The sequence below is a fragment of the Gracilinanus agilis genome, chromosome 3, assembly GCF_016433145.1.
Source record: "Gracilinanus agilis isolate LMUSP501 chromosome 3, AgileGrace, whole genome shotgun sequence".
Lineage (NCBI taxonomy): Eukaryota > Metazoa > Chordata > Mammalia > Didelphimorphia > Didelphidae > Gracilinanus > Gracilinanus agilis.
In genome coordinates this window covers 311,004,242-311,146,491 of record NC_058132.1, presented here as the reverse complement: position 1 = coordinate 311,146,491, position 142,250 = coordinate 311,004,242, and the positions used below count along the sequence as shown (strand labels likewise).

At 38.6% G+C, this 142,250-nt stretch overlaps 1 protein-coding gene across 2 annotated transcripts; it reads left to right on the top strand.

Moving 5' to 3' along the window:
• The first annotated feature begins 36,271 nt into the window (after positions 1 to 36,271).
• On the top strand, positions 36,272 to 92,101 carry TFCP2L1 (transcription factor CP2 like 1). Of its 2 annotated transcripts, XM_044669932.1 has the most exons (16): positions 36,272 to 36,418; positions 38,410 to 38,439; positions 42,617 to 42,768; positions 65,685 to 65,761; positions 66,371 to 66,476; positions 67,012 to 67,118; positions 67,902 to 68,054; positions 71,044 to 71,154; positions 73,734 to 73,825; positions 75,676 to 75,724; positions 75,820 to 75,913; positions 77,359 to 77,449; positions 78,601 to 78,701; positions 83,144 to 83,286; positions 88,870 to 88,921; positions 90,988 to 92,101. In XM_044669932.1, the coding sequence occupies exons 1-16, from the start codon at positions 36,357 to 36,359 to the stop codon at positions 91,032 to 91,034; spliced, it is 1,467 nt and encodes a 488-aa protein (XP_044525867.1). In that variant the 5' UTR covers positions 36,272 to 36,356; the 3' UTR covers positions 91,035 to 92,101. The 2 variants fall into 2 exon arrangements, with proteins under 2 accessions (XP_044525867.1, XP_044525868.1); XM_044669933.1 differs by lacking the exon at positions 38,410 to 38,439.
• Positions 92,102 to 142,250: the final 50,149 nt, after the last annotated feature.

Below are 142,250 nucleotides of genomic sequence, written 5' to 3'. Positions count from 1 at the left end.
TAATGCATTGCTGGTGGAGTTGTGAACTGATCCAGCCATTCTGGCTGGCAATTTGGAATCATGCTCAAAGGGCTATAAAAGAATGCCTGCCCTTTGATCCAGCCATACCATTGTTGGGTTTGTACCCCAAAGAGATCATAGATAAACAGACTTGTAGGAAAATATTTATAGCTGCGCTTTTTGTGGTGGCAAAGAACTGGAAAGGGAGGGTATGTCCTTCAATTGGGGAATGGCTGAACAAACTGTGGTATATGCAGGTGATGGAATACTATTGTGCTAAAAGGAATAATAAACTGGAGGAGTTCCGGGCGAACTGGAGAGACCTCCGGGAACAGATCCAGAGTGAAAGGAGCAGAGCCAGAAGAACATTGTACATAGAGACTGATATACTGTGGTAAAATCGAATGTAATGGGCTTCTGTACCAGCAACAATGCAATGACCCAGGACAGCTCTGAGGGATTTATGGTAAAGATGCTACCCACATTCAGAGGAAGGACTGCAGGAGAGGAAACGTATAAGAAAAGCAACTGCTTGAACGCATGGGTCGGGGTGGACATGATTGAGGGTGTGGACTCGAAACTACCACACCAATGCAACTATCAACAATTTGGAAATAGGTCTTGATCACAAGGACACATGACAAAACTAGTGGAAATGCGCATCGGCCATGGGTGGGGGGGGGGGGGGGGGTGAAGGGGAAAGTAGGAGCATGAATCATGTAACCATGTTAAAAATGATTATTAATAAATGTTTAAATTTAAAAAAAATTTGGGCACTAATGCATTGTTGGTGGAATTGGTAACTGATTCAACCATTCTGGAGAATAATTTGGGACTATGTTCAATTGACTGAAAATGTTCATACCCTTTGACCCATCAATACCACTATTAAGTCTATACCCCAAAGAGAAAGGGAAAAGACCTATATGTACCAAAATTTTATTGCAGCTCTTTTTAAGGTGGCAAAGAAATGAAAATTGAGGGTATGCTCATCAATTGGGGAATGGCTGAATAAGTTGCTATATTTAATTGTGATGGAATACTATTGCTCTATAAGAAATAATGAGCAGTGATCCTGGGCAAGTCATTTGACCCCCATTGCCTACCCTTACCACTCTTCAGCCTTGGAGCCAATACACAGTATTGACTCCAAGATGGAAGGTAAGGGTTTAAAAAAAAAGAAAGAAAGAAAGAATGAGCAGGATGCTCTCAGAAAAACTGAAGTAGAGTTGTAGGAGCTGATGCAAAGTGAAGTGAGCAGCACCAGAAGAACAACATACATGGGAACAGCAATATTTTATAGTGATCATCTGTGAAGGACTTATCTATTCTCAGTAATACAATGTTGCGAGATAATTCTAAGATATGATAAAAAATGTTTTCCACCTCCAGAGAAAGAACTAATAAAGTCTGAATGCAGATCAAAGCATCCTTTTTTAAAAAACAACAAAAAACCCTTTGTTTTTCTTAATGATTTTTAGTCTGTTTTCTTTTGAGATATAGTTAATATGGGAATATGTTTTGTATGATTGCACACATACAATCTATATCAAATTGTTTGCCTTCTCAAAGAAGGAGGTGAGGAGGGAAAGAGGGATAGAATTTGGAACTCAACATTTTTTTTTCCTAAATGAACTATTTATGATCCAAGATTTAGAGCAAGAAAGAGCCTTATCTAAATCTTGGATCATAAATAGTTCATGTATAAAGCTTCTTTATTTTTATTTTTTCTCAATTATACATAAAAACAATTTTTAGCATTTAGAGTCTAGTCCAACTATCTAATTTTATAGATAATACCATTTCCTCCTAGTAGAATACAACCTCCCTGAGGGAAGGAAGCACATTACTTTGTATAAATGTTAATAAATGGTTGCTGAATTTTGTTCAGCTAGGCACCAAGTAGAGTGGGAATACAGTTTAGAAAGAGGAAGTCAGATGGATTCATGGATTTTGAATAACAATGTCCAATCTCCCTTCCTTTCTCTATCTCCCATTTCTTTGGGGTGGGCACAGACTTTTGAGACTAATGAGGAGAAACTACAGTACTTGTGAAGCTTCTAAAGGCAAGAACCTCTTCCTGAGGTGCCTTGGGAAAAGAGGGCTTAAGTCCCATAGAGATTAAAGAAAGAGTAAAAGGTCCTATATATATAAAAATACTAATAGCAGTACTTTTTTTTTATAGTGGCAAAGAACTGGAAACTCAGGGGATGCCATCAGTTAAAGAAATATGGAATATAAATATTATGGAATGCTGTGGTACTATAAGAAAGTGACGATTTTAGAGAAACATGAAAGGATTTGTAACTAGGGGAACATATACAATAACAACATTGGAAAGACTGCTCAATCCAATGACAAAGCGTGACTCCAGAGGATTGACAAGGGAGCATGTCACCCCACTTCCTGACAGAGAGGTGATGGGCTAATGATGCAGAATGAGACACATATTTTTGGGATGTGGCCAATGCAAAGATTTGTTTTCCTTGTCTTTGTATATTATATAGTTATTAAAATCTTTTCCTTCTGTCTTAGAATTGATCCTAAGTACTGATTCTAAGGCAGAAGAGCAGTAAGGGCTTGGCAATTTGAGTTAAATGATTTGTTCAAGGTCACACAGCTAGAAATGTCTGAGACCACAGTGGAACCCAGAATGACCAGACTCTAGGCCTGGCACTGTATTCATTGTGCTGCCTAGTTACCTCTGACTGTACCTATTTGCTGCTGGGGTTTTCTTTCTTTCTTTTTTTTTTTTTTAAATGGAAAAGAGAGCTGAGAGGGAGCAAAATATTTTTGTTAATTGAAAAAATGTAATCTAATTTTCAAAAAAAAAAAAAAAAAAAAAAGAAGACATAAGACTTTGGAGTTCCCCTGCCTCAATCTGGTATCATTGATGGAGACCAAATGGAGATGATAGAAGACTTCAGTAAGGCCAGAGGCCAACAGGAATCTAGATTACAAGTAAAGGAGAGGCAGTGGATAGAGTACTGAACTTATCAGGAAGATCTGAGTTCAAATCCAGTCTCAGATATTTATTAGGTGTGAAATGTGAGGCAAGTCATATAATCTAACTCTGGTTCCTTGTCAGAGACCAAGGATCGAAACCTAAAAACCATAGAGACCATAGAAACAAAACTTAGTGAAGGATTTCCCAAGAAACGAAACTTATGTTAGGAATAGAAACTTATCCAGCTTCATCCGGGATAGGCGTGGCGAGACCAACGGCCCGAGACCACTGGAAAATTCCTTACCCCAGTCCTAGAAGCATATAAACCCACTCCCTGCACACAATAAACGAGCCTTGTCACAATTAAGACTGATTTGTCTTTATTGCGCCTCGGTTCCCTTCTCTCCCCCTATGGTTCTTCCAGGTGGCTGACTCACGGGTCTCTCGCGGTTGTATCCGGCTGTAAAATGAGTCTATTAATAACACCTAGCCCTCATGGTATTTGTGAGGATAAAATGAAGATGATCCAGGAGAATAGACTAGCGTAGTATTCAAGAAGAAAAGAGGACTGAAAGTAGAAAAGTAAGGAATAAAATCTTGGAGAGTAAGAAGCCTCTTGAGATACAGAAAGCTTCTAGCAATAATTACTGAAGGTGAACAGTCGGTCAGTGGAACGGGGTCATTCCTCTAAGACGGTGATTCCCAAAGTGGGCGCCACCACCCCCTGGTGGGCACTGCAGCAATCCAGGAAGGTGGTGATGGCCACAGGTGCATTTGGGGGTGTGGATTCAGTGTGGTAACCAATTTACTAACAATAAAAAGAAACCAATTGCAAATAGTCAATTGTGGTGATTTAAGATTACTGCTGATGAAAATAGAGCTGAGGATTACTAAATTGGTAGCAGCACCCTAGGTTCATCCTTCTCATTAAGATGATTTCGAATGTTTTAACTTTTTTTGTATTACATTCTGTTCTGAGTTCAATAAATAGTTTCATAATTTCAAAGTTCAATGTTTCTAATTTAATCCTTTCTTTACTATATTTTATGAAAAATGTATAAACATTAATACATATATCTTTCCTATTAATTGCTATTAAAATTTTAAAAAATTAATTTCCAGGGGGTGCTAAGTAATATTTTTTCTGGAAAGGGGGCAGTAGGCCAAAAAAGTTTGGGAACCACTGATCTAAGGGATGTGAGACAGAGAGAAAGAAAGAAGGAAAGAGAGGGAGACAGATGAGAAGAGTCAGAGACACAGACAGACCAATATTCTGAGCCATAAATCAACAGATAAGAGCTGACAAAGAATATTGTTTAAGACTCTACTTTTCCTGTCTTAAGATTGGGTCTAAATCGGAAACTCTAAGCCAAATAGTTGCTGAAAATAGAGTTGATCCAAATCATGGGCAGAAGACAGGGGCTGTTCAAGTTCTGATGAATTATGAGCAGAAAAACAAAAAAAGGAGAAATCTCTTTTAAGATAAAGGAGAATAACATGGTCTGGGAACCAGCCAAGAAAACGGAGATGAAGGAGCACATCTGCTTCCTGACAAAGAGAATAACAAGAGAATGATATTGTTTGGGGGTCAGCTAGGTGGTGCCATATATAGATCTGGAGTCAGGAAGATCTGAGTTCAAATCAGTCCTCAGACACTTACTAGCTGTGTGACCATGGAAAAATCACTTAACCTCTCCTCTATATAGCTCAGTTCCTCATCTATAAAATGGGCACACACTGGAGAAGGAAATGGCATACCACTCCGGTATCTTTGCCAAGAAAACTTCACGTATGAAGCCCATAGAATCAGACACCACTGAATAGAATAACATTACAGTTCTGACCAGAAACTATAGGATTTAATTCTTGTATAAGAGACTTATATGATTCAGTACAATTCAGCCAATATTTATTAAGTACCAACTACATGCAAGACATATGTTAGGTCCTGGGAATACAAAGCACAGAGTCAAAGAAGTGAGCAGTCAGCTGGAGGAAGAGGACGTATATCCAAAGAAGTATATCACAAGAGAAATTGAAGAAGAAGAGGGTATGAATGAGTAGGAAGAATCAGGAAAGGTTCCACAGTAACATCGGATCTAAGTATTGAATACAAACAAGGATTCTGAGAGGCGGAAAAATGAGAAAATACATTCTGGGCACGACACTCACTTGTACGGATGCACAGAAGCTGGAGATGAGAGAATCAAGTTCAAGGAATGGCTAATATCTTGTTTGGTTGAAAAGTTATATTTTAGGAAAAAGAAATAGTATTAAATTAAGCCGTGAATGTAGTTGAGTCATATTGTAAAAAGCCTTAAATAGAAACTAAAGAATGTATATTTTTGCCCCGGGGCAGTATCATATAACAGAAAGATCACTGATCTATAGTCAGAGAACCTGGATTTAAATTCCCCATTTTGGGGCAGTTGGGTGGCTCCGTGGATTGAGAGTCAGCCCTAGAGAGGGGAGGTCCTGGGTTCAAATTGGGTCTCAGACACTTCCTAACTGTGTAACCCTGGGCAAGTCACTTGACCTCCATTGCCTAGCCCTTACCATCTTTCGCCTTAGAACCAATACACAGTACTATTTCTAGGATAGAAGGTAAGGGTCATAAAAAATAAATAAATAAATTCTCCATGTCAGTTAGTATCTATTTAATCTTAGCCAAGTCACAGTCTCTCTGGGTCTCATTTTTCCTTATCTGTAAAAGATATTCTCTGAGAGATCCCTTCCAATCTAAATGTATCATTCTATGGTTTGATAAGGGGAAAATAGTAATTTGTTGTTGTTGTTGAATCATTTCTGACTCTTCATGACCCCATTCAGAGTTTTCTTGGCAAAGATACTGGAGTGGTTTGCCATTATCCTTCTCTAACTCATTTTACAGATGAGGAAACTGAGGCAATTCCTGGGTCACACAGCTGACCCAGAAAAAATATTACTTAGCCCCTTGGAAATTAATTTTTAAAAATTTTAATAGCAATTAATAAGAAAGATAAATGCACCTGTGGCCATCACCACCTCCCCAGATCACTGCAGCACCCACCAGGGGGCGGTGGCACCCACTTTGGGAATCACTGTTCTAGATACTCTTTTTAATTAAAAAAAATCTTACCTTCTGTCTTAGAACTGATACTACCCATTGGTTCCAAGGCAGTAAGGGCTAGGCAGTGGGGGTTAAGTGACTTGCCCCGGGTCACACAGCTAGGAAATCTCCGAAGTCAGATTTGAGCCCACAATCACCCATCTCTGGGCCTGGCTCTCTATCCACTGAGCCTTTAGCTATGAGCTTTCAGGCACTCTTATTTTAATTTTTAATTTTTTAATTTTAATTTTTAATTAATTAATTTTAATTTTAATTTTATTATTACATTTGCCAGCCATCATGGCCCCATAGATTAGTGGCTGGATTTTGATGGTGAGCTCGCCTAATCTAGAATAGTTTTTAAGCTTAGAAACTACACCTAAGGGTTAAGAATAACTTGCACTCATATAAAGATTTAAAGTTTTATGCAGAACTTTTTCCATATTGTAACGATTAAAAATGATAAAGGCTGATATTATGAAGAAAAGTAATATTTTAATTACCACGGCCACGTTGGTAAAAATATATAAGACCACACTCCTGATAAAAGCTATTTCAAAAATACCACCAGTCCCTATCTCCTTCCATCTTGTCTGCCTTGTACCAGAGAGATCGTCTCAAGCCCAACCTCCAAATTTAAGCTGCACTATACGTTGGAGATGTCCCCACGTCCAAAACTGGAAACCCACTGGATCATAGAAAATGTAGTTTCAAAGTCCCCCACATGTCCACAGGAAGTTTGTCATATATCTACATATCTTGAGGCTTAATACCTCTAATGGAATCCCAGTAATTTTAAATAACACAATATTATCCCTCTGTGAGGGAGGTTTATAATTATTTTTATCCTCATTTTATAGATAAGAAAACTGAGACTTGGAAATAGAAAGCAATTTGCTCACTATCAGTGTTAAAGTCAAGATTTGAACCTACTTCCTTTGACTCTAAATTTGGCACTCAGCAACTCTATACCACAGAGCTGAAAGTAGTCATGAATACCACATTTTCTTTTTAATATTCCTTAATACATACTGTTATATTTAAAGGGAAACCTAGATAACTAGATGATGAAACTCCTAATATCTAGGGCAGTAGACACCGAGGTGGTGGTCAAGTACAGGTTGATAACGGTATATGAAGTACAGGAAGAGTTTGCAGAGTGGTGTTTGCAACTCTCTCACTCCAAGACCAGGATCCACACCAATCTCCAGCCTCAGGACAGGTCAAAGACCCAGAACTTCTCCTCAGGGTTCTCAACCGACCCCTCCTGCCTTTTGCATGCCTCTCTGGGAACATTCTATCCAACTGACTTATCTGTCAATCATTGAATGAATTTCAAGCTCCCAGAGATTCAATATAACAATACCACCCAGCTATATTCAATGTTCATTCCTATTTCTATACCTTTGGAGCATCTAGGTAACACAGTGGATAGAATGTCAGACCTGGAGATGGCAGGTCCAGGGTTCAAATTTAGCCTCAGATACTTCCAAGCTGTGTGACCCTGGGCAAGTCACTTAACTTCCTTTTGGCCTAGCCCTTGCCCTTCTGTCTTAAAGTTGTTCTTAAGACAGAAAAGAAGGTATTTTTTTTTAGATCCTATTCCTATACCATTGCTCATATTGTTTCCTTGAATAACTTCTATCCTGTCCATCCATTTTTTAAAAATATAATTTTATTTTAAAAATATTTTTCCATGGTTACATGATTCATGATTCATCCTTCCTGACCCCACTCCTGGAGCTGATGAGCAGTTACACTGGGTTATACATGTATTTTTTTAAAATATCATCCATCTTTTAAGGTCTACTTTTAAACCCTTCTCCATTTCAAAGCCTTCCGTGAATACTTTAGCCCATGGTAATCCCTTAAGACCTCTGGATTGCTATAGCATGGACATTTAAAAATTGGCAATAAATGCCAACATTTCAATTTATTATTTGTTTATTTTTTTAAACCCTTACCTTCTACCTTAGAATCAATACCGTGTATTGGTTCCAAGTCAGAAGAGTACTAAAGGCTAGATAATTGGGATTAAGTGACTTGCCCAGGGTCACACAGCTAGGAAATGTCTGAGACCAGATTTGAACCCATGACCTCCTATCTCTAGACTTGTCTCTCTATCCACTCAACCACACAGCTGCCTCTTCGTTCTTTTTAAATTGTGAATTCCAAATTTTCTCTTTGCCTCCCTCCTCCACTGAGAAGGCAAGCAATTATGATATCAATTTTACATGTAAAATCAGGTATATTTCTATATTAGCCATATTTCAAAAAATAGCAAGAAGAATTTTAAAATGAGAAAATTATATTTTGATTGCCCTCAGAGTCCATCAATTTCCTCTTTGGAGGTAGATAGCATTTTTTCATCATAAGCCCTTTAGAATTGTTTTGGATCATTTTATTGATCATAGTAGCTAACTCATGACATCCGTTGTTGCAACATTGCTTACTGTCTGATGATCTCCCAGTTCTTCTCACTTTTCTTTTGGTAGTAAATTCTTTAGAATAGTTTTGTAATCATTCCAGGTATAATAATCAAGTTTTAAGGTTTTCAGCTTCTACCCACCCTGAAGACTTGGTGCAACACTGGGGTTCTCACATAAATCTTTGGTAATTAATTGAATTGATTGAGGGAATGTGGCATAATAATGGCTGACATTTATAGACTATTTTAATGTTGGCAAACCACTTTACCCATGTAATCTCATTTGATCATCACAAGCTGTTAGCCGGATGCTATTGTTATATCCATTTTATAGATGCAATAACTAAAACTGAGAGAGGCTAAGTAACTTGCCCAGGGTCACTACTATTATGTTCTCAGAAAGTATTTGCATTTAGGTACTCCTGACTCCAAGTCCAGTGCTCTATCCACTATGCCCCCTGGCTGCAGATTATTGTGAGAGAATACTGCTCTTTGGAGTCAAAAGCTTGGAGCATCAGTTCTGATTCTGATACCTAAAAAGAACTGTACAGGTCCTAAACCTCTCTGAGGAAACCAAAATCCTTTTACTGAAAAAGAAAAATATATGCATTTTCTACCTCACAGGATTGTTGTTTTTTCTTTTTTTGAAGTTTTTATTGATGCCTTTGGTTTTTAAACATCAAGGAAAAGAAGAGGAAAAAATCAGCATAATTAATATTAATAAAGGTAACTACTTTTATATAGTGCTTACTATGTACCAGGCACTGAGCCAAACACATTACACATATTACCTCATTTGATCCTTGCAACAACCCTGTTGTTGGTGCTGGTTATTATCTTCATTTTACAGATGAGGAAATTGAGGCAAACATAACTTTAACTTGCCTAGGGTCACTCAGCTAGTAAGTTTCTGAGTCCAGATTTGAACTCTGGACTTCCTGACCCTATACCCAGTACTCTATCCACTGAGCCACTTAGACCCAAAACTGTGAAATTCTGCACAATTTGTGGACTTCCCACTCTGCAAAGGATGGGACAGGATGTGTTTTCTCTTAGTTCTTCTTTGGAATTGTGCTCATTCTTTAGAATTCATAGGTGATCATTTTGAGTTGTTTTTTTCCATGACATGGTTGGGTCATTGTGTATAGTTTTGGAATTTTCTTTTTTGGCTCTGCTTACTTCATTCTGAATCAGTTCATGCAGATCTCTCCAGGCTTCTCTATGTTAGTCATATTCCTCATTTCTCCTGGCACAGTACATTCAGGTACCCCAACTTGTTTAGCCCCTTCCCCATCAATGAATATTTACTTTATTTCCAATCCTTTGTTATTCCTAAAAGTGTTGCCATAAATATTTTGGAGTCCATGGAGACATTCTTCTTCTCAAAGGACTCCCTGGAGTGTTGAACAGGGTTGTTTTGAGGAATACACTTTGTAAACCATAAGTTGTTCTTCCTTCGGGAGGTGATGCACCAACCACTCTAGGAAGCATGAAAGACTTGAGCCTTGGACACTTACTGCTTCTGCGCCCATAGATGACCACTTATCTTTTCTGATCCTCATTATCCTTCCTTCTAAAACAGACAGTGATATTTTGACTACTTACCTCTTAGAGTATGATGCCATCTCAAAAAAGGTCTGTAAATGTTATGGCACTATTGAGGGGTTGTACCCCATGGAACATGTACAGAGTGAGGTCCGCAGGGGTCATCTCACAGATGTCTCTGGAAACTTCTGGGGCCATAGGTGGCTCCATGCTGAAAGGGACTGGCTCTTTCAGTGAAGAAATAAATCCTTTTAATGGCCACTGAGTGAGAATTGCTGCTGACTCAGTGGATCTGAAAAGGGGAATGACTCATGAAGGTAGCTAGGAGGCTCATGGATAGAGAATCAGACCTAGAGAAAGGAGGTCCTGGGTACAAATCTGGCCTCAGATACTTCCTAGCTGTGTGATCCTGGGCAAGTCACTTAACCCTCATTGCCTAGCTTTTCCTGCTCTTCTGCCTTGAAACCAATACTTAGTATTGATTCCAAAGCAAAAGGTAAAGGTTTAAAAGAAATAATTTTTTGATACTGCTCTACTGCGTTGTATTGATTCAACAAGAGAAAGTAAGAGTTTTTTTTTTAAGAATGTTAAAAATAAATAAATAGAAGAACAACTAGGTGGCTTAATGGCTTGTGAGCCAGACCCAGAGATGGGAGGTTAAATCTGGCTTCAGATACTTCTTGGCTGTATGACCCTGGGCAAGTCACTTAACCTCCCATTGCCTAGCTAGCCCTTATCACTCTTCTGCCCTTGGAACCAATAGAGAGTATTGCTTCTAAGATGGAAGGTAAGGGTTTACAAAAAAAGGGAGTGACTCTAACTCTGCTTCTCTCTTTTTCCCTTGATGAATGCTTTAGGATCTTTTATGTCTTTTCTGGAGATTAATACACTTCTTCTACTCCATCAACATAGCAGCTCTGAGCACATGACCACTAAAGTGTATGCCTTGTCTAGGTCTAAGCCTGGGTTTGGGGTTGTTTCTTCTATCTGGGCTGAGCATAGGTGGCCAAGCAGCAGTCCAGAGGTGGACACATCCAGCTTCAGAATCAAGCTTGTGAGTTTGAGAGATCTCCCTGTCACAGCAGCAGAGTTGTCTTTTCTTGGAGAAGATGACCATGGACAGAAGACAGAGCCCCAGGTTTTGACCTGGTTTGCCCAAAAGGCATGGACCTGAAGGAAACAGTTTGAATCATACAGAGCAGAAGGGAAATATGTGCAGTCCTCACAAAATGCTTTGTGAATATTTATAGCTGCGCTCTTTGTGGTGGCAAAAAAAAATTGGAAAATGAGGGGATGCCCTTCAATTGGGGAATAGCTGAACAAATTGTGGTGTCTGTTGGTGATGGAATACTACTGTGCTCAAAGGAATAATGAACTGGAGGAATTCCATGTGAACTAGAACAACCTCCAAGAACTAATGCAGAGTAAAAGGAGAAGAACCAGGAGAACCATATAGATACATATAGATGGATACACTGGTACAATCGAATGTAATGGACTTCTCTATTAGCAGCAATGCAATGATCCAGGACAATTCTGAGAGATTTATGAGAAAGAATGCTATCTACAACCAGAAACAGAACTGTGGGAGCAGAAACACAGAAGAAAAACAGCTGCTTGATCACATGGGTCAATGGGGATATGATTGGGGATGTAGACTCTAAATGATCACTCTAGTGCAACTATCAATATTATGGAAATAGGTCTTGATCAATGACACATGTAAAACCCAGTGGAATTGCTCATTGGCCACAGGAGCAGGGAGGGAGGGAGGAGGAGAGGGAAAGAATGTAAATCATGTAATCATGGGAAAATTTTCTTATTTAATCAATAAAAAAATAAAAAAAAAATGCTTTGTGTCCTGAAGTTTAAGTCACTACTTTCCAGAAAAGAAAGAGTCATTATGGCACTTCTGCTTTTGGTTTAAATCTTTCGTCACTGGGTGCCTGTGAGTCTCTTGTATCAATCATTTATTTTGTGAGTAGGAGACAGGTGGCCTATAATCTGATTTGTACTTTGACTATCTTTCCCCTCCCTCCTTTTGTGAGACCCTTGATATGTACCAAACTTAAGTTTAAAATGATTATTCTCCCTGAGACTCTGGAGTAGGAATGGGAGGGCAAAACCTCAGAGAGTTTGAGAAGGAACTTAACATCTTTACTTAGAAGCCAGGCTTCCTTAGTCCATTGGTGCTTGGGTCCAAGGTTGAGAAGGACCTTTTCAAGAGGGAAAGAGAGTACCCCAGTTTCCCTAGGCCCATCAGTGTTGTCACAGGGCTGAGGAAATGTGAATTACTATTAGGATAACGCCCGGATGCAGAGCTGTAGGAATCCATTCCCCCACAAACAAAGCTGTTCAAATCTGATGCTGGAGAAACACTCCTGAGCCTTTTGTAGGGCTTCCTTCATGGCTGCCTGCCACCTGGGCTAGAGTCAACAGAGCCATCATCTGGGTTGTCATGATTTATAATGGCATCAGGAACAGATCAGGAGATGGAGAGGCCAAGGCTGTGCTCCTTTTCCTCCTCTTTAAGCCCCTATTCTGTCCTTGTTTCTCCCTCAGTCACGTCAGCTCTGGCTGCTCTGTTTTCCCTGCTGGGGTAATATAAACATAAACACCACCTTGGATGTGAACACGACATCAGTTGTCCTGGCCTGGGTTTGTGGAGCCCGCTGCCTGGGCACTACAGTAGCTGTATTACTAACGAAGAAAAGCTCTTTATTTTGGCAACCCATTGTTCATCTGCTCAGCTCATAAACCAGTCCTGTTTGCACAACAGGCCTCAAAGGGAGAGGCTTTCACTAGGAGGAAACGAAACATACAGGAGCTCTCAGGAGGAATTAGGGACAATGCAGACATAGACACCTGGTCCTGGGGTGACCCTGGGGGGGAGGGATCTTCCCTCAGAGCAAGGAGCTTTCTAGTGCTCAAGAATTTACTCTTCTGAGCATCGCTTTCCCCTTCGGGAGAAATGAGCTCTCTTTTCCAGGCACTCCTTGCCTCTTCTCTCTCTCCTTTTTCTTGCTCTCTTTTCCTTGGCTTTTCCTCTCCTTTTCAGTCTCTTCCCTGCCCCTCTCGAATTCCTTTTGATTCTTTCTCTTCCCTGTTAGAGTCCCAGCTCTCCTTCTCCATCACTCCTTCCTTCTCTTTTGTTCCCATGTTTCCCTCTTCTGTGTTGTCCTACCCTTCTCCTTTGCCTTTCTCATCCCTTTCCCTCTCCCTCTTCCTCTCTCCTTCTCTCTCTCTCCCTTTTTCTCTCTCTTTTCCTCTTTCTCTCATCACCTACCCTACTTTTCTCTCTATTCTTCACCTTCCTCTGCTCAGATGTCAGATATTGGTCCTCGTATTCTTTATGAAATCTTCCACTTCTGGCCCAGGCTCTAGAGAGTATATAGTAGAAAGAGTGAATTTTTAAAAGATCAGATGAGTCCTGCTTTGCTAATGCCAAACTCTGAGTCCCACAGAGAGACTGAGCAGCCTGGGGCAGAGAGGCCCCTCTTGGAAGGAGCCCTTCTGCCCTCATCCCCCCTTAATGTACCCATGCATGCCCTGGCTACTTACACCTTCACATTTCACTAGACACTAAGGCTGCTTTGACTTTTGCTGTCAATAAAAGTTCTGAGAATAAAAAAAAAAAAAGTAAATCACCTACAGGTCTTGTGTCTTGTTAGAGGGCACTCTGAAGAAGAGCCTCTCTGATCTCCTGAATTATCTCCTGCTTTGCTTTATCTCCCTCCCTTTCCCTTTCTTCTCTTGTTTTCTTCCTTCCCACTAAACACGATTCACTTCTTCTGTGCCATGTACTTGCTGGTGGCATGTGAGCTGAAGAGCTCCTAAGTTCTTGATGAGGAGTTTGCATTTAGTTCTCTTTGTGCCCTTGACTGGCCACATGATCTTAGATAAATCACACCCAGGGCTTCAGTTTTCCTACTTAAAAAAATACATTTAATAAGCTCTCACTATATGCCTGGCACTGCCCTAAGCCCTGAAGCTACAAAGAAAGGCAAGAACAGTGCCTGCCTTCAAGGAGCTTATATTCTAATGGGCGAGAAGACACATAAATAAGAAGGCATATATGCACTATAGACAGAGAAAATGGAAGGCAGTCTGAAAGGGGGCAGGTATTAGCAGCTGAGGGGACTGGTCAGGGCTTCCTGCAAAAGGTGGGATTGGAGCTGATTCTTGAAGGAAGCCAGAGAAATTAAGAAGAGAGGATGAAAGCAAAAAGAGGGGATAGCAAGGAAATCAGGTTTGGTCTTTGAGGAACTACAAAAGCCCAGGCAAGAAATGATGGGATTCTGAACTGAGATGGTGGCAGTATGAATACTGAGTCAAGGATCAATGCAAGAGATATCACAGGGGTAGAAATAAAATTTGGCAAATGATGAATTATGTGGGAAGAAATAGGGTGAAGAGCTGAGGATAACCCTGAGGTTGTAGACCTGGGTCACTGGAAGGATAGTGGTTCCAGCAGCAGAAATAGGGAAGTTCAGAAGAAGGATGGGTTTGGCAGATGTGGGGAGGAATTTGTTTTAAAGAAATGCTGAGTTTGAGATGTCTGTGGTACATTCAATCTGAAATATCAGACCGTTGCTGATACAGAACTGGAGTTCAGGAGAGAAATTATCACTGGATAGATAGAGGAGTCATCTGCATAATTAAGCCTATATGAGTTGGCGACAGAGTCAGTGATGGAGAACACATTGGGGGGAAAAGAGAGACTGGCCAGTGAATATCTCGGTGATATCCCTGTCCTACCAAACTCATAAAGGTACATAATTATACGGACATATCAATATAGATATAGGTTATACACACAATTATATCTGAGAGGTCATCATGGCACTCTCCTAATAATAAATATGAGGATCTTATAAGCATATGTAGATATAGATAAAGATATGCATCTATAAATACGAATGTGAGAATGTGATGGGAACTGGATGGGAAGTGATTTGTTCAAGGTCTCTAAATCCATACCAAGTTTCCAATCCTTTAAGGTTTTATCCTTGATCAGCTGTCATGGAGGAAGGCATCTAATTCAAACTCAAATGTCAAATTCTCCTCCTCTTGCACACCATAAAAATTCTCATTCCTTCAATGGCCTGACCTTAAGTACTCCAAGAGCTTGCAATGAAATTGGACAAGACATAAATGAGTGAATAGTTAATAATCTAAGGCATGAATAAGTAGGTGCTTACTCATTAGTCATTAATTGCCACAGTGCAATACATGATTTGTAGCTAATGGATAGTGCAGATAATGTGGGCTAGGGGAGTTCAGGGAAGGGAAGAGTTGTGGGTTTCAATGTCCAGGAACTCAACACAAAGGTGAAGGGACTTGAGAAAGGTCTTAAATACAAAGGCCGTTCTTATTTGTGCTTTTTATTATACACAGACTATAAAGTATAATTCAAGATGGAAAGTAACATTTAGGTGACAAGTAGACACTTTCATTTGAGAAAATTTAGATAATTGTCATCATTATATAACTATTATCTCTCTTTAAGAGCACTAAATTTGTGCAAGGATCCAGCAAGGCTGAGGGACTTATGAGAAAGAAAACTAGCCACATTCAGAGGAAGAACTGTGGGAGGAGAAACACAGAAGAAAAACAACTGCTTGAACACATGGGCTGATGGGGATATGATTGGGGATGTAGACTCTAAACAATAACTCTAGTCCAAATATCAATAATATGGAATTAGGTCTTAATCAATGATACATGTAAAACCCAGTGGAATTGTGCATCAGCTAAGGGGAGTTAGGGCAGTTTGGGGGAGAGGGAAAGAATAGTGAACATGAAACTAGGGGAAAATATTCAAAATAAAAATTTAAATTAAAAAAAAGAATTACTTATAAAAAGAAGAGTACTAAATTTGTAATAATTGAGTCAGCATAATGTAGTTTAAAGAAGTAGACCAAGATATTGATGCTTGACTTCCAATTTAAAAACAATTATTGATGCCTTCTGCTTTTTTTACATCATTAAAATTTCCCCTAATCTTTCCCAGTGAGCTAACCCATATAACATAATATTTTTAAAGGGAAAAAAGAGAGAGAAAATCAATATATCAAAAAAGTTTGAAAATATGTGTAATATACCTTTCTCAGGGACTTCCCACCTTTGGAAAGGAATGGGGGTGAGGGTGTCTTCTCACAGCTCCTCTTTTGAGTCACAGTTATCTTTTGTAGTTTTACAACATTCATTTTTTATTATTTTGTGTTGTTCTTCCCATTTACATTGTTGTACTTATTGTGTATATTGCTTTCTTATCTCTGCTTACTTCACTCTATTAAATCATGTAAATCTTTCCATGCTTCTCTATACTCATCATATTTGTCATTTCTTATAGCACAATAATATTCCCTTACATTCATGTAACCAGTTTGTTTAGCCATTCCCCAATCCATGAGGATCTACTTTATTTTTTACTTCTTTGCTATCATAAAAAGTGCAACTAGAAATATTTTGGTATATATAGGGACTTTCTTCTTATTAGTGACCCTCTTCAGGTATAAGCCTAGCCACAGAATCTTTGGGTCAAAGGGTACACACATTTTGGTCATTTTATACACAAAATTCCAAATTGTTTTTCAAAATGAATTCTCCAATTCACGATCACACCAACAATGTACTAGTTTATCTATCTTCCTGTAACTCATCTAACATTGACTCTTCCTATCTTGGAGGGTATCTGATGAAACTTTGGGGCTGTTTTAATTTGCATTTCTCTTATTCAAGATTTGGGGCATTCTTTCATATGATTGTTAGTAGATTTCAATTCTTCTTTTGAAACCATTTTTTAAAAAATCCTTTGACCACTTATCCATTGGAGAATGACTTTTAGAATTGCCTCCATTCTTTGTTGGGTTAAGAATACATTTTCTACCTGTATTTGTGAGAAGTATATGATCCACTTCTCTTTTAATTCATTTAATAATAAGTTCACATATACATTTATGGTAGAATTTATTGTGGAATATGCCTAAGCATAGCTAGTTTAATTAATCTTATAAGGTTTAATCTTAATCGGTTTCATTGCTGCCAATCTGCTTTCCAGTTTTACCAGAAGTTTTTATCTAATAGATATCGATACCCTGCAAAATGGCAGAAATAACAAAACCCAACTCTTCTCAGTTTCTGCATTTCTATTGATGATTCCATCATCTTCTCAGTTCCTTCAGCTAAAAACCTTGGAGTCGTCTTTAGTTTTTCTTTCTCCCTCACTCCCTACATTTATTGCTGAATCCTAATGTTTCTAATTCCATCTCTCACATACATCCTTCCTTTTTTCTCTCCTGCTTGGACAATTGCAATAGCTGATTTCTGTCTCTCCCCCCGCCCCCAATCCAGTTTTCATGTTGCTGCCAGCGAATATTAAAACATTTACTTTCTGTCTTAGAATTAATTCTGTGTATTGGTTCCAAGGCAGAAGAGAAGTGAGGACTAGGCAATGGGGGTTAAGTGATTTGTCCAGGGTCATACAGCAAGGAAGTCTGATGCCAGATTTGAACCTAGAACCCTGATGGCAAACCTATATGACACGTGTAGTCATTTTCGATGACATGCATACAGAGGAGTATGGGGCTGCGTGCCGAGGATGAAACATTTGCTGTAGTGTAGTGTAGACACTCTGTGCCAGAGGTCTGTAGGCCAAAACAACTGTCACTAAGCAGGTAAGTTAAATAATTAGTTTTGGGTTAATTAAATACTGTTATGTATTATGATTTTACATTTTTGTTACTTAAACTATAAATATCGTGAAATTATGGGGTTTTTTTCTCGAAGTGACACACAACCTGAGTTATGCTTGGCTTTTTGGTGAATTTTAACACACCAAGCTCAAAAGGTTGCCCACCACTGACCCAGAACCTCTATATTGCTAGGTCTGGCTCTCAATCCATTGAGCTACCTTGTTATCCCCAAAGGGAGAGATCTTTATGAAACTTTCTGGCAGAATTTGAGAGGGAAAAACATCACATCCAGGGAGGAGGATCGGGGAAAGATTCTTGGAGGGGATAGCAGAGAACTGACTCTTAAAGAAAGAGAACTGAAACAGGCAAAGATGAGGATGTTTTTGTTATTGTTCATTTTTCTCAGGAATGTCCAATTCTGTGATCCCATTTGGAGTTTTCTTGGCAAAGATACTGGAGTAGTTTGCCATTTCCTTCTCCAGCTATTTGACAGATGACAAAGCTGGGGTACACAGGGTTATGTGACTTAGTCAGGGTAACACAGCTAACAAGTATATGAGGCCAGATCGGAACTCAAGAAGATGGGTCTTCTTGACTCTCAGCCCAGATAGAACAAGTAAACCATAGAAAAAAATTAGAAAAGAAATAAAGCTAAACTTTGGTGCTCTTTGGCCTCCTCTTTAAAAAATAAATAAATGTTTAATTAGGAACAATATAAAATATTAATGTGAATTTGTGAAATGTGAACATTTTCTCAATAATTCTTACATTTAAAATTAATTAATTTCAATTCATGAAGCATCATAATGCTTTTTCAGTTCCTCTCTCTAGCAGGATTCTTTGCACATTCATTCTCACTCACTTTTCCTCCAGAGATCACAGAGTGTACTAGAACTTAATTGTGCTACAGGTTCTTGGAGATAGTTATTAGGGTTCATTCAATTCAATTCAAACTGATCTGATCTGATTCAACAGTATCTATTAAATGCTTGTTCTGCAAAGTCCAGAGTACTCGTGCGCACAAGCACACACACACACACAGAAAAATAGTCTACCCTTAAAGACTTTACATTCTATTGGGGTGACACATCCCAGTACTCAGAGGAGTAATAGGTGATCATTTCCTCCATAGACCCTACAACTGAAAGATTAGGAAGGGTATCCAGTAGGAAGCAGTGCCTAGAAGGAAACTAAAGATTGCAAAAGGCAGAGAATAAAGAGGGAATAGGATGTCTGGGGAGGGATCTTCTCACCTCTATGCTAGACAATGTTAGCATTAGAGCAAAATCCTAGAAAAGATACTGCAGCATCTCCCAAACTTTTTCTTAATTTGTTCATATGAATGAGGGTCTCCTAGGTAATCTCCATGATTCCTCCCTCTCCCATTCCCCATAACCAATCTGTTGCAATATCTCTTTTATATGCCCTTTTTCTTCCTCTGACATTGCCACCACCCTGGTCCAGATGCTCATCACCTCACGTTCTGAGACTATTGCAATGGCCTTCTTGTTGGTGTCCCAATATCAAACCATTTAGTACTGCAGTTCATCCTCCATTCAGCCATTAAATGGACCTTCCTGTGCCAGGCTTGGAATTGGAAGGACTAGGGTTCAAATCTGGCCTCAGACACTGCATAGCTGTGTGATCCTGGGCAAGTCACTTAACCTCAATTGCCTAACCCTTACCACTCTTCTGTCTTGGAATCAATTGATTCTCATACCCATGTTTCCCATACCTGAATCAGCTGATTCCAAGACAGAAGGCAAGGATTTTTTAAAAAACAGACCTTCCTGAAGCACAACTCTGACCACGTCCTCTCCACTCAGTAAACTCCAGTTTTATTTTTATCCCAATTGTCGTAAGAATCAAATATAAAATCATCTGTTTGGTTTTTGAGCATCTTTACAACCAGGCCCCATCTACCTTCCAGTTTTCTTACACTTTATTTTCCTTCACATGTTCTTAATTATTCAGAGCTACTGTCCTTGATGGGTTATTGTTATTGTTTTAATTTCATAAGATACTCTGTCTCTCAACTCCAAGCACTTTCACTGGCTATTTCCCATACCTGAAATGCTCTTCCTTTATCATGCCCATCCCCTGGCTTCCTTCAAGTTCTTGTCAAAATCCTACCTTCTGCAAGAATCGTCTCCAGATCCCTCATAATACTAATGCCTTCCTTACCTATTTTTCTCTAATGCATCAGATATATTGCTTGTTTGTATATATTTGTTTTCAAACTCTTCCCAAATAGACTGAAAGCTCCTTGAGAGCAAGGATCATTTTTTGTTTTGTTTTTCCACCTTTCTTTATATTTATTTTTATTAATTAGTCCATTTATCTTTTTTATTTATTTATTTATTTATTTAGTTATTCATTATTTAGTATAGTGCCTCGAACACAGCAGGCATTTAATAAAGATCCATTACCAAACTGATCTTTTATTAACTTCAACTTTATTCCAGTTTCACCCTTCAACAATTCTGTCTCCATTTAGGTTTGATACTGAGGATGCTATGGGATCCACAGGGGGCTTTCCTGTAGAGTAAAAAATCTTACAGGCTGGACCTTAGCCTGTGACCATAGATCAAATGCAGATCCCTCTAAGAGGCTTCACACCTGCTGGCATCCGGGCTTTTTTCACCTCAAAATGAATGAAGGTTTGAGGAAGGGGAAGCTAAAGAGGAAATAGACAGTGGAGGTTCTGAGCAATCGAGGCAAGGGCTGGGAACACCTGAAAATAAAAAGGCACAAACTATATATTGGGAGTTTTTCCTTGACACTTCATTAGACGATCTACTTTGCTCATATCAGAGCAGTAGTGGCACATCTGAATTGTTTTATTAGGTTAGAAGAATTATTTCCCATCTAGACTTTTCTTTTAGCCTTTGGGATTTTTACCCCCTCTTTCCATAGAATCACATATTTGGAGCAGGAAGGAACCTTAGAAGTTGTCTTGCTCTACACCCTCATTTTATAGATGAGGAAACTGAGGTCTCTGAAAGTGAAGTGACTTTCCCAAGATTAGTAAATAACAGAAATACAGATTTAAGCTAATAGCCTCCAACTCAGAAAATCCATCCTGCTTTCCGAGGTAGCAGAGAACTCCTTGATTGGTACTTATTAATTAACTCATCTGTTATGGTGTTTATTTGGTACCTATTTTGTGGGAGACCCTGTCTGGAGCACAAAATATCAGAGAGTTATTGTGGTTCCTGAAGAGCTTATTCATCCAAAAGGGGGAATGCTTTGTGACAAGAAATTTGTGAAAGTCCTTCTAGCTCTATCTGTGGGCTCTACTTTGACACTAATATGTTATAATTTAGAAAAAATAAAACAGGGGGCAGCTGGGTGGCTCATTGGGAAAAAGCCAGCCTTAGAAGCAAGAGATCCTGGATTCAAATATGACCTCAGATCCTTCCTAGCTGTGTGACCCTGGGCAAGTCACTTATCCTCCCTTCCCGTCCCCCCCCCCCCGCCCCCCATGCATAGCCCTTACTGTTCTTCTGCCTTGGAACCAATACACATTATTGGGTCCAAGAGAGAAGGTAAGGGTCTAAAAAAAAATTAGAATCCCCTTTTTAGTTCAGATCTTATTCCTGTGGAATTGGTCATCTAAGGATATTAACATCACACGATTTCAAGCTCAAAAGACCTTAGAGACCTTCCAGTTCAACCTATGGGGACCGGAGCTAGGCTCACTTTTGCCTTTGTCATACATAAAATCAAGGTTTTCTAAGCAAATCAAGCAAATCATTTTCAGTGGGACTGTTTACAAGAATATTTTATCTACCTAATAGAGTAAAAGGTTTTTAAGCACTTTAAAAAAAAAAAAACACTTACATGACCTGCTTCTTTGCTTTGCCAAAGAAAATTCTGATGGCTGGACCTTGAATTAAAGTGATATAAAGACAAAATTCATCAATCAATTGAATTTGAAAGGAAAGTAATCTAAGTAGCCACCTTGATCTTCTTCATTCTTTTCCTCTCCTCTCCGAGCTGGACTCCACCCATTGCCCTAAGCTAGTGAACTTTGACTGTACGGTAGCAACTGCCACAAATATTATTGTAAATATTGCCCAAGCATCTCCTATACTCAACTGGGCACCCCATAAGAGAGGGCCCCTTTCCACTTGAAGACCTGCCGATTTTGTGATTTGCCTTGGGAAAGCAATGGGCTCCTTTATGAAAAGTGTTCTGAAGATCCAACATTGAAGGGCAGATGAGTGGCTCAGTGAATGGAGAGCTGGGCCTGGAGACAAGAGGTCCTGGGTTCAAATCCGTCTTCAGATATTTTCTAATTGTGTGATCCTGGGGAAGTCACTTAACTCCCATTGCCTAGTCCTTACCATTCTTCTACCTTGGAATGGATACTTAGTACTCAATATTTAGTACTGATTCTAAGATAGAAGGTCTTAGTTTTGTTTTGTTTTTTTTTTTAGATAATTTTTAATTTAAAATTTAGGAAATTTTTGATAAAAATAAAAAGATCTAACATTAAAATTTAGACCAATGGTTATAGGATTCTAAGGCACGCTAATGAGACTGAGGAAAACATTTTTTCAAAAGTTGTTTGGGTTGATAATAACCCTCCCTTGACTTTAAAAGGGTTGTTAAATGTTAACCATCTCTTGTGACATCATAGGAACTGTGATTTGAGACTGCCATAAAGTTGACTCCCCAAAGCTAGATGACAATGTTGAATTATAATCTATTTCTATTCCATCACAATAAAAATCATTCTCTGGGCACCAAATGGAAAAATTTCAAAGTGGAAAAATGCATGTATTATGTAAGAGGAACTCATCAAATTGAACTGAGAGGATGATCCTCTTTGGGGTTTATCAAAGGGTCTGAGTAGAGGATGGGGCTGGACCACAGGCTACATGGAAATTTAACAGATATTGATTACTTGCTTTAATCTTAGCACTTATAATAAATTTATGATAAGTATATTTATATATGTATTCTTTATATTTATTATTTCTTTTATATATATATATATACATATATATATATACCCTTTAGTAGTTGTGGATGTTCTTCATCCCAAGCCAGAGACTTCTCCAGGAGACAGTTTATTATGACTCTCTTCAACATCAGCCTAGGAGTTATCTCTCAAGGTGCTAAGCACTTATGAATATCTCCTCTAGGTATCCTAGATCAGAAGATTTCTGCTGGAATTGGAGAAGAGGAAACTACATCTCTAGAAGACACTGCCAGAAATTCATTAACAGTTTATAGACCTTATATCTGTCTGCTTTTCAGAGTTAGTTTCATATAAAGCAGTAATTTAAGACACATTTTTGAAAATCATGGAATTGTAGAAGATTAAATATGAGAGGAGATTTGCAGATCATTTGGCTCAACTACCTCTTGAATACTAAGGGAACCAAGACTCAGAGAGATTAAGTGATTTGGTCCAGACCACACACAGTCAGTTAGAGATAGAACTGAGGCTAGAAACCCAATTTCTTGATTCTTTGTTCTACACCAGCATTTTTTCAAAATTTTGATTCCATATCTTTTCATGCTCTTACAAAATGTTGAGGACCCCAAAGAGATTCTGTTTCTATTTATCATTATTTACCATATTAAAAAATAAAACTTTGGGGGCAGCTGGGTGGATCAGTGGATTGAGAGCCAGGCCTAGAGACAGAGGTCCTAGGTTCAAATCTGACCTCAGACGCTTCCTAGCTGTGTGACCCTGGGCAAGTCACTTGACCTCCATTGCCTAGCCCTTACCACTCTTCTGCCTTGGAAACAAAAATTTGAAAAACTTTAAAACATTTAAAATATGTGTTAATTCATAAAATGGCCATAATAAACCCATTGTATATTAATATAAATTTAATGAAAAATTCCATTTTAAAAACAAAATTTGGGAGAAAAGTGACATTGTTTTATAACAATTTTGTTTTGTACATCTCATCAGTCTCATTAAAGTCAATAAAGACATCAATAGAAGTCAGATAGATTATCATATAGAGGTAACTAGGTGGTGCAGGGTAGAGCCAGGTTTGGTGTAAGGAAGTAAGTATAAATCCAACCTCAAACTTGAACTAGCTAACTATGTGACCCTGGGCAAGTCACTTAACTCTGTTTGCCTGTTTCCTCAATTGTAAAATGAGCTGAAGAAGGAAATGTCAAGCCACTTCAGTATTTTTGCCAAGAAAACCACAAATGGGGTCATTAAGAGTTGGTCATGATTGAACAATGACACAAGATTCTCAAATCTGCTTCTGCATTCAGTCAGTGTCAATATGTTGTTTTGGCTGAAGTATGTGAAGAAAATATGGCTTGACACTGATACATAGTTGGTAAAGGGAAGAATTTTAATAGGCAAATAGAACCTTAGTATTATTATGAAAACAGCTTTGAGTTGTTGTATGCCCTTGAAAGGGTCTAAGGGATATCAGGGCATCTACAGACCACAATTTGAAAATCACTGTTTTATACCATTCTGGGGCCTTCGTGTGGCATGCACTACTTTCAGGTCTTTGAGAAATCCACAATTTCATCGGTACTCTTGCTGATACAGATAAATCTTTCAGGTCTTAATAGAAAATATTCATGAGTTGCTATGGCCAAAAAAATTAATCTCTGAGTGGCCAACCCTGATGATGGAGGTAGGCTGAAGATGAATTGAGAAAATGCACCTTTCTTGGCCAAAGTGAATGCGTATGTGTTTATGTATGCATTTGTGTATGCATTGGGGGCAGATTCTGGGTGTGGAATATTGCACATATTCTCAGGCATGGTTAAGGTGTTGGGTGGTTTTGCTTAATTGCTTTTTTTCAAATATTTGTTTCAAAAGGCAATTTGATGAACAGGGAGGAGAACAGGATATATTGAGAAATGAAGATGATGTAAAAACAAAAGGCATGAAGAAAAATAAGACTTCAAACTGAAAAAAATGTTCAGCTAGTTTTGTCTTCAGAAGATAGATGAATAGTTTGTCTCTGGAATATATCTACTAGGTATATTAAGGTGTGCTAGACTTTCAGGCAGATCTATAAAGAATAGATAGGAATCTTTCTTTCTGAAATTTACAACCTATTAAAGGGGGACAAGACAATTCAAAGACTTGAAATATATATTTTTTTAAAATCCACCACATAGCAAAGAATTAGAAGTTGAAGAGATGCCCATCAATACTATTAAGCTATAAGAAACAACAAGCAGGATGGCTTTAGAAAAACCTGGGAAGACTTACGTGAATTGATGCAATATGAAGTGAACAGAACCAAGAGAACAATGCACATAGTAACAGCAATATTTAATCAGTTGTGAATGACAGTTATTCTCAGCAATATAATGGTTTAAGACAATTCAAAAGAACTTATGATAGAAAATGTTATTCACCTTCATAAAAAGAAGTCTCTAATGGAGTCTGAAAGAAGATTGAACCATACTTTTTTACCTTCCTTATTTTTCCTATTTTTCGTGCATTTTTTTGCAATATAGTTTAAATGGAAACATTTTGTTGATCTCACATGGAAAATCTATACCAAATTGCTTGTCTTCTCAGAGAGAGAAGAGAGGGAAGGAGAGGATTTGGCACTCAAAAAATTTTAAGAATGTCCAGGGGAAAGTATGGGCATTCAACAAAATTGAAGATTTCCAAGTTTTTGCACAAAAGAGACCAGGACTAAATGGAAAGTTTGATACCCAACCACAAAAATCAAGAGAAACATGAAAAGGTAAATAAGAAACAGAGGGAAAAGAAAGAAAACTCATAATTTTTTAAACTTCACTCTTTAAGGGCTTAAATAAGATCTAATTATCTGTATTACTATGAGGAGAAATGCTATGTATAATTCTCTGTAGTGAACTCTACTCACTATTATAATATTTACTATTATAGCAACCAGAAGAATAATTCATAGGGAGAGGACATGATACTAAATGGTCTAAGATGACATGGGGGGTGGGAAAGAGGGGGAGAATAGTAGGGGACACCAAGAAAAATCTGAGTAAATAAGAAAAATAGGATATTCTATTACACACAAAGAGGGCATGGGAAGGGGAGGGGATAAATACTATTATAAGAAGGAGAGGAAGAGAGCATTAAGAGGTAATAATCAAACCTTACTCTCAGTGCAATCAACCCAGAGAGGGAAGAGTAGCTTTATTATCCATTGGGTTAAAAAACTCTATCTAACCCTACTGAGAAAGTCAGAAGGGATAATCCAAAGGGAGCAGGGGAGTGGGGAGGTCAAAAAAGAGAGGGGAGAAGAAAGGGGAGGGAATTCAATAGGCCTTTAAAAAACAAAAAGAGGGAAATAACAAGGGAGGGGGCAGAAAGGGAAGTCAATCAAGGGAGGGGATAAGGGATACCTGCTCAAAGCAAAGCACTGGTTTAAAAGAAAATAGTGTAAGAAGAAGGGGTGGGTCTAGGGGAGCATACAAAAATGTCAGTGAATGCACAACTGATAATTGTAACTATGAATGTGAATGGGATGAACTCCCTCATAAAACGGAAGCAAATAGCAGAGTGGATCAGAAACCAAAATCCTACCATATGTTGTCTACAAGAAACACATATGAGGCGGGTAGACACACACAAGTTTAAGGTTAAGGGCTTGAGCAAAATCTTTTGGGCATCAAATGAGAAAAAGAAGGCAGGAGTGGCTATTATGATCTCTGACAAAGCCAAAGTAAAAATAGATATGAATTAAAAAGGCAGGGAAGGTCATTACATCCTGATTAAAGGCAGTATAAACAATGAGGAAATAACACTGCTCAATATGTATGCACCAAGTGGCATAGCATCCAAATTCATAAAGGAGAAACTGGCAGAGCTCAAGAAGGAAATAGATAGTAAAACCATAATAGTGGGAGATCTAAATATTCCTCTTTCAGATCTAGATAAATCAAACCGAAAAATAAATAACAAAGAGGTAAGAGAGATGAATGAAGTCCTAGAAAAATTAGATTTAATTGATATGTGGAGAAAAATAAATAGGGACAAAAAGGAATACACCTTCTTTTCAGCTGCACATGATACATTCACAAAGATTGACCATGTAATAGGGCATAGAATCATTGCAAACAAATGCAAAAGAGCAGAAATAATAAATGTAACCTTCTCAGATCATAATGCAATAAAAGTAATAATTAGTAAGGGCACCTGGACAGGCAAATCAAAAACCAATTGGAAATTAAACAATATGATTCTCTAAAACCAATTTGTCAAAGAAGAAATCATAGAAACAATCAACAATTTCATTGAAGAGAATGACAATGATGAGACATCCTACCAAACTCTGTAGGATGCAGCCAAGGCAGTACTCAGGGGGAAATTTATATCCTTGAGTTGCATATATTAACAAATTAAGGAGGGCAGAGATCAATGAATTGGGTATGCAACTCAAAAAATTAGAAAGCGAACAAATAAAAAACCCCCAGATGAAAACTAAATTAGAAATACTAAAAATTAAGGGAGAAATTAATAAAATTGAAAGTAAAAGAACTATTGAATTAATAAATAAGATTAGAAGCTGGTATTTTGAAAAAACAGATAAAATAGACAAAGTACTGGTCAATCTAATAAGAAAAAGGAAAGAATAAAACCAAATTGACAGTATTAAAGATGAAAAGGGAGACCTCATGTCTAATGAAGGGGAAATTAAGGCAATCATTAAGAACTATTTCACCCAATTATATGGCAACAAATATAACAATTTAGGAGATATGGATGAATATTTACAAAAATATAAATTGCCTAGATTAACAGCAGAAGAAATAGAATACCTAAATAATCCCATATCAGAAATAGAAATTGAACAAGCCATCAAAGAACTCCCTACGAAAAAATCACCAGGGCCTGATGGATTCACAAGTGAATTCTATCAGACATTCAAAGAGCAACTAATCCCAATACTATACAAATTATTTGATATGATAAGCAAAGGAGTCCTACCAAATTCCATTTATGACACAAATATGGTACTGATCCCAAAGCCAGGGAGACCAAAAACAGAGAAAGAAAACTATAGACCAATCTCCCTAATGAACATAGATGCAAAAATCTTAAATAGAATATTAGCAAAGAGACTCCAGCAAGTAATTAAGAAGATCATCTACCATGATCAGGTGGGATTTATACCAAGAATGCAAGGATGGTTCAACATTAGGAAAACCATCCACATAATTGACCATATCAACAGTCTAACAAACCAAAATCACATAATTATCTCAAAAGATGCTGAAAAAGCCTTTGACAAAATACAGCATCCATTCCTACTGAAAACATTGAAAAGTATAGGAATAGAAGGACCTTTCCTAAAAATAATAAACAGTATATACCTAAAACCATCAACAAGCATTATATGCAATGGGGATAAATTAGAAGCCTTCCCAATAAGATCAGGAGTGAAACAAGGATGCCCATTATCACCTTTATTATTCAACATAGTACTAGAAACACTACCAATAGCAATTAGAGAAGAAAAAGAAATCGAAGGTATCAAAATAGGCAAGGAGGAGACTAAGCTATCACTCTTTGCAGATGATATGATGGTATTCTTAAAAAATCCTAGAGAATCAACTAAGAAGTTGGTAGAAATAATCAACAACTTTAGCAAAGTTGCAGGATACAAAATAAATACACATAAATTATCAGCATTTCTATATATTTCCAACACATTAGAGCAGCAAGAGGTAGAAAGAGAAACACCATTTAAAATCACCCTAGACAATATAAAATACTTGGGATTCTATCTACTAAAACAAACACAGCAATTATACGAAAACAACTACAAAACACTTTCCAAACAAATAAAACTGGATCTAAACAATTGGAAAGCCATTAATTGTTCATGGGTAGGACGAGCTAACATAATAAAAATGAACATTCTACCCAAATTAATTTACCTATTTAGCGCCATACCTATCAAATTACCAAAAAACTTCTTTACTGAATTAGGAAAAACTATAACAAATTTCATTTGGAATAACAAAAGATCAAGAATATCAAGGGAAATAATGAAAAAAAATGTGAAGGAAGGGGGCCTAGCAGTACCAGATATTAAACTATACTATAAAGCAGCAGTCATCAAAACAATATGGTACTGGCTAAGAGATAGAGAGGAGGATCAGTGGAATAGACTTGGGGTAAATGACATCAGCAAGACAGTGTATGATAAACCCAAAGAGCCCAACTTTTGGGACATGAATCCACTATTTGACAAAAACTGCTGGGAAATCTGGAAAACAATATGGGAGAGATTAGGTCTAGATCAACATCTCACACCCTACACCAAGATAAATTCAGAATGGGTGAATGACTTGAATATAAAGAGGGAAACTATAAATAAGTTAAGTGAACACAGAATAGTATACTTGTCAGATCTCTGGGAAAGGAAAGATTTTAAAACCAAGCAAGAGTTAGAGAAAATTACAAAAAGCAAATTAAATGGTTTTGATTATATTAAGCTAAAAAGCTTTTGTACAAACAAAAACAATGTAGTCAAAATCAGAAGGGAAACAACAAATTGGGAAAAAAAATCTTTATAACAAAAAACTCTGACAGGGGTCTAATTACTCAAATATACAAGGAGTTAAATCAATTGTATAAAAAATCAAGCCATTCCCCAATTGAAAAATGGCCAAGAGACATGAATAGGCAATTCTCAGGTAAAGAAATCAAAAGTATCAATAAGCACATGAGAAAGTGTTCTAAATCTCTAATAATTAGAGAAATGCAAATCAAAACAACTCTGAGGTATCACCTCATACCTAGCAGATTGGCTAAAATGAAAGAAGGGGAAAGTAACGAATGCTGGTGGGGATGTGGCAAAATTGGGACACTAATGCATTGCTGGTGGATTTGTGAAATGATACAACCATTCTGGATGGCAATTTGGAATTATGCTCAAAGGGCTATAAAAGAATGCCTTCCCTTTGATCCAGCCATACCACTGTTGGGTTTGTACCCCAAAGAGATCATAGATAAACAGACTTTTACGAAAATATTTATAGCTGCACTCTTTGTGGTGGCAAAGAACTGGAAAAGGAGGGTATGCCCATCAATTGGGGAATGGCTGAACAAACTGTTGTATATGCTGGTGATGGAATACTATTGTGCTAAAAGGAATAATAAACTGGAGGAGTTCCATGTGAACTGGAGAGACCTCCAGGAACTGATGCAGAGCGATAGGAGCAGAGTCAGAAGAACACTATACACAGAGACTGATACACTGTGGTAAAATCAAATGTAATAGACTTCTGTACCAGCAGAAAGCAATGACCCAGGACAGCTCTGAGGGATTTATGGAAAAGAACGCTACCCACATTCAGAGGAAGATCTGCAGGAGAGGAAACATAGAAGAAAAACAACTGCTTGAACACATGGGTTGAGGAGGACATGATTGGGGATGTGGACTCGAAAGTACCACACCAATGCAACTAACAACAATATGGAAATAGGCCCTGAATAAGGACACATGTTACAACCAGTGGAAATGTGCTTGGCCATGGGTGGGGGGAGTGCGGGGGGTGAAGGGGAATGTAGGGGCATGAAGTATGTAAACAGGTTAAAAATGAATATTAATAAATGTTTAAATTAAATTCTAAAAAAATTTTTTTAAGAATGTTAAAAATGTTTTCCATGTAACAAAATAAAATTAAAAATGTTTTTTTTTTTTAATCCACCACAAATTGGGGGCAGCTGGGTAGCTTAGTGGATTGAGAACCAGGCCTAGAGTTGGGAGGTCCTAGGTTCAAATCTGGCCTCAGCCACTTCCCAGCTATGTGATCCTGGGCAAGTCACTTGACACCCATTGCCTACCCTTACCACTCTTCTGCCATTGGCTCTAAGACAGAAGGTAAGGGTTTAAAAAAAAATTAAATAAAAATAAATAAAAATCCACCACAAAAACTACAAATATGTGATACATTAGAGAATGTCCAGAGGAGACTGGCCATGAAGTTAACAGGTGTTAAGTCTATTTTATATGAACCTCAGTTGAAGGAAACTAAACATTTTGGGCCTCATCCTTATCAGGGGAACATTATGGCTGACTTCAAGTATTTGAAAGGATATCAGGTAAAGGAAGGTTTAGACTTGTTCTGTGATTCCAGAGGAAGAATCAAAAGCAATGGATAAAAGTTGTGAGGAGAAACTTAGCTTCATTGTCAAGAAAAACAACACCTTGATTCCCCCCCACCCCCAACTTCAGGCACTGACTGTTTCATTCACTTAAATAAGACTCCAAATTGAAACAGTCCCAAGATGGAATGTGCTGCCTCAAGTAGTGGATTGCCTGTCCCCAGAGGTCTTTAGATAGAGGCTGGATAACCACTTGTTAGATGTTTTATAGTGATAATTCTTTCGTGAATGTTTTGGACTCAATGACCAGTAAGATTCCTCCCAACTCTCAAAATTTGTGATTTGTGATATGAAGGGGTTAGAGATTATGTTGATAGGTAAAATCTAGTGCTCACGAGAGGTGAGTACAGACTTATCATTTATAACAGTGAGTGGTAGGATACTGTCTTGAGGAAGAAGGGTTCAAGTCCATTTATTAGAAATTTCATTACAGAATAGGTCCAAACAAATGTGATTTTCAAGGAATACCAAGCACATGCTGTGATCTGAGAGCTCTGGCTTTTGATTCCTGCTCTGCCCTTGAAGGTAACTTTAAAAACACTTCTCTACTAGCAGCAATGCAATGACCCAGGACAATTCTGAGGGATTTAGGAGAAAGAACACTATCCACATTCAGGGGAAGACCTGTGGGAGTAGAAATGCAGAAGAAAAACATATGATTGATCATATGGGTCGATGGGGATATGATTGGGGATATTGACTCTAAACGATCATCCTAATGCAAATATCAATAATATGGAAATGTCTTGATCAATGATACATGTAAACCCAGTGGAATTGCGGGGTGGTGGGAGGAGGGGAAGGAAAGAACATGAATCATGTAACCATGGAAAAATATTCTAAATTAACTAATTTAATTAATTAACTAGTTAATTAATTAAAAAAGCACTTTAACCTTCCTTATTCTTTCCCCCAGGTATGAATGAAAATGGATTGCTGGTTTTCACAAAATCCCTTTAGATACAGTTACATGTGTTACATGCTGTGTTGTACATTTATGTTACTCATTTGAAGAAAAGAAGTATTTATTAAGCCTCTAGTCTATGCCTAGAAATGTGACAAGTAAAAAGAAGACTACAAGCCAAGGGCTGTACATGACTGAGTCCCTGACCTCCAGAAGCTTATCATCTTACTGTGCAGTGTGCTACAGTAGTTGTTGTTTGTCCTTCGTTTTTAGAAGAGGACCAATGAGATCACACGGTAATGTAATGACTGCAGCATGAAATGGATTTAAGTGAGGCAGAGTTCCACAAAGCTCTTAGTCTCCCTCTCTCTTCCAGAATCATGGAAGTTCAGAAGTCAGGGAGAAGTCAATGCAATGTCCTGGGATGTGGGAATGACTTTGGCTTCTTCAAGTCTAACCAAACTCGAAGCACTCCACGGCTTCTGCTTCAGCTACCCTCATAACTGTTGGAACAAATAGTTCTCATCTGCCCATTCCACTTGGGGAAGTCTTCACATGTCTGGGTAGACATCCCCATAATTCACCAACAGGTTTGGGAGTCTATTACATCTTGGGTTCTTGATAAATTGCTTCTCATAGCTAGGTGTCCCAGTGGTTAGGGAGCAGGGTCTAAAGTTAAGAAAAGCCATGTTCAAATCCTGTCTCGGACACTTACTAACGCTGGCACTAGGCAGTAACAAACCATCATCTTTAAAATAAGAGTAATAATAGCACTTACCTCCCAGAATTGCCAGAATACAAAATAAGATGTTTGTGAAGAGTTTTGTAAATCTTAAACACTATAGAAATGCTTGTTGTTATTGTTGTGACTTCCCCTCTTGCACCTTTAATTTTTTCATATATAAAATGATGAATTGATGGATTGCTTACAGTCCCTTCTCAGCCATCAGTTTCTAATCCTCCAACCCTTATTCTAACCTACTTGGGCCTTAATATGCTCATCTATTAATTGAGGAGTTTTAACTAAATGATCTCCATTGACATTCTAGAGTTCCATGTTGAAGTCAACTCCTCAACAATAGTAAGATATTCCTGACAGAGCGTGGCCACAGGGTATTGGAATTCAGAGGGGTTTGAGAGAAGTAGCAAATAGGAGTGTTTAGTTAGCGACAATATTTAATTAAGATCCACTAGATTGTGAGATTCTTGAAAGCAGGGACTCTCTTTTGTCTTTTTCAATGCTTATCACAGCCCCTGACTTTTTTTTTATCTTGCCACTGGACTAAGATGACACAGTAAGGTTGATGACTTTGTGCACCTTTGCCTCATTTAAATCCAATTCATACTGAAGCCAAGGCATCACCTATGATGCCATTGGTCCTCTTCAAAATGAAGAACAAATGACAACCACAGCTTTCTGCAGGTTCTTAAATTCAATTTGGACTTGAAAAATGGGAAGCCAGGGGAAATGATCTCCTTCCTTCTGGTCTTCCCCTCCCCTCCATCCAGGAGCCTTCCCAGTAGCATCCTGGAGAAAGTTCTGACATCTCTACTCCCAAGAACTGATCACCACCACCCCCTCCACCTCGAGCAAAAAGAAAAAATTATACTAAACGAATTTGAGGATATATTTCCTTCTTTGTCCCAGGAGCTATTTGTGCCAGTTGCCTTAGGTATAAACATTGCTAGGTATGGCCCTCATCCCAAGAACAGGGACTAAGTACTTATACTTTTGTGCAATACATAGCCCTGAGAACATAGTAGGAACAAAAAAGACTATTAACTTGGCATGGGTATGACTAAGACCGAGAGGTCTTAAATTGGGAGGGGGGGAGTGTTAAGAGACTAGACTGATACTAGTTTATTGAAAAGTAAAAAGTGAAAGGTCTTTGAGAGAACCTGATTCGTGATCAGACCTTTGCAGATAGCAATTTATTCTTATCCCCCTTTACAACGAAGTTTCTGCCTAGAGCTCTTGAATGAAACTATTTTCTTCAAGGTCATCAATGACTCCTAATTAATAAACCTTCTAGAGTTTTCTCAATTCTCATCCTCCTTGACTACTAGGGGCTTGTTGAAAATACTCTGTTCTCTTGGATACTCTCTCCTCAATCTTTTTGTCACTGCTCTGCAAGTGCTCCTCCTACCTGCTGGAATACTATTTCTTGGACTTCCATTGCTAGTTCATCCTAATTCTCCCACTCTCAGATATTGACTAGCTTTGTGACTTCGGTCAAGTCACTTGATCTCTGCCTCAGTTTCCTCAACTGTAAAATGGGGATAATACTTAGCGTTGTTGTGAGAACCAAATGAAATAATATTTAACAACCAAAAAAAAAAAAAAAAGCAATTAGCACAGTGCCTGGCCTATAGTAGGAGTTACATATAAATGTTTATTTCCTTCCAAAGCTCTATTTTAAAATCTTTCTCTTCTGTCTCTTTCTTTGGACTCTTCTCTCCCTTTACCAATCTTACTGTCTATGGATTCATCTGTCTTCTCTATTTAGGTGACTCCCAAATCTATAGAACCAGAGCATATCTCCTCACTAATTTCCTGTCCTTATTACCAGGTAACCAGTTAGGCATCTCTGCCAAGATTTTCTATTGACACCCAAAATTAATATGTCCCAAACTGAACTGACTACTGCCCCCCCAAAAAAGCCCAAACTAAAAAAATCATAACAAAACCCTACTCTCTTTTTCAATGTTCTTGTTTCTGTTTATGGTACCATTATGCCTTCCAGGCACGTAGGTTGAAACCTTAGAATTATATTTGACTCTTCATTCTCTCCCTCCATCCAATTAGTTCTGGCTACTCTGTCTACACAACATTTCTGACACTATTCTTTTGCTTCATTCATACTGCCACCACCATACTGCAGGTCCTTATTACCTCTTGCATATATGCTTGCAATAACCTCCTAACTTCCTGCATCCAATTTCTTTTTTTCTCCAAGGATCTTTTCACACAGCTGCCAAAAATTATCTTCCTAATACGCAAGTCTGACCTTGTTCACTCCCCTTCTCAAAAGCCTTCAATGGCACCTCATTGCCTTTGGGATCAAAGATGGATTCCTTAGCCTGGTTTTTACAATATGGCTTCAGCCTACCTTTCAGGACTTTTCCCAAATCACTGCCCTTTAGCTGTAGATCTTCTGAAATGGAGCAACTCTAGAGGCAGCTAAGTGGTGGAGTGGCTAGAATGTTGGGCTTAAAGTTTGGAAAGACCCAAGTTCAAATTTAATCTCAGACACTTGCTAGTTTGTGATCAAGTGTAGATTATTTAACCACTGATTGCCTTGTAAGGCTTAAATGAGGTATCTGAAGATCATGGTGCTTAACAGCTTAATACATGCTTGTTTCCTTCCTTCCTTCTTCCAAAAAACTTAACAAATGTTTCCTTCCTTCCTCTGCAAAACTTAAGTGCTTGCTTCGTGCTATATAACTTGTGGCTAACATTATTAGTAGTAATAATAGTAATCTGCTGTTGTTTGCCTGTCTGGCCATTTGTTAACCCATTTGGAGTTTTCCTGGCAAAGACCCAAGAGTGGTTTGCCATTTCCTTCTGCAGCTTATTTTACAGATGGAAAAACTGAGATGAATAGGGTTAAGTGACTTGGCCAGGGTCACACAGCTAGTAAAAATGTCTGAGGACGGGGAAATCAGGTATTCCTTTGGGATGGGGCGCGGCAGGCACTCTCCACGTTGCCACCTGGCTGCCTTAACAGTAAACTTTCCTCGAATTGAATAGAGCATTTCTGAAAGCCTTTCCTTGGATCCCTCCCTATCACTTAGCTCATGGTTCCTCAACAGTTTTAGGGCATATTGTCGACATTTGTTCTTTGCTCCCACAACCCCACAGCCTAATTTGTATTCTACTTTTTGTATATACTGGCAGAATGTAAATTCACTGAGCGTAGATACTGTCACTTTTCATCTTTGCATCCTCAGCACCGGTCACAGTGCCTTCAATCCATTAAAAGCCCCTAATAGACGTTTAGCGAATTTAATCAGCAAAAAGATTTAGGGGCTCGGGGTAACAAGGTCTCATCATCACTCCTCTCTCCCAAATGCTTGATCACTCCCAAGGGGAAGACCGCCAACTTGTTCCACTGCCTACGCCAACACAGACACCTGTCACCCCACCCAACTCCTAACCCGCCACATTCCAGAAAGGGGCCTGACTTTGGAAGAAGAACCAAAGCCCTGGGAAACAAGGGACTCTACCTGGTCCCTTTCCCTTCCTTTGGAAAGGACTTCGGGATCTGCCTGGCCGCAACAGATTCTTCCTCCTTGCCCTTGTCTCCTGGGCACCTTACTCTCCCAGAGGCAGGGTGTGCCAGGCGGGGTCAGCCCAGGTTGCGGACCCCAGGAACCACCCCTTTCTCCTCCTACCTTCCCACCCCTCTCCTGGGGAGAAGCAGGGTGCGGGGAGGGCTGCCGCAGTGACCTCAGTGCCCGCCCTAACCCCACCCTCGGCCGGAGGCACCGGTAAATAAAAGCGCGTGCTGCAGCCCGGGTTCTCCGCTGCCTCGTGGGAGCGGCTTTGTTCCGGGGGCGCTGGCCACTGTTCTGCCACACTTCTCTCCCCTTATCATCCGCGCTCTCCCGACTTCCGAGACGGAAAGAAACCATGCTGTTTTGGCACACTCAGCCGGAGCACTACAACCAGCACAACTCCGGCAGCTACCTGCGGTAAGCCCCAATTGGTGGTCCCCTGGGCACAGCCCCGCTGCCCGAGCGACGTGCGCTCTGGAGTCCCAAGGCGCTGCGGCCCTCCGAACCCCAGAGCGCTGCTGCCGCGGAGCTCCACGGCGCCGCTCCTTCCGCTGTCGCCTCTGGATAGACCTGCAGTTTAGGACTTTGCGCTCGCCCGCGGGGACCTCCCCCTCTCTTCGCCTCTCCCCGCGGTAGAGGCAGGATTACCGTGGAAGGAGAGCCCCCTGGCCCCGCGCAGTCCTTCTGGGAGGAGAGGCTAGAGAAGCTGCAGCTAGTTGTCAGCATTAGCAGGAAGTCCATACCTACCTAGGACACAGACTGCTTACCTTGTGTGATCATGGCTAAGTCACCTGGGCCTTACTTTTCTCTTTCCAATACGGAGGGGAAGACTAGATGGTCTCAGTCCTTTTTTACAGCTTTTCTTAAAACTTGTTGTTATGAGCTTTAATTTATAAACGATGTTATCACCGAAAATCACATCAGAAAACATAAAATACAATTTAAAAAATTCTTACCTTCCGTCTTAGAATCAACACCGTGTATTAGTTAACTAGGCAGAAGATCGGAAATGGCTAGGCAATAAGGTTAAGTGACTTGCCCAAGGTGACACAGCTAAGTGTCTGAGGCTAGATTTGAACCTAGGACCCCCCTGTCTCTAATCCTGGCTCTCATTGAGCCACCCAGCTGCCCCCCATTAAGTACACTTTTTAAAAAAGTCCTTGTTGTCCCTTTCTTTTCCCCATTCCTCCTGACAGAAGGGAAGAGGGGGCTAAATTCGTGAGCTTGCTCTCCACCTGCATCTCGCCCTTTCTTGGGCCAGCGCTTTCCCTCCCAAGACCCTTGGCTGTTAGGCCAACAGACACTCCCGTGCTTTGCCTGACCGTGAGCTGGCTGTGCAGGAGAGGGCATGGGTGTCCGGAAGAACACACGCAGGTGGCAAGGGGCGGGGGTGCGCTCCCCCAAACCGAAGGCTCGCCCTTTCATATTTTGGAAGAAAGAAACCTGCCTGAGATTTCACAGGCAGACAGACTGACAGACAAATACACTTGGTGCAGGAATAGAAAGGGGACCGAGACAGAAGACGGGACCTATGGAGATTAGGGGAGAGAGAAATTGAGGAAAGGCAGGCGAGAGTCCCGGTTTTTGGGTGAGCATTAGCGACAGCCAGCGGCGTTTGCCAGCAGAAGAGTCATTCCCAAATCTCTCCTGTGATGCTTACAGTGTTCGGTGACCTTGGGCAAGTTGCTTTAGGTCTCAATTTATCCATCTATAAAGTGAAGAATTTGGATTAGTTGTAGATATCATCTCTGAAGTATCTACCTAACATCTCTGCATCTATGATTTCTCCATCTCTTATTGTGGGTGTTTCTTTTAACACAGCTCCTGGCAAATAGCAGGCATTTAATATTTGCTAAGCTGATGTGCTTATTATCTACTTAATCGATTATCAATTTAGTTGATTAAGTTGACATAAGTTAATATTTATTAACTAGTTGACCGATATGTTGGAGAAGGAAGAGAATTGGCTTTTTAGGCTAATTTTTTACCTTGACATTAATCAACCCTGGGGGAGGGGGTGGGTGGGAAAGAATAAGGTTTATTGGGGAGGGGGGAGGGTGGCAGATTTTGTTTTCCTTGGAAATAGTTCACCAAATGAGTAAGCGTGCAGGATACTCCTAGGGTTCTGTCTACTTTTTGGACTTCCAAATTGGGCCTTTTGATTTGAGAAGGGTATCTGGCTTTGTGGTTCTTGGTTTTCTACCTCTAGAATTTTCACTCAGGAGAAGACAAATTCCAGATGGGGGTGGGGCAAGGGTGGGGGGGTGGAAGGCTTGACCTCAGGGCTGTGGCCACAAGAAGCATCTCTTAAGCTTGCCAGAGTAACAGATAGCCCCCACAGATAATCTTGTATGTATTTGCCTGAGCTCTGGCCTATTCCCTTGATGAAAATCTTTCTTCTTCTGCAGGGATTTGACTAGTGCTCTTCAAAGGGAAAAGTAAGTCTTGTCTGTTTTGCAAAATTCTCTAAAAAAAAACAACCATATATATATATAGTAACCCTTAGAAACTGACCTCTTAGAAAGTAGGACACCTCCTTACCTCTCAGTACTGTGGGATTTTTTTTCTTCTTTCCTATTGAGTCTGGGTATTAATGGATTCTTAATTTCACTTTCTAAACTTGCTTGAACCAGCTTTAGCCTGTCTTATTTCCATCCCAGTCACAGTTTATTAAATGCGCCTAATTTAACCCAAGGGGCTGTTGGTGATGGCTTGGGAAAAGCAGAATTTGCGAAATAGTTGCCAGGCTGTGATTGTTCCATTATTGGCGCTAAATGGCTTTTTGCCGCCCTTCCCCCCCCCCCCCCCCCATGAAGCTTCACCTTAATACCCCAAAGATCAAAAGTGATACTGTCAAATCTCTTCACTCTGATTCCATCTCCTATATTCTTCTTTTCCTTTAGAAATGAAGGAAAGAGAGCAACACAAGGGTTAAACTCTTCAATTTGTCAATTCATCTTTCATTGGACAGAATTATTAGAAAGATGGTAAATGCTGGTGAATCTATTAATTCTTCAAGGATTTTCTGTGAGGGAAACGTTGAGCCAGTGACAGGACAGAACAATTTAAATATAGACCCTGTGCTGAAGGGAATGTGTCCATTCCTTAGAATTAAGCTTTTCTTTTTAAAAAACGTTCTAGAGGAAACTTAGTTTCTGTTTATCCCTAGAACAAAATTTTTATTACATTAATGACATTAATTTTCAGTTTTCTCTAAAACATATTCTTTGATAATTTGAGGATATTTAAAAATGTGAATTCGTGAATAGGAGATTGAAACTTACTTAAATTTCATATCCAGAAATTTCAATTGAAATACATTTATTAAATTCGGGAGCATAAAACTTAATCTTAAAGCATAAAACCTTATAATGTAAAAATCTTAAGACAGTGAGTTTAGTGGAAATTGAGGAAACTGTTCAGTAGGAAGAAAGAGAAAATAGACTAAAATTATTCCTACCCCCAAGGTACTTACACTTTAGTAATTCATTAAGGAATAATTGTGGTGCCTTCTTTTTGTGAGGTATGCCAATCAGCAGTTTTTATGTTTACCCTAGAGGTTAGAGATTCATTTACTTGTGAGATAGCCTAGAAACACATTTTAGTTTTGCTATAATGAAAAATTAAGTGGAGGTTCACAAAGAGAGCAAACCAAAAGACCAAAACATTATAGTGCTTTTTGATAATCAAGCAATTGGTCAACAGCCTTTTATTTGATAAATCTCCCTTTAGGAAGATTGGTAAATTCTATAGACTGAGGCAAGAGACTCGGGATTAGAATGAATTCAAGAAGAGAAAATCCTTTATGTCTAGCCACTTTACCATAATGTTGGAGTTAATCAGGTTGTCCTTAGCCAGTGGTCTTTAGTCTCTTTCCTCTTTTAAAGTTCAATAACTTTTTTGCAAATAAGGGTAACTGTCTTGAACAAATTACTGTTCCTTGAGTGACTTCTGTATTAGTGACAGCTCAGCCATTTTCCTCTCTCTTTCTCTCTTCTGTCTCTCTATCTTTCCGCCTCTCCTCTCATCCTCCTTCCCTTCCCTTCTTCTTCCTGTCTTCTGCCTTCTTTCCACTAAAGCACATGGAATATTAACTTAACATGATCTGGGCAAACATGAAATGTCCTAAAGTTAGAAAGATCCATGTCCTTTTCCCCCTGTTCCTAGATAGCTATTTTCATCTGTATTTGTGCACCTGAGGCTTAGTGGAGAGGGGGCAGCCTTGCTCTTTCAAAAAACTGAAAGTTGAGCCAAGTTTTGGCTTCACTGGGCAGTGGAAAACAGAAGGGCTGGTATAAAAAGGATTTTTGAGGTATACCCAAAACCATATTTTCCCTCAGGGAACCAGTTAGATATTGGCGGGTAGTGTACAGTATTTATGTATTTTAAAGACACAAGTTTATTGTGTTAGACAGGGAACAGATTGTCCCAGTGACTTTGGTATTTATTCAATTTTTATAGTGATCCAGGGAAGCTAATCTGATTCATTATGTGAAGCATATTAAGGGAAGGAGGGAGGGGAATTATCAAGATAAGGGGACTGGCATTTTTTTGGCATCTGCTTCCTTTACTCTTTGTACTTTATTAGACTTAACTAAGTCTCCAGTCTTGCAGGCCATCACATTATCAAGGTTTTTCCATGCCTCAGACTTAAACTAGACTAATTCTAGAATCTCAGAATTAGAAGAGAACTCAGTCCACCTCACTCACCCTGAAATTGAGCAATATTCCTCTCTTTCATCAAACACTAAGCTGTCGCTGCTTGGAAGTGTCTGAGGCCAAATTTGAACCAGGTCCTCCCATCTCCAGATCTGCTTTTCTATCCACTGTGCTACCTAGCTGTCCCTGCAGCTTTTGGTTGTTGTGATTATTAGCTTTGCCTAATGGGAAAAGGCAGTAAACGGCTGTTTTCCCTTCCAAGTGGAACAGAGGACTGATTTACTTTTTTTTCTATCCCCATTGCTTGGTATAGTGCCCAGCACATAGTAGGTACCTAATAGATGTTTGTCAACTGACTGACTTGGATAAAGAGCATTATTATGGTACCATTACCCATAAATCTTTACCAAGATGAGAATCTCTGCTTTCTTCTTTCTTCACATGACCCTTTTAGCAGTATGGCTTCAAGAGCAATGTTTATCCTGGTCGCCCTACTCAAGATACTCCCTAGTTTATCAGTTTTCTTATGAAAATGTGGGGCCCAGAACTACACCAATTTTGCAGGGGCAGTCTAATTGGGGTTGAATATATTAGGACTATCACCTTCTTCGACCTAGTTTTCTTGGCTGCACTTTTCCATTTTTGGACTCATTGAACTTATACTGCACTGAAACCCTGCCTTTTTTTTTTTTTATATGAACTGGTAGATATCTAGTCACCACTCCTCCATCTTGAACTTGGGAAGTTTCTTTTTTTTGAACCCATGTAAGATTTCACATTGGTTCCCTGTGTAGTTTCTTACTCAATTTAGCCCAACATGCTAACTTGTCAAGATCTTTTTGAAGCCTGATTCGAATACAGTGTATCCTCTTATTCTTCCCAGATTTTTGTCATTTGCAAATTGAGTGTCATGACATATAGTATCCAAGTCACTGATAAAAAATGTCTTACGGCACAAGCCATGATAATTAACTCACTGTTGAGCCTTTAATGGGTACTCTTTGAGGTTGGCCATCCATCCAGTTCAAAATCCAACCAATTATACTGTCTAGCTAAGTGGGAGTCATTCTCCCTCCCATTTTTATCTTTAATCATTTTGACCTTTGATCTTTATCTTTTGAGATCCTATGGAAGGGAGATAATTTCTTTTGAATAGGATGAGTCTTCCTATTTGGTAAGAGAAAATTCCATTTGGTTTAGGGGAAAAAAAAAAGTAAAGCCTAAATTCTTGCTGAATATAAATTCAAGAGAGATTAATATGCTCCTGAAGTATCCAGCTGACTCTTCCATAAGGAATGGATTCTTTTCTCAGTACTTGAATTGAGTTGTAGACCCCTTTAGGGCAAATGATCTATTCTGCAAAAGAAAGACTATAGAGAGAAATAAATTTATTTTTTAAAATATTACTTAATACTTTTTCATATAGCATATAATTAGCCACTAGGTGCAATAGATTGTATACTTTACCAGGACTTGAGTGAAATCTCATAAAACCATGGATATTTTATTTATCTTAGAAAATTTATTTTAGCACATCTAAAAAAAATCCCAATTTTTATTTTTTAGATTACAGAATAAGTGTCTTATAAGGCAACTCTATTAATGAAGTTCTATAGTGAGAAAAAGATATTGCAAATCATTTTTACTGTACTTTTAAACCTGTGTGTCATCTTTTGTGATATAGTTTGTAGTAGATTTACATTTCAAATTGAAATTTCTGCTGTTTGAGAAGTTTCTTCAAAGGTTTAAGACTTTTTTTTATTTCTTGGAAGGGGTAGTGAAGGAGAGGATGGGAAGATAGAGAGAGAGAATCTGCATGCACTGATATCCAGGGACATTAGCTTCTATTACTGCTACAAGGATGCCTTAAGTTATGTAGACTTGGTTTTTTCTTTTTTTCTTCAAAAATATTCTTTTAGATATCTTGCTGACACATGTGTTAACTATATGTTTCAGTGATGTCCTTGCACTGCCAATCTTTAAGCAGGAGGAACCTCAGCTGTCCCCTGAGAATGAAGCCAAACTGCCCCCATTTCAGTATGTGCTCTGTGCAGCCACATCACCAGCTGTGAAACTTCATGAAGAAACTCTGACTTACCTCAATCAAGGTAGGTTTGCCCCACAGAGGGGAAAAACGGCTCTGTGGACCTGGGTTGCCTCCGTCTGAGTGGCCCAGAAGGAGGTGTTGCCATTTTAGCAGGATGTTTCTGGCTAGATTTCTTTTGAATGGGATGGAATAGGGTTAGAGAGAAAGAAAAGGCAATTGAGGAAAAAAAGAAATGATCATCATCATCATCATCATTACTGGATGCAGACCAAGCCCTCCTTACATATTGTATCTGACAAATATGTCATTTAGGTGTGTATATATGTAAATCAATATGTATGTATTATATGCACGTGTATATGTACACATGTATGTGTTTAAATATTCCTATAAGTACACATACACACATATATCCTGACTCTTGGAGGTTATGTGTGTAATGATTGCTTATCTCTCATAAAATAGTTAGTTTAGACCCAAAAAGCTTTTTGTTTCTGAATAGGAAAAAAAAGGCTTTTATAATTAATAGTAGGATAAATGTTCATTTTTAGGCTAGGGCATTCAATTTGGAGTCACAAAAGCCTGAGTTCTAATCCTTTACTTATATTATCCTGGGTAAATTACTTAATCTCTCTTTGCCTTAGTTTCCTCATCTGTTAAATGAGGGAGCAGCTAGATGGCTCAGTGAATTGAGAGCCAGGCCTCAAGATGGGAAGTCCTGGGTTCAAATTTGACCTCAGACACCTGAGCAAGTCACATAACCCCCATTACCTAGCCCTTACCACTCTTCTGCTTTGGAACCAATACACAGTACTGATTCTAAGACAAAAGATAGGAGTTTAAAAAAAAAAAGAAAATGAGAAAGTTGCATCCAAGATCCCTTCTCGCTCTAAAACCCATGATCCTCTATCAGATTTTATTTTTATTTTTAATTTCTTATTTTTAATTTATTTATTTGTTTGTTTGCTTGCTTATTTATGTTTGTTTATTTATTTTTAGGCCCTTACTTTCTATCTTGGAGTCAATACTGTGTATTGGCTCCATGGCAGAAGAGTGGTAAGGACCAGGCAATGGGGGTCAAGTGACTTGCCCAGGGTCACACAGCTAGGAAGCATCTGAGGCCAGATTTGAACCTAGACCTCCCGACTCTAGGCCTGGCTCTCAATCCACTGAGCCACCCAGCTTGCCCCCTCCTCTATTAGATTCTGGTAAAGCCTTAAGAAAATGACTTCCATAACTTCCTAGTTAGAATGGATGGTAGAGATGGGCTAGCCAAGCAAATGGTCACTTTGGTCATTCAATCTATGTCAAAACACATGACAGGGAATCTACTGTTTAATAAAGCTTCTAATTGTAAGGAAGTTTTTACATTTCAGGGGTGTGATTTGACCTCGTTTTCTGTGTTGATATGTGCTAGATTATAATGATTACTATAATAACGAAGCCCTTTTCATAGACTTTCTGATGTTCAGCCATCCTCAAAGGTGAGAGTTAAGTAATATTTCTGAGTTAAAGAGAAGTGAAGATAGTTTATTTAATGTGTGTGTGGGAGGGGGTTGGGGAAATGTAAATATATTATTTCACTTGGCAAAATTGGGAATCTTTACAGCTCTTTGGTCTCCTATCCCTCTGACTTTCTAGAACTTTGACTCCTTCATTTGGGAAATAGCTAGGGGTAGAAGTCCAACCTGGCCCTTCTCCTGTTCCCTTTTCTGCTGAACTCACCAGCTCTTTAAGGAGAATTTAATTTATTCCAACTTTACCCCAAAAGTCCATTTCTTTCCTCAGGATGGCAAATTCCAAAAATCAAGAGGTCTAAGGATATGACCCAAACCATGGTTTTGAAATGTCCCAGAAGAGATTAATCCTGGGGTTTAAAAAGGTGTTTAATCTGCCCTTTAGATCTCCCCTACCTTCTTTGGAGCTAAAGATCAGATGGATACCATTTGTCTAACCTAGAGGCATTTTCATCTAATTTGAAACAATGAAGTGTCAATGAGGGTTTTATTTTTTATATAATATTATTATTTTTTAATATAATTGCCAGTAACTATGTGGCCTTGTGAAACTTTGGGTCTCTCTTTCCCCTTCTGTAAAATGAGATGTTGGGCTAAGATGAACTCTTAAAATTCTGGGGTTCTTTCTATTTCTGAACTTTCATAGCAGCATCAGAGTTTCATCAATTATACATGCATATGACTTCACCGCATTTATCCTTTTCATTTTTTAGTTTTATTTCTTCTTGGTTTTACGTCATAATTATTTCCCCCAGTCCCACTGAACCCTTCCTTGTAGAAAAGAATATTTAAACAGAGCCAACCAATATAGTAACCACACCCTTTATACCTTACCTGATAAATGTGTAGCACATCCCACATCCATGGTTCAACCTTGTGGCCAAGAAGTAGGTGTGTTTATTAGTTTATTAGTTTTCCAGGACTGAGACTTTAAATTATAATTCACCAGAGGTAAGTAGCTTTTTTGGTGATGTTATAATTTATTATTGTAGTCATTGTATAGGTTACTTCTTCATTCTGTATCACTTCATACAGATTTCTGATTTTTCTGAGTTCTGATTTTTGCTGTTTCTGCAATTGGTAGCCCATTACATTTACATACTGTAATTTGTTCAGCCAATTGATGGACACTCATTTGATGACCAGTTTTCTGCTTCCATGAAGAGTATAACATTTACTGTTGAAAATTACTTTCCTGGGGCAAGTAGGTGGCTCAGTGGATAGAGGCAAGTCACTTAACCTCAATTGCTGGCCCACAGCTTGGGGAGGGAGAAGGGCAGAAGTGAGGGAGACGATCTGAATCATCTAACTTTGAAAAACTTAGTGGAAATTTGTTATTAAAATAAAAATGATAAAACCAACAGGTCAGGCCCCTTACTGCTCTTCTGACTTAGAACTGATACTTAGTATTGATTCTAAGAAAGTAACAGTGTATTTAAAAAAAAAAGAATGAAAGAAAGAGATCTTATTTGGGAGAAATATATAGTTGTACCTTTAATCAATTTTTTCTTTGGTTTTCCATTTATTAATAAATTTAGGGAAATTGTAGATAGCATATTTTTTACTTTATTTTATTTAGCACACTTAAGATAGACCTTTCCCTAAAACTCTGTTTGCCATGGAGTTTTAACAGAAAGCTTGTAGGACTTTTGGGGGGAAAAAAAAAGGCAATAAAATCTTTGTGGTTTTGACACACTTCATGAAGGCTTCATTAGCAGTCATCAGTAAATCTTTAAAAGCACTTTTATGTCCACTGATTAGGCCCTACCACATATCTGTGAGCCCTTCCATACTATCTTTATTATATAAATGTATTCCACATGTGTAAGTTCTCTTGTATCATTAGAAATGTAGAAATCTCCCTGGAATTTCTACTTCAAGCCATGTGGTACCTTTTACCCCCCTTAATGTGGTGCCAAATTTTTCCCGAGACAAATGAAAACACATTGTACTTGGTCATGTCTTTAAATACAGTTTTACAGTTAACATAACTAGAAAAGTAAATTATGGGGCAAGATGATGGAGGAGGAATCGGGATAATGGAGAGCAAACATATTGGACATGGAGGCATTAGCCTGCCTACTCTGCCATTTCCTAGCCCGGTGATTGTGATTGACCCTAGGATAATCAGTCAGCTTCTTTGGAAGTCAGGTTGTTGGGACAGCTAGGCAGCAGAGTAGGTAGAGCACCAGGCCTTGAGGCCAGAGGTCCTGGGTTCAAATTTGGCCTCAGGCACTTCCTAGCTGTTTAACCCTGGGCCAGTCTTTTAACTTCTATTTCCTAACCCTAGGAAATGGATCCTTTCTGAGACCAAAGGTAAGGGTTTAAAAAAAGTCATTTTATTTTGTTCCCCGGGAAAAAAGGGAAGTCTTACTGCTTAGAGTATTTAATTCTTTGATTTCTTGTGTGGAAATCCCATTGATGTGAGCTCCTTGAGGGCAGGGCTTACTTCATTGTTTTTCTGATTTTTTTGTGTGTGTGTCCTTGTATCCTAGTGCCTCGCACCTTGAGGGCAGGGATTATTTCATTGTTTCATTTGGGTCTTTGTATTCCAGTGCCTAGCTCAATGCCTGGCACGGAAGTTTAATAAATACTTGTTGATGGAGTGATTGATTGCTATATATTGGGCCAAAAGGGATAACAGAATTTTAAGCTGTATTAAGAAAGGCATAGTGTCTAGGCCACAGGAGGCAATGGTTCTTTTGTGTTCTACCCTGGCTAGGCCACTCTGGAATAGGGTGTTCGTTTGGGTGTACTGAAGGGGGCAACCAGGAGGAGACCCTGACACCATGTCATACAAAAGAACCACTTGAAGGAACTGGAGTTGTTTACTTGGAGAACAGAGGGGACAGAAGGATCCTCTGGAATCAGAGGGCTTTCCTGTTGGAAGAGGGATTAGACTTGCTCTGCAGAGCCCTGGAGGGCAGATCCCAGAGTGGGAAATGAAAATCTGGGTTTTCCCCTCCGCAAGAGGTCTGACAGATATCAGATCCAATTCATTTTACGCATTGTTAAAGGAACTTCATGTTCAGGTATACACTGAGCTAGATGACCACTGAGGTCCCTTCCAGCTCTGGGATTCTGTCATTAGTTTATCCGTGTGTGCTCTGGGGAGTATGTCTTTTAGGAAATAGATTTGCCTACCTTTAGTATTACACGGTAAATCTTTGGGGGCTAGTAGAAGATGAGAGCAATAGAACAACCAAAGGATACCATTTGTTGTAGTCTATTTTAATATTTAATAAGAAACAACTTTTTGTTAAGTGTAAGAAATTGCGGTTATCCACCCCAAAATACCTGATTATGTTCTCTAGGAATGGATTCCCCTTGGGAGTCATCCCTGACCTGTTTCCTTTCTTTTTCTTTTTTTTCCCATTGAGTTAAAACTATAAATTTTCAAAAAAGTTCTTCATTTTTTCACCTTCTCTTCCCTTACTATTCAACTTGTGGTAGTCCTATCAAGGTGGAGAGAAAGAGGGCAGTCTGGTGGGTAGTCAGTCTGGTTTCTCTCAAAGGTTGAAGGAAGTAATTTTGAGACAAATACTTCTATTAAAAGCTGGTAATAAATTTAGGGAACTATTTACCCCCAGAGGTGGTATAGGCTTAAAATGTAAATGGGTTCAGAAAAGCTTAGGATAAATCTCTTAGCTGACTGAGCCATAATGTGAAAGAAGGATTAGACTTGTTCTCCTGGGCCCTCAAGGCAGAACTATAGGCATTGAATGAAAGTTGCAGAAAGGTAGCTTTGGGTTTCATTTATGGAAAACTTACTAGCTATTAGAGCTATCCAAGAACAGGATGAACCGCCTAGGGGGGGACCCTGGTTGCCTCTCCCTTCCAGTTGCTTTCCAATTTTGAATGGAATTTTGCATAGAAGTAAGTCAAAGTGGACTGCTTTACTGATTTTGTCTTTTCTGCTTATGTTTTTTAAAGTTTCTCATTTTCATCTGTCAACTTGGAAAAACACAGAACCACTAAAGAAGTTGGAAAGACCAAATCTTTAATCAGAATAAGAGACGATGCTCAATATTTGGCCACCACACAGAGCCAGTGCTTAATACCCACATAGAGCCCAAATTCTGGAATTCTGGTCTCATTGTCTCTGCGAAGACTCACTGCCAAAGATGATTTTCCAAACAATAATAGAACATAGGGGTCTTATGTATCTTATGGGGAATTAAGTATTGCAGATTGCAGGCAGGCTTGGGAAAGCTGCTGTAGCCTGAGGCCCATCTTCCTGGGAAAGGATCTCTGCATCCATGGGGAAAACCTCTTAAGAACAAAAATGGTGATTGAGGAACTTGTGCATTTCTATCACTCCTATTCTGAATACTTAATGGATGCTTGGTGATCCATTTTTCCAGTCAGTTTGGGACTTCCCCTAAAGGCAAATTACCTGGGGGGGGGGGCAAATTTGGGGCTCCCAAAAACCCAGTTAACACATCCCTCTTCCCTTTATATCCTTCTTTATAAAGTCTAGAGCTTGAATAGAGAAGGGACCTTAGCATATTTATCTAGTTCCAACCCTTCCATTTTACAGATAAGGAAACTGAGGCAGGAGAGAGGCTAAGTGACATATGACCATATGGTGGAATTTGAACCTTGATCCTCTTGACTCCAGAACTATTGCTCTTTCAGCATGTTTCAGAGATGGGGCTTTTGAACCCAGGTCTTCCTGATTTCAGGCTAGGTCTTTCACCTTTACCTGGGGCCTTTCTTTAATGCATTTACCATATGATGTGTAAGGGGAAGGGAAGATTAAAGAGAAGCAGAGTAAGGATTCGTGTTAAGAGATTTGTGTTTGTAACAGTGGAAGGAAAGCGTGTCTTTTGGGAAGTTTTATAGGTAGGATTTGTGCTTTGGTGGGTTGCAGGGTATCCTTTTGAACAAGGAGGATTAATAAATAAACCTTTGTGCCCCTCCTTGTTTTTCAGGCAGTCTCTGAATATGCGAATGAAAGACTTAAGTATAGCTTCTACTTCAGTGAAGGACTCTTACGTTTCCCAGGTCCTCTGTTACTTTCTGGGCTACATATATTGATAACTAAATATTCCCAATTCATATTCATCAGCCAGCCTTCAATGAGCCTCACATGACTTGACTTGCCCAAGGAATCTAGCCAGGCTGGGCAGTGTAGATTCAAAACTGGTGTCCTCTTTGACCTGCTTTCTCTGATATATTTGGATGCCACATCAGTATGCTCCTGCTTCCTGCGCTGGCCCTGCAGTAGGTCATTGGTAAATGGTCAGTTTGTAGGGATAAATCTGCTTGGATCCAGGGAGCAAGGTGGACCCTTCTGATTCTGAATTCTGAGCCACAGCAGCTGGCTTCATTCTAAGACTCCAGTGTACTATCGATTCTTTACCTATTATTTTTACAATCATTCATTTACATTTATTTTTATAGTACTTGCTAATAAAAATTATGCCTCTGTATATAGATACACCCACATACCCATAATTATATTATGTTGGAGGGGTTTTAAATTTACTGAAATTAAATGTGTCTGTTGGGTCCTATTCCCTACCCCCATCCCCATGGCCCATAACGTGGCTCTGTGACTTCCTTGTTTGGTATTTTCTCACTTGATTAGAATTACACCTTGAATGCCCTTAGTAACTTTCCAAACATGTGTGTGTGTGTGTGTTGCTCTTGTTCTATTTGCTTTTGAAAAAAAGGCTTTTTATATACTTTCCAGTCTGATTGCATCTATTCCCTATTTGTGTTATCAGAATATCATAATAAGGGGAGGAGAGGACATGTTTTTGTGAAGGAGGCCTTTGTAAGTGGCCCTTTACTTAACATGAGGGCAAAAGAAGCCCTATTAATAAAAAGAGAGAATGAGTGCTTGCTGCTTCTCTCATTTAGACAAGATCAGGTTGACCTCACGATATATAAAGAGTGATTATTGGGAAGTTATTTCCATGGAAATGCCGAATGCGTTTTTATTTCAGTATCTAGAAGAATTTTCCATGATGGAGTGGAAAGACCAGCAGGTTTGAAGTTAAGAGGACTTGGATTCAAATCCTGAGTCTTTGGCTGTCACTTAAGTCTCTCTGGTTCTCATTTTCTTTGACCGTAAAAGGAGAGAGTTGTACTAAATTAATTATCTGCTAACTTCTAGCTCTAATTCTAGATTTCTTTGTTCTCAGTTTGGTTTCCTTCACATAAAATGAGAATCCTCCTCATTTAACATTGGAGGTAACTGAGATCCAGGAAACTTAGTGTTTTGCCATAAGTCATAAAATAACAAAATGACAGATTTTAAAAGTTGGATGGTCTCCAGATTCGTCTTGTCCAACCCATATCCAGAAAGAAATCATTACTACAACACATACAATAAATGGCCATCCAGGCCAACCTCTTGGCAAGAACAAAGCTAGGCAATTTCTCAAATTTTACATTATAGGGGCAGCTGGGTAGCTCAGTGGAGTGAGAGTCAGGCCTAGAGACAGGAGGTCCTAGTTTCAAATCTGGACTCAGACACTTCCCAGCTGTGTGACCCTGGGCAAGTCACTTGACCCCCATTGCCCACCCTTACCAATCTTCCACCTATGAGACAATACACCGAAGTACAAGGGTTTAAAAAAAAATTTTACATTATAACGATGAATACCGGAAATTGGAGGGCGGCAGCAGCATTTATATAGCACTTTGAACTTTAACAAAGTGGTTTATATTTGTTAACTATTTGGTGATTGAAAGAATGCTAGCTTTTTGATTCAGAGAGACCTGGAAACTGTTTCTGAAACTTTTAAGTTTAACAGGCAAGTCACTTAGTTCTGATCTGCAAATTTCTCACTAATAAAATGGGCTCTTAATGAGTATAGTATCTATGTCACAGCAGAAAGCTTCTTTTATGTAAATAAAAGTTAAAATAAAATTGTTCCACTTGGTTCTGCATGCACAGTATATATTTTCTTAGTGGCCTTGAAAACATGGTGGCCATGACCGAGAGAGCAGCCTTAGAACAACTACAAAGAATGATTTCCTTTTTTCCCATCCCACCCTTAGATGGAAAATACCCTTTGTTCCCTATTAGTGACACTGATCTCAATGTCAGAGATAAGTGAGATTTAGGTTTTCAACTTCCTTATTCAATTCTTAGTATTTTTCTGGTATATCCTTTCTTTTATTATTTATCTAGTATGCCCTTTATTCCTCCCTTCCTTTCCTTCATTCTTTCCTTCCTTCCTTCCTTCTCTCTAATGAATTTGAAAGCCAGCCTGTATAATAATATTATGTATTACACAGTAATATTTGCTATATATAAATATAATAAATAATATTATATGTAATAAGATTGTTGGCATCCAGTTCTTTTATTCCTGTGGTGATAGAGGCCCCAATTATATATTATGCAGCAGTAATTACCATAGCCAATAAAAGTAGAAAGGTAAACAACATATAAATTTTCTCTTGAGTGCAATGGGTGGCTGCTGGTCTTCATATTGGTGGCCAGATCACTGTCGTTTTGCTTACTGCTCAACAGTGGCCAAAACATGGTTGCTGGCCAGAAGAGAAGGCTTTTTTTACACCAGGGTTAGGACTGTGCTCCTCAGAATGCTCCCTTATTTGGAGGCAATTTGGGAAGGAAGTAGAAGACTTAAGAGTTATCTTGCCCAAACCATATCTAGAAACAAATTCACTCTTAAGGATTCTTGTCCTAGCCAACTCTGCTACTAACTCAGTGACTTTGGAGAAATAATTTTTTCTCCTGCAAAAAGAGGGAAATGATATTATTATTATTACTACTACTACTAATAATATATGTTCTGCTTACCTCATGGAATTACTGGGAGGACCTGATGAGATTTTGTAAACTAATATGTAAATGAATATTTGTTTTCCACATTCAGTTTTATTAATATGTTTTGGTTTTAGTTTATCAAAATTTATAGATTACTCTTGCTTCCAGAGGTCTCTTCTAACAAAGTAAAGTAAATTAAGTAAAACCTAAACAGTGACTTCATCTCTGAAAGTTCATGAAAAACATTCACTATCTGGAATAGCTTGCCACCCTTGTTTTTTTCTTTTAACAAATCTTACTTTTTATTCTACCCTATTAAAGAGAAGAAAAGGCAACAAAAAACAAATTTCTCATTTGCATATACATGGTGAAGCATAATATATTCCCTCAGTGGGTACATATAAAAATAAATGTCTCATTTTGCCCTCATAATTCATCAGTTCTCTGTAATGGATGGCATGTTTCATCATCAGTCCTCTAGAATCAGAAATGGCCATTGTATTGATAATAGCTCATCATAGCTCTCAAAGTTAAGTCTTTCTTATATAAATTGTTCTTTTGGTTCTCCTCATCTCATTCTTCATTTAGAAAAAAAGTTCACAATTATTCATTTTAAAATGCAATACCTCACTTTTAGTCAAGAATTCGTAAACATAAATTTTTGTTTTTTATGTCATGAACTCCCCCTTTGATAATGTAGTGAAACCTATGAATATCCTTAATGTTTTTAAAAACATTAATACAGGGGAAGCTGTGTGGCTCAGTGGATTGAGTCAGGCCCAGAGATGGGAGTCCTGGGTTCAAAATTGGCCTCAGACACTTCCCAGCTGGGTGACCCTGAGCAAGTCACTTAACCCCCATTGCCTAACCCTTATCACTCTTCAGCTTTGGAACCCAACACACAGTATTGATTCCAAGATGGAAGGGAAGAGTTTAAAAAAAAAAAAGCATTAATTACATAGGGTTTTCACAGTATACTAATTTTATTGAAATAAAGGTGTGATTTCCCCCCCATCCAAATTTTCAGGTACCTTGAAATGTAACCTGGAACCCCTACAAATTCCAGGTTAAAAAGAACCCCAGGTTTCTTAAAGGTGACCTCTAAAGTCTGATTGCCCAGCTCTTTTACTTGAATCCATTCAATAGAGATTAAATTGTCTGGAAAGAAGACTTGGAATCTGTTAATCAATGCAATCTTTTTTAAGCACCTACTGCATGCATTAAGATTTGTGTTGCACTTATGCAATTATGCCTAAGGTGTCTAAAACAGAATCCACTTTGAATATAAGAGGAAAAGCTAGTGGCTCCTGTCTTCTAGGGCCTTTTAGTCTAATCTTAAGGACCAAGTGAGACTGGGATTTTTTTTTCTTCTCTTTTTAAAGGAGGGACTATGTTTATACAAAATAACACAAAGGAAGACAAATTAATATAATGAAATACCAGGAGGGAGGATCAAAGTAAAAGTCACCTCATTGGGTGGGGTATGATTAATTCTATTCAACACACTTTAAATGTCTACTTTGGGTAAAGACTTGGAAGCACTACTAAAGCCGGGACTTTTCTAACTGCATATTATAGGATAGGAAGGGAAGAAAAGGGGGTGCTTGATAAAGGTTATTCCAGTTGGACATTCTATATTATTGCTACTTTGTAGATTCTCTATGGGGAAATCAATCTTAAAGTCCATCTTTAGCCCTTTTTAGTGAATCTACCTAATTCTCTTCTATCTTCTAAATGATGAAGTTTTGAACTTTTTTCTCTCTTTTTGAAAAACTTGTTTTTCCTATCGGTCATTTCTGGATATACTCTCCCTATCTTTTCTCCCTTCCCCACCATTGTAACCCTTCTTATAATAAAGAAAAACAGATTTAAGGTGTCATATTTTAAACTAATAACATGTGCAACATTCTATCCTCTCCTCTTCCTTTTTTTTTTTAAACCCTCACCTTCCCTCTTGGAATCAGTGTTATGTATTGGTTCCAAGACAGAAGAGTGGTAAGGGTAGGCAATGGGGGTCAAGTGACTTGCCCAGGGTCACACAGCTAGGAAGTGACTAAGGTCAGATTTGAACCCAGGACCTCCCAACTCTAGGTCTGGCTCTCAATCCACTGAGCTACCCAGCTGCCCCCTCCCCTCTGCCTTTTATTGCTCTATAATCACTTCATCCGCTCCCTGTCCCAGCCTTTCCTGGGCGCAGAACCTCTGGTGACCTTTTCTCTTGTAATTCTCACAACACCTAACTTGACCAAGGTGCACAGATCCATCTCCCATCTCCCTGCCTTTGAATCCGGCGTTTCCCATGTGGGGAACCACACCCTTTCTTTACTAATGCTTCCAGAATTTGTAGTTACTTTCTGATTACCTTACATGTACTTTCCCCTTCCCCAGCGCTTCAAAGTTGCTATATATTCACTTTGTATGAATTTTGTGCCACCTAGGAGGGTTTAAAAAAAATTGAAAAAAAAGAAAAAAAAAAGAAAAAAAAGTTGCTTCCAAACACCTTAAACTAAAATCTGAGATCCACAAGACCATTTGACCCCAGGCAAATCACTCTGAATTTTGTGCACTCCTGGGAATAGGGGGAGACATGGTGTATTCTAGGGATGGGAAAGATCTATGTAAGGACCCAAAGATATCAAATGCCCTGTTTTTCCATCTGTAGGTAATCATGATGCCAATGTAGAGTAAGTAAGGTTGGGATGTAGCTTAACCAAGCAGGAATTTTTTTAGTACCAAAAGCCCTCTATTTTATTTTATCTAGTCGTTAAGTTGTGTCTTTGATTCTTCATCAAAGGATTTTCTTGGCAAAGATATTGGAGTAGTTGGCTATTTCCTTCTCTAGGGGGTTAAGGAAGATGGTTTAAGTGAATTGCCCAGGATCACACAGCTAGTAAGTGTTTGAGGCTGGATTTGAACTCTGGTCTTTCTGACACCATGTCTAGCACTATCCACAGAGCTACTTCTCTGGCTCCGAATTTTCCTAATTCCCTGCTAAGGTAATCATGCTTCTGACTTAGAGTAGGGTTGGGATGTGGCTTAACCTAGTTGAATTTTTTTGGTACCAAATGTCTACCTTTTAATTTTTGTCTAACAGCAGTCCAATCTGTTATAGTTCAAGTTCATGTTCCTGTGTAATCTGTTGTCCTTGTTGACAGAATTTGGGTATGAAATAAGAACTTTTAATAATGTACCTTGGGGCAGCTAGGTGGCTTAGTGGATAGAGAACCAGTCTTGGAAATGGAAGGTGGTCCTGGGTTTAAATCTGGCCTTAGACAATAACTAGGCGACCTGTAACGAGTTGCTTTACCCCCATAGCCTAGCCCATATGGAGTTTCTGCCTTGGAACCAATACATACTATTGACTCTAAGATGGATAGGTTTAAAATAAATAAATAAGTGAATATTCCATGTTCTACTTTTCTCCAAGTGGTGCATAGGAAAATATCACCTAACTTAACATTTTTACCTGTAAATTTGTTTCTTTGTTCATTCATTTCTTCGATGATTAATTTCAAATACATACATACATACTTGAATACTTATGGGATGACTAACATTGGCTGGGTTACACAAGGATTAATAGAAGTCACTTTACTTACAAGTGATTCCATTTTCCTTTTGACTACTGGTCTCACAGATAGCAATGCTCCCGTCTACTGAGGGTCTGTAAAATCGATTATAAGTAGAGCAGCTAGATAGCATAGTGGGTAAATCTTCAGGCCTGGAGACCAGAGGTCCTGGGTTCAAATCTGGCCCCAGATACTTCCTATCTATGTGACCCAAAGCAAGTCACTTAATGCTGATTGCCCAGCCCTTGCCACTCTCCTGTCTTAGAATTGATACTAAAACAGGAGGTATGGGTTTTTAAAAATTAAAAAGATAGAACATAAGTTTCTTGATGCCAGGGACTGTTTCAAATTTGTCTTTGTCTAGGTGGCATAATTCTCAGTACCTAGCATAGTTTCCAACACATAGTAGTAGGTTTTTAATAGATACACATAGAAACCATTTTTGATATTTTAAGATTGAAATTTTCTGCCTTCCTCAATCCTCCCTTCCCTGAGGCAGTAAATAGTCTGATATAGGTTATACCAGTGCTTTCATGCAATACATATTTCCATATTGCTCATGCCGTGACAGAAGACCCATATCACACATACAATAAAAAATTAACGAAGGAAATAAAGTGTAAGGCAGCATGTTTTGATCTTTAATCTGACTAATAGTTCCTTCTTTGGCTATAGATGACATTTTTCATCATATGTCCCTTGTGGATATTTTGGGAACTTATTTAGTCCTTCATGATTGATCATTGTATAATCTTTCTCTTGCTGTATACTTTGTCTTCCTGGTTCTGCTCACTTCATTTTGCATCTGTTCATATAAGTCTTTATAAATTTTTCTGAACTCATCCTGTTCATAATTTCTTATGGTGTAATAATATTCAGTTACAACTATATACCACAACTTGCTCATCCATTCCCCAAGTGATGGACAACCCTTTAGTTTCCAATTCTTTGCCACTACAAAAAGAGATGCTCAAAATATTTTGGTACAAGTAGGTCTTTTCTCCTTATCTCTAATCTCTTTGGGATACAGAGCCAGTAGTGCTATTGTTGGAGTAAAGGATATGCATAGTTTTATGACCCTTTGAAAATGGTTCCATATTGCTCTTCAGAATGGTTGTATCAATTCAGAAATCCACTAACACCAATTTTCCCACATCCCTTCCAACATTTTCCTTTTTGGTCATGTCAGCTGTTATGGTAAATGAATTAATAACTCTGAGGGTTAACTTAACAGAATAACAAAACTAGTAATACAATTTAACAGCCAATCTGAAAGGTTTAAGGTGGGATCTTGGAGTTGATTTCATTTGCATTTCTCTAATCAATAGTGACATGAGCATTTCCTCATATAATTAAGTTTAAATTTTTTCTCTGAGAAACTGCATGTTCATATTCTTTAACCATTTTTCAATTGGGGAATGCTTTGTATTCTTGTAAATTTGACTCAGTTCTCTATACAGTTGAGAAATGAGGTTTTTGTCAGACACTTGCTATAACATTTTCCTTTAAATTTGTTGTTTCTGTTCTAATCTTGGTTGCATTGGTTTTGTTTGTACAAACCCTTTTTAACTTAATGTAATCAAAATGATCTATTTCATTTTTTGCAATGTTCTCTATGTCTTTATTTGGTCATAAAATTTTCCTTATCTATAAATCTGATGGGTAAACTTTCCCCTAATTTGTTTATGGTATTATTCTTCATTTCTAGATCAAGTATCCATTTTGACTTTATCCTAGTGAATGGTGTAAGATGTTGGTCTATGCCCATTTTCTGCCATACTGTTTTCTGGTTTCCTTAGCAGTTTTTGTTAAATAGTGAGTTCTTTCCCCAAAAAGCTTGGATGTTTGGGTTTATCAAACACTAAGTTGCTATGGCCATTAACTGCCATGTGTAGATTACCTAATCTATTCCATTGATCTACTACTCTTATTTCTTAACCAATACCAGATTGTTTTGATGATTACTGCTTTATAGTACAGTTTGAGGTCTGATATGGCTAGGCTTTCTACCTTCATATTTTATTTTCATAAAATCCCTTGATATTCTTGGTCTTTTGTTCTTCCAGATGAATTTTGTGGTTATTTTTTCCCTAATTTTTAAGTAGTTTGATTGGTAAGGCTCTGAATAGGTATACTCTCAGGTATATTATATTGTCTAGTTATGTTATTAATAGATAATGGATAGATGGGGTGACTCACAAAATTAAGTGTTGTTGCTAAGGCTGGCAAATCAGAATTCTGCAATTCTAAGCTGCATCTAGTAGAATTAGCCACTGGGTGTATACATTAAATTTGGGATCAGAAGGCCACTAGGCTGCCAACAAAAGGGGCTTAAGGTTAAAAGAATCTGCTTCTTTACCAATCAGCATTGGCAACTGGCAGCTTACTAGTTCCATAAGTAGTGGTTATTCTTTCAGCCAGGTATGGGGATGACTTAAAGAGATCTAAAATAAAGTTAAAGTGTATTGATTGATCAATAGTAGTCCATATATAGTTCCTGCCCTCAAAATGTTTAAAATCTAATAACAAAGTGATACATGTACACAACTAACTATAATGCAAGTTAGTATTTGATTAAATGTGCAAGAGAGGGGTCTGAAGAAGAGAAAGGATCACTCCTAGTTGGAGAAAACAAAAAAGTAAAAAAGGCAACACAGAATACCTGAGCTGGGCTTTAATATTCGTATATTAGAAGGATGGACATTTAAGACTATCTTGAAAGGATCAGGCTATAATTTTTGCAATAATTATTTGTAAATTGCATTTCTACGGAAAAAATAATAAATTACAATAAATTTTTTTTAAAATTCTGATATTATACAGTTGGCACATGCAGTCCTTCTAGTGTCTAAAAAACAAACATGCAGTTTATTCCATATTTATTTCTATTTCTGACATTGAAGCTACAGTTCTGCTGCCAAAAAAGAAAAATGTGGATACCTCTAGGAAAAAATGGAATATTTCAAACCTTTTCTTTCACTCTTACTCATGGTGACTCTTCAGAGTTAAGCATTAACTTTTGAATTACGAGGATTGGATCTTTCCTAGGTCATTAACTCAGTTTTTGACCCCTGAAGACTACTCATTTAGCTTTCCTGACACAAAGGCAAAGAGAAAGAGAGATCAGCATTTGGAGAAAAATGCCTGAACAAAACTCACAGTTGGAATAAGCAGTACCCAGGGTAAAGAAAAAGCAAGGGAATAAGAGAATCATGGATTCATAGGCTTTCTTAAGAGTTAGGAGAGATGAAGGCCACTGATTTTTAATATAAGGGAAAAGCAAAAGGAGAAAAGAAGAGCAAGATTTGCTTGGTGAAAAGAGGACAGTTGTCAGCAATAACCCTCTAGGTTACTGTCCGGGTCAACAGTAACTCATCTCTAGATTTGTATGTCTTTGGGCTAAACCATTATCTGGAGTGTCGGGACCAGATGGTCAAGAAGTTAAATTTGCTTACTGGTAGCTATTCTAACCCTTGCACATTTCACAGATATCATTTTAGACTAGCCAGAGGTATCTGTAACAACTTCCCCGAGTCTATAGAGGAGAGAGAGCAATTCAATTTAACAAGGGTTTGCTATGTGCAGGGCACTGGGGATGCAAAGGTATCCCCGAACCCCCCAAAATTTGTCAAGTCCTTGCTATATAGAGAGCTAATTTAATGATCGAATAGGAAGTTATGGCACATATCCAAAAAATGATACAACGTGCAAAAGAGTCAGAAGACCTCTTAGAAATAGAGGTTGGATGAAATTATTCTCAAAGGAATACCTCTATTATTCAAAGCCGGGATAGCCCAAATCTGTTGCGATTCCTATTAGAGGAGGTAGTGAGGCTCAGAATTGGGAGCAGGGTGGAGGGTGGAAGGAGAGGAGCAGCTAGATGACTCAGTTTGAGAGAATGTCAAACCTAGAGATGGGTGTAACCCTGGGCAACACACTTAACCCCCATTGCTTAGTTCTTCTGCCTTGAAACCCATGGTTGGTAAGGTTTAAAAAAAAAAAAGTGGAAGGAGGTGGTGTTGGAAAGGGCTAGGGTTTAGGCATCGTTTCAAGAGCTATAAATTCCTGGGTTTGGGCCTCTGCAATTCAGCTGACTTGCTAGGACCTTGGGCTGGACACTCACCCTTAAATCTGTTTTTAAGATAACCTTTTATGTGAATTACTCCATTGGAATTACAAAAGATTACCCTAAGGGTTCCAGTAAATTTAAGTTCAGCCTGCCCATTTGGTTGGTTTAAACCCCTTAATTATGGAACCTATGGAGGAAGAGGGGCTCTGAGAAACTTAACATTAAAGATTTTGGAGCTCTTTGCTAACCCATCTAAAATGAATGCATGAAGAATTTCATGGTGCTTGGAGTTCAAAAGGAATAATAAATTCTCTCCTCCTTTCAAGGAGCTTACATTCTAGTTAGGAAACAAGATAAGCAGATAATAGAATAAAGTGTATAATCTTGGGTGATTTAGGGCTTGGTGAATGGGAGTCTCAAGACCTAACTTGACATTTGGGATCCATAAAACATCCTGAGATATAAGTAATCTTTTCAGAACTCTCTCTCAGCCTCTTATTCATTCCTTTTACATATACCTATTACGTTTTGTCTTTTGATGTTAATCATTGTATGTTTTAACTTCCCCCCACTAGACCATAAGCTCTCCTGAGGTTAAGAGAACATTTTCTTTAAATTAGTGCCTATCATTCAGTAAATATGTAGTCATTTCTTGGAATAGATGATCAGTCAGTCAAACAATAAACATCTATTAAGTGCCGAATCTCAGGCACTGAGCTGTGTGCTGCAGATACCGAAAGAGGCAGAAAGCAGTCCCTGCCCTCAAAGAGCTCACGATCTAATAAAGGAATGAATGCCTTATTTAGCAGTGGGGATTGGACCGGGTTTGGATAGAGAGGATTTGGATCGAGACAAGAAAAGAAAGGAGGAGGAACATCAGCAAATGATATTAAGTCCGTGAGAGACTGAAAATCAGTTTGCAGATATCTGGTCCCCACAGTTCCATAACATCTCTTTACCTCTCTCCTGTGGACAAGATTACTTCGTTGAGGGACTGATATACTTGTTCCATCAGAGAGGGGCTCCTTTGTTCCCTAGAGTCTGGCTCTTCAAATTTTTTCTATCTGTACAGAGTAAATATAATACAGTGAAACAGAAGATAACAGTAAAATGGACATAATGAAGCCTACTCCACAAGGTTGTTATGAGTACCGATTGAGATCATTGTGCAATAGCTCTTGGCAAAGTTTTCAGATTTCACCATTATAAATAATACTATATGGCACATTGAGACAGAAGGTGAAAAATCAATCTAGCATCCAGAAGTTTGGTCTAAATGACACTGGGTTCTGACATGTGGGAACATTAGAATAAAGGACAAAATTTTTCTTTATTGGTCAATTTCCTACTATGTACATAGGTTCAGAATGATTTAAAAAATAGAGCCTTGGGGCAGCAATGGGGGTTCAGTGGGTTGAGAGTCAGACCTAAAGACAGAAGATCCTGGGTACAATTGTGGCCTCAGATACTTCCTAGCTGTATGACCCTGGGCAAGTCACTTAACCCCCATTGCCTAGCCCTTACCACGATATATAGTATTGATTTTTTTTTTTAAACCCTTACCTCTTATCTTAGAATCAATACTTTGTATTGGTTCCAAGGCAGAACATCATTTCAGGGCTAGACAATGAGAGTTTAATGGCTTGCCCAGGGTCACACAGCTAGGAAGTGTCCGAGGTCAGATTTGAACCCAGGATTTCCTGTCTCTACGTCTGGCACTAAATCTACTGAGCCACCTAGCTCCTGCACCACTTCTGCCCCTTAGTATTAATTCTAAGACACAAGGTAAGAGTTTAAAAAAAACAAAACATCTTATTCTAAAAACACAACCCAAACATACTGTCTATGGATCACAAAGTCTTCATTTCCCAGATATAGCAAGTTGTATCCAAAATCTTGGAGGTTAGGAAGGGATTAGGAAGCATTAGCTAAGAGGTGATGTCAGCATGGCAGTAACTATTTTATTAAAAATGTAACTCCTAGGGAGAGAGAAACTTTGGGAGCCAGCCATAGAGTTTTTAGGATCTCTCTTATACTCCTTTATTGTGTAAACCTCACATTTTGTCTAATTTTAGAGTTTTTCTGTTAATGTGGATCTAAATTAGAGAGTCATTATCATCTTGTAGATCAAAACTAACTACATATGTCCAGAGATAGGTGAGATCCAAAGGTCACGCCCCTTGCCCTCTAGCTTGCTAGTTGTGATTTTTATTCTGTGAGATCCCAGGATAGTGTGATTTTTCTAGAGACAGGAGCCCAAGGAAGTGCCTGCTGATAAGGCCAATGGTAGTGCTGATCTGGAAATTTCAAGAAAGAATGAAAAATCAGAAGGAAATAGCAGTGGGAATCACCTAAATGGTTGAGTGCAGTTGACATCAGAAAAATACAGATAAACTTCCCGGGCATAGAAATGAGAATGAATTTCTTTGGGAGTAGAAGAGTATGAGACTTCCTACTGTTGAGTTTAAAGAACTGGGAAACTGTGATTTGAGAAATGCAGCCAGGAACTCCTACCCATAAGACTGTTGTACTCTGATGATATCTGGTTGCTAACCTTCGATGGTAAGGAAAGATATGGTTAATGGTTAGGATAGTGACTTTTTTGTTTGAAAGCAGGTATATTTCTTTCTTGAGTTTTATTGTCTACTTATGAGTGCTTACACCCTTGACATAGAATACTTTCAGACCTAAATCTGATTTCCTAAACAGATTGGAAGGGGTGGTCTTGGGGATTTGTGAATATGTGCTGTTTAAAAATAGGATTCAAATGCCACCTCTCTTGGTAACAGTTTTATTTTGTTCATAGAAAATGTTTAATCAAAGAATAGATGTTTCTTTTATCTTTGGCAAAGTTTGAGAAATTTTGGTTTCATAGGAAGAGAAATGAGTTTCATTTGGGAAACTAATTTGTATAACCTGTTTATCGTTCCCTTTCCTGGGCTGGGGCTTTTAATCTCTTTTGGTCCAGAATATTTAACTTGTTTTGAAAGATCATTAAGGGAAGACTATTTTACATGGAGGGGAAACTCGAGCTCAGTCTTGGGACTGGTAGCATTTGGATAGGCACATAAAGGGAGCAGTATGAGCAAAGCTGTAGGGCAGCAAGGTGGCACAGTGGATAGGAGGCCAGGCCTGGAGACTGGAAGACTTGATAAAATATGACCAAAAACATTAACTAGCTGGGCAAGTCACTTAACCCTTTTTACCTCAGTTTCCTCATCTGTAAAATGGGCTGGAGAAGGAAATGGCAAACTTCTTCAGTCTTTGCCAAGAAAACCCCCAAAATGGGGTCATGAAGAGTTGGATATGACTGAAAAGGACTGAAGGTAACCGGACAAAGTGGTGGAAATGAACATGGTGTGTTGGGTGGGGAAGTAGCATCAGTAAGCAGACCACTTTGACTGGATCAAAGTAAGGATTTGTGTTGTATAATAATGGGGACTGAAGTTAGGAAGATGAAATCAGATCAGATGGTGGAGGGCCTTGGGTGCGAAGCTAAAGATTTGCATTTTATCCTTCAGGCAAAGGGGAAATTTTGAAAATTTAAAGTATTTTTGGACAATAAGACTGGCAGAAGTATATAACAGAATGGAGATGGGGTTTGGCAAGTGGGAGAGATGAGACTAGAGGTCAGAAAGGAGAGGAAAAGGGAAGGGAACCAACATTTATTATGCACAAACTATGTACTAAGTACTATGCCACTCAGTTTATGACCTCACAACAGCCATATGAGTTAGGTGTTATTACCATCTCCATTTTACAGCTGAGGAAACTGAGGCTGACAGAAGTAAAGGAATTTTCCCAGCCTCATACAACTATTAAATGTCTGATGTAGGATTAGAGCTCGGATCTTTTTGATCCTGGGTCCAGTGCTCTATCGACCGCGACACTCAACTTGAAGTTGGTACGGATCAGTTCCATGGTGCGAATGGAGAAAGACTGATAGGTGATGGTTGAGAGACACATTAATCCACAAAGAAAAAAGTGGGAGCTGTTCTCTGTAATCCTAAATAGTTTCTTAAGATCCTCATTTATTCTGTCATCTTACAATATGCTACCTGGGGAAAATCCTGATCCTGGATCTCTTACCTCATCCAGTAACTCAGTTCTTGTAAAATTATCACCCTTGACATTTCTGGCTTCAGAACTGGAAAGATTCCATATTTTCTTCAGGGCAAGAGATGTCTGCTTGAAGAGAGCTCTGTTTGCAGAGTAGTTCCTGAGGTCAGGGCCCAACTGACACTAGCTGAGCTAGTAAACCTGAGCTAATGACCACTTGCATGTTGGCTTATGGAATACTTTGCTCTGCATTCTTTAAGTGGGGGGTTGGGAAAAAGGAAAGAGGAGTTTTAAAGAGGAAGAAAACTGGAAAAACTGGTTAGTGTATTTTCTCATTCATTTTCTCATTGTACTGAGGCTGTTGTGTTCTCATTTAAAGCATTAACTTGCTCTGTTTAAAATTTGGCTGGCAATAGTAATAATATGGAAATAGGTCTTGATCAATGATACATGTAAAACCCAGTGGAATTGCTCGTTGACTACAAGAGTGGATTGGGAGGAGGGGAGGGAAAGAACATGAATCATGGAATCATGGAAAAGTATTCCAAATTAATTAAATAAATAGTTTTTCAGATTAGGAAAAATAAAATAAAATTCGACTGACCATATGTAAGAAACTGCATTTTTCTAAGGGGCAGTGTCTCTTTGATTATATTTTTCTCAGTGGAGTAAAAGATGAATATTTGATGTTGATATCTGTGCCCTAGGATGGATGGGGCAGTGCCATTCCCTAGCTCTTGTCTTCTGTATGTATGGCACCTCAGACCATGAAGTGGGCCCTGATTATTAAATAATGCAGACTGTAGCATCATTGTTAAATAATATAAGAAAAACCAATTTATTTAGCATTGTATAAACTAGACGTGCCTATTGATATATCTTTATTTCACTATTGTTTCATGCCATTAGTAGGTATAATGATCAGTGGGTTATTGGGAAATAACTTTTAAAATAAAAATCCTTTTTAACATTTCTTTCTAGCCCCATATCTCTTTGATCCTTGGATAATGGTGATTTAAAATCTACAATGTGTCTCATATACATTATCTTATTTGAGCCTCATAACAACTAAGTGAGGCCAGAGGTATTATCAAAAAGATACGAAGATTCAGAGCAGTTAAGAATTGTCCATGCTCATTTGGCTAATTGGTATCAGAGGAAGGATATGAATTTAGTATTGGACTCTCTTCACTTGTGCCATGTCCGTTGGGATCATTTCCCCTAAAATATACTTTATCCCTAGTAAAAGGTGTTTAGCCTTTCATTCTATAATTGGGTATATGACTTCATGCAGAAACCTTTGAAAGAGGATTCTCCAATAATACATGTAAAACCCAGTAGAATTGCTTGTTGGCTCCAGGAGGAGGGGAGGGAAAGAACCTGAATCATGTAACCATGGAAAAATATTCTTAATTAATCAATTAATTAAGAATTTTTTAAAAAAGAGACGGTTCTCATCTACACTAAGGCATAAATGAGGTTGGGTTGGGACATGTCAGAAGCCTCTGGGTGTCTAATAAGGGGATAAGGAGAAAGAAAAAGGGGAAGCTGGAAGAGTAAAGATAAACTTGGCTGAATTTAAAATTTCCCGAGGGTTGGCCCTGACAATGATTGATTGCTATTGGTAATGATTTTAGTGGCTTCATAGGGACTAAAGAATATTCCAGTTAAGCAGAGAAAGATACATATAGTTCAGTAGGATATTAGTGTTGGGTATGTTCCATTTAATTCTCATTCCTTGAAATTTGATTATCATGATAACTTTTGATCATATCGAAATAGTAAGAGCACCCCATTCCCTCACCAAGCTGGATAATAATTTTTGTACATAGTAGAAGTGAAGCTGATACAGGAACAGCTATTTCAAGTTTGCTTATTGAGGGTATTTGCCTCGTTCCTTGGAAGAGAGTTGGACAGATGTTTTCTGACATAGATGCCCTGGAAATATCTCCCAAGTCCTCCTGAAATTGGGAAGAGAGTCAAATTTAAAAAGATGTCATTAATTCTCTACAGGTCAGTCTTATGAAATCCGACTTTTGGAGAATCGGAAGCTGGGAGATTTTCAAGATCTCAACACCAAATATGTGAAGGTAAGGAGAACTGTAACCTCTTCTACTTCCTGGCTCCTGGTATTTGATGCTTACTGGAAACTTTGGGCTTCAATCTGAAGTTCTAAGAGCCTGCATTTGGGTGGAGCATGTCATAGAAAAGACTGGAAAGCATAATCCTATAGACCTTTGTATTTTATTTTTCATTTTTTCAGATCAACAATCAACAGTCAATCAAGAGATAGTTCTTGAGGGACTAGACTATATAAGGCACTCATGCTGGTTACTGTGAGGCAACACAAAAATCTAAGCAGGTTTTTTCCTTTTAAGGAGATAGTTGGGAGGACAAAATTGACAAAAAAAAACATTACCAACAATACAAAGAACTGAATAATAGATTTATAATGTGAGTAGTGCTGTAGGAGGTTAAAGGAATAGAAATCCCTTTGGGCTAGAGTAGTCAGAGAAAGTTTTATGGAGAAGGTGAGAGTTGAAATAGGCCTTATAGATTTGTTACTGGTTTTAGATAGGAAGTGTGAGTGAAGAGGAGGAATGTGAGTGAAGAGGAGGAACATTCCTGGCAGGGGCAACAAATAAATCCTCTTGGTGGTCCTGACCCAAACTTACCTTTTGGGACTGTCTTCATTTTAGAGTATCATCCGTGTGGTTTTCCATGACCGGCGGCTACAGTACACAGAGCATCAGCAGCTGGAGGGCTGGAGATGGAGTCGTCCTGGAGATCGAATCCTGGATATTGGTGAGTCTTTCATGTTTTAGATTTTGCCCGAATACATAGATTGAAATTTAATCTGTATTGAACTCCTTCCCAAATGCCAATATGTGATAATTTGATGTCCACATCTATGGATACAGTTAATCAACATATACTTAATTAAATATTTGCCTTGTTCAAGAAATTATTGAAGATATAAAGATGATTATTACGTAGACTGTGCCCTCCCAGATTTTAGTCTATTTGGGAACATAAATATTGTAATTCATGGCAAAATATGTTTAGGGTCCGAAGCCCAGAGAAAGTATGTTATAGACATTCAGAAAAAAAAATGGCTGCAGACTGGCATGGTCAGGGAAGATGTTACCTAAGAGGTGGGGTTTGAATGGCACTTTAAAAGGCGAGTGAGATTTTGATAGGAGAGAGTTACTGGATGGTCTGGGAGAAGCATGGGCAGGTTCAGAGTCTGTTCTTTTAGTTGATGTCTTGCCATGACTTTTCTCTGAGGATTTGAGTCATTGAGCTCAGGCTACTTAAAAAGTTTTTCTTTTTTATTCAGATATCCCTCTCTCTGTTGGCATCTTGGATCCCCGAGCCAGCCCAACACAATTAAATGCAGTGGAATTTCTGTGGGATCCTTCAAAAAGAGCTTCGGCATTCATTCAGGTAATAATCATGCTCTGTTTTTCTCAGTCTAGGGCTAATAACACAGCTAAATATTGGCATTGCTGCTGGTCCTCAAGCCAAACCCTACTCTTTCCTCCAAAATTTTCCAAAATAAGTCTACCAGCCAATCAATAGTAACTTGAGTACTTACTATGTGCTCAGCATTGTTCAAGGTACTGTTGGGTACACAAAATAAAATCTGGTCTCTGTGCTCTAAGAGTTTGTAGTTAAACAGTTGGATAGGCAGGAATATATCCCAGGCAGCAATTATATAATAATGGAATGTTATTGACACTGCAATAGAAGTTCAGAAAAGGGAGAACCCAATCTAGGGTTTAGTCCTCGGGTGAGACTGGATGGAGCTAGGATGGGACCTTACTTAGGCCATATTTATTGAGAATCTAGGATCATTGAGTAGAAAATATAGGAAAATAGATGGAAGGGGAGGGAATTGCAATTGGCAAGAGAGAGAGCAAAGATGCCCAGGGATGAGAATAAGCTAGATATGTATATATTTGGAGGAAGCAGGATGAGGGAGGGGGTTCTGCAGAGAAGGGGGACAGCCAGTGAGGAAACTTAACAGAAATAGTGGGAGATGAAATTGGATGGGTAGGGATAGAACCAGGTAAGAAAGAGTCTTGAATTTCAGCCACAGAAGATTGGATTTGACAGGCAATAAGGCGATATTATTCTTCTGAATGATATATTGTAATTTGCTTTTATTCGATAGTTCAAACTGACCTTTCCATTCGTTTTGCCATCTGCTTATTTCTTTTCTTCCAGGTACATTGCATCAGCACAGAATTCACACCCAGGAAGCATGGGGGAGAAAAGGGAGTTCCTTTTCGAGTGCAAATTGATACTTTTAAACAGAATGAGAATGGGGAGTACACAGAACATCTGCATTCAGCCAGTTGCCAGATCAAAGTGTTCAAGGTGGGGATTACTGTGTTTTTCTCTTTCCTGCCCAGTAATAAAATCTGTAGGACTGTTTACCTCACTCATGTTTTCTGTTGGGTACAGATAAGGATCTTGTAGTGGGGGTGGGTTTTGGTGTTTGGAGGGAAGGGGATTCCTTGGAGAAGTGTAGTGTCCAGTCACTCTGGTACATAGGGATTTTTGGATAACTTTTGAAAACAGAAATCTAGCCAGACATGGTGACTCATGCCAGTCATCTCAGCTGCCAGGGAGACTCATAAATCTTGAGCCCTGGCATTTTGAGCTGCATTGGGCTATGGTGATTGTGTGTCTGTACAAAGTTCTGTATTAATATGGTTAAACTCCTGGGAATTAAGGGGCCGTGATGTTGCCTAAAAAGAGGTGAACAGACCTAGGTTGGAAAAAGATCAGAACTCCCATGACATTCAGCAGTGGGGTTAGGCCATGAGTAACCCATGGACTTCTAGTCTGAAAGAGACAGGGAAATGTAGTCTTTAATAAAAAGAAGCAAAGGTAAAACCTCTTTGTTTCTAGCTAAAACTTTGGATTATCTTGGCAAGAACTGGGGAATTTTCCAGTTATAATTTTTCTTCCCAAATACCAAAAGATGGTCCAAGATTCCTAAGCTGGCTGACAGATTTAGAATAGGCCTACCTTGATGTATTTTCAGTTTATAGAGTCTGTAAATTTGTGTTGGGTATATGTTTTCATTTTTGGATTTGATGCTCTCTAATAATTAAGATTTGTTGAAGGAAATGATGGCACTTAGCTTGGGGGGAAAAAGACTTAGGAGTGGGATCTGGGGAGGGAGAGATACAATGACTGTTAACATATGGAGTAAGGAAGACCTGGGTTTAAATCTCACTTCAGGTACTTAATGTGTTGTGACACTCTACAAGTCATGGAACTTCTTTGTGCCTCAGATGTAGCCTCATCTCTAAAACAAGAAGTTTGGAATTCAGTGGCTTCTAAGGTCCCTTCTAGCTATAAAGCTCCTGTGCTATGACTAGTAAGGATGAACACAGCTCTCTCCAAGTAAAATAGGCTACTTTGTGTCAGGTCATAAGCTTCCATCACTGAATATGGTTAAGCTGTTAGACAATCCCTAGCTTCTTTCGAAGCTCAACCTTTATAGGAAGTCTATTCCAATCTCCCAAGTTGCTTGTGTTCTCTTCTTCAGAAATTACTTTAATATATTTTATATTTTGATATTCTGTGGATATACTATTTCTTTCCAATTGAAATAAGTTCCTCATAATAAGCAAGTTCCTCAAAATAAGTAAGTTCCTCAAGGGCAAAGGCTGTTTCATTTTTGTATTAGTATTCTGAGTACCTATCACAGTGGCTTGCACACAGTAGGAATTTATAAATGCTTCTGAATTGAATATTTTAAATTCATGTTTTGGGCAGGAATTTGGTCCAGTTGAACTTTGAGGTCTTTCCAAACCCAGACTCTTTAGTTCTATGAAAAGACTTGAGCCATACAAGATGAATGTATCTGACATTCTTTTTTTCCCAACTGGTCTTTGGTAAAGGAAGTCTCTTCCCTTCTTGCTTCATACTCATTCTTTTTGCTCCTTTACATTGCTTTTTTCTGACCACATATTTCCTAAGAACAAGTAAAAACTCTACACATATACTATGGCATTCCCAAAAATGTAGGGTCTTTTGGAAAGGTAGGTCATTTGTAAGAGTTCTGTTGAAGGGGCAGCTAAATGGCCTCAGGCCTGGAGGTGGGAAGTCCATGATTCAAATCTGGCTTCAGACACTTTCTAGCTGTGTGACCCTGGGCAAGCCACTTAACTCCTGTTGCCTAACCCTTACAACTCTTCTGCCTTGGAGACTCAGTATCAATTCTAAGATAGAAGGTAAGAATTAAAAAAAAAAAGAATTCAATTTAGGAGAGTAATTAAATTGATCTCAGGGCCCTTCCTATAATTCATAACTGAAGTGTGAGCTGCATATCCTAGGTAAGGACTAAATTAAGTCACTGGGAAGAGGACTTAGTCCTGACTATCAGGAAATTTCTTGGAACTATAATGGACTAAATTCTTTTCTTGGTCCTACTCTCATATGGATCTGGAGATCTTTGGATCCCAGTAAAGTTCTTTTTCTTTAGACAGTTCTTAAAAATTTCCAAAACTGGTTTCACAAAATGCCCTAGGAGATATTTTCTCCTTGATCTGCCAACAGCCCTTCATACAAGCAGTCGAATGAGTATGGAATAGGGAGCAAGAAAGGTTGAGCAAAATTGTCAGTTGCTCCCTTTGCAACTCTTTATCTCCTACCTGAAGCAAGGGAGCAGAGGGTTCTGTAAGTGGAGTCCTTCTGAGGAAAGTGGAGAACAAAAAAATAAATAAATAAAGTATATATCAGTGATGGGCAAACTATGGTCTGCTGGTCAGATGCAGCCCCCTGATATGGTCTATCTGGCCTCACAACAGTATTCCTAATATGATGAATACAACGAGTAGGATACAATACAGTGAAACTTTGAAAGAGTTTCCTTAGAAACAGACTGTCAGATGAGCATTTCCTTTCCCTTGGCCTCCTCTTTAAAAAGTTTACCTGTCACTGGCAATGACTTTGGTACCAATGGAGTACCAATGTTTTAAGAGTACAGAAGGAGAGAATTTCTTCATAATTATCCTGCTTCCAAAAGTTGTTTTTTTTTTAACCAAGAATAAAAATTGACCAATTGACCCTGCAAACTTCTATCAAACTTTATTCTTCATGGAGAATTAAATAAATGATATTAGTTACAATGTTTTGCTGGTTAGAATTATTTTTTCTAGGGTGACCATTTATTTTTTCCTGTTGTTTTCCAAGTGTCTCTCTAATTGGCCAGGTTGAAGTAGGCAAAATTGCTTATGACCAGGGAAGATTGGGAGAAGAGTGGCTAATAGATATCAAGGACACAGTCTGAATTTCAGTTAGCCAAGCTTTGCTTGGCTTTGCTAAACAAAAACCTGTACTCTATTTTCAGCCAAAGGGAGCAGATCGGAAACAGAAGACAGATCGGGAGAAAATGGAGAAGAGAACTGCACAAGAGAAGGAGAAGTACCAGCCATCCTATGAAACTACAATCCTCACAGAGGTTAGGAAACCATCAACCTTTCCTGATCGCCTTCAGGACATGCCTGGAGTCTTAGTCAGGTTTAGATTCTTGTGAACATGCCCTTTTGGCATTAGAATAAATACAAATAAAATGCCAAATTACCACATTGAGGTTAAGACATGGCTTGCTCTCCAGGGGGTCATAACGAAAACCTAGGAGGAGGAGGAGGAGGAGGATTTCCCAATGTTTGGTGACTAGGATTCACTTTGTATTTTAAATGTACCCTCCCTGCCACTCCCTGGAATCAGGAATGTTTTTTAACCTTAATGTCTCAACTACCACGTTCACAAATCATCCCCTATTCTCTTCCTTTGGGATTTTCTCTCTTTTTGTCACCAGTACCCAGCCTGGTTTTTAAGCATGATCAGTTAGTAGACATTACTTGAGAATTACCCTGAGCTTATTTATCACTGTGTTAAATGTTGTAGAAGTTATAAGAGAACCATTAGAGTTCCTACCCACATGGAGCTCCCACTTTTGGTTGGGAGATATGAATCTACTAGCACAGCAGAGACTATGAAATGCTGATATGATAGATAGTACACTGTAGTTAAAGAAGTGTTTGATAAGATAACTTGGGAGAGTCCCTACTAATTCCTAAAGATTCTAGGATTTGCCATGTGCTATTTAGAATTGGGGAATAAGTTCAATATACATTGAAGTTTCCTTCCTTCCTCTTTTTTTCCTTCCTTTCTTTATTCTTTCCTTTGTTCTTTCCTCCCCTCCTGACTTTAAATCAATACTGTGGATCGATTCCAAGGCAAAAAAGTGTTAAGGGCTAGGCCATGAGAGTTAAGTGACTTATCCAGAGTCATACAGTTAGAAAGTATCTTGAGGCCTGATTTGAACCCAGGACTTCCTATCTCTAGGTCTAGCTCTCTTAATCCACTGAGCCACCTAACAATCTTGAGTTTTCAGGAAAGGCTTTTTTAAGGAGGTGGGACTTTAGCTTGGCCTTCCAGAGTAGTTAGGATTTGAGTAAGTAGATGAGAAGGAGAAGACTAGTCCAGGTATTAGATACAGCATAAGTAAAGGCCCAGAGATAAATGATGGCTAGGAAAATTAGGGCATGGCCCAGGGGTCTTTTAGGGAACTTAAAATGACATAGTGATGGTATGATCAACATATCTTTATTGAGTAGCTATATATGTTGTCTAGAAGCAGTTAATTTAGCCAAGTGGATAGAGTGCTAGACCTGGAATTGGGAAGACTCATCAACATGAGTTCAAATCTGGCCTACCCTAGCCAAGGACTTAACTCTATTTGCCTCAGTTTCCTCATGTGTAAAATGAGCTGGAGAAGAAAATGGCAAACCACTCTAGTATCTTTGCCAAGAAAACTCCAAATAGGGTCATGAGAAGTCAGATGTGACTGAAAAATTCTTGAACAACAATATCATCTATACTGTGACTAGCACTGTACTCACCGCTATTGCCAGTGAAAGACATAGCTCTTGTCCTCAAGGAGCTTACAGTCTGGTGGAAAGACAATAATAAAAAGTAGCCTAGGCTAAGGCCCCAAGGAGCGCAGTCGTCAATTATTATTAATTATTATTATAGTCGTTAAGTATTATTAATCATTCAGGTCAGTCAATAAACATTCACTGTGATTTTTATGTTTTGGCTAAGTCCAATCCATCTTTCTTTTGTTTTGTGTGGAATCCTCATCTTGACAATAATTGAGCTAAGAAGCCCTGTTTTGAAACACTAAAATGAAGCGAGGCATAGTCATATCTTCTCATCAGGCTTCTTCTTGCCTTTGCAAGCTGTAGAATTTGGCACCGTCAAATTCCAACCTGCTTTGGCCACGGAGTTAAATATTTACCAACTCTGTAGTTTAAAGGGTGATAGTAAATCTTAAAGGAATGCTACAGGTCGACTCTACAAGGAAACACTGTTAAAAGGAAGGAAAGGAATGGATACCAGAACTACAGTATTTTTATCCTGCTGAGTCTGCTTTCTCATGGGTGTAGTAGACTGCTGTGTCACTTAATATCGTCTCCTCAACAAGAGTGTATGCTCTTTCGGAGGAGAGTTAGTGTGTCTTAAGCACCCATACAGTGTCTTGTGCACAATATACATTCAGTAATTTAAAAAAATTTGAATTGTGGGTGGTTGTTTCACTATTGACTGAAGTACATTGTGATGTACATCTCCATCTGCCTCCATGTACCATGAGTTTACTTTCTTAGTTAGGGACATGGGAGTAGAACTTCTTACCATCTTTCTTATAGCTCCTCTATAAGACTGACTTGAAACAATCTGATGGGACTACCTAGAGGAAAAGGTAATCCCAATCAACACAAAATTTCATTGGTATTCGGTTTATGTCTCAGATTATTATATACTTGATCTGAGGCATACTTAATCGGAAAGGTGATCTAGTCAACATCTTTTCTACTATTACTTTGTGGGGTGGAGGCAGAGAAGAGAACACTATGCTTTGTTTTGAATGCTCTCTTGAAACAAGGAGAAAATACAGTGTTGGCACCAAATCTACATTCTCAATAGCCCCAAAATACACTTGGGTCACTGCTGCTCTTTGCTCTGTTCTGACAGTGTTCTCCATGGCCAGATATTCCTTACCAAGTAAACAATGTCCCATCACCGAGTTACAACAGCTCTCCAAACAGCTTCAGCCTGGGAGATGGGTACGTCTGGAAATTTCTTCCTTTGGATTATGTGGAAAGATATATTGTAGGTTTCTTTCTTTGTCTTCCTTGATCTCTTTTGTATGGTATGGGGGGCATTGATATGAGTTTGAGAATTATTGAGTCCAAGGATTGTAGTACTTTTATTTAATTGCTAATAAAAGATTGCCAATAAAATATATGTTGCCTTTCATTTTAGTTTAGCCTATTTTCAGCCCAATGAGGGAAATCAGAAACCTTAGGAAACACAGCTGAGGTGTACTTTAGGATGGCAAGTAGACTGTTAGTCATTGATTGGCTTGAATCAGTTGTGTTATAAGATATTAATCACAATCTCTATTTCTGTTACTAATGATGAACTTTGAATTTGTAACATTTTTGCTGTCCCTGCAGACAGGTATAAGAGATGGTGTGAGAAATGCTTAGACTATAAAGAACTAGAAGTTAAGGGACTTGACTTCTAGTCTTCCATTTGACACTGGGCTACTCTGACTTTAGCCATATGATTTTGGGGAAATTGATCAACTTCTCTATGCTCTAGTTTTCTCACCTACAAAAGAGAGTTGGGTTGAATGGTTTTCGAGGTTCCATTCATCTCTAAAAATGCTTGGTAGTTCATTGAACATTTTCAGTGATGAATTCATTTTCTTGGCCTTTGCAGATATGATACCCCTAAAAAAAAAAAAAAAAGAATTGTTATCCTAGAAATTGGGCTGAGTTTCAATTTTATGATTCCCTAGTTTCCAGGTTTCTGGGGCTGTGAAGCTCCAGAAGTGTCATAAGGTTAATTTTTCTGCCTCTCTGTATTAATTTCAGGCTTTGGATAGGTTGACTGCTTGTAGGAAGAACTATAGTGAAGGAAGTAAATGTACTAAGATAGTTATTTGTGTCAGGAGATGGAACTCTAAAATGTAAATCTGTATGATATTTGCAGAGGTCTGACTTATGAAGGAAGACAGTGGTTTTCTACTAGAGAAACTGGTTTGACCCCAAATTTGATCTTTTCAAGAGAAAGACTGACCATTGACACTGAAACAGGGAATTCCCTAAGGAGGGTCACAGTTTTCCATATTTGTTTCATTTGGCAAGCTCTCCTTTCTTTGTCTTGACACTAGAAAATACAGCTCTTGTTTTTTTGCTATAAGCAATTGCTACGTATGAATGGCTGTACATTAAAAAAAAAAAAGGAGGAAGCATGATTCGATCCATAAAAATCTATAAATGAAGGAATAAATTAAAGGATAGTTACTTGCAATGCAAGAGAATTTCACATTGGTGGAATTCCTTTGACCTCCCCATGCAAGTTAATGTAGAAGTAGATGGTCTGAAATTCAATTTACATGTTATTTTTCCTGTATGCCTGTGGAAATGAGGTTGGTGGGATGGCCTATACATTGAGTATGATTTGTTTAGTACCATTTTAGTGTCTGTGCCAGAAACAGTGCAGTTCAGACCCAAAAGAACAAAACTAGAATCTCATTCCTCAAGAATTTGCAACTTGGATTACCTAGGTCTCAGAAATCATCCATTGGATTTAACCTATGAAACCTTTGAGCAAACACTAAAGGGTTAATGTGAGATTTTGATGATCCACACTTTAAAGTGAGCTCTCTTTGACTTAACCAAAAAAAAAAAAAACAGTTCTATTGTTTGAGAAAATTTTGGATGCATTTCATTTAAAGTAAGCCCTACTTAAAAGCAATACTATTATCAAGGAGGTTGCTATTTGCCTGATAGGAAAGATATATCTTAATTCATAGAAAAAGCACAATAGTTAGATAAGTAGAATGCTGTACTGTGAGGATTTGCCCTAATGCTTTTTGTCTCCTAATCTTATGTAAATTTTTTAGCAACAGTTCTCCAACTCACCAAGTGGAGCCTCTGCCTATCAGCAATGATGTAAGTATTTGAGATCATTTTAATGTGCTGCTTTTCTCTTTTAGGACACTGATGAACAGTTCATTTCAAGGCCTCTTATTCTTTTTGCAATGTAGCACCTCCTTCCTTCCGCTTCTATTCAAGATGCCCAGCAGTGGCTTTACCGCAATAGGTTTTCTCCGTTCTGTAGACTCTTCTCAAGTTTCTCTGGTGAGTTAAATGACTCCCTCTGTACCTTCCCTGGTTGTAGTTGGAGTATTTCTCTATATAGCAAATGTATTACATGCTGTGGTAGCATTTCAGAGTTGGAAAGATTTTAGTAACCATATATATCCCATCTAATACCCATTGTACCCAATCTGGCAAGTACTTTATCCATACTTGGCTTAAAGTCTTCGAGAGAAAGAAAAATTTACTACCTCTCAAGAGCAAAACACAAAGGGATAATTTAGAAATATGACCACTCAGGGAGTTTCAAATCTAAGGGGGAAACTAATACATGGACATAAAGGTATCAGAACCAGAAGGGAAGTCTTTGAAAAAGTCAAATTGATGCCTTCTCTAAATCATACTTATTTCCAGATAGACCTGCCTGTCCTCCTCCCCAACCTTCCTTTATAACAAAAGGGTGGTGGTGGTGGTGGGGGGGACCCTGATAAGTAAAACCAACCAGTACCATCAACTGCAATTCTAGTATACTATTCCATATCTGCCCTTTCCCCTTGGTCCCTTACCCATGATCTCTAAGGAAGATTCACTTCTCCCATCTATTCTCTGGGGACAAGATTGCTCATTATATTCTAGGCAGCAATGATTTTTTTTTGTTGTTGTTCTTTAAGTTTATGTTATAGTCATTACATCTATTGTTTTCTTGGCTCAGCTTATTACCTTCTGTATCATATTAAGAGTACCCATATTTCTCTGAATTCTTGTAGTTTTCACTTCTATGGCCATAATAATATAGGCAAGCAGCAATAACAATAGAAGAAAGAATCCCACACCAAACTGCTGATTTCATAGTGCTTCAAGGGTCTTTGGAGGTACTTTACAACTAGATGGGTTAGTTTGTGAAGAAATTAAAACAAACAAACAAAAAACAACAAAAAACTACCTCACATCTTTTTTTTCCTGTTCTAAACATTCTAAATTAAGTCTTGATGGTAAGGGGAACATTTAAACAATAGTTAATTTCTGTATATTGTTCCTTAATCATATTGTATGTATATTCGATGTGCAGCTAGGTGGTACAGTAGATAAGAGTATTGGCCCTGGAGTCAGGGACTGGAGTTCAAATATGGTCTCAGACACTTACTAGTTGTATGACCCTGAACAATCCACTTAACCCTCTATGCCTCAGTTTCCTAGTCTGTAAATTAAGCTGGAGAAGAAAAGGGCAAACCACTCCTGTATCTTTGCCAGGGAAACCTGAAATGGTGTCAGAAAGAAGTGGACACAACAACATAGAGGAGCGATTCTTTAGGCTTGTAGAAAATTCTTTCTAAAACCTAGCAGGTCAAAATTTGTAGCTAGCTTTTTCTGTTGTATTCTGTTCTCCATGATATTAGAAAAAAATAAGCTCGGCTTCATAAAAACTTATTGCTACTTCCTGGTTTTTGTTTTCCATAACTCTTGGGTGCCAACTCTTTAATGTCTAGGTGCTGACTTGCTGAAAATGTCCAAAGAAGATTTTGTTCAAATCTGTGGCCCTGCTGATGGGATCCGGCTCTTCAATGCCATCAAAGGCAGGTGTGTGATTATTTCAAACTAACACATCAAAAGCAATTAGAAGTTGCAACGCCCTTTTGAAGATTTCTAGAGGCTTTCATCATTGGTGTGACTGAAACAATATACCCTGAGCCTAGATGCAAACTGGGGAACCTGGTTCTTCTGGGCCTGGAAGGTCCTGGAACTGATTTGATGCTCGTATTGACCATTTCTTTGCTCCATATTTGACTTCAACCTTTGCCACCTTTTTTGTTGTCCTGGGCTATTTTTCTCCTTGACTCCTCCCTGTTTCTTCTCTGAGTCAGCTTTCTGCTCCAGTTGGGACTTGTATTATAGATCTGTAGATGTGTTGGTTTGGCCACAAGGTGACCATTATGAAACTGGACAACTGAGCCATTCGTGGGATATAGCAAGATCACTTGGGCCATTTGTTCCTTTTTTTTAAAAAAACCTTTACCTTCTGTTCAGAATCAGTACTGTGTACTGGTTCCAAGGCAGAAGACTGTTAAGGACAAAACACTGGAGGTTAAGTGACTTGTCTAGGGTCATACAGCTAGGAAGTGCCTGAGGTCAGATTTGAACTCATCTCTTGAACCTGGCTTTCAATTCATCTAGCTGCCGCCAGGACCTTTTATTTTTCTAAACAGGTTCATTTTTTTTTAACTTAAATTTTTTTCAATTATGTAAATAATTTTTGATGATTATTTTCTGACAATTTGTGATTCAGATTCTCTCCTATTCTTCCTCCCCCACTTTCCCAAGGCAGTAAATAGTCAGATATAGGTTATACCAGTGTTTTTATGCAATACACATTTCCATATTGCTCATGCTGTGACAGAAGACACTTATCACACATGCAATAAAAAATGCATGAAGGGAATAAAGTGAAAGATGGCGTGCATCAAACAAGGTCATTCTTAAGCCATCCCAGAGAGCTGGGCATCTTTCTCCTGTGGCTAACTGTCCTCACAGACAGTTATTCAACTTCCCTAGTATCAAGCAACTTAAAATTCAGAGTTACCTTTTTCTCTCCTCTCTAAATCCTTCCCAGCACATTTTTGATCTTTTTGTTCTCGTTCTGCCCTGTGTGGTAACAGAATCAAAAGAATCAGCCATCATCCCATTAAAAGAACTGACATTTGTTACTTTTGGGGGTTTTGTTTTGCTTCTAGAAACGTAAGGCCAAAGATGACCATCTATGTGTGCCAGGAATTGGAGCAGAACAGGTCTCATCTTCAGCAGAAGAGAGAAGGTGGAGACAGCAGTTTGTGTGGTGAGTTGGTCAGGAGGGGCTAACCAGTTTGACTGGAGATTCTCATTCATCATCCTTATCTCTAGACAAGGGCCCATTTGTGAGCTGTGTGGCAAGTATAGATGGAATAGTGAGATATATAAACTGGGCAGAGAATTCTGGCATTCTGAAGCCAGAAACCTTTTTACTGGGACAAAAAAGTCACCTCCAGGACGATTTTGTCTAGTTTTTTTCCTTCATACTTAAGTTTTATGTGATAGGAAGTCTTGTTAAATGTTGTATCATGTAGTCTTAGTGTATTAAAGCCAGACTGGCCCTTGAGAGACTCTACCACAGTCCCTTAGATGGCATTGTGACTTCTCCAAGGTTACATATCTGTAAAGTGTGGGAATCAACCTTGGGTCTCCAGAGCTTCAGGCCATTGTTTATTCCACTTTAATAGAGGAAGAATATGTGATCAGTTACTATGTCCAAGTCAATGAAGAAGCATATAAAAAGTTCATGAAAAGGAGTCAGCTACTATGTGACCCTGGGCAAGTCACTTAACCCCCATTGCCTAGCCCTTACTTACTGCTCTTCTGCCTTAGAACCAATACACAGTATTGATTCTAAGATAGAAGGTATGGGTTATAAAAACAAAAAAGGAGTCAACTAGGTGACTCATTGGATAGAGAAAGCCAGGCCTAGAGATGGGAGGTTCTGGGTTCAAATCAGACCCTTCCTAACTGTGTGACACTGGGCAAGTCATTTATCCCCAACTGCCTAGCCCTTACTGCTCTTTTGCTTTGGAACCAATACTTGATATTGATTCTAAGGCAGAAAAGCTCATGAAATAATGATGCTTAATTGCTTTATTTCTGGAAACAAAGAAATAGACCATGGGCACTACCTAGTTGTTCCTTTACTTTATAATCATCCCCCTTGAATTTGACAAATTATTGACGTTTTTTTTGGTTATTCATTTTATGTGAACTTCATTTTCATTTCATTACAATAGGTTAAGGAAGGTTAGTTGTTGTTTGTAGGGGATCTTAGGAATACATAAGCCATAATGGTTTGACACCTTAAGAAATATTAGCAACTACAATACTCAGTTCCTCTCTTTCAAACAAACGAAGCTTTAAAGTGGCTTCCATTAGGGTCTTCACATCTGTACTCCATGATTCATTAGTTAGTTGCCTTTGACTTGGAAATGGCAATTGACTAGCCGCAAGCAAACGGGACAGAAATGTTCTTGCTAATCCCCAATTAGATACACTGAAATGTTTACGTAATTCCATTTATTGTAAAATGGAATTCAGATGAAAACGTGTTTGTCTTGGCGTACAATTGTGAAGCCGGGGGATAGATAGTGAGTTTGTGAAATGTGCAAAAAGAATTTCATTGTAACATGGTTTCAACTCTAAGGCAATTGTATGAATTAGGCTCAAAGGTTCTTATATATTTTTGTCCCAAAATTTATGCTTAAAAGACTGCTTTGAGCTTTCATAGTAGTGTTCATAGGTGCCAAGAAAATGGATTTTCTTTTTCTTCCACCAATCTCATTGGCAAGTTGAGTAAAGACAGGTAGTCCTAGTAAGTTCAGGGACATTGCAGCTAGCTAAATCAGTCTTGAATCAGAAGCCCCAGATTACTACAATGTAAAGAAGTTAAACATTGGAAAGCTATTTGTTTGCTTCAGCTTATGTGCCTTCCTTGTTGAGATATATGGTTGACATTCAAGTAGCTTTATAGCCCTTAGTTAATGTAATACAACTGTTTCTGCACCCTCAGAGGCTCATTAGCCTTTCACCCCCCTACCTTGAAGAGTGGCATAGCAGTCACAAGAAATGTCTGGGATCAAAATTTTCAAAATAGTTCATATATTCCATACTCAAAAAATTAGGAAAAAACCCAACATCCTTTTTTTATAATTCTCATTTCATGTATTGAAATCTAAATAATGGAACTTGAAAGAACCTTCTATACATAACAGAAGCTAGAAAGAAACCAACTGTGGGGAAGGGAAAGTATGTCTGTAGTCTTTGTCACTAACGTGGCTGAACTTGGCGAATCTATGAAATTCAGAAGTTTTGATGAACACTGGGGCTAAAGTTAATTAATTGAGTGTCTGTACTAAATTTGGTGAACTCCCAGGAAGAGGAGGCTATTAATGAGAAGTGAATAAGTCTAGGTTAGAAAGAAAGTAGGCTAAAGCTTAAAGCTTCCCTACCCATCAGCAATAGGAAATCCTGGTGAAATAGGAAAATCTAGTCAGAAAAAAAAATGTTACCAAATATCATCTTAGTGAATGGCAGCAGATAAATTCTTAACTGAATGGTGGGGCAGTGAGGTAATTTGACTTTTTTATGGTATACCTTTTTTATTTATTTGTTGCATATAAGAACATGTTTTCTTGATGTTCTTTTTCAAATATGGATCATTACCTACTTCCCTACTTTTTTCCTTCCTCTAATAAGTCTCTCTTTTAACAATTTTTTTTTGGTAACAAAATATAAATGACGAGAGAGATAGTATCAGTGCCTGTTCTTTATATGATAAGATTTACATAGTACTTTAGAGTACTTAAGAGATTTATATAGTACTTTAAAATCTGCAAAGCAATTTTTACACATTACTAAACTGATTATCACAACAGTCCTGGGAGGCAGGTGCTGTTATTGTTCCCATATAACAAAGGAGAAAAACTGGCTGAGTGGTTAAATGATTTGCTTGGGATTTCTCTCTGTGTCTCAACACACACAAATAGAGGGGGGTGGTCATGGGGGATGAGAAGAGGGGAGAGAGATGAAATGTTTGGTAGGACATTTGAATTGAGATCTTCCTGATTCCAAGTTTAGCCCTCAGTCAACTATTCCCAGCTTTTTCTGGGAAAGTGGTTTAAAAGTTTAGCATTACCGTTAACGTGAAGGCCATTATTCATCAAAGAAGGATTCAGTATAATCAAGCCACTTTCACATCACCTTACATGACCCTGTTCAAGTGTTCTTTTAATTAGATTATAGCTTCTGTAATAAACCATGCAATGCTTATTCTTTATAACCTCAAGTACCTGCTATGGGGTTGTTTGCATTGCAGGGGAGGAGTATAAGAAGGGAACAAGAAAGCTGAGCTCTTTCTGGTACTTTTGATTGTCCATCAAATATTATTTATCTTTTGATTTCTCTGCCTGTTTTCCTCCTTTTCCCCTCCACTTCCAAATTATCCATTAAGTGAAACAACACAAAATGATCTAGGAGCATGATGGGAAAAGTCAGAGAGGTGTATTCATGTTCCCTTTCCTTTTCTCCCACTGGATTCCCTTGCTGCTTTGCAACAGGATGGGCAGTGAGTCTCTTTCATGTATTAGGTCTTGTAGTTCAGGAATATTATTTTTGGGAATATACTCATTATAGCGATATTCTACTCCAGTATGTGTGTGATAATGTGGTTTATATTTTTGGCAGGAAAAATACTTCTTAAAAATGTATTTTTTATTTTGCACCTATCACCCATGAGCAAAGTTAGAAGAGAAAAAAACTATTGTATATGGAACTATGTATCTCCATTATAATGTAGCTAGCTTTTAAAAATGTAATAAATTCAACCTATTCACTTCAAAGCTGTCCTGTTATTGTTTCTTTCTGTCTAAATTTGCTTCTGTTCTCATCTGTGGATTTTCTTTTAAATGCTTCATTGACTTTATTTTTTGATAATACTCTTGCTTTCCTTCCCCACCCCTCCTCCCATTGAAAAAACCAAACAAACCTTTTGATGAATAAGCATGGTCAAACAAAGCAAACCTATGTATTTGTCAGGCCTGAAAATGGGTACTTCTTTTCTGCATCTTGAAGCCTAGCCCCACCTTTCTCAGTCAGGAGGTGGGGAACATGTTTTCATTATTAGGTCCCTGGAATTATGTTTGATCATTGCATTGCTTCATAGTCTTAAGACTTTAAAAATGTTTTTTTCAGTGTTGTTTTTATTGTATAAATGATTCTTCTTTTGACTCCAGACCTGGCACTCTATCTACCTTGGTACTACCAGGTACTACCCTGCCATTTTAAAATGATTCTCCTAATTCTACTCAGTGCCCATTCTTTTTTTTTTAACTGTAATTTTTTTAAACCCATACCTTCTGTCTTAGAACCAATACTGCATATTGGTTCCAAGGCAGAAGAGCAGTAAGGGCCAGGCAATGAGGGTTAAGTGACTTGCCCAAAGGTACATAGCAAGGAAGTGTCTGAGGCCAAATTTGAACCCAGGACTTCCCATCTCTGGGCCTGGCTCTCAATCCACTGAGCCACCCAGCTGCCCCCTCAGTGTCCATTCTTCTAAAATGGAAAGGCCAGGTATTGTTTTTCCATGGATCTGTGAACTTTTGCTAAATTAGGTTATCAGTTCAAAATAGTTTATTTCTTAGAGAGCAAACTTTTCAAAAGAGCTAGCTGAAAGTGTTGTTTTCCTTTTTCTTCTCTCCCCAGTGTACCATGCTATCTTTTTGGAAGAGCTGACCACTTTGGAGCTAATTGAGAAGATTGCAAACCTCTACAACATTTCCCCTCAGCATATTAACAGAATCTACAGGCAGGGACCAACAGGGATCCATGTGGTGGTGAGCAATGAGGTGAGGACCATTCGACACCAGGTATCAGAGTTCAGCAGCTGCCTGACCTTTATTCCTCTGAAGTTGGGGTGACCTTTGGAACTGTGGTATGACGCTGGACAGTGTCGCCTGAAATAGAGATGGGGTGGGGGGCAGAGGGAGGTAGACACAGAGAATAGGCATGACTATAGCCAACTTTTTTCTTTTTAGAAATAACAGATATCATATTAATGAGTGTGATCTTTCAGAGAAGTGGGCTTATTTAGGGAGAAGGGTCATGTTACCCAACTTGAAGACTGAAGATTTCTTCCCATCTCACAGAGGATTTTCAACACTCCATCTACTCATGATCCTTTTCCTCAAATCACTGATTTGTGAGTTAGGCAGGGCATGAAGCTTTACATGACTTTATCTGGGACTAGATGGTGATTAAGCAAAAGTCCAGAGATCCTGAATCTTAGGGCACTTCTCTTTCTATTATATTACAGTACCTCTCGTGTAGGGAAAAATCTAATTTACAATACAAAGCACTTTTAAGATCCAGCTGGATGGCTCGGTGGATAGAGAGCCAGATATAGAGATGGGAGGTTTTGGGTTCAAACGTGGTCTCAGATGCTTCCTAACTGTGTGACCCTGGGCAAGTCACTTAACTCCCATTGCCTAGCCCTTACCACTCTTCTGCCTTGGAACAATACATAATATTGATTCTAAGATGGAATGTATGGACTTATTTTTTTTTTTAAAAAGCAATATAAGGTGAACAACAGAAGTGAATAACCTGGTCATTAAGTGTTATCTACCCAAAGTTTTTTTTTGTTGTTGTTGATTCATTAAGAAAAATTTTCCATGGTTACATGATTCATGTTCTTTCCCTTCCCTCTTCCCACCCCTCTCCCATAGCCGATGCACAATTCCGCTGGGTTTTACATGTGTCATTGATCAAGACCTGTTTCCATATTATTGATAGTTGCACTAGGGAAGAGGTCACCCTGTTGTTAGGGATGTCAGTGAATGTTTCATGGAGGCAACTGGATTTAAGTTGGGCCTTGAAGGATGACATGTAGGACTTTGGTGAGAAGATAGAGAAGGTAGACCAGCCTAAAAGGTGGGACAGTAAAAATCCTGTGGTCCTTTCAGTGGTCTAAACCCATAGGTTGAGTGACAGTAAAACAAATAATGGATCTGGGTTCCCAGTTTCATTTGGGTAAGTAGTTCATCATAGAACCATTGGGGTGTGACAAGGACACTAGTTCTGAAGTCAGGAACCTGGATTTTATTCCTCCTCACATTTATTAGGCTGTGTGTTCCTGGACAAGTCATTTAACTGTTCTGACCCTCAAACTCCTCATCTACAACAAAAGAATAAAATTTGTGTCATATTCACTGAGGGATTTTTAGGAAAAAAGTGCTTTTGTAGCCTCAATAACCTACATGTGTATTATAATAATTTATTGTTAGTCACATGAAAGTTTATATACAAAAGCTCTTTTGGTTTGCATATACAAGTATCTACTTGTCCTTATGAATGTTGCAAATAAAGCCAATAGGCAGGAAAATTTGTATAGTTTGCAAAACCCTTAACATATGTTTTATCATTCTATGCTCACAGTTAGAGGCTATTATTATCCCCATTTTGTGGTTGAGGTAACAGAGGCTGAGAGAAGTGTGCAAAGCAGAATTCAAATAAAAGTTTTCCTGACTCCAAGCCCAATATTCTATCCCCCGAAACACCTAGCCTCTTCCATATTTTGGGCTGATGACTTGGGGCAAAAAGAAAGATGACCTTATTGCAGGTTGGATGATTGAAGAAATGGCTGTGCTCCTTCATAGCTCTTGGCCAACACAGGTTAAGAATAAGAAAGTTTGCAAGGACCTGGAGATGAAGCAAGTTGGAAGGAGGAAGGAGGAACAGCCCTGTTATTTAGCATTGAAATAATGGATCCTAATAAGGATAGTGTTGATGATGTTGTTGAGATACTGAGGTTTATTTCATTCCAGTACCTCTAACAGCATTTAAGAACATATTACAATTTATTTAGACTACAAATAAAAACTCGACTCCCAGACCATTTCAATTTTGTGGATCTTAGTCCTAGAAAGAAATTCATTGAATAATATCTTGTTCAAAACTTGGACCCAGCTGGTTAAAACAAGTGGAACAAAGCAGAATTCAAATGTGGCCTGAATTTAAGCAACCAGTGCTTATTCTGCAAAGGTTTTTTGCCTTTTTGCCCTGATTAAATTAGAAACTTTCAACTCTTAATCATCTCAAAATGCTCTGAGGCAGCCCTGGTGGGGAATTGCCTTGGCTTCTTTGGAGTAAGGGGACTAAATGAAATACTTAAGTTACTGATTAACAATGTATATGGCTTTATTTGGGGACTCTTATGGCCAAGCAGCAGGACAGCCAGAGTAATAGATGGAGCAAACAAGAGGAACAGAATAAACATACTTCATGCATCATTAGGCACCTGAAGTGGGTATATGTGTGTGAGGGTGGGGGGAGGGAATCTTGGGGAATGATCAAGCCCAAATGATTGTATTCACATTCTTTGGTGGTTGCATTTTTATTCAGAGTTTTGTGACCTTTTAAAAAGTAAGTTATAGATTTAAAGCAAAATATAATTTTGCCATTTTAGAGATTGGGGCATTGAAGCTTGGAGAAAGACATAGACATGCATAATTACCAAGTATGAATGGCCATTCAGATTCTCAGTCCATCAGAATAAATGGTACATGCTCTCTCCTTTCTGTACACTGAAGTCAGCAATTCCACATCCCTTCTCTTTTGTTAGCTGATATACAAAGTTATCACCTACATTTTAGATTGTAAAGTCCCTGAATTTAGGGATAATTTCTGTTCCCAGATGTACTCCTGAGTTACCTAGTTGGCTTTCTTCTGGGTAAGAAAAGACTGAAGGAATAAAGAAGAGCCAAGATGAGGGATAGTAAATTGGACAAGGATTCAAATCTAAAAATGATCGAAATCCTCCAAACCTCATTTTTTTTTAAAACTCTTACCTCCCATCTTAAAATCCATAGTGTATTCTATCCAAGGCAGAAGAGCAATAAGGGCTAGGCAGTGGGGTCTAAGTGACTTTCCCTGGGTCGCGTAGCTAAGATGTGTCTGAGGCCAAATTTCCTCAGAAAGGGTGTGTTATTGAGGGCTTAACCTTTTTTCACATCATCTCTGATTCTATACCATATCCTGTAGAGATCACAATTTTAATATTTCTTTTGCTGAGGGATAGGGGCTACCCCTTTTAGTTCAGTGAAGTCTTAGATTTGGAAATTTCCTTCTACCATGAATAACAGAACTTTTGCTGCAAGTTATATTATTAGAGAATTGCCTGGAGGAAGAGGAGGTTTGGTGTGACTTGCCTTAGTTCCCATAGCCACTGTGTAGCAGAAGCAGGACCTGAACTTTGGTCTTTTGGTTAGACCGTAGTCCAGCCTCCTTAACCTCTTAGTGTCTCAGGTACTTCCCTAGGATTATCAGTTAAAACCAAATCTACAGGGGAAGCTAAGTGACTCAATGGATAAGAGAGACAGGTCTGGAGATAGGAGGTTCTGGGTTCAGATCTAGCTTCAGACTGGACAAGTCATTTCACCTCAGTTGCCTAGTCCTTAACATTCTGCCTTAGAACCAACGTTTAGTATTGCTTTTAAGAGGAAAGTAAGGATTAAAAATAAAATCTACATACGTAGAAGGAGATTTGTCCCCACAGATAATTGTTCACACCATTGAAATCACTGCCTCCTCCTTCCCCCACCAAAAAATGAGATTGTAAACTCCTTAAGAGTAGGATTGGACCTTAGTTATTTTTGTTTGCTTAACAGTACTTGGCAAAGTGCATTGCATATAATAGATGTGCAATATTTTGTTAAATGAGTGATTGATTATTACATTGTGTATAATATAGATGTATACTTTTGGTAGCACCAGGAGCAAAGCCTGGGCTAGACGGCAAAGAGGAACTCAGGAGTGGTATTGGGTTGCGTAATAGAGCATCAGCCATTGGGATTTTAGGAAAAGCTTTGTGCAAAAGAAAGAGTGTGGCAATAAAGGATTGAGGTTGTGGGATATTCCCACCAGAGGATGCGAGAGCTTAAATGTTATGTTCTGTTGTTTATTATTACATGGAAGGGAGCTGACCCTGGCAATTCTGCCATTTACTTAGCTCTACAGATGCCATCTTTGGAGAGCCTAGAGATGGAAGGTTGGTGACAAAGCATTCAGGTCCTTTCTTTCCCTCTAGGCCAGGTTGATTTAAATGGCATTATCAGAAGCTGCTAGTGTATTTCCTTACTACCATTATTGCTGCTGAAGAATTAAAGTCACTTTGATAGCAAAAAAGGAAGCAGGGGAATGTTTGAGAATTTTTTGTGTCTGTTTGAATTTTTTCATTGGACAGAGTGGTGGTCCTTACATAAACGGATCTTATTTTTTCAACTCAGCCCCTAAATTGAGGCACCAGAGAACAGTCTTTTTAAAAGTGTCTCTAGGGGAAGGAAAGGAAGGGGAAGAGACAAGTTGGCCCATATAACTTCAGAAAACTTATGTGGAAATTTGTTAATACATGTAATTGGTAAAAAATGAATTAAATTAAAGTAGCTATAGGGGGCATCTAGGTGGCTCAGTGGATTGAAAGCCACACCCAGAGACTATTGAGTCCTGGGTTCAAATATGGTTTCAGATACTTCCTAGCTGTGCAACCCTGGGCAAGTCACTTAACCCCCATTGCTTAGTCCCTTACTGCTCTTCTGCCTTAGAATCCTAAGACAGAAGATAAGGATTTAAAAAAATAATAAAAGTATCTGCAATTTTATTTTGATAGCATTCCTCCCCTCCCCCCAGGGTGTAGGGTTTTTTTTTTTGTTGTTTTTTTTTTTGCTGAATTTCTCAGTGAAGAAAATCATTATAATTGTCCTCGATGAATAATTGTGTGTGTGCGTGTGCACCCGCGGGTACATATAGATATTATAGAGCATTTCAAAGTTTATAAAACTGTACACATGTTTTTTATCTCATTTTATTCTCACAACAACCTTAGGATTAGTGACTATTATTATCATCTCCGTTTTACAGATGAGGAAACTGAGGCTTAGAGAGGTTTAAACATTAGGGTCACACAACTAATATTGGAGATAGGATTTGAACTCAAGTCTTCCTGATTCCAAGTCCAGGATTCTGACTACCATCTACTTCCCACATAGTATAATCATGGGGGCAGCTAATTGGATCAGTAGACTGAGAACCAGGCCTAAAGATGGAAAATTCTGGTTTCAAATTCAGACTCAAAACACTTCCTAACTGTAAGACTCTGGGCAAGTCACTTATCTCATTGCCTAGTCCTTACTGCTTTTCTGCTTTGGAACCAAAACAGTATTCATTCTGACATGGAAGGTGAGATTTCTGTTATCATTTATGTCCTGCCCTCTTGGGAATCTTGACTTGTACATCTAAATCTAAGTAATTAAAGATTTTTGTACATGATTACTATGGCAAAATAGAAAGTTTAGCTAGCTAGCTATCTGGGTTTTATCCTATATATTTCAGTTGCTGATAGAAGACACCATTTTTTTTTCTTTTTTGCCTTTCAGATGGTACAGAATTTCCAAGATGAATCTTGTTTTGTTATCAGCACATTAAAAGGTATGACCTCTTTTATGTTTTAAAAAAAATGAAGTGGAGGCAGCTGGGTGGTTCAGTGGATTGAGAGCCAAGTGCAGAGCATGGAGCTCCTGGGTTCAGATCTGGTCTTAAGACACTTCCTAGCTGTGTGACCCTGGGCAAGTCAGTTAACCCCATTGCCTAGCCCTCACATTCTCTTCTGAGATCTCTTCTGCCTTGATAACAAATATTGATTCTAAGATAAGGTAAGGGTTTTAAAAAAATAGTTCTTTTGATTGTGATGCAATGGTCAGAAATTGCTAGGACAGATTGGAATTGGGAATGAGAAATGAAGCTAAGTCTGAGACTCCCTCTTATGAGAGATGTGGGGTGTGTGTGTGTGTGTGTGTGTGTGTGTGTAGTAGAAGAGACACATGGTGTCAATGGGTTTGTCCTGGGTGTATTACCAACTGAGAAAAGAACTCCACATGGAAATTAGCTAAGTGAAATCATATTGACCCAAATGTAATTTCTGAAATTTGAAAGAGGGGCCTATGAAAAGAGGTCTCCACTGTACCCTGCATGTTGGATGGTCTTTGCCATTTTGAAAAAACAGATAGAGGTAGAAATGCATGAAAACAGTTCCTTAGAAATTTGAGAGAACAGAAGATAACCATTCAAAATACTAGTCTGGGCTCTGAATGTCAAGATCCTAAACCACATCAGACTTCAAGGCACCCCTTTCTTTCTCCCCTCTCACTGCAACATAGCACCCCAGTTAGGTTCCCTAATGAGAGGTTCATAAGTGACTTGAAGCATCTGGTCATGTGCTTATTTCCATAACTGATTTGAGAAAAGTCACTGCCTTGTTGTTTGGTATACCCCTTCTGAATCAAACTCTAGAGTGCTCAGAACATTCTGTAATTTTTCTTGGCTTTGTAAGATCCTCTCTCAGGGACAAATTAATTAAAATGCACTGGAAATAAAAACTTATGGTATCAGAGGTTTGACTCTGGACAACCAACAGTCCCCTTTTTCTGCTATAGCCAAACCATTGTACCTTTTAATGACTGGGAGGGAGGGCCATTCCAGTGATGATATCAGAAGCTCTTCAAGCATCCATGAGATAATCTAGGAGACACCATTGGACACTTCCATGGAATGTGGAAGTCATTTAGAAGCTTTCTGCAAATCCTTGTTATTTATAGCAGCTTGGCAAGATATAGCTATATTTTTGTTTAAGCCTAGCAATGAAAGGATTCAGCCAAACTGCAAATTTTACTCTACACTTCCCCACATGCAAACTGTATCATACATAATTCCTATAGGGCTGATGTTAGGAGTTTGTGTTAAGGGTTCTCTAAGGGAATGGTGGGCTAGCAAGAAATGTCCTTTTAGAATTTTGCTCAGGGGACCATATAACATATCTGTGCCCCCTGACCAGGACCTTAGCAGAATGTGATGACCAGTAGTTGTCATCTTGACTTTTAGTTATTCGTATTTTCTCATGCCCTCATTCTGATTTTTGTAAGCTTTTGGGCGTGTTGAATACGTTTTGGGGGTTATTAATGATGAGCTATAATGTAGTGTCAGACCAAAGGGTAAAGAGTGTTGGTTATTAGGAAATGAATATATGGAAAGGAGTAGCAACCAACATAATAATTTTATACTAGAGGAGTGTGCCTGCCATTTTTTTTTTAAAACAAAGCCTAGCTTATGGTGCTTAGCTTTTATAAATCAACTGGGAATTGGTTTTTTTCCTTAAAAAATTATGACATCTTTTATTTTTATGGAACCACATTTCCCAGCGCACACCCCCCTCCCTATTCCTCCCATAAAAGAGCAATCTCTTATAACAAAGAAGAAAAGAGATAGGAAAAAGTTTAGTAAAACTAAAATATATTGAAGAAGCCTGATATGGTAAATAGTTGTTCTTTTGCAAAGAGGAGTGGGCTGGGAGGGAGGGAGTAGAAAACTGTCTTGTTATATCTCCACTTTCAGGTCAAGCTTGATGGTTATAATTTCATAGCAGAGAATTTGTTTTTTCAACACTTTCTAAAATTCTGTGACCCTCTTCCTTGAAAAAGTCCATTGTTTCTTTGTTGTAGCTGAAAGCAACGATGGCTACCACATCATCTTGAAATGTGGACTCTGAATGCCAGGATCCTAAACCACATCAGACTCCAATGCACCCCTTTTCTTCTCTCCTATCACCTCAACGTAGACATCACCCCAGCTGCAAAATAAAGAGACTTGTTTGGAAAAAGCAAAAGCTCAAAGGGGACCACCATGACTACAGAAAACAGTGATGATAATGATGATGATGATGACGACGACGACTACGACAACTTGGCAGAGATAGAAGAAAAGACACTGTCCAGAAAATGTGCTCCTATCCCCTTCCCTTGCTTTTCTGTCCTCAAGCCTTTTTAAACTCCAAATTTCTCATCCTTGTTCACTGGCCTTGTCATTCTTGAATGAAAAAACAGCATTCAATTTTTTTCTCTGAAACTCATTCCTGGGGAGGACCCTGGGTTTGAGTTTTTTCCCTTTGGATTCCTTGGGTTCCCTAGCTCCCAATCCTTCTGGTTTGTTCACTTAGAGCCCCAAGGTGAATCCTTTGTTTCACATCAGTGCATTCTCTGGCTAAATGGATCTGTGGGTAGAATGACTAAATTGTTGGATGCTGGTGACTCACCCTGTGAGTCCTTCTCATGACTACTCCTAGAAATACTTTCCCTTTTCACTTCTTTTGGGGAATGCCCCCAACCCTTTCCTTTTCTCTGGGATTTAATGATGCAACTGATGTGGGTTCATTTTTGTATTATTATCTTATCTCTCCTTTCTTCCCCATTCCCTATCCCAATTTCAAAATAATTTTGTAAATTTTTAAAGAATGGTACAGCCTTTATCAGGGCAGGCTTTGTTGTATCCTATCCTCACTCAGATATTTGTGAATGCCCCCATTGTGGGTATATTAGCTTCTATGTCAATAGCTATTTCTTCTGAAGACTCTAAGGATCCTACAGCTAAAGAAAGTGGATGTAGACTTTCACAAATGATAATTGAAATGGAACTCAAAGTATTTTATCTTTTAAGCATTTGTTGAGATTGGTGATGGCTGGGAAAGGAAAAAGCTCCTGAGTTGCTAGTTTAACCTGAAGTGGTTTTGACAGTCATGGTACCAGAATTCTTGGTTTACATATAAAATTTGTAGTTGAAGATTGACCTTTGTGAATATGCTCTCTGTCATAGTTCTGGTTAGTCTCCTCTTTAGAGGAGTTTAAAGCAGACAGGATGATATTTTAAGGTTTTTAGAATATCAATGAAATATGCATGGGGGCCTAAGCTTACCTTAAAAAAATTATAACTCTAGATCTGTTGGCAATTTGAATTTGGGTTTGGCAGAGTAGAATTGGATTCGACTATTGTTTGTTAAATGGTTCCTAGGACCCAGTGAGCCACATTGTCTCAGCACCTAAATTATCTGTGGTTGTAAAGGGAATAAATACCCTTTGGAAACTTTATCTCAAACCATAGTATATACTATATCAGTGGCTTAAGAAGTTTCTTTTTGTTCGTTTTGAGTTTGTTTCCTTCTTTTTCATTCAGATCACTTTTGGCACCATGTTTCTCATGATGTAGAAAGTCAAGTTGTACATTATTGATTTGTGCCCTAGATGGTCCTTTCTGTCCTTTCTCCTTCCTCAGCCCATCTGAGTAGCATATATCACCCTGTGGGACTTGAAAATCCATATTGGTAGTTCATCTGATCTTCATTATCACTCTGTGAAGTAGACTGGGGGCAGCTATTATTTTTCCCATTTTACAATTGGGAAAAACTAAGACAGATGAATTATCTGAGGTCTTTGCAGTTAGTAGTAGAACTGGGATTAGAACCCTAGTCATCTGACTCCTGGCTTTTTTTTTTTTTTCAGTGAACCATCAATCAGTCAGCATTTATTAACCACCTCTTATGAGCCAGGGACTGTGCTAGGCAGTGGGGCTACAAATGCAAATAAAGAATGAAACAGTTTCTACTCTTAAGGAGACATTTTGCTTAAGGAGGGGAAATGAAGAATTGTTGCTGCCCAAGCTTGAGTGCCTCCCTCTGCCCACCTATACCTTCAGGTGCACAGAGATATAATATTAAAACTTAATGATTAAAAAAAGGTTTTATCCCATTCTGTTAATTAGGTTTAAAACATTATAGTCTGGAACTCATCTTCCCCTCTCCTGAAGCTGGCCAGTAGGCAGGAAAAAAATCTAGAAAACTTAAAAGTGAGCACAAGGTCCTAACCTTCCAAAGGCATCCTATCTCAGTCACTCATGCATGACACTTTGCATTTAAAGAGCTCCTGAGTCCTTTTATAAGAAAATATGCTGAAGTGGAAAAGTAGTTACAAATGAGACCGCATCAAGCCGACTCTCTTCATAAGCTCAGATGAACATTTTGATTCTTGCTCACCATGATGTTTGTGCATACGTGCCAGCTTGCAAGATTTGGATCCTTTTTATCCTGTCTTCTCCTTTGGAGTTTTATTTATTTTTTTTTTTTGTACCTTGACTAGCAAAGTGCCTTGACTCCTTGACTAAAGGTAGCTGTAACTTTGATGAGGTCAGGAGTGAGTGGGTGGGCCAGAATGGGAGCCTCCACCCTTGCTGCAGAGAGCTTGTTCCCTTTGGTGACCCCTTCCCTATTCTGCCTCCAGGGTGCTGGTGAAGAGTTATTAACCTGCTGTGAGCCCTCACCCATACTGCTCACAAATCTCCCAAGTCAAGGGTTGCTTCAGGGGAGGGCCTGAATAACTAAATGTCAGAAAATCATTAACAGGTTAAGTTGCCAAAAAAGTAAAAAAAAAAAAAAAGGTTCCCCCCCCCCCCCTTCTATTGACGTAGTCAGTGGTGCAAAGGGAAATAGCCCCTAGGTTATAGAAAAAGAAGAAAAGCATACAGGGAATAAAAGGTGGAGACAGATAGTCAAGGATGTCTCTGCAATAACAAGGTACTACTGTGTTTTTCCTTTCCCTGGTTAAATATATAATGTGTCTATATATATATACACACACACACACACATCTACATGCATATTGGGGCTAAAGCCCATTGCTAAGCTAATCTTTAGCCATTGAGACTTGGCTGATATGATAGTTTTGAAAAACGAATTCACTGCCTGGTCATCCCTAAATTAATGTTATGGACAAGTCTTTTAAAAAAGTAAGCTAAAACACCTCATGGTATAAAAATTAGCAAGTACACTATTTGCTTTTCACAAAACTTGGGCATTAAATGGGGTTTGGACTTCAGTATCCTTTAGGTTTTATTGTATTAATATATATATGCATACCTAGTTGTGAGTATGTATACACCCCACACCCCCTTTTTTCCAAGAAGCCTGGCCCCCTGGCTTACTGTTAGGCAGGTCAGCTAATTCTTTATATTCCCAAACACTGTTAATAGGGCAAAGCCTTCAAAGGAATTACAAATAATAGAGTCAGATTTGTGGGGAAAATAAATTTTTTTGAGATTGCTCCATTCAGTAACTCTTTTAAGAGTATATATATTTTATGTATACATTACTAAAATGGATTACAATGGTTGCAAAAAAAAATTCTTACCAGTCTGTTTTCCTCAGAGATATGGGAATGGTTAGCATTCTATATTACTATTTTGGTTTTAAATTCTATTCAGCATGGAGGATCTAATACCCACTCCCGGGATCTGGCTTAAGATCTGTGATCAGTCAGTACTAATTATTTTTACACTTCTGTCAAGTGGAGGAGGAGAAAAAAATCATTGAATAAGACTGCCTCGTGCTTTGGGGAGAATGATTTTTTAGCCCATTATTTCTCCAGGATACCAGCCTGAGCTTTAGATTTGTTGTTTTCTTGTCTATGTTTTTAATCTACAAATGTCCTGGCTATAGGAATCTCAGTCTATGCATTAATTGATATCTATATAATGGTTTATAAGTATTCTTTTTTTGGTCTTCACAACAGCCCAATTGGTCAATACCGTCGAACCCATTTTATATATGGTGGGAAAAACTTCCCTGAAGTTCTAGCACTTAAAGGGAGATTGAATCACTGGCCCAAGATTATCCAACTGGAAATCACATAAGTGGTATTTTGAACCTAGGTATTTCCTGTCTTGGTGTTTAAGGGTGCTTCCCACCACACTAGATTGCCTCTGATTAGCAAATGGTAAAAGTGTCCCCATCAAAGGTATTGAGTGAAGGCAGAGTGTTTTGTGAGAAGGACGCCCCCTTATCCCCTCAACTCTCCAATTCTTATTCTACTCTCACTGGAACTGTAAGTTTCTACATTTTTTCTCCTGGGGCACCTTATGATCTTTGACAAATAGAGACAAGAGGTCAAATGCTTTCTAGTGACTTAAGGTGTGAATTCAGAGAGAATTTTGCTATAGTCTTCAGGGTTTTTACAGGTCTTTAAAACATAGGTATGACTGAATGTAACTGTCAATAAATTCCTTGAGAACTTGGAAACGTTCAATCACAGAATCCAGAGAGCTATTCTATTTATAGACTTTGATATCTTCATTTGAACTGAAGATTGCTCAAGGCCACCTGAATCTGAAATTTCTACGAGTTTTTTTGGGGGGTGAGGGGGTGAAGGGAGGGAATTGCACTTAGGATTTTGAGGGGAGTGTTTATACCACATTTAACCTTTTCTTTTTGAGGGAGCATATATGTTAACAAAAATGAGATAAAAGCAACATAAATCAGCTCCTGTTCTTAATATAATTTTATTTTGGCAGCAAAGTGTGTGTGTGTGTGCATATATATATATGTACATATATACTCATGTGCATACACATAAAACACATGTATATATTAGTATTTTGCTCAGCCCTATGTACTCTTGATCTTTCCCTACCACAAACTAGGGCAGATTTTGCAAAATGAGGGGCAGTTTGGTATAATGGACAAGAGTGCTTCCCTGGGAGAAAGACTTGGGTTCAAATCCCTGCCCACCCCCCCAGACATAGTATGGCCTTTGGCAAGTTACTTTTAAGTTTCAGAGAAGACCTGTACTGATAAAAAGTTGTCCTCATATGGAGATCACTATGGTGATAAAATCTAGAGAGGTACCAGACCTGTCCTTGTCATGAAGATGAATAAACTTAGAACCACAGAATGGTTGTGATTTCCCCAAAGTACTTACTACTGTCTTTAAGATGAAACATTTAGATCCTACTTTTGTTTTCATCCCATTAGTGAAAGTGAAAATATGCCCTTGTATGGTGTGATTGGGTTGAAAAGTTTGGTTACTATTCACTTTGATTCAAAGTAGTTTCTTTTCTGGTTTCCTAGAAAGAAGAGGGAATTTGACAAAAGGCTATGGAGATTTCTGAATATTTGGGCTTGTGTCAGCAATTTTGAGTCTTATTGGCCTTGAGTAGCTGTCACTGCTCCCTCCCTCGAGGCACTCCAATGCAAAATTCACTCAATTGAACAATTTCTTCTTTTGACTTATTTTTAAGAAAATTCTTATGGTTTATGCTATAGTAGTAGTACACAGTAGAGCTTTGGGACAGTACCAATTGGAAAGCAGAGACTTTTAGAAAGCACTAGAAAACCCAAGGTCTGTGTATGAAGTCATTTCAACCTGTTTAGAAATTGCCAAACTCAACTGTGGCACAGGAGAAATAGTGAAGTGGCCAAAAGTGTCTCCAAGCACTTATCCTCGCCTTCTATGCTTTCATTAGATACCATGCATCCTCACGGTGTTCCTTGGCTGCCTTCTGACTAAACCATAGCATATGCCTGTTCCCTCCAGACTCTACTGTTCCTTAGACTATGAGAAGGTCATCTGATAAACTGATGTCACTATGGTAATAGGAGAAGGCCTAAAATAAAAAATACCTCCCTCCTGAATAATGAGCATTTTAAAATGCCACTTAGAGACAAGTGACCTTGCCTTTATTGCCTAACCCAAAGGAATGACTAGAGTGCAAACTGCAGTTAAATAAATCAACTGGAGACCTGGGCCACTTTCCCATTCTGAATCTCGGCTTCAACAGAGATAAAATGAGATTAGATTAAATGATTTTTGAAGGCTCCTTCAAATCTTAATATTATTATATGGTTTTTAATGGCATACATTTCAATACAGGTAGGAAGAGAAAATGAATGATGCCTTCACTTGGGTTGGGAAAGTGGGATATGTAGCTCTTTTCATTTAGTGTTTTATCAAGTACCTTCTATGTGCCAGGCACCATATTAGATACTAGGGTTAAAAAGAGGAGCAATAGACAGCCTCTGTTCTTCAGGAGCTTGCAGTTTAACTGGTCTCTGGGCTTTCTTCAGACAAAACCCAAGCAACTCCCTTTTCCCACGTCCGTCTCTGGTTATCTGTGGAAAACCATTTTAGTTCCAAGGGAAAAGTCCCCAATTAATGAAAGTGTTGTCCTAACCCAGCCTAAAGCTGACTGTTTTTCTTTTTGGTGTACTGAGTACCCTGAGAGAGAAAGTAGGGACATGTCTAAACTTGGTGTGGTCCCTCCCCCTTCCTTTTTTTATGGGGCTAGATCTTGAGGGAGAACCTACTTGGGACAGCTCCCTTTTACATTTTAATGTTCTCCTGGCCCCTTAGTATAATTTAAATTCCTTTGCTTCTTCCCCAGTGCTGTCCTCTCTCAGTGAACAGATAGGATTATAGTTTGTTGATTCTTTATAAATGTTCCCTTTCATATAGCCTAGCCCTTACGAGGCTTTAAAAGAACCTGTACTGGTGAGGGAAGGATTTTGGACTTGATGTGTATAGTGTGTTACCTCTTTATTGGCATATATGTTCCTATATGTATATTCTATCCACTTTAACATCAAGTAGCTAGCACCATTTATTGCCTTTTAATTAGCTGTTGTTTTTGTACTCAGGAAGTATCTTAACTGCTCCTCCTTGTCTTTGAATAAGAACTTATTTGGGAGTCAGTGCCTTACTGCGAATTGGTTTAAGCTATGTGCCTTTATGAATACAGCTTTGTTTCCAAGAGAATTCCTCTCCTTTCCTATGTTAGGTTATGGAGGATTTTGGGATCAATACCACTTGAAAACAAAGAGATTTGGGGAAAGTTCAGGCAAATTAACCAAAAGCCTGGAATCAATGTGAACCAGCTGTGAAGACTGACCTATTTCAGGTAGACAATGGGCAGCCATCCTTTTGTTGACCATCTTGTCTGCATCATAGAGTTTCCAGAGTGAAGCTGAAAATGTATCTGAGTGGCCCTGTTACTGGTAATTTCTTCATGAAACAGTACTTGTTGAGACGGTACTGTGATTTTCAGAAGATATTGGATACCACTATGGTGGGGGATTTTTGGGGGGGATGTTTAATTTAGGGCAAATAAATGAAGGGAAATTAATTTTCTCTTCCATTCTTTCCCAAGTTTAACATTAGTTAAAGTGTTATCTAATGTTTGTAATATTAGGAATATAATATGTGTAATTCAAATTATTGCATTTCTTTATAGCCATTAAGCTGTTAACTGTTCTTTCCAGTTTCATGTGATGTGATGTTCATCTTGCTTTTCTGTCCTAAGTTAGTAAGTAGCATTTTTTTAGTTTGTTCCATTTGGGTGATTCTCTTCCAAAGGGCTATGGAAGTCTATCTCTTCATTGGAGATTCAACCATTAGATCAAGGTGGCTTTTCCAGTTACTTAGATGTGACTAAGAATGGGCACATGGAAAGTGGAGAATGGAGACTAAAGTGTACACAGTCATCATACTGCCACGTTGTTTTTGTACGTGAAATAAAGCATATTTTGCACTGGCTTGTTGTACTGTTGTGCAGAAGAGAAATCTCTATCCAGAATCTGTGCTTCAGTCGAATGCAAATAAAATTTTAATTTGTAAGAAATCCCTGTGGTCCAGAACTCTGTATCTCGAAGTTTGGTAACTGGGTGACTCCTTTGGTATATTTGCATAGGGCTTATGCAGAGGGAGCACAAAGGCTAACATGCCAGGCAGGCATGACTGAATGCTTCCTCAGAATGCTGTGCATTCAAAGTCCTCCCTCATCTTGATTCTTTTTAACCTATTCAATTATTCCCCTCATCCAGACTCATCTACCCTGTTCCTGAACATGCTTTATGTATTATTGCCTCCATTCCTTTTGGTTCCACTTTTTTTTTTTTAACCCTTACCTTCTGTCTAAGAAGAATGGCAATTGGGGTTACGTGACTTGCCTAGAGGGACACAGCTAGGAAGTATCTGAGGTCAGTCAAATTTGAACCCAAGTCTTTCCAGCTACAGACCTAGCATTGTATCCCTGCACCACCTATCTGCCCCTTTGCTTCCACTTCTGAAATGCATTCTCCACATCTCCACACCTTTTAGCTTATATGAATTCTGCTCATCCTTTCTAGTCCCACAACCACCATGAAGCTTTTCCTCTGAATTTTAAAGAATATGGGATTGGGAAAGCAGCATTAAGAGACTTGGAGAGGAATCCCAATTTCACCACTAACTAGCAAGCCATTTAATATTTAATATTTTGGGGTCTCACTTTCTTCATCAAAGAATGGGGCTGGGTGGGGAGTAGGGCATATTGGTTGTAAATTTTTAGGCTTCCAAGACCAATTTCATCAATGAAGCTTTCTTAGGTCCCTCCACTTCAGTCTAAGGTGGTCAGTCTTTATTCTTATCTCTCATAATATTTATTGTCTAAACTAATTAACTGTGCCACTCATTTGGGACTGAATGCTACTGTTTATTAAATAATATTAGCTAATGACTGATGGCTACAAGAAACTGGGAGAGGCATTACTACTTTCAAACTATAGACCATCTACACCCCCCCATTTTAATGTTTTATTTTTTCCCCCCAATTACATGCAAAAATAATTTTTGGCAATAATTTTCTAGCATTTTGAGTTACAAATTCTCTCCCTTCTTTCCCCTCCCCCTTCCCTGAGTCAATAAACAGTTTGATGTTGGTTATACGTGTACTATCATACAAATCATTTCTGTATTCATCCCGTTGTGGTAGATGACATAAGAAACAAAAGAAAATAAAGTGAAAAATGGTATGCTTTAATCTGCATTCAGACTCCATCAGTTCTTTCTCTGGAGGTGAATAACATTTTTCATCATGAGAGTATAGATCAGTGATTCCCAGAGTGGGCACCACCACCCCCTGGTGGGTGCTGCAGCGATCCAGGGAAGTGGTGATGGCCACAGGTGCATTTATCTTTCCTATTAATTGCTATTAAAATTTTTAAAAATTAATTTCCAGGGGGCTAAGTAATATTTTTTCTGGAAAGGGGGCGGTAGGCCAAAAAAGTTTGGGAACCACTGTTACAGATCAAAACAGGAGTTTTGTTCTCCAGAGGACATCATAATTCTCTTTGGACACCAAGGGGTTAAAGCAATTACTAAAGTGATCTCTACTTTTTGCATCGCAACAGTGAAATTGGTAGGAAAACAGTGAACTTGGTAGGAAAACTACAGAACTTTCTGGCTGAACTGTGAACCATTCCTTTTATATGTGATACCAGGTTATTAACCTACTCATTCTTTAAGATTGTTGTTTATTCTCCATTTTTATTCTGTGTTTCCCATGGTCCTTTATAAATATGATTTTTTATTGTATTTTGATCTGAAAAGGATGCATTTAAGGGGGCAGCTGGATAGCTCAGTGGATTGAGAGCCAGGTCTAGAGACGGGAGGTCCTAGGTTCAAATCTGGCCTCAGACACTTCCTAGCTGTGTGACCCTGGGCAAGTCACTTGACCCCCATTGCCTACCCTTACCACTCTTCTGCTTTGGAACCAATACACAGTATTGACTCCAAGACGGAAGGTAAGGGTTTTAAAAAAAAAGAAAAGAAAAGGATGCATTTAATATTTCTGCTTTTTTACATTTAACTGTAAAGTTCTCAGAAAGCAATCTGGAATTATACCCAGGGTTATAAAACTGTGTATACCTTTTGACCCAGCAGTGAAACTATTAGATTTATTTCCTAAGGTGATCAGGAGAAAAGGAAAAGAAACTTTATGTTCCAAAATGTTTATAGCAACTCTGTGGTAGCAAAGAACTGGAAATTGAAAGGATGCCCATCAGCTAGGGAATTGCTAAGCAGGTTGTAGCATATGATTTGATGGAATACAACTGTGCTGTAAGAAATGACCTTCAGCCAATATGACAATAAGGGAAAATGATAAATGTTGGTGGGGATGTAGCAAAATCGGGACACTAATGCATTGTTGGTGGAGTTGTGAACTGATCCAACCATTTTGGAGGACAATTCGGAACTATGTCTGAAGGGCTATAAAACCCTTTGATCCTGTAAATACCACTACTAACTCTGTATCTCAAAGAGATTAAAGAAAAGGGGGAGGGGGGAATTAATTTGTACAAAATATTTATAGTAGCTCTTTTTTTGTGGTAGCAAAGAATTGGAAATTGAGAGGATGTCCATCAATTGAGGAATGGCTACACAAATTGTGGTATATGATGGTAAATGGAATACTATTGTGCTTTTAGAAATTATGAGCAGTATGATTTCAGAAGAAGCCAGAAAGACCTTTATAAATTGATGCAGAGTGAAATAAGCAGAACCAGGGAAATATTATGCACAGTAACTGCAATATTGTGGGACAATCAAATGTGATAGACTGTGTTACTCTCAGTAATCCAATCATCCAGGACAATTCTGAGGGATTTATGACAAAGAATGCTACCCATCTCCAGAGAAAGAACTGTTGGAATGCAGATCAAAGCATAGGATTTTTCACTTTAGTTTATTTGGGTTTTTATTTTGGGGTTTTGGTTTTATATGAGTGTTCTTTTACAACAATGACCAATATGGAAGTATGTTTTGCATAATAATACATGTATAACCCAGATCAAATTGCTTACCATCTCTGGGAGGGGGGAGAGAAAGAAGGAAGGGAGACCATTTGGATCTCATATTTTTGGAAAACATGTTGAAAATAGTTATTACATTTAAATGAGAAAATAAAGTATTTTTTAAAGAATGAAAAATATATATAAAAATAAATGACCAACAGGTTAATTTTGGAAAAACATGGAAAGATTGACATAAAATTATGAAGAGTGAAATGAGCAGAAGAACCAAGACAACATAACATATAGCAACAGAAATATTGTTTGGAGAATAAATTGTGTATGTTCATCTCTGGAAAAAGAACTGATAAACAGAAATAAGTAAGTCATAGTTTTCAAATGATGCCCCACAGAGAAGAGGAAGTTAACTTGGTATTTAATGTAACAAATTAATTTTTAAAAAAAGATACTAAGTCAGCACTGTTAGTGATCAGATTCTTGTAAATGTGTCTATTTAATGTTGCCTCTTCCCAAAAGCAACAATATTAGCTCATATTCATATGATACTTTGAGGTTTCTAGAGCACATTCCTCATGATGATCCTATGAGGGATAATTTGAGGAAAGGTATGTGGGATAAGGGAATTTGAAAGGAGATTGTCAGAGACTTGCTAAGTGGGTAATCTAGGTTACAGGTAGGCTGGGATTAAGGAGATTCAGGATATAATAGGGCTGAAGTCAGGAGTATAACACAGAAGGGAAACAGAGATCTTCAGGGAGAGGAGAAATTAAACTAAACAGACAAACAGCAGGCTTTACAGACTGGGACTTAGACTCAAACACAGGCTGAGGGAAATAGACTAAACTGAAATTAAGAAACAGGGTTTAGTTAATTTCACAGGGAGGGACTTATTTTGAAGTTACACCTTCCTTCAAGATGGAAACCCCGGCTTCCCTTCAAGCCCAGAGTATGTTGGTTCTTTCCCTCTTCTTCTCTCTCTTAATAACTAACAGACAATTATACTAATAGGTCTGTTGAAACAACAAAAGGGTTTATTATCTTTAAAGGATGATTTGTCAGGAAAGTGGATCAAAGGGAAGCCCTAACAGTTGTCTCAGGAACCTCAGGTGGGGGAAGGGAGGCAAAGATGGAGTCTGAGTAAGGACCAGCCTTTAACTCAACTTACAAAATAAATGATGACTGACTAGTTTCTTTATATCTAATATTGTCCAATAACAATTAACCCTTCACAGATTTTGAACTCCTCTCTAATTACTCTCCTTATTAACTCCACAGACATATAAGGTAAGGGAGGGAAGGTAGGAAATAATATTAGGGAAGGAAGATATAAAGTGTTTATCCAAAATAATAATTTCTTAAGTAAATATATCAAAGCTAGGCTAAATTTCAATACTACAGCTAGGTAAGGAAGCAGCTCGGCTGATCAGACAACCTCCCTCCACGAGAGACCCTCATCAAGTGTCTTTTCCTCAAGATTCCAAACTCCTAACAGCTTTTGGAACTCAGCCAAAGCTTGAAAAAACCATATGACCCCCACTCTCTATACTACAAATGCCCCTTTTCTTTTCAAAATGTGCAACTAGCACCATTTTAATAGTTACTAAAGTCTAAGGAATTACTACTCTTATTCTAAGCTAAATTCTTACTAAGCTCTTATCCCTAACTAAGTTTGCAAAATAATAAAAGGTTACTATCTCCTAAGCTATGCTACAACTAAACTAAGCTAAAACTAAGACGGGATAAGGTAAAAGTTTGGGAGAGGAATGGAGATTTCAGTTTTTCAAAAAACTTTTGAACAGAAAGGAAAACAAATTACATTTAAACATTCACACATATTCTTAAGGCTAATTTTTGCTAACTAGAACAAAGTAATGAATCCTATCTATGCATCTACCTAATTTTATGAACTAATCATATAATATTAACTAAGAAAAGTTTTGCAAATATTATTTTTTTTTTGCAAATAAACTTCTAAATTCTAGTTCTCTTGCTAAAGTTAGTGTATGAATAGGTTAGTACACTTATACCTATGTTAGAAATGTTAGTAGTAATAAGTAAGCCTATATTTTTGTAAGTCTATTGGTTAAACCATAAACCATAGACCTTTGCTATGTACAATATTGACAAAGAAAATTTTAGACAAATCTGTCCCTGTACTAACGTACTAAACTAACTAAACTCTCCCTGTGTGTTAGTAAAACTTATTACTAATGGTTAGTAAGCAAAATTACATATGTACATGACATGTCAGGTGATTTGAGTAGAACAGTGTCTGTACCAAAAGAAAATTGTGCTAAGGCAGACAAGTTCTTCTCTCTTAAGTGTAAGTTTATGTTTCACATGTAAATGTGAAGTCAGGAAAATGTTTTATGTGTTGTCTAGTGACTTATCCATGTAATGATGTGTTACATACTTACTCCACCAGAATTCTTTTGCAATTAGCATGTACTATTTGGATGGAATCTAGTGTTGTGTGCAGTGAGAATTCTGTTGGGTGTAAGTTATCTCTTTCCAAATACATGTGTCCAACACTGATCCGATGTTCCTCTTCACAGTGTGGATGTCCTCCTTACGCTAGATGTATTTGGTCACAGATGTCTTTGTAGTTCTCAGGTTTGCTGTCCTCCTGAAGATCTGCGAAGTCAGCAACAAGTGAGGCTTTCGATATACCCGCGCTTGTCAACTTCTGACTTGTGTTGTTCGATGCACCAGCGCTTGTCACCTTCTGACTTGTGTCAGGAACAAATTTTTAAATGTCTATCATATATGATTATTTTCTCTTCTTTCCTTTTGTGATTTCAATAAAGATGATTATTATAGGTAACAAAAAAAAGAGTTCGTGATTAAGTCTTTGTGCTTTCATTCATTCGTCGTCATCAGTTTCTAACTCTGGTATTGATTGCAAATCAAATGTTGTGTCTTCTTCCTTCATTGATTCTTTTCCATTGTCATAATTATTTACAGATGATTCTTCTAAGTGATTGAGGTTGGGATAATCATTTGGGTGTAAAATCTGATTGTTTACTGGCTCTTGGTCTACTTCTGCTTCTGACTCATGCTCTGATTGTTGTTCTGTTTGTTGATCTGTTTCTATGGTCTTATGTATAGATTTTGGATTTTCTGAGGACTTGCTTGATTGATCAGTTGGTGCTAATTGATTTTTGTGTTGTATAGTTTCTGGGTCTTGTGGTTGTTGTTGTTGGGACATGTCTTTAGCTGGCTTGACATGGGTGACATGGAACCACGGATCAATTCTAAATAATCAATTTTTTTTTTTTTTTTTTTTTTTTTTTTACAAATTGAACTTATTATCAACCCAATATCGTGTATGGTCATTTGTATCTAAACCAGAACTTCCTTTAGCACCATCAGGCAAGTTCAGTTTAGAATCAGGATTATAGAAAGCAGGCTTAAAGAGCATACTCTCATTGAGAGCTTATAAGTCATTGTCATTATTGCAAATTCCATGTTGGCTTTCATTAAGGGCTTCAGAAATGAAAGTTTGATTTGATTTATCTCCCACTCTGCTCTTTAAAGAACTGTCAAGCCTCAAATCAGCAATCTCTCCTTCAGTAGTCTCTGGGATTGTATGATAGTTAGATTGTGATCCCTTCAACACTTCAGGTTCAACTACTGATTCAAAAGCTGACTGATGTTCCCTATTTTGCCCTACTGTTTTTGCGACTGACATTAGATGATTTTTGTTATCAACCACAGCAACAGTCTTGATGTTATGCTTAGTCACACTGATTGTAGAAGAAGACAACTGTTCCCTATCTCTTCCCCAAAGTTTAGGATGAAATTCTGTAGCTAAGGGGTTGAGAAAGGTAGATTTTGATTTTCCTAAGCAGCTGCTATCATCTTTTAAATCAGTGGGTCGTTTCTTTAAAATCAAGTTCTTGCCAACATCTAGACTTTCTTGCTCTTTAACCTCTAACTGTGACATTGTGTCTAAAGCAATTGAATGGGAAAGAACTGTTGCATCTAATTCCCCCGAGGTTACTGAAAGTGTTCCTTTCTGGAAACTTTGTAAATCCTCGCCATGTTCTTTATCCAAGTTGTATCTTTGCCTTATACTTAGAATAAAGAGAGGAATTTTATTTTTTGATGATTCTAAACCCGTTTGCAAACTCTCGTGATGTGATTCTTTGCAATGGTTTGATTCATGCTTCCCACCCAATGTGTGTGATATGGAATGAGAAAGCTGATCCCTTATGTAATCATCCTCCTTAATGCCAAAGATTTCTTTGCGCATTTGCATTATTTCTTCCCATTGCTCATCTACCACAGACCTATGTGTATCCTCTGTGTAGATTACTTTAGACACCTTTTCTATTTTGCCCAAATTTCCCATTTTGCTTTCCTCTTTTCTTTTAGACTCTGCCACACCCAAATTACACTGATTGATAGGTTTTAAATTAGAAATCTCAATTCATAATGATTTTTTCGGTTTTGTTCCCATTTGTATATATCTCTCCATATCATCTAACGAAGGTGTTTGACTGTTCTTTTTGCATGTATGATTGCAGCAAGTACCCTCATGTTTTTCATCATGCCTTTTTGATTCATTATTCCTAGCCCATTTTGAATTATAAAATGTCTTTCTATTATCTCTTTGATTATTGGGTTTTGAAAAATCTATTTGTTGCTTATATCTACAAAAACGAATAATCATATGACCCCCACTCTCTATACTACATAGGTAGTAAAAATATCATATGCATCCTGCCTTTCATCTGTTTTGCAACTGATATCTCTGATTTGTGTTGTCTTACCCAATTAGAGTGTAAACTCCTTGACAGTAGGAACTATCTCATTTTTTCTACTTAACACCAGCACTTATCAAAGTTCTTGGCACATAGTAATGTTTCTGCCTTCATTCAAGAGTCTCAGGGACTCTTAGGGATCTCCCAACCCACATTAAAAATGATTTGCATTGGGCCACGCATCTGATAAATGACAGAGCGGAGTGTCAAATCCAAATCTTCTGCCCCAAGATCAGTGCTCTTTCCAGTATCCCATAATTTCAATCAAGTTAACATTTATTAAATACCTACTATGTGCCAACCACTATCAGTCTCTGAGAACACAAAAAGGATACCTCTAGAAGTAATAATTTCTTAAGTAATACTTACCTATGTGTTACTGCAATTGTGAAATTCTGCTGGAAGCAATGTAGGGATGGGTAAATATTTGTTAGGAATCTTTAACAAGGACAAGTTAAAAAAAGAGAGAAGAGTTGGGTTTCAGAGAGAGAACCACTTATCTTACTCCCCCAGACTAATTTGATCCACCACTTTATGGAAAAATGCTTCATAATCTTTAAATATAAAATATAAACTTTAATAGGTAAAATATACACTTTAAATAATAAAAGTATGTAAGTTGTTACACTCCTTACAGATCCTAAGGCAGCACTGGCAAAGGCCTGGCACCTGTGCAGAGCTGGGCACTTGGCACTAGGAGAGCCCTGTTCCCTTCTTCCCAGCCAGCAGGACATTTTTTGCATGCCCCACTCCTCTGTCTAGCCCCCAAAAGGGAGCACTTCCTCCCTCTGCTCTCTGTGGTAATGTGGAGGATGTGTGTGTGTCAGGTGGTGGCTCACAGGCAGCTTGAAGTTGCAGTTTGGGCACCAGAACTTTAAAACCTTAGCCAACACTGTCCTAGGTAATGAAGGGAGTTTTCACTTAAAAGGAGGGAAAACTGAGGTCCATAGAAATGAAGTGATTTGAGGATAGGCCCCAGTAGACATAAACATTAGTACTTTCTATTCATGGTTCATTCCAATAAGAAGGAAATTTTATCCTCTTATCAGAGGCTCCCTTTGGAAAAGATAGAAACTGGACTTGTGATTTCAATGGTATGAGGAACTCAGAAGTAATGAAACTCCAACCAGTGCTAATTAGAAGCTTCTCCATAATTTATAGTCTTAGAGGATTTCCTATAAAGCGTCAAGAAGATAAGTAATTTGCTTATGGTCCCAGAAACCAGTATGTGCTAGAGAGAGACTGGAATCCAGATCATATTGATGATGTCAAAAATGGCTCCATCCACTCACCGTACTGCCTTTCTCCTTTTAGAAGGACATAAATTTTTATTATCCCTGTGGTGGATTCTCTTTGACTATAATGGATTCTGTGAACTCTGATCATTGATGGAGGTATCAGTCAACTCATATTTGGTAAGCTTCTACTATGTGCCAAGCAGTGTGCTGAACACTGGGGACACAAGGAGGAGCAAAAAGCATTCTCCTTTCTCCAGGAGTTCACAGGCTACTGAGGGAGACTACACATAGACAACTCTGTACAAATTAGCACTTCGACAGTGCCTGACACATAGTAGGTGCTTAATAAATATTGATTGATGAATGGAAATAGGATGTAGACAGGATAAATTGACAGGAGTTTCAGAAGAAAGATACTAAGATTAAAGATTGGGAAAGGCATCTTGCAGAAGGGAGGGTAGCAGAAAAGGGGGATGATGAGATAAGTTGACATAAATGTATGCTTATGCATTTTTTGTTTATATCTGCAAATAATCTTCAGGATTTACCCCAAGCTTGAGTCGCCATCTTAAAGATCAAAGGATTGAGAAGGAAATTGAAGAATTCTCCAAGTATGATCAAGAGATCCCTATAAGGTCCCTGAGATCCTTTTAGAGAGCCATGAAGTCAAAGCTACTTTTATGATACTAAGATCTTTTAATTTCTAATATGGTAAATATTAATAGATATAATTCATAAAAAACCTTTTGGGGCATCTTCAATAATTTTTCAGATTGTAAATGAACTCTGGAAAGACTTAGATGAACTGATAGAAAGTGAAGTGAGAAGACCCAAAAGAGCATTGTACACAGTGAAAGCAATATTTTTTGGAAAAACTGTGAATGAGCTAGGTACTCTCAGCAATACAGTGATACAAGATATTCCCAGAGATTCGTGTTGGAAAATACCATCTGCCCTCAGAGAAAGAACTGATGAAGTCTGGATGCAGATCAAAACAGCCTGTATTTCTCTTTCTTTTGTTGTTGCTTGTTTGAGATTTCTTCCACAAAAAGACAAATATGGAAAAATGTTTGACATGATTGCACATGTAAAATCTCAGGAAGGGAGGAGGTATGGGAGAGAGAGGAGGAAAAGAGTAAAGAGAGGAAAGGGTAAGAGAGAAAATTTGAAACCCAAATTTTTAAAAATGAATGTTAATTGTTTTTACATATAATTTGGCAAAAAATAAAATAAGATATTTTTAAAAGATTGTAAATTAAAAATTAGAGAATGTTTGATCTAGTCTATCCCCCTTGTAATATTGATAGGGAAATGAGAAATGAAAAGAAAGATGATGAGATTTACTAAGGTCAGTCACATGATCAGAATTGGAGCCTACCTCTTCTCCACATCCATTACTCTCTCCTTTACATCATATGTGGAAAGTGATCTAATACCTGTTTACCTGGGAATTTTAGAAAAATGGCCAAAATCTTGTTAGCACTAGGGTGTGTCTTGTTAGCCAATAGCTAATAATAGTTAGCCTTTATTTCTCCCACTTGGCTGCATTCATTTTGTACTTTTTGGACTTTTTCGATTTTTCTTCCATCCTCCAACATTGGATACCTCCCCTCCCATCCCTTCCCCTATTAAAAAAATTTCTTTTGTGTATCATCTTCTCCATTAGATTATAAGGTCCTTGGAGGTAGGGACTGTCTTTTTGTATTTGTATCTTCAGTTCTTAGTATGATGCCTGGCACTTAAATGATGATGATGATGATGACATTATTTAAGGTCTGCAAAGTACTTTACAAATATTTTTTCATTCTATATTTACAACAATAGGGCTATTATATACCCATACTTTGCAGATGAAGAAATGGTGACAGTAGTTAAGTGACTTGGCCAGAGTTTTATATCTAGGGAGTGTCTGAGACCAGATTTGAACTCTGATCTATCCTGACTCCAGGTCCTATCCTGACTCTAAGCATGAGAGCACCTTGCTGCCTCTCTGGTTCTTCTAGAAAGCAGACATGCAGTCCTTGTTGACTCTACAACACATTTGAATTTTCTATCTCTCATTCCCCAACTGAGAAATGGTCAAGGCAGTTTTTAGATGAAGAAACCAAAACTATCAATAATCATATAAAAATGTTCTAAATCCCTCCTGATAAGAGAAAAGCAAATCAAAACAACTCTGAGGTACCACCTTACATCTAGCAGATTGGCCAATATGACAGTAAAGGAAAATAATAAATGTTGGAAGAAATGTGGCAAGATTGGGACACTAATGCATTGCTGGTGGAGTTGTGAAATGATCTAACCATTCTGGAGGGCAATTTGGAATTATGCCTAAAGAATATCTGACCTTTGATCCAGTCATACCACTGCTGGGTTTGTATCCCAAAGAGATAATAAGGAAAAAGACTTGTACAAAAATATTTATAGCTGTCCTTTTTGTGGTGTCAAAAAATTGGAAAATGAGGGGGTGTCCCTCAATTGGGGAATGGTTGAACAATTTGTGGTATATATTGGTGAGGGAATACTATTGTGCTCTAAGGAATGATGAATTGATTGATTTCTATATGAGCTGGAAAGATCTCCATGAACTAATGCAGAGTGAAATATGCTTTCTTTATACTTCCCGTAGCATCTGACACAATCTTGGGCTCAAAATCGTGTGGTATACAGAATGTGGTATGGGGAACTGGAAAGAGCACTGATTGGTGAATCAGAGAATCTGGATTTGAATCTTAGAGCTGATGCTCACTCCCTATATGACTTTGGATAGGTCATTTAACCTTTGAGTATCTTGGTTTTCCCATCTGTAAAATGAGAGGTTTGGACCAGATTATATCTAAGGTGTCTCTCCCTTCTAGCTATAATTCTTTTAAAAAACAAACCAATAAACCAACAACCCTTACCTTCTGCCTTAGTATCAATTTTTTTTTAACCCTTATCTTTAGCTTTAGAATCAACATGTATTGGTTCTAGGGCTGAGTGGTAAGGGCTAGGTAATGGTGATTAAGTGAGGGGCTCAGAGTCGTGTAGCTAAGTCAGATTTAGGTCCAGGTCCTCCCCACATCAGACCTACTGCTCTATCCACTGTGCTTCCTAGCTGCCCCATCAACTAGAATTCCTATGATTCTCTATTGTTTAGGAAATACATTTTGAAAGACTAGATTATAGAAGCAAGAAAAAAGATTCCAGGACAAAGGAATAAGGGCAGCCAATTTACTTAGATAAACGTCTTGTAAAGAGGCTGGAGACCTCTAATGCTGGTTGGTTATTGTTTTTCATACTTGATGAGAACCAAAATGATGTTTCGATGTCGGGGGCTGATGTACAGCGTCCCCAACGATGGCTGATTGGACTGATGTGAGCTCGGATGGCTCTACCCAGGAGGTTGGGCACAAATAGCTCATGGGAACATTTGGGATGGAAATATCTTCAACTTGCCCATCTCATGTTTCTCTTGAGCTATTGCAATTCTGCTTTGCTCCCAGAGGAAAACCCTTTCTTTGATGCAGGCTCAGTCCTGCCTGCTGGATGGTGCTGTGCCAGTGTCTCCTGTGCCTCAAAGTCAACACCAGAGTTCTTCAGAGACTTAGAGGACATCCTTGTGTCACGTCTTCACATTTGGCATTTGAACAATGTGGTGAATCCACTGGAGCACTCTCTGCAATAAAGTTTGAATGCTTGACAGTGTCTGGTACCTTATCTTGCCAGGGGATCTTTGCAGTCCTCCTGAGACAGTTCAGATGGAAGCGATTCAGGTTCCTGCCATGGCACTGCTATCCTACTGTCCAGTTTTTATGGGCGTACAACAATGAGGTCAGTGAAATGGCTTTGTAGGCAAGGAGCAGAGGTGTCAATCCCATGGTCCACAACATCCTGAATGTTGGCCAAACCAGATGAAAATATAATTGGGAAATATTTAACACAATAAATAAAAATAAAATAAATAATTGATAATGTTACATTTTAAAAACTAAGTTAATATGTAGCCCACAGGGATCCTTCTATACTGACCCATTTCTACTAGATCTTGACATGACTGTTTGAAAATCATTAATTTTCTGTTGCAATTATGAAAGGGGTAAGGGAATAAGCATTTAGATAGTGTTTATGATGTGCAGGCACTGTGCTGTTTTACAAATATTATCTCATTTGGTCCTCACAATAACCCTGGGAGGTAGTTACTGTTATTATCCCCATTTTACAGTTGAGGAAATGGAGGCAGAGGTTAAGTGACTTGTCCAGGGTCACAAAGCTAGCCAAGTATCGGAGGCCAGATGATAATTTTGGAAACTGTATCTAAAAGTTTCTTCTTTAGTTGTTGTTGGTAAAAAGGCCAGCTGGTTATTTTACCCCTAATAAATTTGAACTCTGGCCTCTTTGACCCCAGTTCCAGGGCTCTAGCCACTGAGCTACCTAGGTGCTTCAATGAAGAGAAATTAAATGGAATCTCTGAAATCTTGGCTAAGTAGAAGGTGTACTGGATTTAGAATCAGGAGATCTGGATTTCAAATTCCTAGTCCTGCCACTTACGTATTATGTATGGCTTTGGGCAAGTTATTTTAATCTCTTTGTAAAGTAAGGGAGTTGGACTAAGACGCCCTTTAAGGGTTCCTGGTATTTCTAAATCCTACTGTCTTATGAAATCTAGACAGATCCCCAGGGTTCTATGAATGAGAATAGTACAGAACCGCTGATTCAATTCCTAATATCCTGGTCTCCAAAAGAAGACAATTTTCCAACTACTTTGACACCTAGAATTGATTCACTGAGGTCTGCAAAACCTGTTGTTAAATAGAAGCTTAGAATATGAGACTTTGAATCAGGAAGGAAATGCAGATTTATTTAGCACCTACTATGAGTAAAGCACATTCTAAGTTCTTTACAAATATTTTCTCATCTGACCTTCACAATAACCCTGTGGGGTTGGCACAATTATTACAAATGAGACATGGAGGGAAATGGCGGTTGAGTGACTTGTCCAGGGTAATAATTTAGTAAATATCCAGGGCAGGATTTGAATTCAGTATCTTCCTGATTTCAAGTTTAGCACCACATTCGTGCCAGGAAGACTTAAGCTCCAATTCTGACTCAAATGCTTCCAAGCCTGGCAGCCTTGGGTAAGTCACTTATCCTCTCTGCATCTAAGATTCCTTCCAGCACTAAATAGATGATTTTTTTGGATCAGAGATGCGAGCTTCCCAGTGATTGATAGCTTCCAGACAACCTTGCCTTGGAGCCATTGACGTGTGTCTTGTGATGACCGCCTGGGGAGTGGAAGGGAATTCCCCCCAAGCAAAGATAGATGATCCCTCATGCTTATACTACTGTGGGAATTCTTGTTTAGGTATGGACCACAGAAGTCTCTTACAACTCAGATTTTATGACAGCAGGATCCCAGTCACCTCATGAAGAAATATCATGATTTCTGTTAGATTTATGATCTTTTTTTTTGATTTTAAAATGTTTAGTAGAGTTCTGGTGTTGAAACTTGAAGTGTGCCTTATGGGAAAAGAGCATGTAGACATGGAGGCAGTCAGTACTTAGAAAGACTCTCCCTGTGATGTACTAGGAATCTGTGGCGGGGCCATCTTGGATAAACAGCAGTGACATCTTGGACCCATAATCAGTTTATATTTCCAGAGTGGTTTCAGATATTTGTGGCATTGTCTATGTCCCAGGCTCTCTTGCCATCAAAAGTACACACCTGTAAGGTAACTGGTTCAGGGGAGGGGGCAGTTGCATCATGAATGTAATCTTCCAAAGTTGGAACCAAGTTCAGCTTACTGGTTCATGTATAGGTTGAATCCATGGCTTTCCTACCATTAGCCCAGTAGCCTAACCATTGAGGGCTATTCTGTCTCAGTAAACCTCCGGGTCCAAAAGGAGCTTATTGTCAAATAGGATGAGGATTAGCAAGTCATAACTAGAACTGCTAAATAAATTCTGGAATAAATGCTTGTTAGATGAATGCCTTAATTAATGAGGATAGCCGGTCAGAGTTCAAAAATTAGTGCTATTCATCAATTCAACTAAAGACCAGTCTTTAAGTAAGAAGAGGAGGATCTGGGCCAAAGCTGTACGATAATCACATTTAAATCCTCCAGAGAAGCAAAATCATACAACATTTTTTATTAATTTTCCACTAGGGAAAACAATGGTACCTCTTAGGTGCAGAGATTAAAGAACTAGCTTTCCCTTCCCTCTCTCCAATGCAATAAAAAAACAAAAACCTTGGAGTGGAGTCAGAGAAGGGAAAACTGGAATCTTAGCACTTATTCCAGAAAACCCATTGAGCCCCAAGGTGGAAGAGATTCTTTTGAGAATGTTAATCCTCTAGTCATTCTCCCTAGACCTTGCTTAGAAGCTACATGAAATGAGAAGACTTTTAAAGGCGACCAGAAATTTGCCCAGGTCAACCTCTCTGCTACAGGATATTTTCTTGAGGATCTGTGTTTTTTTCTGGAAAAGGGGGCAGATTCTCAATGTAGTCAGATACTTGGATGGATTCTTTACTTCTCTTTTAGCACCCTTCTGGGGGTAAGGAGATGGTGTCATACATTTTAGTGACCTTTTGAAGGCCATAATAGCAAGGTTTAGGGAATCCTACCTTATCTCATCTGTAGCTCAGAATAATCCTTCTACTTTCCTTAAAAGAGCACATTAAAAACCATTCTATGTGATGCAAATAGGGACGTTAGGATGGGGGGTTTCTGTGAGGACATTATGGTGTGTGATTATTTTATAGTTAATTTCTTTCAACGAACAAACATCAATTTTCTCTCCTACCCCTCTATTGAAAAACAAAAGAAATAAAATGCTTGTAAGAAATATGTGTGTTCAAATAGAACATGCTTGGGAATGTAATAGAATTTTATTGCACCACAGGACAAGATAAAAGGGGACTTATGGCAACATCGTGCTCAAAGAAGGGATAGAGAGATTCAAAGGAGATAAAACTGTCCATTTTGATTACATAAAGTTAAAATATTTTTGTATAAACAAAACCAATTCAGCTAACGTTAGAAGGAAAGCAGGTAAATGGAGAAAAAATATTTGGAAAAATTTTCTTTGATAAAGGTCTTATTTCTAAGATCATAAAGAATGAATTCAAAAATTTAAAACTAAGAGCCATTCCTCAACTGATAACTGATGAAAGGATATGAATAATAAAAATAAGTTTTCAGAGAAAGAAATCCAAACTATAAACAGACATATGGGAAAAATGCTCTCAATCATTAATAATTAGAGAAATTCCAATTAAAATAACTTTTTTTTACACCCATTGGATTGGGAAAGTTGACAAAAAGGAAAAAGACAAATGTTGGAGGGACCATGGGAAAATAGATATATTCACATTAATAGAGCTGTGAACTAGGTCAGCCATTCTGGAAAGCAATTTGGAACTATGCCCCCTAAACCATTAAACCATTAAACTGTGTGTACCTTTTAACCTTGTAATACTGCTAATAGGCCTGTAACTCCCCCCAAAAGGACCCATACTGTTGAAAAATGTTTATAGCAGTTCTTTTTTGTGGTATCAAATTGGAAATTGAGGGGATGCTCATCAATGGGAGAATGCTTGAAAAAATTATGGTATATGAATATGGACCAATATTATGTTGTAGGACATGACCAAGGGAATGGTTTCAGAGAAATTTAGGATGACCTATGTGAACTGATACAAAGCAAAACTATATAATAATAACAATATCGTAAGACAACTCTAAAAGCCTTAGGAGTTCTGATCAACACCATGACAAATCGCAATTCTAGAGGACTCATGAAAAAGCAAGCTACCCACTTCCAGAGAGGGAGATGATGGACTCAGACTGAAAATCAAAATTAGGTATGACCAATTCAAGAATTTGTTTTGTTGACCATACATGTTTTTGTTGAGTTTTGTTTTTCTTGCTTTCTCAATAAGGGATGGAGCTAGGTGGGGAGGACTGAATGCATTTGTATTTAAAAAATTTTAAAGATGATATCATACTTTATGTCTAGGTCATGTATCTATTTGAGGCTTACCTTGTTATATGTTGGGAGATGTTGGACTGTATCTTGTTTCTGCTATACTGATTTCCAGTTTTCCAATTGGGTTTTGTGAAACAGTGAAATCTTACCCCACTAGCTAAGACTTCATGTTTACCAAACACTGGACTACTCCCTTCCAGTGATATTTAAGTTTAATTAATTAATTAATCAATTTAGAATATTTTTCCATGGTTCCATGATTTATGTTCTTTCCCTCCACTCCTCCCAGTCCCTTCCCATATCCAACGAGCAATTCCACTGGGTTTCATTGATCAAGACCTATTTCCATATTATTAATATTTGCATTAGGGTGATTGTTTAGTCTACATCCCCAATCATATCCCCATCGAACCATGTGATCAAACAAATGTTTTTTCTTCTGTGTTTCTACTCCCATAGTTCTTTCTCTGGATGTGGATAGTGTTCTTTCTCATAAGTCCCTTGGAATTGTCCTTCCAGTGATATTTAAAATGATGCTAAGATTTAACAGTTCATCAGTGTGGCTACACTTCACCAAATTGTATCATAGACCCTCTGTTCCTCAGTGGTCTCCATGAGATATTATGGCCAGAAAATTCATCACTTGGTGTAGAACCCATTGATCAGCCTAACATAACCAGGTTAATCCTTGGGTGACAGACATTGAGTCCATTACCAAGCTTGTACTGTAAGCCTGTTAAGCTTGTTAGGATATGCTACAGTTTGTGCTTGGTTGACATAACTTCCAGGAAACCAGGATTATTTTTCCAATCCTCGTGTGGGATAAAAATGATGTCTACTACTTAAGACTGATAGATACAGACTTACAGAGATTGACAGAGCACTTATTTACTATGTTCCAGGCATTATACTAAGTACTGGGGATACAGATATAAGCAGGAAAGGTAATCCCTGCCCTCAAGGAGCTTACACTCTACAAGGGGAAGATAATACATAAAGGAAGGCTAGAAGGCCGGAGGGAAGAATGGATGGCAGCAAAGTAAGGTGAAATCCAAGCAAAATAAGTCAAAAATTCACTTCTCTCTTCCAGCTTTAAGTTTTGTGATTTCTTCAGGGCCCAGAGCTCCTGCTGACTTAGATATGTCCTACAAAATGGTACCACACTAGCCTTATCTCTTCTCATTCCTTTCCAAGAACCAGACTCAAGTTTTCTTAATCTACAAGCCATCATGGACTCATCTTTTGCTTTATTAAGCACCTGTCTTTGCTTGTGCTCAGTCTCCAAGCAGATGTGCCACTCTTTCTCCTATACCTGTTAAAAGTCACTTTCTAAAAAAAAAAAGTCACTTTCTAAGACCCAGTTCTTGGCTCCTTTCCATCAAGTTCCTGTGCCCACAAGGGTCTTGCCCTCCTTTCAGCTCTTAGAGCAGAGCTTCCCAATATTTTTCAGTTCCTGTGTCCCACTGGCTTTGAGCAAATCCTCTAGCTAAACATCCCCTTCTCTTTAGAGTGAATGGTAGGGGGCAGCTGAGTGGCTCAATAGATTGAGAACCAGGCCTAGAGATGGGATGTCCTGGGTTCAAATCTGAAGTCAGATGCGTCCTAGCTGTTTGACCCTGGGCAAGTCACTTAACCCTATTGACTAGCCTTACCATACTTCTGCCTTGGGAATACATAGTTTTAATTCTAAGATGGAAGATAAAGATATAAAAAGGGGAAAAAAAGAGTCTAATGTGTGATCAATACTTTAATTCTCTTATCTCCCACTTAAGTCACCAAGAGAGATGACAACTTCTTTGTTGCCCAAGAGTGGCTCTAGCCAAGGGTTTGTGCTCCAAGATCCTCTGAGGTTGTCACTGGCTACTAAGGTACTGAAGCCCGTAAGACACAGTGGCAGGACCACAAGGGCTAAAGGTCAGAAGTTCTGTATTTTTGGCAGAGCGAGTTTGAATCCCAGCTCTTTGAGTAAGTCACTTCACCTCTCTCTGCCTCAGTTTCCTCATATGTAAAATAAAGGAGTGATACCAGATGACCCCTGAGTTCCCTCTCCACTCTAAGTCCCAGTTCTCCTTTGATTTACTCTGTGGACAATGAAGAAAATTAAATTATACCTGAGGCATCTTCCTGGTGATTCAAGGATTTAGAACAAATTGTTGTATCTCCTAAGACTCAGTTTCCTCATCTGTCAAATGAGGATAATAATCCCTATCACAGAGGGAAAACCAAAGGAGGAGTCCCTTGGGAAGAGAAAGGTTGGAACTGAACATGTGATCTCATTGCTGTAGAAAATGGCAAATTGGCTTTGAAAAAGATGCACCTCTGTGATTTATAGTCTTAAAGATCTTCCTGAGTTATCAAGAGGTTAAGTGACTTGCCCAGAGTCACAGAGCCAGTATATTTTGGGGAAGATTTTCCTGACTCTTAGGCCAAGTCTCTATTCACTGTCATTTGCTTTATAAATAAATTAAAAAGCAAACAAACCAAAAAACCCCATTTTTAAAAAGAGACAATCATAATCGCTTTCTCTTGAGGTCTCTGGCAAAAGGAAAATTTATTTGAGTTTTTTAGGCCTCTTCTTGCTAGGAGCCAGGGCAATATGTTATTTGATTTGTTTCAGATTCTTTATGACCCCCTTTGAGGTTTTCTTGGCAAAGATACTGGAAGGGTCTGCCATTTTTATCTCTGGCTCATTTTACAGATAAAGAAACTAAGGCAAATAGGGTTAAGCAACTTATCCAGGGACACACAGCTATCAGATGTCTGAGAATAGATTTAAATTCAGGGAGAAGAATTTTCCTGATTCCAGACCCAACACTCCATTCCTTGTCCCACCCAGCTGCCCCTGATTAAAGGATCTTTCTCTTATTGGTTCTTGTTGGTGCTTCTAACTTGGTGAGCCTAATGGGAAGGGAATAAGGATTTAAGTAGTGCATACTTGGTTCCAGACACTGTGCTAAGCATTTTACCATGACTGTTTCATTTGATCATCACAACAAACCTGAGAAGTAGAGGCTATAATTATCTCCATCTTACAGTTGAGGAAACTGAGGCAGACTTTCCCAGAGTCACACAGCTCAGAGCGTCTGATGCTAGATTTGAACTCGAATCTTTCTGATACCACGTCTAGTGCTCTTTCCATTGTGCAGTCAGCTGCCTCTAGTTAAAGAGTTTTAAAAGGATGATTCTGAAGGACCCTATCCAGTTTCCTCTCCTTAGCAGCCAGGTTAGCGCTTGAAGCAGTTTTAAAATGCATAAAAATCTAAATGACTCCTGATAACCAACACCTCTCATATAAAGAATATTTTTGCAAAACTACTTCCCCTCCATTTTCTCATTTATTATTCACGACAACCTTGTGAGATAAGTAACAGTGAGCAATATTAGCCCCATTTGAGAGATGTGGGAACTGAAACTCAGGAAAAATGACCTACCTAAGGTCATTTAATCAATAAATATTGATAAAGTATTTACTAGGAAGCAGGTAATCTACTGAGCCCTGGGGGTGTCTCCATGTCTTTGTATGTATTATATATGCACGTGTGTATACATGTATGTATTAAAAGATCAGAATATAAATAGTTCAAAATAGTTCAAGGTCCAACAGCTGGTTAGTAGTTTAAGACAGTAGTGACCAACTTAAAAACAAGGACCACTAATCTATATATATATAATACCTGCTGGCTATCTATGTGGACCTTGTTTTAAAATGTAATATTATCTATGTTCTACTGTACTTTAATTAATTTTAATAATTACATTTTAATAATTTAAATAAATTTTAATAATTTAATAATCTTGATAAAATTTCCAGTCGCATTTAAATACAGTTCCCCACAGCTCTCCAGCATGTGACCATGTATCCATGAACCAAAGTCAATGGTTTTATTCCTTTTTATTCTTTATTCTTTTCCAGCTGTTTTCTGGATCCTTTGCCAGGGCTCTCCACCATCCTTAGATGCCTAAGGCAGGTGAGTCTCAGTGCGTCAGGAAGAGGTATTCAGGAGTTTGGGTGTGTTGAATATTAACCAGCTCTGCATTGAGTTGATCAATATTTAAACACAATTAAAGGGGAGGGAGGTTATCAAGAAAGCTCTTATCAGTTGGGAGCAGCTATTGAAATATCTGATGACCAGGGAGATTTGGACAGAGGGTGTGGTTGAGATGTTTGTGTATATATGTATATATGGAGAGGAGAAGAGATAGTCTCAATGACATTCATTTGTTCATTTATTCAACAAATATTTATTGAACATCTACTATGTGCCTAGCCCAGTGCTAAGGGCCACCCCCACAGAAAAGTATAAGGACCCTGCTCTCAAGGTGCTTAATGTCTGTTTGAGGAGAAAAGACCCAGCAGGAGAAAAATTTAAATAAGTGGCAAAGGGCAACTAGGTGGTTCAGTAAATAGAAGTCAGCCTGGAGGCAAGAGGTCCAAGATTCAAATCTGGCCTTAGATGCTTCCTAGCTTTGTGACCTTGGGCAAGACACTTGATCCCCATTGCCTAGCCCTTCTTGCTCTTCTGCCTTGGAACTAATACTTAGTATCCATAAGACAGAAGGTAAAGGTTTAAAAAAAAAGAATAATAAAGCAAAGCAGTGAATGATTGTCAGATAAGTTTGTTTCCCCCTTCCCCAGATGCTACTGCAGTTCATAGAGTGATTCAGTAGGAACATGGCTAGAAATGGTTCAAGAAAAGAGGTGAGTCTTGTGGTAGACCTTGAGTGATGAGTGGGACTAAGGTCGGTCATAGATCTAGAGATGGGTATGAGACCCCTCAAATCATAATCAAGGAAATTGAGACTAAGGGATTCCCCCAAAGCCCGTAATTTAGAAGAAGAGGGTGGGAAATGGTGTGAGTGAAGGAATCAGAGATCGTGTTCTTGGTGAATGATAACAAATTAGCTTTACTCAAACAAAGGAGGTTGATATCAACAAATGGTAAGAAATAGGGTTGGAGAGGGATATTGGGGCCGGATTATGGAATGCCAGACTAAGGAATTTGGACTTTTTTCCTTTAGGCAAGGAGAAGTCACTGGAAGGCAGTGTGTGACCAATGGGGAGACTTGATATAATCAGGGTGGATCTGAAGCTGGCCAACTGAAAAAATACTGTGACCCTTAGGTAGGTCTGCTAGGCAAGATGAGACTAATAGATAGGGAAAGATTCTTCCCATCTAAAAAGATCAACTACTAAGAAAATCCTGGAACTAAAGCTACTAGTTATGATCTTGGACAAATATCTTTCCTTTGCTTAAGCTTAAGCTTAATTTCTCACTCTAAATTTTCTCATACTGAGTCTGGAACAAAGATTTAGAGCTGAATGGGGCCTTGGGAGTCACTGAGCTAAATCTCTTTATTTTACAGATGAAGAAACTGAGGTTCAGTAAAATGAAGCATGAAGGTAGCTAGGTGCATAATGGATAGAATACCAAGTCTAGAATCACAAAGACTCATCTCAATCAAGCCTCAGACACTGATTAGTGTGAGATCTAAGTCACTGTTACTTCAGTTTCCTCACCTATAAAATGAGCTGGAGAAGGAAATGGTAAACTACTCCAGTATCTTTGCCAAGAAAACCCTAAAAGGGGTCAAGAGTTGGATACAACTGGAATGACTAAGCAACAACACTCTCTTCTCTCTAGGTTCCAAGACATTGCTCTGGCTTGACTTTCCTCCTACTTATCTGACTGCCTTTTTATCAGTGTCTTTTGCTAGATTTTCATCCAGGTGATGCCCACTAACATGAGTGTCCTACAGGACTTTTCTGGATCCTCTGCTCCTTACCCTCTATTCTGTTTTCCTTGGTGATCTCATCAGTTCCCTTGAGTCCAATCTTCTTCTCTATACTGATGATTCTCAAATCTGCTTGATCAGCCCTGACTTCTCTATTAACTTAAAGACTTGCATCTCTAAATTGCCTATCAGATATCTTGAGTTGGATGTCCAGTGGATATCTTAACATGTCTAAAACTGAACTCATTATCTTCCCCCCTTGCTAAACTTCCTTATTACTATTGAGAGTACTGTCAAATTTCCAGTCCTGTAGGCTCGCAACCTAGGTGTCAATCTCATCTCCTTACCATCTGTCATTCCCCATATCTAAACTGTCAAAGCTTCTTGATTCCACCTTTGTAATATCTCTCCAATGGACCTCCTTCTCTCCTCTGATAAAGGCACTGCCCTGGTTCAGGTCCTCATAACCTCACATAGAGATTACTGCAGTAGCCTGGTTGTGAGTCTGCCTGCCACAGGTCTCTCTGTGTCTCCTCCATTCAGCCACCAAAGTGATTTTCCTAAAGCACATGTCCATCTAGATCTCACCCCTTCTTTATAAGCTCCAGTGACTTCCTAATATCTCTTGTATTATACACAAAATCCTCTGCTTGGCATTCAAAATCCTTTATAACCTCGTACTACCTCTTTCCATTTTTCTCATACCTTTGAATGTTTTCATCCCATGAGAAGAAGATACTCTGTCCTTCTACTCTGGGCATTTTCATTGGCTTTCCAAAATACCTGGAATACTCGTAATCTAGAACTGGCTTCCTTTCAGGTCCCAGCTAAAATCCTACCTTCTACAGGAACTTTCCCAATCTCACTCCAATCCATGTTCCATTCAGCCTCTAAAATGATTTTCCTAAGACACAGGTTCCATCATGTCACCCCTCCCCACCCTGCTCAATAGATTCCAGTGGCTTTCTCTTGCTTTTGGGAGCAAGTGCAAAATTCGAAGCCCTTTATACCCTAGCCCCCTTCTACCTTTACAGTCTTTTTTTTTTTATCTTACTCTTCAACCCATACTTTCAGTGACACTGGCCTCCTGGCTATTCCACAAATAAGATACTCTATCTCAGGCTCCAGGCATTCTCTCTGGCAATTCCCTATGCATTGGAATGCTCTTCTTTCTCTATTCTTACTCCTGACCTGCTGGGCTTCCTTTAAGTTCCAACTAAAATCCCACCTTCCACAGGAAGTCTTTTTCAACTTCTTTTAAATGCATTGCCTTTCCTCTATTATTTCAGGCATTTAGTTGCTTTACATAGATTTGTTTACTTGTTGTCCCTCCAGTTAGATTGTAAACTCCTTGAGAGCAGATTGTCTTTTGCCTCTTTTTGTATCCCCAATGTTTAGCACAATGGCTGGCTGGCACACAATAGATGCTTCATAAATGTTTATTGATTGAATTCTAGACTTTCCTTCTTTTAAAAACATTATTTATTTTTAATATCCTTTTTTTAAACCTTTACCTTTCATCTGTATAATTTTCATAAAATATAAGATTTAAAAAAATTTTTGAGAGAAATTTCAGGAAAAGAAGCTTTCTAACTCCTCAAATCAAGAAAGTGAACTGTTTGGAGAAAGTTCCATAAAGAAACCTGCAGAAACCACATACTGAATTGAAGATCCAGAATGAACTTTGGGTATAATTAATTGAACTAAAGTGAGTTGAACACATTTATTCTGAATGTAAACTCTCATGCCAAAGGGGATTGCCCCCTAATTGGCTTTTTGTCAATGCACTAATCATTAGTTTTGTTCTGTCTCTTTTATTTTCCTATTATCTCCAACTATTGTAATTTCTTCTTTGAAAGTGCAATATTTTATGCACCTTTAGCTAGATCTTTAGAGATATAAGCTAATTATGTAAAATGATTCATTGGGGAGACTAGGCATGTAAATCTGGGAGATTTCAACATGCTAGTCTCCCAAAAGAATCACAGGGAGGATTGTAAAGATAGAATTAACTCCCCCTTTGTCTATTTTTAGTTAATCAAATCAAGAACCTACTTAGTAGCTAGCTAACCATTAGGTAAAAAAGCTGGAAAGTCACTTACTAGTTCATACCCACAAAAGCCACAAGCACTGTCCCCGCCTTGGGCAGTGCTAGGCAAATTGGGAGAGTGTAATTGGTTCCTGTAAAGATGGGGATAGACAGGAAGTGACTTGAGAAAAAGGAGTATAAAAGAAGAGACCAACATGATCTGGTCTCTTTCCTTCCTTGGAAGGTTTTCCCAAGTCCGGAAGGTTTTCCCAAGTCCTGATCTCCACTTGGATTTCCTAGTAGTCCTCAGTCAGAAGTCCTGGTGGTATCTTCAACCAGAGTTTCACCAATGCAGAATAACTCCAAGAAAAAGTGTTTCTCTTCAGTTCTACTCACCAACACAGAATCCAAGGGAAGCGTCTCTCTAAATTCCAAGGCAGGAATGTCTGGAACTAGTCTCTCCAAAAACCAAGGAAGGAAAGAGACCAGTCCATGTTGGTCTCTTCTTTTATGTCCCTTTTTCCACATCACTTCCTGTCTCTCCCCCTCTTTACAGGAACCAATTGCATTCTCCCAATTTGCCTAGCACTGTCCAAAGGGGGGGAGGGCAGTGCTTGTGGCTTTTGGGAGTGTGAACTAGTAAGTGACTTGTGAGCTCTCTTACCTAATGGTTAGCTAGCTACTAAGTATGGGTACTTTAAGTTCTTAATTTGATTAAAAATAGACAAAGGGAGAGTTAATTATATCTTCACACATCTTAGAATAATACCATGTTAATACCTAGGAAAAGTCTCCAGCAGAAGGTAATGTTTGAGTTGAGTCTTGAAGGAAGCCACAAGGCAGAGATGAGGAGAGCATTGCCAGGTGTGAGGAACAGAGAGGGGAATGGAGAGAGTCTGGAGATGGAGCATCCTGGGAGAAGAACAGAAAGTAGGAGAGCAAATTTATGGAGGGGAGTAAAGTATAAAGAATGTTGGAACAGGGTCAGGTTGTGAAATGCTTTAAATGACAATTAGAGGATTTTATATTTGATTTTGAAAGTAATAGGGAGCTTTAGGAGTTCCTTGAGGAGTGCCTCATATATAGTAAATCTTTAATAGGTGTTTGCTAAAGAATGCTGTCCACCTCCAGAGAAAGAACTGTTGGAGTAGGAAAGCAGATGAAAGCATACAGTTTTCCACTTCTTTATTTGGGTTTATATTTTGGGGTTTTGGTTTTATAAGACTATTCACTCACAAAAATGAACAATATGGAAATATGTCTTGAGTGATCATATATGTATAACCCAAATTGAATTGCTTGCCAACTCCCGGAGGGAGGAAAAAAGCAGGGAGGGAGACAATCTGGATCATATAACTTTGGGAAATTTATGTGGAAATTTTTTACATGTAATTGGTAAAAAAAATAAAATAAAATAAGTGTTGGCTAACTTGACTTGGAGGCTGAGTAGGAGTAAATGACCTTTACTTATAGATGAGTTGCTGATCTGAATAGGGGGACAGAGTTTCCACACCAGGAAATCAAGGTCCTGACTTCTCCACCTCACTCTCACTCCCAAAAAGAAACCTGAAGGCAGGGATCATTTCATGGCTTGAATCTTCCACAGAGTCGAGGTTGTAGTCAGCACCTAGGACTTGTTGAATTGAATAGAATAAACAAAATCACATAGATTCAGAGTTGGAAAGGACCACTAACTTTCTCTTTTTGAATATAATGTCTCTGCCCATTCTTTTGGCAAAACCCTAAAGATCAGCCCTTTGATCAGGTGGCACAGTGGCTACATATGCATCAGCAGACCAGACTTCTGATGTTACATACCTGCACCAGGAAAGAAGAGAATTCTTTAGATGATGACAAGATGATGAGATGTGATCAGGAAAGGCAAACTTGAATTTTTGGATGGCTACTGGTAGCTCTGGGGAGCTGGTCCCCAACATGTCCCTTGACTTCCAGTGCTTACAATCCCAGATAGTGCTAAGAGCAGACTCTCCTTGGTGAGATTGCTTTCTTAGCCAGTTAGGAATCCTATTTCCTCCCATATGCACAGCCACAGTACAGCACGATCATAAGGCTGTCTCTCTAGGTACCATTCACAAAGTGGGTGAGAATGTTATCTATAGGCAAGGAAATTAAGACCCAAAGACATTTGCTCAAGCTCACACAGATAATAAGTGGCAATTCTGGGATATGAACTAAGGTTCTTTAATTCTACATTCAGAGTTCTTTCCATTACGTCAAGCATGGAAAAAGCTTTGTTCCTTTTTCATTTATTTTTCTTTCTCTCTCTTTTTAAAAAAACCTTTAGCTTCTGTGTTAGAATCAATACAGTGTATTGGTTCCAAGGCAGAATAACAGTAAGGGCTAAGCAATGGGGGTTAATTGCCCAGGGTCACATAGCTAGGAAGTTTCTGAGGTCATATTTGAACCCAGGACCTCCTCTCTTATAAGCCTAGCTCTCTGACCACTGAGCCACCTAACTGCTCCCAAATAGGAAATTATTGTTGAGTTGTTTCAGTTGTGTCTGACTCTTTGTGACTCCGTGATGGAGTTTTCTTAGCAAAAATACTGGAGTGGTTTGCCGTTTCCTTCTCCAGGTCATTTGTCAGGTGAGGAAACTGAGGCAAACAAAGTTAAGTGGCTTTCCCAGGGTTACACAGCTAGTAAGTGTCTGAGGTCCTATCTGAACTCATAAATATAAGTCTTCCTGACTCTAGGCAAGACACTCTCTCCATTGCACCACCTAGCTGCACCTCACTCATTCCTTTTAAACAAAGTCTAAACTAGGGATTGGATGTACCATGAAAAAAAAAATCAAATGTGGGTGGAAAAAAATTGGCCTATGATTTCCTATGTATTATTATGGCCCTTTGTATACAAAACAGGGCTAGAGGACTGGAGCCTAGCCAGGGGATTGAAGGTAGGTCAAACACAAAGTGCTTACTATGAAGGAGAAACCAAGAGTTTTTGTCTTGTTTGTTGTTGTGTTGGGGGAAAAAAATCCCTCTGATGTCTTCTCCCAGCAGGGAAGAGGGCGGAGGTGGTCCAGGTGACATGTGAGGCTCACTGGTGGAGGAAAGCCTCTTCAATTCACCAAACATTGCTTTGTTTTTTTAATTTAAAAAACTTAAAAAATGTAACAGTGTTTGTATCAGATAAATCATATTACATAGACATTTGAACATGTTATGATATGCTTTCTTGCCTTTTTTTAAACCTTGACTTTCTGTCTTTGAATCAATACTGTGTATTGGTTCTAAGGCAGAAGGGTGGTTAGGGCTAGGCATTTGGGGTCAAATGACTTGCCCAGGGTCACACAAGTAGACAGTGTCTGAAGCGAGATTTGAACCCAGGATCTCTCATCTTTAGTTCTAGTTCTCAATCCACTGAGTCACCTACTTGCCCCCTATCATATACTTTCAAATGAATGTATAATATGAATCTGTATCCTTTATCAAAAGAAAAGGTAAAATAAAATAATTCTTCTGCAATAGACAACTCACTCCAGAAACTTTCTTCTATTATTCTATTAAAATGTTTCTTAGGAAAATGAATTTTTTAATGATCAATGTGTAATAGGTTTTAATAAACATACTTATCCTCGAAGAACAAATGCTCACACTAGTCATGTCCAAAAATCTATGTCTCATTTTTTTTTTCCCACTCAGCATTTCTGTAAGAATGTATTATGTGACCCTCTCCTAGGCAGGGAGCGTAGAAAGCAAAGATGAAAGAATCCCTGTTCCCGGTAAGTTTATATTATACTGGGGCTAGGAGGCACAACATGTATAACAGTAAGTAAATGCAAAATGAAGTGACTTTGGGGATTTGGAGGAGGCATTGTATGGAAATCTATCAGATTTTAGATGTAGTTTAAAATTTTTTTATGTCTGGTTGTGGAAAAGTCCTTAGTATGATTTAATTCCCTTTTCCATCTTGATGCTTGTTTTTATTTATTTTTCACTGAAAAAAATACTGTGTCTCATAGCAGGGAAATGACTTGCCCAGGTCACACAGTCAATTATTGGTGAGCTGGGACTAGAACTCATTACTTCAGACTTCCATGTTAGTATTCTTCCCATTGGTATGGATTTTTCAAATGTTAGTGTGAGTCTGATCAGGTAGTGATGCTAACATGTATACAGATGTGTATCTTGTGCCTCTGACTTTTGGGGGTTGGAGGTGGAATTTGATCCAAGGTGGGAAGTATGAAAAAGAGTTATCTGTGGTGAGAGCAGAGTTTAGCAAGCATTGGAAACTGTAAGATGTCTGACAGCAGATTATAAAGCTGTGTAGAAGAGCCAGAGACCTGATGAATGAAATTTAAAGAAGCAACCCTGAAAAGTTAGAAGGCAGAAGCAGCTTAGGGCCATTAGCCAAAATCAGGTGCTAGAGAAAAGGGAAGACTAATTTCTAGAAGTGCCTATGGCTAAAGTGGGATTGAAAAAAAAAAAAAGCTACTGCTTTAGAGAAGTAGCTAGATGGTCCAATGGTTAGTGTGCTTAGTCCTGAATTCAAATCTGGTCCCAGGCTCTTACTAGTTGTGTGACTCTAGGGAAGTCAGTCACTTAACCCTGTTTGTCTCGGTTTCATCATCTGTAAAATGAGCTGGAGAAGGAAATGAGAAACCATTCTGGTATCTTTGCCAAGCAAACCCAAATGGGGTCACAAAGTGTTGGATATGACTCATCCACTTGAAAACAAACAGAACTGTGGCAGAGTCCAGATGACTACATGGGGAGTAGTTTCAAATTGGAGCCAGGTCAGGATGGAAAAGACCCTGTTTTCCCCTCAGTGACCAGAAGAACTGAGAAAAACATTTTTGGTACTAGGCTGGATGGGGAGGAGGGAGCTCAGAGAGCAGCAGAAGCAGGGGTAAGCACAGGGAAAATCTTCCTCATCTTTGGGGAAAAGACTGAAGGCAGTGTGGCTACTGGAACATGCCATCCAGCCTGAGGATGAAGCTGGCAGAGTATCAAGATATTCAAGAGAGTGGAACTAGCTAAAGAATATGATACTCGTTTCTTGTAGCTTACCTAGAGTCTGATTCTAGTTTGTATTCCAGAATTTCCTTATATGCTTAATAAAACCCAAAAATCTTTAAAAGCTGACTAGTGAGGACATTGTGAGAAGAGGAGAAATGAGAGAGAAAGCCTCTGGACTCTATGGACTCTAATGGGTGGGAATTCCTCCTTTCCCTCCATTTAACCATTCTTCCTTTCCTCCATTTGCATTTTGCATCCCCTTCCCATTCAAAATACATGTGTAAGAAGCTTCTCTGGGCTAGAAGAGCTGAGCTCCATCACATCGGAAAGGACAGAAATGTGCAAGCAAACAATGAGCACTAATCCAGCTTCTATGAAGCCAAAAACAAAAGTTTCTGCCCTTAAAAAGTGACAATAGGAACACAAAGAAATGGCACTGAGCTGCGATGACTTAATATGCTACGTGTAATAATAGCTGACAGTTTTAAAAGTGCTTTAAGACCTATCAAGCATCTTTCTTACATCCTATTATTTAAACTTAATAGTAAGGGGGCAGCTGGGTGGCTCAGTGGATTGAGAGTCAGATCCAGAAATGGGAGGTCCTGGGTTCAAATCTGACCTCAGACACTTCCTAGCTGTGTGACCCTGGGCAAGTCACTTAACCTCCATTGCCTAGCCCTCACCACTCTTCTGTCTTGGAGCCAATACACAGTATTGATTCTAAGATGGAAGGTAAGGGTTTAAAAAAAAAAAGCTTCATAGCAATTCTAGATGTTGTGCTATTATTATCATCTCCTTACAGATGAAAAAATCTGGGACTTAGAAATGGTAAATGACTTACCCAAAGCAACACGGCTAATAAATGTTAGAATTGAGAATCTGAACTCACATCTATTCTGACTTAAATCAAGACTTAAACCTCCCACTGTGCTCTGTATGATGCCTTGCCCAAGAGACTTGCATTTTAATGGAGCACCCACAAGCAGGAGTTATGCTAACTTTAAAGGGATATTATTGATTTTAAAATGTATTATATAAAAAAATAAATGATATGTATATGAAATACATATGAAATATATTTTATATATGTATGTCATCCTATAAATATATAAAGATTATAGAAATGTCATGAATATATATTCTCTCTTTACGTGTTATATTTAAATGTACATATATATGTATAATTATTGATTGGGGATAAGAGGAGAAAGTGACTTCTGACTTGAACTTTAATGAAGAGTAGGATATTAATAAAGAAGACAAGGGAAGAAATTCCAGATATGGGGAATAGGAAAACGAAGGCATGAAGGCACAGAAACAAAAAAGGAAGGCTAGTCTTTATATAGCATAAGGCTGGCACTAAAATATAGAGGACCTCAAATGCCAGGCAGACTTTACCTAGCAGGCAATAGAGAGCCATTGAAATCAAAGGCTTTGTTTCTTTTTTATTATCATTTTTATTGATTAATTATGAAAAATTCTCCATGATTACATGATTCATGTTCTTTCCCTTCCCTCCTCTCACCCCCCTCCCGTAGCCAATAAGCAATTCTACTGGGTTTTACATGTGTCACTGATCAAGAGCTATTTCCATTGTATTGCTATTTGCACCAGGGTGATCGTTTAGAGTCAATATCCCCAATCATATCCCCATTGACCCATGTGATCAAGCAATTGTTTTTCTTCTGATTTCTGCTCCCACAGTTCTTCCTCTGAATGTGGATAGTGTTCTTTCTCATAAGTCCCTCAGAATTGTCCTGGATCATTGCATTGCTGCTAATAGAGAAGTCCATTACATTTGATTGTAAGGCTTTGTTTCTTAAAAGGAATTTAAATTTAATTTATGCAACAGAGGTATATGGGAGTGCTCAGGGAGGACTAGCACCTCTGGTGTACGGGACTGCTAAACCTTTTTCAGGGCTGCTCAACCATCTTGGGTGTCCATTTGCCACCCAATTCTCACCTGTGGCTCCAGGAAACTGTTATCTGTACAGAAGATAGACCTTGGTAAACCCATTTCAGAAAGCTAGCTAAACTCAGTTGAGAGTAAGTGATAGGCCTCCCACCCATCCATGAGTGAGGGAGATATCCACCCCAAACATAGGAAGACCTCTCCCAGTTGAATGGACAGATGAGAACAATTTGTTCCCATTTGAAGGCGACTGAAGAAGAACTGAGGAGCATTTAGAGCTTTGTCAGAATTTGAAAATGCCAAGATCATTACTTCATCCTGAGTCATCCACTGCCAGTCATCCTGATTTTTGTCTTGCCACTGGATTTTGAGATTGTAGAAGAGTGAGGTTAATGATTTTGTGCTGCTCTGCCTCATTTAAATCCAATTTACCTGACTTGAATATAAAGTAGGAAACTATAGATAATTTGGTTAAGCACAGATAGTATACTTATCAGATCTATGGGAAGGGAAAGATTTTAAAACCAAGCAAGAGTTAGAAAAAAAATCACAAAATGTAAAATAAATAATTTTGACTACATTAAACTAAAAAGTTTTTGTACAGATAAAACCAATGCTACCAAAATTATAATGGAAACAACAAATTGGGAAAAAAAATCTTTATAACAAAAAACTCAGACAAAGGTCTAATTACTGAAATATACAAGGAGCTAAATCACTTGTACAAAAAATCATGCAACCTCCCAATCGATAAATGGGCAAGGGACATGAATAGGCAATTTTCAGATAAAGAAAACAAAACTATCAACAAGCACATGAGAAAGTGTTCTAAATCTCTAATAATTAGAGAAATGCAAATCAAAACAACTCTGAGGTATCACCTCACACCTAGCAGATTGGCTAAAATGACAACAAGGGAAAGTAATGAATTTTGGAGGGGATGTGGCAAAATTGGGACGTTATTGCATTGCTGGTGGAATTGTGAACTGATCCAACCATTCTGGATGGCAATTTGGAATTATGCTCAAAGGGCTTTAAAAGACTATCTGCCTTTTGATCCAGCCATAGCACTGCTTAGATTATACCCCAAAGAGATAATAAGGAAAAACACTTGTACGAAAATATTTATAGCCACATTCTTTGTGGTGGCAAAAAATTGGAAAATGAGAGAATGTCCTTTGATTGGGGAATGACTGAATAAATTGTGGTATCCGTTGGTGATGGAATACTATTGTGCTCAAAGGAATAAAGAACTGGAGGAATTCCACGTGAACTGGAACAGCCTCCAGGAACTGATGCAGAATGAAAGGAGCAGATCCAGGAGAACATTATACACAGAGACTGATACACTGTGGTAAAATCAAATGTAACGGACTTCTCTACTAGCAGCAATGCAAGGATCCAGAGCAAGACTGAGGGACTTATGAGAAAGAAAACTAGCCACATTCAGAGGAAGAACTGTGGGAGCAGAAACACAGAAGAAAAACAACTGCTTGAACGCATGGGCTGATCGGGATATTATTGGGGATGTAGACACTAAACGATAACTCTAGTCCAACTATCAATAAGAGGGAATTAGGTCTTGATCAATGATACATGTAAAACCCAGTGGAATTGTGCATTGACTAAGGGGGGTTAGGGGGTTTTGGGGGAGAGGGAAAGAACATGAAAGATGTAACTATGGGAAAATATTCAAAATAAAAAATTTTTAAAAATCAATCAAATGCTATGGTTTCTTAAAACCAACAAACGAATGAATAAATTACTTTCCAGTGACCATGAAGCTAATATATATCTGAAGCAGAATTTTAACCTAGGTCTTATCTGATTCCAGGTCCAGTGATCTATACCACACAAATCCTCAGTCTACTTCCCAAACCAAGGCTGCCCATCACCATCTCTTACTTCCCTCATGTTGGAGTGGCATTGTACAAAGAACTGGAATATTCCTGAGGAGCTTCATTCCTTTCTCTTCCCTTTTGCCCAACCAACTCCTTTTTTCATGACCATTTCCCTGACACTTTTCAAGCCAATTCTTCAATCCACAAAATGGGTTTTTATCTCTTTGATATCACCCTAATTTCTAGTACCAATAACCTCTGACTTACTATGAGATATAGAACAGTCAGCTCATGAGATGCCTAAATATGTGTCTGACACTTGTATGTCACATCCTCAGAGGGCAATGATGAGTGAGAAGTTATTGAATGGGCAAGGCTTGTTTCTTCCACTGCTTTTCTGCATTGAATCTGCTTAGGGGAGGGCTCTGAGAAAGAAAAAGTTCTTATCCTGGGTGGGAATGAGAAGGCACAGAATGGGAGGGCTATCATAACATAAAAATGATAACTCATCTCTGGCACTTTAAGGTTCAGAAAGTGTGTTCCTTACAAGAACATAGTGGAATAAGTAATATAAAGGTATTTATACTCATTTTGATAGTTAATATACCTAAAGGGCAGAGATCCCAGTTGTTGGGCAAAAAGAATGAGGACTTGAATTCAGGATTCTGATTGATCACAGTAGAATATATAGGTCAAAACTACTGAGGCCATATTCATATGAGAAGGTGAGTAACATATAATCAACCCTGGAAAAGCAGAATGGAGAAGGATTGTGAAGGGCTTTAAATGCTAGAAAGAGGAATGTTTGTTTTTTATCCTAGAGGTAATGGGAAGCCACCACTGAGAAAGGCAATTGAATGACATGTGTTCTCAGGAAAAAGCAAGTAGATCAATTTGGCTAGAATGTGGAGTTTGAGAAGAGGAATAATATGCAATCAGCCTCAAAAGGCAGGCTGGAACCTTGAAGGCAGTAACTGGAAGGGTCAGTCTACTCCCTTGACTCTGATGACAATAACAACAGCTCACATTCCCATGGAGTTTCCTAGTTTCTTCATAACAGCCTTGAGATTTAGGGAGTGCAGTGGAAAGACGATTGAATATTGGACTCAGAGACCCTGGGTTCAAGGGTTGTCTCTGGGTAAGACACTTAATCTCTTTATAGTTTCCATAATTTCTATATTTCATATTCATATAGAAAAATTTCTATATTTCATACAGAAAAATTTCTATATTTCATATAGAAAAATTTCTATATTTCATATAGAAATGAGGAGTTTGGACTAGATTCTAAAGTACCTTCCATCTCAAATCTATGATCCTAGGATCATCTCTGTTTTATAGGTGAGAAAACTGAGGCTCAAAGAAATAATTCACTCAAGATTATCTGGAAAGCAAATGATAGAGCTATCTAGCTAACCAAATCTCCTGCTTCTCGTGTTGTTTAAGCATCTCTCTGCCACTATTGGTTTACAAGATATTTTAGCACTGGCTATAATTAATTATGAAAACACGAAATCCATGAAATGTTTTATCACTTGTCAGTTCTGAAAAATGGATGCTTGTGATCATGAGTCCAATTGCTAACTGTTGTTATTCCTCATTCCCTGGCTGGAAAGGAAGGAATGGTATAAGAAAAAAAGAGAGGGAGGAGAAGAGGAAGGGAAGGAGAGAAGAAAGGAGGTAGGGAAGGAGGAAGAAAGGAAGGAAGGAAATGAAGGAGGAATAGAGGCAGGGAGGGAGAAAGGAAGGAAAGGAAGAAAGGATAAAGAAAAGGAAGGATGGAAAGAAGGAAAGAGAGAGGAAAGAAGGGAGTGAAGGATGAAGGAATAAAAGAAAGGAGAGAGGGGAGGAGGGAGAAAGAAGAGAGGGAAGATGGAAGGAAGAGAAAAGCTTTATTAAGTTGATTATGTGCTGGAGATTGAAGCATTATGCTTAGTGCTGGGGATAGACATAGAGGAAAAAAGAAAGACAGTGCCTATCCTCAAGGAGCTTATATTTTAATGGGGGAAAACAACACACAAAAGGGAAGTGAAAAAGAGGGGGGCCAGGAGACTGAAGGTAGCCAACGTAAAGGCATGGTTTGGAAGTCAGAAGCCAAGAATAGGACTGAGAAGAGAGTAAAGGCTGGCTCAGGCCCCTCCACAAAATGGAGGCTAGAAAAGGAACTCACCAATGAGAGAAGGGGGTAAGCTTACAAAGGGACATTCCAGGTTGAAAAAAGCCACAAGAGTGGTTGGATGTTCCAGGGTGAGAAGACCTCAGGTTCTGAGGGAAATTCCAAGACGAGTCTATGGAACAGCAATGGTTTTAGAGTCCCAAAGCCAGGAATAAGCCTGAGAGGGGAATATAGGGAAGCTACAACACTAGGGAAAATAATGTTGGTGCAACTGACTTAAAGCAATAATTGTTGTTTCTGTTTCCCATTTTTAAAAAACTATAAAGGATGATTCTATGCATGCACCAAAAAGTCATTTTCTGGGCAACTTAATAGCAGTGAAAGCTGGAAAAGCTCAGAGAATCCTTCCAAACCAACTTTAAAATAGTGCCTCAAAAAGTCATTTTATAATTTTTCTTCTTTAAAAATGCCAAATTAATACTCCTAAAGCTCAGGTCTGACCATGTCACTCTCTGCATCAAAAAGCTTTGGTGGTTTCTTATTGCCTCTAAAAATATAAAGCTCTCTGCTTAGCCTTTAAAGCCTTTCATAATCTAACACTAGTCTAACTTTCCAGGTTGATTAACTATTACTCATCTTCACACATTTTACAGCAGAGATGTCAAACTCCAGCCTGCAGGTCACAGGTGGCAGGTTGGTGAAACCAGATTAAAATAGAGTTGGGAAATGCTTTGTAAAATAAATAAAAATAGAATATAATTTAGATAATGTTAATTCGTAGCTTTCTAAGTCAATTTGCTACCCTGGGGACCTGTTTTCTATTTTAGTTGGAATAGACACCACTGCTTTAAGGTATAATCAAATTGTTCCTAATTGGCTAGAACATTTGCTCCTCAGTTCTACCTCTAAGAATCCCTAGCTTCCTTCAGAGCTTAACCCAAGAGACAGGGTCAGTGCCACCTGTATGGGCAGAGCAATGAACTACAGCTAGGGCTTTGGGTAGTTGGAGAGCAGAAAGAACTTCATTAATAATTTTTGCATTAGCTATAGATTTTCCAGCTGAGGTTAAAAATCCTCTCTGGAGCCATAACATACCCACTGCATGACAAATTCCAAATGCATATCTAGAATCCATATAAATTGTTGCTCTTTTATCCTTGGCAATTATACATGCATGTTTTAGGGCTATGAGTTCCACGGCTTGAGCACTTAGATTTGAGGGCAGTGAAACTGACCATACAGTGTCAAATTCGGTGACTACAGCAGCTCCAGTGTAGCGTATGCCATCCCTCTTACATGAAGTCTTTCCTGACCCTGTCCCCCCGTCTCTTTGTATATATTTTGTATTGACCTATATGCATAACATATATTCTTTCCTTTATAGAATGTAAGCTCCCAGAGGGCAAGGTTTATTTCATTTTGTCTTTCTGTCTTAAATGCCTAATATAAACCCATGGTAGGCAATAGATATCTTTTGAATTCTAATGTGTATTTCTTAAAGTGAAGCATAGTTGGATTTTGAATATTAGAAACAAATATCAGGGGAAACTCCTCCAATTCATCTGCTTGACATAATAATTCCTCCCTTTCTTTCTATCCTACTTTTTGTTAGTATGGACTCTTTCTACCTTGTCCCAAAGGCATCAGATATTTCCTAGCTGTATGATAGTGGGCAAGCCACTTAACCCTAGTTGCCTCACCTTTGTCTTTATAAGAATAAAGTGAGCCTGTCAATGAATGTTATGATAGAGGGGGAGAGAGTCTAAGACTATGAGGTGGTGACTCTCTCCTCCAGTTCTCTCCTCAGGGCTGAGTAGGCACTGCGGTAGACTTCGAGGGGGTATCACCTCGAAACTGGGTGACCTGGATGGTCGTGCTGCCCCACAGGAGTTGGGGACGAGGCTTCTCTATAAGATGAGGTATTGGGTACCCCAATCCAATTCTGAATGAAGGCAGGGTTCACGCAAACCTCCCCTGAGGTCAGTCAATTTCACAGCGGGTGGTCTGGCTCCAAGATGGAGGCAGCTAGACCAAGCTGTGATTCCCCTCCCCCTCGTTGTCTCTCAGGCACTCTGGAAAGCTATCTGACTAATGAATGGCTTTTATTCATCACAATTCAGGGATTGGGGAAAGGGGTGAAGGGCAGAGGGATTTTGGGGTGCCCTCTTCTCTATTTCTATGGGATCCATCACTTGGGTGGGAACCTTTGGGGTTCCCACTCCTAAGCGTCTCCCCTCACCTCTTCTCCTTCAGTTTCTATTTCTATTTCCTAATTCTATCCTTTTCTATAATTGCAAGTCTAACCAGAAAGGGTCTCTCAGCAAGGTTGGGAAATGGGAGAAGGAGACTGAGAGATTGCTCCCAAAATGGAGTCCCCAAAACTTATCTAACTATATGGTTGAAGTCTTGATGGGAGAGAAGCGACGAAATACTTTTGACCAGGGAATCAGGGTTGCAATGTCCAAAGAAAGATTCTCAGGAAGCCCTCAGGACTGGATCCGAACTGAGATGTTCTCCTCCTCCCTCTTTTCTCCTCCTTCCTCTTCCAGAGCATTACCCAGAATTCCCTCTGGTCTTAATTGTCACCAACTGCCAGCCACTCCTTCTCTGGCTCCTCCTGTCCCATCCACCTTGCACAAATCCCATCCTTACACCTTTCTGTTTTGGTGTTATTACTAAGACAGAAAGTAAGAGTTAAAAAAAAAAGTGGATGAAACCAACTAAGATGAGATAAGCAAGAGCCTTCCGTGGTGACGCCTTAGAGGACAGTGATGAGACATTTCTCATCTGGCATTGCATCCCTAGATATCAAATTGAACAAGAGAGGTAGGGTGGTGTGGCAGGATAGACAGAGTTTGGGACTCAGAGTAAGGAAGATTTTGATTAAAATCTTATCCTCAGACACTTACCAGCTATGTGACCCTGGGCTAGTCTGGTAATGCCGAACCTTTTAGAGAATTTAGAGGCCAAGTGCCTAAAATGTAACCCTCATGTCCCATGTGTGGGACCCCCTTACCCCAGACAGGGGAGGGAGGAAGTGCTCCCATTGGGCTCCTGGGCAGAGGGGCAGGTGGTGAAAGAAGTATCCTCAGGAACGATGGAGAGGAGAAAGGGAACAGCCCTCTCCTGCCTGCTCTGGCACGTGCTATAAGTTCGCCAACAAGGGGTGAATCATTTACCTCTCAGAGCCTCAGTTTCCTTTTCTGTAAAATGAGGAGGTTGGACTTGGTAATGTCTAAGATTCTTTGTACGCTTGAATCCTATAAACAACTTCAAGAGTTAAATTAAGACCAAATTGTACAGGGGTTCCCAGTAAGGTTATAACTTGCAGAAGGTATTACTCTTAACCTTTACCTTTAGATTCTATAGTAAGGATTCCCTACAACAAAAGTATTAAATTCGCTGTCTATAAAACTCCTTGGGCAACCTGAACCAGATTCAAAAATAATTAGGAAATGTTTAACAAAAGAAATAAAAATAGAGTATAATATAAATAATGTTAATTTATGATTTTCTAAGTCACTATATAAACCTTAGCAACCCATTTCTAATTGATTTTGATACCACTACCCTACAGAGATTGAAAACTACATCTTTGTGGTCCCCCTAATGGGTAAAATGACCCCCTCAGAAGACATGGGAAACCACAGTTGCAATAGACACACCTCAGACCTTGGTCCTTCTTCCATGGTTCTGGACTTCCAGGATTTTCCATTTCTAATTGGAAAAGACCAAAAGAAAAGCTGTTCCCGTCATCTGCTTATTTATATGTAATGTAATGAGGTTAGAGGAGGGAGGAGGGATAGATCCAGAAATGAATGTGATGTAAAAATAAAAAGGATCAATAAAAACTATATTAAAAAAAGAAAAAAGAAAATGTTACCAAACATATATCAGGTACTGACACTACTAAGTTGGAGAGTTTTTAGATAGAATGGACAAAGAATTCAGGAAACCTGCTAGGCAACAAGGTGGCATAGTGGATAGAATGCTGGATCTGGAGTCAGGGAGACTGGGTTTGAATCCACATATACTAACTGTGTGACCCTGGGCAAGTCATTTAACCTGTTTGCTTCAGTTTCACATCTATAAGACGGGAGCAATAACAGTACCCATCTCTTTCTAAGGTTAATATGAATAGAAAATGTGACAATATTAGTAAAGCACTTTACAAACCTTAAAACACTATATAAATAATATATTATTATGACTATGACTGCTAGTGACTATGTGCAAGGTCCTTAACACATTTAATGAGCCTCTGTTTTCTAATTTTTAAAATGAGAGTAATGACAGTTGCATGTATCATGAGGCTGCCAGAAGAGCCATATAAATGTGATCTTTTGTTAAGCTGCAAAGTGTGGAGTGGATAGGAGCTATTATTATTGTTATTATTAGGTGGAACAGAACCTTTGCCCTTAAGGGAGATTCTAATCTTTCTCAGCAAAACAGACACAAACAATCCTGATGTTTATATATGTATATATATACAAGTGGCTCCCAATAAACACACCTTTGGGTCAGGTTAGAGGGAAACAGTTCAATAATCCTTTTATCTAATGGAAGGCTTCCTGGAGAAGGGAACATCAGATTGGAAACTTTAATTAGGTCACTGGTTTCCAAAATGTTTTAGTTCATAAAAATAAGTCTATTTGCCTATTTAATTCAAACTTTTATTCTAACCCTGCAGAATCCTCACCAGGTTGAATGGGGAGAATAGCCCAGCTTTGGGAAAGATGGCAGAGAAGGAAATCAGAGGACAATAAACCATCAGCTTAGGCGAGGAAGAGAAAGTGACCTTTATTGAGTGAAGTTGTCTTCTAAGAGAGAGGGAGAGAGAACACTTAGTCCCTGTGTGTACAGTGGAGGGAAACTGAACCAACACCAAGGAAGTCCCTTTGCCTCTGTTTATCTCAGTTTGCTCAACTATAAAGTGTGGATCATAATAGTACCTGCCTTGTAGGGTCATTGTGAAGATTAAAGGAGATAATATTTGTAAAGTGCCTAGCACAGAAATATTTATTCTTTCCCCTCACCCCTCACCTAGTCTTAACATCCTCATTTTACCAATAAGGAAACTGAGAACTAGGGAAGGCAAATAACTTGTCCAAGGTCACAGCGACAGTACCTTTCAGAAGCAGGATCTGAATGTCATCTAATAAATGACTGAACTCAGGCCCTCAGATTCTTGATGTTGAGACATAATAACAAGGTAAATGACCAGGAAAATGGGCACCAGAATTTCTCCATCCCTTCTTTCATAAATGAGCATTGCTTTATAATCTCTGGAGGATTTGATTTGCCCAGGATCACACAGCTAAGTAAGCATTTGAGACAGGCTTTGAATTCAGCTCTTTCTGGATGTAAGTCCAGAACTCTGACTCTAACCAGTTAGCACCAACTAACTGCCTTGAAATTCTTTCCCTGAATAGTACGTTTTTGAAAGGATGTCGTCCCAAGGACAGAGACTAGTTCTAGAAACTGAGTTAAATGAATGAGCAAAAGAACTGGGGAAATGAACAGAATGTAAGCTGGGTGAAAGCAGGACTTGTTCATTTTTGTCTTTGTATGTGCATAATCAAGCATAGTAAGGACCACATAATAGGTGATAAATAAATGCTTATTGATTAATTAATTAATTGATACTTAGCCTGGGTAAAAGAAGAGAAGGGACTTGATAGCTCTCTAAAGATTAGGAAGGCATTCATGTGGAACAGAAGTGCCATAAGTGCCGCAACCCTAGGACCAACGGATGGAAGTTATATGGAGGCAAATTTTTTCCCCTCTTTGATATTTGCTCATTAAGAGTATTTAACTTTTTTTTTTTTTACCAATTACATGTAATAACAAATTTTATTCAAATTTTCCTAAGTTATATGATTGAACTTATCTCCCTCCTTCTCTTCCCTTCTTCCTCCTGATGCTGGCAGGCAATTCGATCTGGGTTATACATGTATTATCCTGCAAAACACATTTCATATTGTTCATTTTTGTAAGCGAGTAATCTTATAAATCTGATAAAACCCAACCCCCCAAATATAAACCCAAATAAACAACTGAAAAATCGTATACTTTCATCTGCATTCCGACTCCAAGAGTTTTTTCTCTAGAGATAGAGAGCATTCTTTGTTATAAATCCCTCTGAGTTGTCCTGGATCATTATATTGCAAAATATAGAACAATTTTTAACAACCCCAAATGCCCATGAACTTCCACCACTTTGTGTTCCAGGGGAAGTTAGATGGCCATTTATCAGACACTAGAAGTGGTTCCTGCGCTGGGTGAGACCTTGGGTTGTTTGACCTCCAGGAGGCCACGAGAAGCTAAGACTCTTCTATGAGTCTGTCCTGGCAAAGGAGAAGGGTTCTGGAGGTGAATGAGTGAACAGTCTCCTTGGCTTCTTCAGAAACATGCACATACACAAGCGTCCCCAGGTGGAGCCTGGGAGGGGCCTCGTCTACCTCTCACTTTGGCTCTAGGCACAGAGCTCTACTTGGCAACGCCATTCGGTTGACGTGAGGACCTGAAACAGTTCCATACTTCGAATAAACCAACATTGGATGTCATTGGGATTTTTTCCAAAAATAATCTGACTTTGAGAATGGAAGCTGGGGCCTGAACAAGCTGGCCTGTCACAGGCCCTCTGAGACAGGGTTCTGTAACTGAGCGAGAAGGCCTCAGGGGGTGGCAGCATTCCTTCTCAGTTCCTCCTCTCAGATCCCAACCACAGCACCCCTCCTGAAGCTCCCCTCCCTGGTCCCCCTGTACAGTCCCCCCCAACAATGCCTCTGGGATGCATTGCAGCGACGATGGCAAAGACAAAGGCACCAGGTTTCTTGGGGATATTTACTTGCCTGTGATCATGTTGAGACTGAAATAAGATCACCCGGGGAAAAGGCCAGATGCCTTGAGGAAGAGGAGGAGGGAGAGGAAAAAGATGGCAGTAGAGAAGAAGGGAGAAGAACAGAGAGTGAAATAGTAAATGATGGCAGCTGGGAGTGGAGGAGATGGAACGGAAGGGGATTAGACTTTATTCCCATAAGATTAGAATTGCTTTTTGGCCTTAACTTCTGCCAATGGCTGCTGGCCCAAGGACAATTCCTTTCATGAGACCCTTGTGCAATGGGGCCCAAGCCCGTGTTCCATTTTGGTGTGGCAAAATGGAGGGAGTAGAATTGAAAGGGCTGTTTGATTTTTCTCCAGACAAAAGGCTTAGGTGTGTTTTCAGAAAGCAGGCCAGAAAGGAAGGGACATAGTTTGGTTCTTGGCTCCAAGCCCTCACATCACCTTGATTCCTTGATTACATTGCCAGGCAGAGTTCTGGCTCCCTGTGCCTGGAGCCAAACTTGGGGGCAGAAAAGCCTTCTCAGTTTCTGCTTGGAGTAGGCTTTGGGTCAAGGAATGGTGTCCAGTCCTGTTTTACCTTCTGGAAGTTCTCATTAGCATAGTTACTCTGCTTCTCTGACAGTGTCTTCTCCTGACCCCCAACTCCCAGCACCCCTTTCTATTGCAGTCAGGCTAACATCTTCTCAGTCTTTTTCAAACATCAAACACATTTCTACTATCTCTGTGTGTGGATATTTATGTTTGTGTGAGAGACAGAGAGAAAGAAAGGAAGGGAGGAAAGAAGGAAGGAAGGAAGGAATGAAGGAAGGAAGGAAGGAAGGAAGAAAGAAGGAAAGAAACAAAGAAAAGAAGAAACAAAGAAAGGAAGAAGGAAAGAAGGAAGGAAAGAAAGAAAACAAAGAAGGAAAGAAAGAGGAATTAAGGAAGGAAAGAAGACAGAAAAGAAAGGAAGAAGGAAAGAAAGAAAGGGAAGAAGGAAAGAAGGAACAAAAGAAGGAAAGAGAAAGAAAGAAGAAAAAAGGAAAGAAACAAAGAAAGGAAGAAGGGAAGAAAGAAGGAAAGGAAGAAAGAGAAGAAGGAAAGAAATAAAGAAGGAAGGAAGGAAAAA

Coding starts and splice junctions, on each gene's coding strand:
- TFCP2L1 (XM_044669932.1), top strand. CDS start 36,357: ATGCTGTTTTGGCACACTCAGCCGGAGCACTACAACCAGCACAACTCC. Junction 38,440..42,616: donor AGTGCTCTTCAAAGGGAAAA/GTAAGTCTTGTC, acceptor TATATGTTTCAG/TGATGTCCTTGCACTGCCAA. Junction 75,725..75,819: donor CTCTGCCTATCAGCAATGAT/GTAAGTATTTGA, acceptor TTTGCAATGTAG/CACCTCCTTCCTTCCGCTTC.